Source organism: Lygodium microphyllum, chromosome 5, assembly GCF_053477565.2.
Source record: "Lygodium microphyllum isolate KBCC chromosome 5, Lygodium_microphyllum_v1.1.10, whole genome shotgun sequence".
Lineage (NCBI taxonomy): Eukaryota > Viridiplantae > Streptophyta > Polypodiopsida > Schizaeales > Lygodiaceae > Lygodium > Lygodium microphyllum.
In genome coordinates, this window is record NC_141139.1 from 174,246,751 (window position 1) to 174,390,929 (window position 144,179).

Here is a 144,179-nt window from a genome sequence, read left to right on the forward strand (position 1 = left end):
AACACAATAAAGAGTTCATAGGGTTTTATGAGGACTTGCAAGTGGAAATGGAGAAGATTGCTAAACCAACAGAGGAACTAGAGGCATTGAGGGAGGAAAGAGCATGTAGATACGAAAAACAAGTGGATAAATTGACACAAGAGGCAGCCTCAACACAGGAAGAGTAGGAGAGATTGAAAAGAGAAATGGAAGATCAAGAACAGAGGCTAATAGTGCTAGCTCAAAGATAGGGGAAAAGCCTCAAGGAGATGACGAAAAGGGCAAACGAATGGACAGTGCATGATGAAAGATGGGTCAAAGCCTTGGCATGCCATTTGGCTCAAGCTGAAAAAGATAAGGTACTAGCCGAAAGCCGAGTAGAGGCTGCCCAAGTGGGCTTTGAAACCTGGCAACATGCCTTCTACAATACATTGCTTGATGTCACCTAGACGAAGGAAAGGGAGGCTATTGAAGTCATCAAGAAAAAGCTATGGATTGCATGCAGGTCCTTGAGAGCATGCCTAAATATGCCATTGCAACCTGTGGGAGTCAGCTTGACCTTGGAAGAGCAACGGAGACTTCTACTGTTGGGAAGCCTGACCCCATAGGAAATAGATGCAATAGGGTTCGCGGAAGGGGTCCAACAGGAAACCCAGGAAGGAGATGGGGCTGGCCCAAGCTTTGAGACGGGGTGCCATGAAGAAGAGCTAGTCCCATAGCCTCCTTCCCCACCACCAACAACAAGCGGACACATCCAAAGAAAGAAGGGCCACACTTAAGGGAAAAATAAAACAAATGGTGGAGGAAGCACGGAGAAGATTGAATACCAAACCTATAAAGTGTCCCCCGCGCCTATTCCACAAATTCATGATAGTTTCCCAGTGAGCTTCCATGTTGATTTAGTGATCTGGGAACAATAGGAAACTTCCAAAATCCCCTTAAATATGAACTTCCAATTCCCCGCCAATTTACACAGGGTACTAGATCAATAAGACCTAGTAAAACCCTCTCCCGCACATAGTGATAATGCATCTCAATGTGCTTTGTTCTAGCATGATAGACTGGGTTATTTGCCAAGTGTATACTGCTCATGTTGTCACAATAAATGACAACTGGCCCATCTGTAGGCTGATGCATATCATAAAGTAGCTTATGCAACCAAGCTACTTCACATGCAACCATTGCTGCACCCCTGTACTCAGCCTCTGTGCTCGACAAGGCAATTGTAGGCTGTTTCTTGCTGCTCCAAGTGATTGCAGCACTCCCAAAAGAGAACACATATCCACTGGTAGATCGTCTATCAGAAATACTACCAACCCAATCAACATCAGTGTATCCATGCAACTGTATCTGAACCCCAGTCTCATAAAATAGTCCATACTGCAATATCGACTTCACATACCTGAATATGCGTCTAGCCGCATCCAAATGCAGTTTCCTTGGAGCCTGCATAAACTGACTTACCAATCCAACAGCATAGCTCAAATCTGGCCTGGTAATAGTCATATAAATCAAACTTCCTACTATGCGTCTGTACATAGTAGGGTCTTTGAGAAGCTCACCTGCATCTGTGCTCAACTTCACATTCTGCTCCAAAGGAACTGAAATAGGCTTACAGCCTATCATCCCATATTTGGATAGCATGTCCAATCATACTGCCTCTGCAAGAGCCGTATCCCACTTGGTGATCTAATCACTTCAATGCCCAATAAATAACGCAGCTCTCCCAAATCCTTCATCTCAATCTTCTGCTTCAATAGCATTTTCACATGAAGTATATCTTCATCACTATCACCTGTCATAATCAAATCATCAACATAAATGACAAGTAGCATAATACCTTTCTCTGTTTTTCTCACATAAAGTGAGAAATCTGCCTTGGAAATCTGAAAACCAATAGTGACAAGATACTGTCCTATCTTGTTAGACCATGCTCTAGGTGCTTGCTTCAAGCCATACAAGGCTTTCTTCAACCTGCAAACAAACTCAGGATGAATAGCATGCACATAACCTGGTGGCTGCTCCATATAGACCTCTTCTTGCAAATCACCATGCAAGAAGGCATTCTTTACATCCATCTGATGTAAAGACCATCCCTTTGATGCAGCCATAGCAATGACTGCTCTTATGGTTGCCATCCTTGCAACTGGACTGAATGTTTCTTCATAATCAATGCCATATGTTTGTGCATACCCCTTGACTACTAATCTTGCCTTGTATCTATTCACAGAACCATCTGCATTGTGCTTCACCTTATAAACCCACTTACAACCAATTGCATTCTTATCTTTAGGCAAAGGTACCAATTCCCATGTAGCATTTGCTTCCAAGGCATCTATTTCTTCATCCATGGCTTTCTCCCATTTTTCTTTTCCCATGGCTTGCTCAAAAGAAGTGGGTTCTGGTTCCTATATCACTTTGACCATATAGGCATACTGAATGGCTGTAAATCCATCATATTTCAGCCTATCCACAGGATACCTAGCTCTGGTAGACCTGTGCAAAGTAGGTTCACTCCCAGGTGCTCTCAAAACATCCATGGTCTTCCTTACTCCAGGTGTAACAATAGAATAAATACCCAACTCATCATCAATGCTCTGTTCAGAGCCACTGGATTCACCATCCACATAAGAGTGACTTGCATTCACATCAAACATGGGCTGATCTACCTTCTCTTTTCCTTTTCGTGATACCTGCATACCACTATCTGCATTGCTTTGAGAAGATTCTCCTGATCTCAATCTGCCTGTCCATGGTGAAGAATGTGAACCACTGCTAGAGGACGCTCCAGGTCCACTAATATCTTGTGATTGCTGCTGTGAATTCTGTGCAGCATTACCATTTTGTGCATCTACATTATCAATCACATTTACTGGTTTATACCGGCTTCTCATCTCATCAAAAACAACATCTCTGCTCATTGTAAACTTACGAGTAGAAGGGTTATAGCATCTATACCCTTTTTGCAAAGAGTAACCAATAAAGATGCATTTCTTAGCTTTTGGATCCAACTTGGATCTCAACTCATCTGGCACATGAACATAGGCAATGCAACCAAAAAAACTCAAATGAGAAGTATTTGGTTTCCTACCAGTATACCTCTCCTCTGGAGTCATCCCATGTATTGCTGCAGTGGGAGTCATGCTCATTATGTAGACTGCTATAGCAATTGCCTCAGCCCAGTAAAAATCTGGCAAGTCTTTTTCGTTGAGCATGGCACGAGATACCTCTCCAATATGCATGTTTTTCCTTTCTGCAATTCCATTTTGTTGTGGGGTATGACTGCATGAATATTGCTGCTTTATGCCATGCTCCTGCAGGAACCTTGCAAACTTATTTCAGAGGTACTCTCCCCCTCCATCTGACCTTAGGCATTTTATTTGCATGCCTATTTCTTTTTCAACCATAGCTTTAAGAGTTTTGAAATGCCCAAAAACTTCACTTTTCTTTTTCATAAAATACACCCAAACTTTTCTGCTATAGTCATCAATAAAAGTGACAAAATAATGACAGCCTCCAAGAGATGCAGCTTTAGTAGTCCACACATCAAAGTGGATTAATTCCAATGGCTTCTTACTCTCTTGAACATGTCTAGGAAATGGTTTCCTTGCCTGTTTTCCAAATTGACACGCTTCACATACCTTATGCATTTCTGCAACCTTGAATTTAGGCAATCCTGCAACAATATTTTGGGCTTGCATTGATTTAAGTCGCTGTACATTAACATGACCAATGCGTTTATGCCAGATATCAATATCTGCAACTACACCGGTCCCATGTGCAAACATTGTTACACTCAATTCAGGCATGTCTGCATCCAACGTAAACATTCTGCCCTTCTTCTTTCCTTTTGCTATCAAGTGACCTTTATTTTTCATATCCTCAACAAAGCATCCATGAGAATTAAATCTGACCTGTAAGCCCTGCTCAACCATTTGACCAACAGAAACCAAGTTCTTGGTGATATTCAGGACATGAAATACATCCGATAGGTATTTATTTTTCCCATCCTGCATAGACAAAGAAATTTTTTCAATCTGCACAATAGGATGTGCAGTATCATCACCAATCTCCACAAATCCTGGTTTTTCCATTTTCCTTGCATCCTCCATCCATTCTGCATAACCTGTCATGTGGTTTGATGCACCTGAGTCAACATAACACACATCGTTGCTTTCTTCTGCACTTGTCACAGAATTGGTTGTGTGCTGCACTATAAACAAATGCTCATTTCTATCATCACCCTGTCTACTAGAAGATACATATCAATTTTTCATTCATGATGTCATTTTGCTTTTTATAGCAGTCTTTAGCCATATGATCCATTTTACCACAGTAGTAGCATTCAACATTGTTGTTTGCATTTTGGCCTCTTTGCCATCCACCATGACCTCTTTGGCTCCCCCTGTCTCTAGAGTTACCACATCCTCCTCCATAGGACTGGTTTTCTTGAGTTTGCTGCATATTCTGATTTCTACCACGGCCTCCAAATCGGCCTCCTCTACCTATGCCTCTACCTCTTCCAGCATTTGAGTAGAAGACAGCTTCTTTTGAAGTTCCTCCTGAAGAAGATGCACCACCATTTCTCTGCTCCTTAGAAATTAGAAGACCAATCAACCCCTCAAAATCAGGAAATCTTTCACGGACGGAAATGGATGTTCGGAATTGTGCATAATCCTTTCCTAGACCATTCAAGGTCACAAAAACTAAATCATCATCTTCCACTGGTGACCCAATGGAAGCAAGTGCATTTGCAATCTTCTTCACCTTCATGTGGTAGTCATTGATGCTCATACTTTCTCTTTGCACATTGTGCAACTCTTGCTTGAGCTGCATTTTCCTGGCTTGCGTATTTGTGCTATACATTTTTGACAAAGTATCCCATGCCTCCTTTGGCGTACTTGCATCTTGATTATGCACAATCATAGACTCTGAAATGCTGATAGACAGTCAGTACATAACTTTCCTGGCTCTCTCATGCCATGCTTTAAATGCCTGCATTTGCTGTTGATTGGGAACATCAGGAAGAACTGGTTCTTCTTCATTTCCTGCAACAAATTCCCAATATCCTTTTCCCATAAGGAAATTCGTCATTCTAAACTTCCATGCTTGGAAGTTGTTCTTGTCAATCTTTTCAGTGACAATCTATGAAAGAGAATCAGACGCCATTACAGAACACTGCAAAAAATTATGTCACTGCAAAGAACACAACTTCAACCTCACAAGGGCAAATCTGCAAAACTGACGAAAGTGGTATTTGACCACACAGTCACTTCTTAGTGACGATTTTGCATCAACAGGCAACAAGGATGATTCTGTAACTCCTGATGTCTCTGCGCATAGGCATACGATGCAATTTCTACAATAACTTTTCACGGACCTGTAGAACAGTGGTCGCACAGCATAAAACAAGCCCTTTTCCTGAGTGCGTCCGGAAAACTTCCGCCTCCAAAATAGGCCCCGAAATGGCCTCGAATCAAAAGAACATGGCAACTTAGGGCTAAAGCCCTTTCCCGTAGCATATACTGCCCTCTTGCTACACTGCGAAGGATGTCTCAATCTGAGACAATGCACTCTTGCACTTTCCGGTTGTGCTACCTGTAGAGACTTGCTTCCAAAACAGAAAAATGAAAGCAACACTGGTCCTCTTACCAGAACACCACAAATTTGGTTTGCTTTCTTGAGCTTCTCACCACAAACAAGGATCTGATACCATGTCAAGATTGTGGGAGAGAAGGAAGGAGTCTCACTTGTAGCTTTCTTGCTTGCACAATGGGAGAATACACACACAGGTGGAGGCTGAAAACAATTTTCCTCTTCTTAGTTGTGTAAGCCAAAAAGAACTCAAGTACATAGAAATAGAAGAACCCTATATATGGATCTCAAACCAAACTCAACTAACTAAGGTGGCATACTAACTGAGCCACAAACTAGAGTAGATAAGGATAGCTGTCATCTAGCTATTATTCATGGGCGGTGTACCAACCGCATCTACAGCTAACAAGTCGGTGACATAAATGCACAACAGTCACCCTGGCATATCACGAGTGGAGCTCGATATCTCAACAATGTCCATGGCCGGTATGACTTCCCTGTAATCTACAACGTGAATTGTACTAAGCATGAAGAGGCCCTTATTCCATAGTCCATTTTGTAGATGAATTCTCCTCATGGCCGAACCCTGCATTCATTACTACCTATAATTACCTATGGCTACTTAGAATACTACTTAGGCAAAATTCCATTCCACAAGAACACAACCTTCCGTCCCTCCACTTTGATCCCAATGCCATAGACAACTGCGCCATGGCTCAACTAATAATGTGTGCTGCTCTTCTCCCTTCATTTTGTTTATCCCTTCTAGAAGATATGAATGATAGATGCTTTATGCATTGCAATCATCTATTTCTCTCTACCGCCACTCTACAAGTTTGCCTGAACCTCAAAGGATACTTGCAAAGTTGGGGCAATTCCTAAATAAGTCACTTAGGCCCCCTTCTCCACCCACTCAAACGACAAAGCTTAGCTCTCGTCTTGCCTATGTATTTTTTTTTTTTTAAGGAGAACAAGAAGGAGAAAGAAAGAAAGAAAGAAGAAAACAAAGATGAAAAGAGAAGAAATCACAACAAACAGCAGTTTACCCCACATAGGCCACAGTCACTTCACCTAGGGGTTCTCAAGTTAGATGCGTCTGATGGCTTCGATCGGCCGACTCCATACGGCTCCATACCTAACCCCCTAGCCTCATTTTGATTTCCACTTCATTCTTAGGGCACATCAAGGGTAGGACATACCTAGGGAGGTAACACTCATCTATGGTTAGACCTATCACCCTAAGCTACGTGCACCGCACCTCCCTTATGCACAAATTAGGTTCTCAAGTAGGGGACAACACCCAAGCTTTGACCCAACTCCCAATTCCACTAGCACAAGCACAATGCACCACACAACAAAGCAGACACACCCCCAGGTAGTGCACCTTCTTTTCTTTTCAAGTACAAACAAATGCTCCAACCCCCCAACTTCAGAGGGCCCATCATCCATGCAATGCGCTCCCGGCCTCCACCATCTTAACCAGTTGATCAGCTTCTTCCCAAGACCAATTCCCCCAAGACCCCATCATCATTGACTCACACGACCACCCTTTTAAATCACCAAACCTTCATCAACTCAAAACCACAAGTGTCTTGGAACTAGCACCTATCTAGGAGAGGGGTCATCTTATGCAACATGTCACCATGTAGACGAACAAAGAAAAGGTAGACCGAGGCAGCCCCAATCAAAAAGTGAATGAAGAAGCTTATTTGAAACAGTGCAGGAGAAGGAAAGCTCAGAAAAAGGGGGAGCTCCAACTACTTTGGTGAAGTCCTCTCAAGGGTGAGGGAGATCCTGTCAAGGATGAAGGATGCTCTCCCAAGGATGACGGAAAGCACCAAAGATTCTAGCAAGGTGCTCAAAAAGGATGGAGGTAAGCATCGGATATTCTAGCAAGGCTTTCTCAAGGATGGAGGTAATTCATTTTATAAGGGACACATGTTTCCTCCTGTGCAAGTGGTGAACTCTACACGGACATAGGTGAAGGGATAAGGCAACTTGATGGGAATGGAAAAATGCCATGATAAGATCACGTTGTAACAACCGCAGAGGGCAAGAACACAGATCCATCTAACACCATCATGAATTTCGAAGACAAAGATGTCTAACCGCCATTCTCCAAGGGGGAATCAATCTAACACCATCGTGAATTTCAAGGACAGATTTGCCCATCAGTCTCTCTCCAAGCAAGGATCCGTCCAACATGATATTCAATTTCAAAGGACAAATCCACTCAAGGCCAACATCAAAGAGGGACCCACCCCAACTACATCTTCAATTTCAAGGGCCAGTCCACACCTAGCATCATCCCCCGCATGGACTTGTATACAAACTCAAAAAAGCCATATGGCTACACCCATCCCACCTTCCAACCACTACACATCAATGCCATGGGACTAGCACTAAACTAGCAGGGGGTAATGTTACCCTCAACACAAGAAGAAAGTGAAAAAAGTGAAAAAGCACAAGTCGGGTCACCCAAAAGAGGTGGCCCAGGAGGGAATCTGACGCAATAGAAGAGGCAGGATGGAGAACAACTAAAAGTGCAAGGGTAACCTCTAAAATCAAGTCAAAGGCAAAAGCACATGAAAGAGTGCCAGGCTCCCTCCTATGAAAATATAAAAGGTAGGTGGGCATAGGTAAGAGAGAAGGCAAATAGAAGGCACATGGAAGGAAATGGAAAAAGGACCTTGCCACAATAATCGGTCATGTAAAAAAGGGGATATGGGGATGACTGTCCAAAAGAGATTAGGGTTTTGTATATAAAGTTGAAAAGTGAATGAAGAGCTCATTCTTTGGTGTGTGGCAAAAGTGGACTGGTCTTCTTCTCTCCTTCTCTTCTCTTTGCTTGTTTGTGAGTGCTTGAGGGAGGGAGTGTGAGGGAGTGAGGGAGTGAGTGTGTAAGGGTGAGGGCTCTCAGAGGTGAAGCTCTCCATCATCTCCTCTCTTCTTCTTCTCTTCTTCTTCTCTTCTCCTCTCTTCTCTCATCTCACACATGGCTATGGAGGATGGAGCTTAGAGGAGGAGGCTTGAGGATGCTTGCACATGCATCATGAATCGTGGAGCTATCGGAGTGCTTAAGGGAGGAGGCAACTCGTTTGGGCATCAAGGTAAGCTCACTACACCCCAGTAGGATCAAAGGTGCATTGACTAGGTGAAAGATAGCCATAGGTGCTCTCTTGAAACGCCTAAAAGAATAAGCAGTCGGTAGGTCTTGGCGGTTGAGCATGAACTCCCATCCATAACATTTTGGTTTTGTTGCTAGGACCAATAGATTCAAGCTTGAGCGCTTGCGCACCTCAAATTGAGCATTTAAGTAAGGGTTTCATCCCTGAACCGAAGCTTGAGTTAGATAGGACATTTTGGTTTTTTAAGTCATGCTACAAGTAAGTATTTTTAGTTTTTGAAGATTAGTTGAGTGGAAGAAATCATTTTAGTACTTTGCTTTTGATTTTTGTTGCATTTAGAGTAGGTTAGGATCGAGAAATCGAAGTGGAAAGCTTAGGGTTTCTGCTGTAAAATATGCCCAAACAGGGCATAAACAAGGAAAAATGGAAAAAATGAGTGCTTAGATGTGTTGGAATCACAAGAGGGGGTGATCAGGAAGATTAAGGTTGTACCCAACAAGGGTTTAAGGCCCCAAGAGGAAAGGGAAAGCCTCATTTACAATATTAGCTTTGTGTGTGTGTGCGTGTGTGTGTGTGTGTGTGTGTGCGTGTGCACGTGCGCGTATGCCATGCCTAAGACACACGCCCATCAAAAATTGATGATAAATTTGAATACACGCTATCCTCCAATGCTTTCCACTGCCACCGCTGCTATCTCTACACATCAACTGAAGCATTCACAATCGTTAGTAAAATAATACAATTAAACCGACTAAAGTGAATACCTAGCAGTCTTCAGCTACATAAATAAATTGGTTAAAAATCAATCCTAACCTTAATTTATCATGAGTGCGCACTCTAAACTCATAAACATTTATTAATTTAAATATGTATTTTGCAGAATCACCCGCTATGGAATCGCCCATGTACACACTAAATTAACAAAATGCCCGAAAAGAATAGGCGTCCCCATTGACTTCTCGCACAAAGAATCCACTTTGTGTATGAGCCCCGGTAATAAAAGTTTACGGAATCCACCGTAAAACCTCACAGAATCCACCGTGGAATATGCCTCGTGTGTGTGTGTGTGTGTGTGTGTGTGTGTGTGTGTGTGTGTGTGTGTGTGTGTGTGTGTGTGTGTGTGTGTGTGTGTGTGTGTGTGTGTGTGTGTGTGTGTGTGTGTGTGTGTGTGTGTGTGTGTGTAAGCTTGTAGGCCATGAGCTTACATTGGATCAATCGGAGCATATCGAAGTTTTATGTCAGATTCAGGTATATGAGGCCCTTGCCCTACACCTATATTTGATTTCTAGAAGGTCTTGCAAGTGACCATAGCTTGAGCTTGGAGATTTTTATCAAATCGTCGAATAGGCTTACCCGTGTCCGATTCCCAGAATCAAACGTATCATTCCATGGAATTACTCAAACCAAAGGCCTTGTCCAATTTTGAAAATCGAACTACTAAAATTGGACCCTACCATGTCATCACTCAGACCACCCTATCATGTCCGATTCCAAGAATTGGACAAGTGGGAATCGGACTCATTGCGTGGCCCATTGGACGCTCGACCCATCCAATCCTTGAAATCGAACACATCCAAATCGGGCCAGCCACCTTGTCCAATCAAACACAATGTGTCTAATTTTGATAATTGGACACACCCTGACCAATTTTGATAATCGAACACACTTGAATTGGAGCAGACTAAATCGGACCATTGGTAAATTGGACACACATTGATAGAAAAATTTGGGAATCTTATACATCACGGATGACATAGAGCACAACCTACACCAAGAGAATTCACCGAACGCCTTACAAGCAATCCCAGATCTAGAAATCGTAGCCGAATAGCCGAGAACAGTGCTGACGCAGTTAGCGGAAAATTCGACATGCTTAGATCCATAGGCTAACCAATGGACCCTAAATTGGCCCTGAACAAACTAAGTGACATAGCGGAGACACTTGCAAGCAGCAAGAAAGGCCAGGAACTAAGCTTAGAGCCCATTCAAGCTGCAAACATAAGCGAGAGTGCATAAGCCAACTACTACATGTAATCTAATCAGGGTTAATTGTATAATAATAGGAGGCTCCTCCTAAAAGATCACCCTACATACCTCAACCACTTGCTCAAGTTGCTTATGCATTTATCCTCATGAAACACAACATCATGGCTATGGATAATCTTCCAAGCCTATAGATTCCAAAGGCAATAGCCCATTTTACCTCCATTACCATATCCATTAAAGTTGCATATGATGAACTCCAAATCTAGCTTATTGCACTTGTCTTTAGAAATATGGCAAAAAGTCTCACATCCGAAGACACATAAGTGTACATACAAGGGAGGTTTACTAGACTATACTTCCTCTATAACTCTACCACCAAGAGCAGTGCATGGGGATCTATTAATCAAATGAATAGCACTAAAAACTGCCTCAATCCAAAACTATTGTGGTAAGTCTACCTGACTAAGTATACTATGGATTATTTCTTAAAGATCCTTTTCATATGCTCTGCGATACCATTCTAGGGTAGATGTAAAGGGTGGTCAACTAACACTTAATACCCCTCTCATCACAAAACTACTCAAATACCTTAGAGATATATTCACCCGCATTGTCAGATCGTAGGCATTTCAGTCTATATCAAGATTGGTACTCGATCATAGCAAGAAAGCACTAAAATATAGCTAATGCCTCTAATTTTTGCTTCATAAGGTAGGCCCAAACTTTATATGAATAATCATCCATAAACATGAGAAAATACTTAGCACTACCTTGTGATTTATAGGGTATGGGACCACAAACATCAGAGTGCACAAGAGCCAATGGCTCACCAATGCACATAGAACCACGCTTTTTATGCAAGTACAAGTCTACCTACTCTATAAACAATGATCGCAAGAGTCAAAACATTAGTTAAGAGGAAAAAAATACTACATATGAGTGAGTACTTTCATTTCTTTAAAGGAATATGCCCAAGGCAGCAATTCCAAAGAGATACATAAGGAAGATCAGTCACAGCCAAAACATGACCAACAAATCCAAATAAAAGAAAGGGATACATGCTACCAACCTTGGTACCTCCAGCAAAAACGAGGTTTCCATAGGTAATCTTCCATGAAAAATCACCAAAAGAGACACGGTACCTATCATCATCCAGTTGTCCAATGGACATATGGCTTTTAGTCAAAGCTAAGGTGTGATATACATCATGAAGCAAAAATGGATCACTGATACTAAACTTCAATATCACATCATCTGTCAATAATGTCAACATACATTATCATCACCCAATCTAACTAATCCTATAACAATGCAATAGGTATAAAATCAATGTCAATGCATGGTAACATGGAAAGAAGTCCCCCAAATCAAGAAGCCAATACTGAAAGACTAAGCATCAAGTAACTAAGTAGCATCAAGTAATAAAGTAACAAGTATGTAATCATCTGAGCTATACTCCAAGGTATTTATCTCTTATATTTTAATACTAGACTTAGGAACAATGCTACAATCATCAAAAGATTTGGCATTATCTTACGCTTTCCCTTTTCTTATTTCGCACTCATTGTGCATCGTATGGCACTATAGTCTTATGTGATCCTATTTCCCATAACAATGGCAAGTAAGAGAGGACTTAGGGCCATGGGACTTACTGTGTGATTGCCCGTGACACTTAGACTTGTCACTATTGGGTTGTGAGTCTCTACCATGATTATTATTCCCATTACCACCATGTCTACCTCTCGCTGTAACTGCATAAGAAGTACGAGCTACATCAACATTCTTCTTATTCACTTCTTCTATAATCAAAGCAACCTCTACATCCTTGAGCTCAAGGCCATAATCAAGAGGGTCTGCACTCATCACAGTGCAAAAAGGTATCTCAAGACTCGAGCAATGTTAAGTAAGAAAAGAGACTTAAATTTCTCCTAAAACTTAAGGCCCTACAAAGTAAGCTCATTGAAAATGGAATGAAACTTGTTTTAATGAGAAGATATAGATGTCCCTTCCTTCATACAAAGATCCATGAGTTTCTAAAGCCAATATAATTGTATTGCAAGGCTTTACCTATCATAGAGATCACAAATCTTTTTCCATAATGCATATGCACCACCCTCAATCTCAATGACATGGAAGTATACCTACTTTGACAATGATAAAACAATGGTCCCCACATGGCATTGTGGCTAGGAGAGTCTAAAACTTTGCATTTATTCAATTTTGTAGTCCAACAAATGATTTCTTCCCCACTCCTCAAAGGGAGCCCCTAAACATGCTGGTGTTATACACCACGTAGCACACACAGGGAGCACCCCTCGGTTGATCATCGCGGCTCCATGAGAGTGGATTTTAGAGACAACTTTTGAAGCAGAAAAGAGCATGGGAGGCCATAAAAGATCAAATATTCATGCAAAATGAAACAATTGTGGATCGATGAGCTAGAGTTTTCCTGGATGGAGTTTGATGCCATGAAGTCAAGCAAGTCTCAATTCATCAATCGGAGTCCATTTGACCCTCCATTTAATCCCCGCAAGGTTTCACGTTATGAAACAACTAGATGATCCGGAAGTCAAAAAGTGTGTGGAAGGTGCCAAGTTTATAGATTTCGATGCGACGAAGTCGCCCGGCTAGATGGATCTCGAATTCGAGTTTGGTTGCCCCCTCAAAATTGAAAAATCCACTTTGCGGAAAGCACAAATGCAAAGTCTTGAACTAGTTTGGGTTTAAAACAAAGCTTTAAGCTTGTTTTATTTGGAGAAATGAAGAGCTACCCAAAAAAAAAACATGGGGGATGAGGGAGGCACCATTTTTTTCGATGCCCTGAATCCTCTATTTTTTTTTATCATTTTTCTAATCTCCATCATTCAAGGAAGGCTACTGGCTATGAGATGCTTCAATTCTTCGCCCTTTATCTCCATTGGAATCATTGAAAATGACGCATTATTCAACAATATCTGATTTTAGTCTTTTTCTCTCCTCCCTCCTCTCTCCTCTTGTGGACTCTTCTTATGGATCAATGTAAAAGAGGTGGGTGGACTGAGATGGACGTTTTTTGTCAAACGATAAAGTGGGAGTGGAGAGACACGTGAATCAGAGTTGAACAGATCATTAATGGCCATCGAAGAGCATCACAAGCCTCCAACATCAAAATATGCACGTCATAATGAGCAATTTTATGATAAAAATGTAGTTTTTATCGTTTTATGATGAATTCTTGTTTGAAATGGTTAGTAATGCTTGGATTTGATTTCCAATCCTCTGTTTGATCAATCATGTTGAAAGAACCATAAAAAATCAATCATATAATAATTGTGTGCAAAACACGCAAAACTCCCGACTAGGCGATTTAAAGGGAAATATGTGGTTTTTGGGTTTTTGGTGTGCATTTTCTGTTCCCATGGAATGAAATATGCTAAGAAAATCATTTTCTATAAGAGTAATCAATCTACATTTGAAAATTTGTAGTTTGTTGTAATTTTCTATAAATAAATAGAAAAAAATAGTTTTTTACATCAAAAAATAAGAAAAAATAAGATTAATGTGTATGATCATATAATGGAGCTAAAGCATGAGGTTTAGCCTTAGTTCAACCCCATTTCTTTATTAGAGTGATTTTTTATAGTTTTGAATTTAAAAAATACATTTAAAAACCATGCCTACACCTATCGACGCAAGCAAAATCTTAAATGGTAGGGGATAAGGGGTTTGTTGAGCAGTTGAAGTATGTGAAATACTGATGATTGATGTTGCATTTCATATAGAGTTCACAATTGTTTGAAATTAAAGGGACTAGTAGCATGAGGAAACTCGGTGCTAGCCCTTAGCAACGAAGCACTTGCATAGGAAGTAAAATCATGAAAATTATTGTCTTTGCACTTTCATGTTGCCGATTTTCAATGAATATTTGTTTGAGCACGATGGTCATATTCACACTTGCATTGATGCACCTCATGGTATTGTATCCTGGACACATAGCACACGTTTGTATGAGTTATGACCCGACTTTGAGAGTGTGAAGTATCCCAAGAAGCCATAGGGCTAGATATTCGGTTCCTTGGGGTTTATTTGGTGAGGTTTATATATATCATCTCCCAAATCATTTATCAAAAGACTAGACTTTGTTTCGAAAGTGTTTCATGTTCATGGCACACCTGGGGGCCAATCCTCGAGGTGTAGGAGAGCCGCAGTGGAGCCGCGGTAATAAACCAAGGGATGCTCCCTTTATGTGTGCTATGCGGTGTATAACACCAACATGTTTAGGGACTCCCTCTGAGGAATAGGAAAATAGTTATTTGTTGGACTACGAAAAATTCTACAAATGTAAAGTTTTTAGATGCTCCTAGCTGCGAGGCCATGTGGGGTGATTTTAGGTGAGTACTAGAGACCCGGCTAGTGCTTAGAGCCAGTGTCGAGCTTGTTTTAAGTCTCTACGTGTGGTGAATTTGCTAGGAGCTGCTAATAAGTGGAAGTTTTTGAATCTTAATCAATAGGGACCAAATCATTAGTATATGCCAAAAGGTAGTGAGATAGAGTCAAAAGACCGTCAAGCCGAGCTTCAAAAGCAAGAAAGAGCTGAATGGGCTAGATGGTGGGCCGAAATTATTAGAAGATATTCTCAACAAAGAAGTGGTTCAATATCCTTACAAGGGTAGGGCCTTAGTAACCCTATCTCGACGCATAATCCATTAGGGGGAGGAAGCTCTAGTACTTCCCCCCTTCCAATCAGTCCGTCCACTTCGAGTGGAGTGATAGTTTTGATTGTTCAAACTTCTTTAGCGAATCCAATTGTTACCATGGTGCAACCCATTCCAATCCCAGCATGGATGTCAAACTTGCCAGCCTTAGGGTTTCCTTTATACATTTTTAATGGGTTAGTAGAGGAAGATGCAGAACTTCATATAAATGAATTCCAAAAGTTAATGTGTAACTGTTGAATTCAAGATGAAGGACACTTGATGATGTTCTTCAACATGACTACAAAAGGATGAGCTACATTGTGGTACCACAGTCTAGAGGCTACCTAGAGGCTAGAACAATAACTACGATTGATCTATTCTTTGCAACCTTTCAAAGAGAGTTTGCCCTATTGGGGGTAAAGGTGCCTCCGCCTAGCCGCCCGTGTATTACTACACTGATAGTCACTACCACTGCACACTGTAAGTGGCAGGCGCCTGTCACCCTCACTTTATTCTTTATTCTTTTAGTGGCAGTTTGAATAAAGGAAGGCCTGGTCACACATTGTGACTATTGGAGTTCCCATTTCTTGTCTCTTTCTTTCTTGCTCTTGCTCTCCCACCATAGCTCTCGAGTGCAAGCTTCGATCCTTCTCACCTTTCCACTGGTATCAGAGCACGGCTTCCGACTCTCGAGCTTGGATTGTGGCATTCTCAGCTTCCCATCGACTCCCCACTCGCATTGGGTCTCCTTCCCGGCAACCATAGCTCATTCTCTTGAGCTCCCGTCACTCCCCGGCTTCTCGAGCTTCTTCTTGGCCTATTGAGGCACCATCAAGGCATTGACATTGAGGTATTGCTTCATTATTTCAGAGATTTATTTCAGTCCACATGTCTAGGTAAACAGGGCAGCTACCATTGAAGCTTCCAATCTTCATATCTCTTTGCCACTGGTTGTGGGCAGCTAGAGGCTTATTCCAAGGCCTCTTTGGCTCATGTTCGAGCCCTCCAATCTCTCTAGACTTGCCACGTGGATTAGCAGGAGTAGCAGCATCATCACATTGATCTGCGCCTGATTTTGGACAAATTTTCATTCAGCCACACACTAGTTACTTCAACTCCAGCTCCAACTTGGCATTAAGCACTTGTTTAGGCTTCATTTCAAGCTTTTTGCACATGTATTGATACTTGGCATTGATCCTTTGAGATTAGGCATTAGTTTGGTGGCTAAAAACAGTGTTTCAGGACTGTTATAAATAGTCTGCAGACATTTGATGCTAGTGCTACATTCACAGTTTATGCCTATGCTTGTTTGGGCATGACTACATAACCGATTTGATGCCTATTGCATCCTAATTGATTGGGGGATTGAAGCTACATGTCATGCTTTGATTTTGGCCTAATTGTGGGGCTCGAAATACACATTTTATAACAATAAATGCATGTTGAATACTCTTGGGCTGAAGCTATCTTTCATGCTTTGACATATGCCTATTGGTTCCGGGTGTATGTCTTGGGTCTTATGCTATGATGTATTGATCATCGAGGGACCACTTCGAGCTTGTCATTGGATCCGGATGCTTTTGGAAGCTTGAGCTTATTTCATCCCGCACTTATTGACATCGATCTATGCTTGACAGTGGCCAGTGCTTTGACAGTTATATGCTCTTTGGGTACATGCTTACCCAACGCCTACGACTTGATGCATTTGTCTTGGCACAGTGTACCATGTACTTGTTGAGCTTTAGTGCTCTCTAAAGACTTCACTTGGATTCTTATTTGCTATTCTGAAATTTTGTATTGGATGTCATTTTGGTTGTCAGATATCTTTATTGGGATGTATGTCTTGCTCATGGATGCTACCTACAGTTGCTTTGTAGCCATCATGATCTTGGGATGCTATTGAGGCACTGTCTTGGTTACCTGTCTTTGGTGCTTTGACTTGGTTTGATTGAGCTGTTGAGCTCGTTTATCCGCCTTTTGTGCCAGTGGGAGCATCTTGTATGCTTGACTGACATTGAGCAGGAGGTTTATGCTATTTGAGCATTTTGCAGATACTTGAGACTTTGGGATCTCTTACACTTAAATGTTTCATGGTTCATGCACTGATATCTTGGAGTTGCTTTTGACCTGAGCTTAGACTTTGCACTCTTGTGAGCACACACCTATTGGTGTCAGGTCTTGCCAGTGTTATGTATACTTTGCCCTACTGTCCAAGGGGTATGCCTACTCTCACTGACGGATGCTTTGGTGACATGTTTGGGTGTTTGCTCAGGGTCTTGATGACTTTTTGGTGCTGATTTATGCCCTTTATGCTGGTCATGTCTTGGCTATCATTTATTGACTTGGTGTAGTGATTTGGTCAGCAATTGACTCTCACAGTACCCTGATGTCATTTATTATAGCAAGCATATAACTCCAGACTGACATGGATTTTTCATGCTGAAATATTCTGAAATGATGTACTTTCACTAGTACTTGATGGGCAGCAGCTTTGATTACACTTTTCTCTCAATTTTGGTGATTTTTTTGTCATTTTTTGCAGTAAACAACAAGCAATTTTTGAACTGTCTGCAGTCTTCCAACCTGCATTATAGCGAGTTCGTCCACTGATCATGCTATTTTCAACATCACTAAGCTTGATGGTACAAATTACTCTTATAAGAAGAGCCAGATTTGGCAGGTTTTGGTGCAAAAATCGCAGATCAAACCATTGAGCTTGAGCGGGCAGCTGCCTACAACTATGCCAGATGAGGAATGGCTTGAGCTTAATGAGTTATGCAAGTCCACTATTGTATTATCTCTCACAGAACAAGTTCATTACAATGTATTTGAGGAAGAACAGAGTGCATGGAAGTTGTGGGATAAAATCAAGAATCTCTATGACAAGAAAAGTCCAGCGAGTGAGATGTATTGGCTGAATTAGCTTATGGATCTGCGCATGAAGGAGAATGTGACTATGTCTGCTCACTTGAGCCAATTCCATGCTATACTCAAGAACTTATTCTCAGGACATCACTTTTGCAGAGGATGTCACTCCTCTTTTCTTGCTTGGTACTCTTAATGAGTCATGGGATATTTTTCACACTGCATTATGTGCCTCTACTGCTACCTTAAAATTATTTGATGTTGAGAGTGCTCTTCTGCAGGATGAGGTTAACTGTAAGAATTTGGATGCCTCTTGTGTATCGCATGCTATGACAGTTAGAGGCAGGAATGATGGATATGGAAAGCATGGCAGTGACAGTGGCCGTGGATGGGATTCTCAAAAATCTCGATCCAAGTCTCGTGGGAAGTCATGTAGCAAATCCCGTGGCAGGAATGCAAATGTTACTTGTCACCATTGTGGGAAAAAGGGCCATATTAGGCTACAATGCCATGAACTGCGCAATGAAAGGCGCAAAGATAAGGGAAAAGACAAAGTGCAAGATAAGTCTTCTGATCGCAGCATAGTGCCTACAAAGTCCAATGTTAAAATTGAAGAGATCAATGTTACGCAGCTTGAGGATGTTGATGATGATTATATCCTTGTAGCTTCTTCTAGTGCTTCACAGATGACAGAGATACACTCTATGTATGCACAATGTTGGCTCTTGGACTTAGGTGCGTCCTTTCATGTGACACCTTGCCGAGAGTAGTTTCATTCATACCATACTGTTTCGGGTTGTGTGTGCTTGGGTGATGACAGGTCTCTTGATATTGTGGGCGTTGGTGATGTTAGGTTGCAATTTCCTTCTGGCAGCAGTTTTGTTATGCAAGATGTATGTCATGTACTTGATTTGACACACAGTCTCATGTCAGCTGGCTAGCTTGATGACGCAGGTTATCATGTATCTTTTAGAGACTCTACATGGAAGATCACTCGTGGCAGACTTGTGATTGCAAGAGGTGCCAAGGCTGGCAAGTTTGAGTGGAATGAAGCCTGTCAAGTATCCTTTAAGGATGTGAAGCAAGAACCAGCAAAAATGCCAATCCTAAAAGCACCCAAAAGAGTGAAGTTTTCCATATATTTTCAGTAGCCACAATGCATAGTATCAGCAGCTATTTAGCCCAAATTTGGGAAGAGAAATGGTATCATCCAATTGCCTTTGCTAGCAGGAAATTGGAGATATCTGAAGTCAACTATACTTATATGGAGAAATTATGCCTTGAAATGGTCTTTGCAACAAAGAAATCTAGGTATTATATCCTCTATGAGAAGGTAGTATTCATTACGAAGGCGGAAGGACTTAGACTGTTGGCTGAACAAGTTACAGCGGGCCGATCATTTAGCAAAGTGGTTAATCACTTTGCAAGAGTTTGATTATGAGATTAGGAGTAAGCCACCAAAACTATAGGGTATTGTGGGATGCCTTGTGGATTTCGAAGAGCCAAAGGAAGTTTTGGCTGAAGGAAGTGACATTGAAGGTTTTTTCAAGATTAATACAGCTTCCATTCCTTCCTTATATGCAGCTATAATGCATTATTTATCTACGGGAGGATTTGGGGCTACTTTATCAAAGTATAAAAAGAGGAAGATTAAACAACAAGCATTATGGTTTTGATTATAGTGGGTGTCCTGTATTGGAGAGGAGTAGATGATGTCTATCGCCGATGTGTAGTACCCGATGAGGTACTATTCATTCTTGAGGAGTCCCATGACTCAGCATGTGGGGGACATTTTGCTAGATGGCTTACTGCCCAAAAATCTCTCCGTGCTAGATATTGGTAGCCATCGATTTTCCAAGATGCTTTTAGCTATGTTAAGTGTTGTTGTGATGTCTACCAAAGACACGATGTGAGGGAAAATCGTAAGCGACCTCTAAACTCTATTTTGGTTACATTACCATTTGAAAAATGGGGTATTGATTTTGTGGGACCAATCTACCCTTCATCAACTATGCAAAAGTGGTATATTATTGTAGCAACAGACTACTTTACAAAGTGGTCTAAAGCTTGAGCCACGGTGAAGGATAATGCTAAGGAGATGACCAATTTCATTATGGAGCAAATTGTTTGCCGTTTCGGTCCACCGAAGGAGATTATGTTTGATCGAGGGACACACTTCTTGAACAAAGTTATCGTAGCCTTGACTAAAACTTTGAAGATTAAGCACAACAAGACTACCTTTTATAATCCTCAAGTGAATGGTTAAGTTGAGAGTACAAATAAACAATTAGCCGAAATCTTATCCAAGACCATATCAAAAAGTAAGCATGATTTGGATAGGAAATTATATATGGTAGTGTGGGTTTACAACACAGCATTCAAGAGAGCCACAGGCCACACCCTGTTCAAGCTAGTGTATGGGGAGGAGTACATTTTGCGATTGGAAATGGAGCTCCCCACTGTGCGTTTTTCCCTCTATCGTTCGTTGGGAGAGGCAGAAGCGTTACAGGAAAGGGATACTTCTCTGGCACATCTTGATGAGATTCTGTTGTAGGCTTTACTACATCAAGAAGTAGGGAAGCGGAGAATGAAAGCCCTTCATAATATTCGGGCTAAGAAGTACAAATTTGCAAAATGCCAATTAGTGATGTATTATGATGCTCGTCGGGAGCTCTTTCCAGGAAAATTAGAATCTAAATGGGATGGGCCATTACAAGATTGTACATTTAGGAAAGAATGGCTCTACGTCCCTTCTAGCAGATTTGTAGGGGGTAGAGTTTAAGACTAAAGTTAATTTTAATAAGCTGAATCCTTATTATGTATAAGAGCTGATGTGGGGCTTGGTGCCTATGTATGTCCTTCAGGATTAAGCTTTAATGTGCAGTAGGTACAAAGACAGTAGATGGGACAAATCATTCCATATCTAGAGCATCCATATCTTGAGCAATGTTACCGCCAAGATCGAACGATCTGGTGGAGCAAAGGGTATCAATTCATTGAGTGGCAAGACAGATCTTTTACATGGGAGATTAAGGTCTACTATCACCATTTTCAACGAATTCTGACTACCATTCCTATCGAGTTCAATGAGGAAGGGGAGACTGTGCCTATTATACATCCTCTCTCTCAGCTTGATTTTGATTATCATAAATACAAGTGAGCTGATTAGTATGGCATGGCCTATCAATGAAGCAAGGTTTATACTTTGTATTTTGACATAGCTTCCAGAGGGCCCACTAAACATGCGAGCATTGATGTGGTCATTAAAGACCCCCGAAGTTGGATTGTTATGAAGATGGGAATCTATTGAGGACCCTCTTTTGCTAATAATACGGTAGAATACAAGGCCTTGATCATGGGGCTGAATGCAGCCCCATGTGGTGGTATCCACTGATTATTGGTGAAAGGTGACTCACAGTTAGTAATCAATTAGTTGAATGGAACCTATAGTGCGCAAGATCCCATCTTACAGATGTACCATCGTGCAACCTTGGATATGTTGCATATTTTTGAGATGGTGACTTGTTAGTTAGTTCCTTAATAGTGGAATCGCTTTGTAGATTCCCTAACCAATTATGCTTTTGTTGAAGATATCTTTTTTAATTGTGGTCCAAGGGAGCCTTTGCAATTACCTTCTAACATTAGCCCTAGACTACTTTGGGGTCTTCTAGCTGACACATCCCATTTTGGCTGCCAATGATTAGTTTGGGTTGTGAGTTAGGTAGCCATTGAGCACCTTCCTACTTTGTCATGGATGCATAGAATTATGTATCGTCATATTCATCGAACAACCCTTGCTATTTATGCATGGGGGGTTAGCTAATAACCTAGTGCACTTAGTGTAGGGCCTGAGAAGCCCTTATACTTGGGTGGTTTTGCACTTTAGTAGAGTTATGATTAGGACCAAGCGTTTGTTTCAGCAATACGTTGTTGAATGGTAGTAAAGTGTTTTATTTCATAAGGCCAAGAGGGTCGTCTTTGTTAAGTTCTAATGTTTTACCTCATAAGGTCAAGAGGGCCCTATGTCATGGGAGCCTTAGTGATTGCATCAGACAAGTGGGAAAAGTGCTTAAAGGGAGCCTTTGTTGCATGGGAGCTTCTTGTGGCCATTCCAAGTGGTGTTATCACCTGTCTGGATTTTTCCCTTAAGCCAAAGATGTTATATGTGTATGTAGAGGTTTATGTTCTTTTTGTTTGTAAGGACCAGCAAAATCAAGGCATAAAGTCCCAGGGTTAGGTTAGGTATATCTAGGGGAGATTCGAGTAGTTTTTTACCTCATGCTAAGACATTGTCACGCATTAAAGACTTGTTTTAGAAGGCAGTCCCAGTGATTTTGTCCTTCCTAGCCTATTAGCCAGCTCTTCTAGGAGTCCTTGCTAAGGGTTTATTTTCTTTTTGTTTGTGGGGACCAGCAATCGAGGCATAAATTCCCAAGGTTAGGTTAGGTATATATGGGAAGATTCGAGTAGTTGTTTACCTCTTGTTAAGACATTGTCAAGCATTAAAGACCTGTTTTAGAAGGCAGTCCTAGTGACTCTATCCTTTCTAGCCTATAAGGCAATTGTTCTAGGAGTCCTTACTAAGGTAAGGCAATTAGAGTAGTCTGGCAAAGAATAAAGTAGAGGAAAAGCTGAATATGCTTGAAAAATAAAGTAATACAAAGGACCCATCAATTAGAAAAGAAAAGGATGAAAAAATCCTAAAGGCAGTTGATTATTGCCTTGCAGAGACCTGGTAGGTTCCTGGGAACGAGTGACCCAGGGCCAATGCCTTTCTTCCTAGGGATAGCAGCTAGTTGAAATAAAGAAATAAGGAAGGTTGGAGCAAAAATAAAAGTCAGTGAAACAAAAGAATATTTAAGTGTCGCCTCGCAAGAGCTTGGTAAGTTCTTGGGTACTGATTCAGGACATGATGTTGATGCCCTGTTCTCCTAGGGTCACTCTATGCTCAACTCCCTCCTTTTTACATGCCCGAGTATGGAACCTTAAAAGAAAAATGTGTTAAAGAAAAACATATGATGACCAAGCTATAGGAGTCCTCATCCAATAGGAGTTCCTGGTCCAGTTGTCCTTAGTTAGGTAAGTAGTTCAGACCACCACTAGGATAACCTCTTTGATGGTTCTTTTAGCCAGTCCATGTTGGAGTAGTTGGTTAGCGACTCGCTCTAGCTTTCTGTTAGATTAGGCTAGGCCTATGCCTTCAGGATTTTTATACCTTGATTTTGTCAGGGGGTAGGGTGAGAGTTGTTCTTGTGCTTTGTTGAGTGTATTTTTTGTGGTAGCATGATGCTTTTTATGGTTGTTAGTTGTGTGGATCAATTTGTGGGTTTCGACGGGCTGAGTCGCCCTATCCTATGGTCGCCAATGAGAGCGGATTTTAGAGACAACTTTTGAAGCAGAAAAGAGCTCGGGAGGCTGTAAAAGACCAAACTTTCATGCCAAATGAAACGATTGTGGATCAATGAGCTAGAGTTTTCCTAGATGGAGTTCAATGCCAGAAAGTCAATGCAAGTCTCGGTTCGTCAATTGAAGTCCATTGACCTCCCATTTAATCCCTGCAAGGTTTTGCATTATGAAGCAGCTACATGATCCGAAAGCCGAAAAGTGCATGGTGGGTGCCACATTTATAGATTTTGATGCCACAGAATCGCCTTGCCAAACGGATCTCGAATTCAAATTCGGTTACTCCCTCAAAATAAAAACATCCACTTGTCGAGAAATATGAATGCAAAGTCTTGAACCAATTTGGGTTTAAAACAAAGCTATAAGCTTGTTTTACTTGGAGAAATGAAGAGGCACGCAAAAAAAAATGTGGGGGGAAAGGGGGGAGCCGTTTTTTCTGGCACCCCTATCCTCTATTTTTTTTATAGTTTTTATGATCTCCATCATCTAAGAAATGCTCCTAGCTGTGAGATGCTTCAATTCTTCGCCCTTCACTGCCATAGAATCATAAAAAATGATGCATTATTTAGCAAGACCTTATTTTGGTCTTTCTCTCTCCTCCCTCCTCTCTCCTCTTGTGGACTGTTATTATGGATCAATGTAAAAGAGAGGGGGATGAGCTGAGATTAACGTTTTTTGTCTATTAGAGTGAGTTTTTATCACTTTCAATAAAGAAAAATGCATTAAAAAACCATACCTACACTTATCAACGAAAGCAAAATCTTAAACAATAGGGAGTAAGGGGTTTGTTGAGTAGTTGAAGTATGTGAAATACTGATGATTGATGTTGCATTTCATATAGAGTTCACGGTTGTTTGAAATTAAAGGGACTAGTAGCATGAGGAAACTCGGTGCTAGCCCTTAGCAATGAAGCACTTAAATAGAAATCAAAATCATGAAAATAATTGTCTTTGCACTTTCAGGTTGTTGATTTTCAATGAATATTTGTTTGAGCATGATGGTCATATTCACACTTGCATTGATGCACCTCATGGTATCGTATCCTGGATGCATAGCACATGTTTGTATGAGTGATGACCCGACGCTGAGAGTGTGAGGTATCCCAAGAAGCCATAGGGCCAGATATTTGGTTCCTTGGGGTTTATTTGGTGAGGTTTATATATATCATCTTCTGGATCATTTATCAAAAGAGTGGACTTTGTTTTGAAAGTGTTTCATATTCATGGCACACCTTAGGGCCAATCCCCAAGGTGTAGGAAAGCCATAATGGAGCTGCAGTGATCAACCGAGGGGTGCTCCCTTTGTGTGTGCTACGTGGTGTATAAGATTAACATGTTTAGGGACTCCCTTTGAGGAGTAGGGAAAGAGTTATTCATTGGACTATGAAAAACGTTACAAATGCAAAGTTTTAAGATGATCCTAGCCATGAGGCCGTATGGGGTGATTTTAGGTGAGTAGTAGAGGCCCTGCTTAGAGCTAGTGTCGGGCCTATTTTAGGTCACAACACTCCACTACGGCTCTCCTATACCTCGAGGATTGGCCCCAAGATGCGCCATGAACATAAAACACATTTGAAACAAAGTCCCCTCTTTTGATAAATTAATCTAGGAGATGAACCTATTTTTTTCCAATTTGATTTATTTTCTTCTATTTATTTATAAAAAAATTACATATAATTACTGATTTTTAGGTGTAGAGTGACTACTCTTATAGAAAATGATTTTCGTAGCATGTTTCATTACATGGGAATGGCAAATGCACACCAAAATTAAAAAACCGCATATTTTTCCTTAAACAGTCTAGTCTCGGATTTTGCTTGTTTTGCATAAAATTATTATGCCACTAATTTGTTATGATTCTTTCAATATGACTGATCAAACAGAGGATTGGCAATCAAATCCAAGCATTGCTTACCATTTCAAATAAGAATTCATCATAAAACGGTAAAATCTATCTTTTCCTCATAAATACGCTCATTATGACGCATGTTTTTCGATGTCGAAGGCCCACCGACACTCTTCCATGGCCGTTGATGATCCTTCCAACTCCAATTCACGTCTCTTTCCACTCTTGCATCATCATTTAACTAAAAATGCCCATCTCTCAGGCCATCCCCATCTCTTTTACATTGATCCATGAGAACAAACCACAAGAGGAGAGAGGAGAGAGGAGAGAAAAATACTAAAATCATATCTTCTTATAGAATGCATCAAATTATGTCATCTTTGCGGTGAGAAGGGTGGGAAATTGATGGAGATTACAACCAAGAGAACTCCCTAAATGATTGCAGCAACAAAAATGATAAAAAATGGATCGAAACCCTCCCTCCCCCCCAAACTTTTCATGAAAGTCATGTCTTTTGAGATCTAAAGCTTGTTTAAGATTTAAGCTTAAGTTTCAAAAAAAATGGTTCACTATTTTGTATTCACACTCTAGCCCAAGTGGTTTTTTCGATGTCGAAGGGGCAAACGAGGTCCAATTTGAGATCTATCTAAAGGGTTAGCTTCGTGACATCAAAATCTATAAAATTGGCCACCATGACTCACTTTTTGGCTCCCAGATCATATGGTTGCTTCATAATGCCAAACCTTTCATCCATCTGATGTAAAGACCATCCCTTTGATGCAGCCATAGCAATGACTGCTCTTACGGTTGCCATCCTTGCAACCGGACTGAATGTTTCTTCATAATCAATGCCATATGTTTGTGCATACCCCTTGACTACTAATCTTGCCTTGTATCTATTCACAGAACCATCTGCATTGTGCTTCACCTTATAAACCCACTTACAACCAATTGCATTCTTATCTTTAGGCAAAGGTACCAATTCCCATGTAGCATTTGCTTCCAAGGTATCCATTTCTTCATCCATGGCTTTCTTCCATTTTTCTTTTCCCATGGCTTGCTCAAAAGAAGTGGGTTCTGGTTCTCGTATCACTTTGACCATATATGCATAGTGAATGGCTGTAAATCCATCATATTTCAGCCTATCCACAGGATACCTAGCTCTGGTAGACCTGCGCAAAGTAGGTTCACTCCCAGGTGCTCTCAAAACATCCATGGTCTTCCTTACTCCAGGTGTAACAATAGAAGGAATACCCAACTCATCATCACTGCTCTGTTCAGAGCCATTGGATTCACCATCCACATAAGAGTGACCTGCATTCACATCAAACATGGATTGATCTACCTTCTCTTTTCCTTTTCGTGATACCTGCATACCACTATCTGCATTGCTTTGAGAAGATTCTCCTGATCTCAATCTGCCTGTCCATGGCGAAGAATGTGAATCACTGCTAGAGGACACTCCATGTCCACTAATATTTTGTGACTGCTGCTGTGAATTCTGTGCAACATTACCATTTTGTGCATCTACATCATCAATCACATTTGCTGGTTTATACCAGCTACTCATCTCATCAAAAACAACATCTCTGCTCACTGTAAACTTACGAGTAGAAGGGTTATAGCATCTATACCCTTTCTGCTGCAGAGAGTAACCGATAAAGATGCACTTCTCAGCTTTTGGATCCAACTTGGATCTCAACTCATCTGGCACATGAACATAGACAATGCAACCAAAAATCTTCAAATGAGAAATATCTAGTTTCCTACCAGTATACCTCTCCTCTGGAGTCATCCCATGTATTGCTGCAGTGGGAGTCCTGTTCATTATGTAGACTGTTGTAGCAACTGCTTCAGCCCAGTAAAAGTCTGAGTAAAAGTCTGGCAAGTCTTTTTCATTAAGCATGGCACGAGATACCTCTCCAATATGCCTGTTTTTCCTTTCTGCAATTCCATTTTATTGTGGGGTATGACTGCATGAATATTGCTGCTTTATGCCATACTCCTGCAGGAACCTTGCAAACTCATTTCAGAGGTACTCTCCCCCTCCATCTGACCTTAGGCATTTTATTTGCAGGCCTGTTTCTTTTTCAACCATAGCTTTAAGAGTTTTGAAATGCCCAAAAACTTCACTTTTCTTTTTCATAAAATACACCCAAACTTTTCTGCTATAATCATCAATAAAAGTGATAAAATAATGACAGCCTCCAAGAGATGCAGCTTTAGTAGTCCACACATCAAAGTGGATTAATTCCAATGGCTTCTTACTCTCTTGAACATGTCTAGGAAATGGTTTCCTTGCCTGTTTTCCAAATTGACAAGCTTCACATACCTTATGCATTTCTGCAACTTTGAATTTAGGCAATCCTGCAACAATATTTTGGGCCTGCATTGATTTAAGTCATTGTACATTAACATGACCAATGCGTTTATGCCAGATATCAATATCTGCAACTACACCGGTCCCATGTGCAAACATTGCTGCACTCAATTCAGGCATGTCTGCATCCAACGTAAACATTCTGCCCTTCTTATTTTCTTTTGCTATCAAGCGACCTTTATTTTTCATATCCTCAACAAAGCATCCATGAGGATTAAATCTGACCTGCAAGCCTTGCTCAACCATTTGACCAACAGAAACCAGATTCTTGGTGATATTCGGGACATGAAATACATCGGACAGGTATTTCTTTTTCCCATCCTGCATAGACAAATGAATTTTTCCAATCTGCACATTAGGATGTGCAGTATCATCACCAGTCTCCACAAATCCTGGTTTTTCCATTTTCCTTGCATCCTCCATCCATTCTGCATGACCTGTCATGTGGTTTGATGCACCTGAGTCAACATACCATACATCGTTGCTTTCTTCTGCACTTGTCACAGAATTGTTCATGTGTTGCACCATAAACAAATGCTCATTTCTGTCGTCACCCTGTCTACTAGAAGATGAATAATTCCCTTGTTGCAATTTTCCATTCATGATGTCATTCTGCTTTTTATAGCAGTCTTTAGCCATATGACCCATTTTACCACAATAGTAGCATTCAACATTATTGTTTGCATTTTGGCCTCTTTGCCATCCACCACAACCTCTTTGGCTCCCCCTGCCTCTAGAGTTACCACGTCCTCCTCCATAGGACTGGTTTTCTTGAGTTTGCTGCATATTCTGATTTCTACCACGGCCTCCAGATCGGCCTCCTCTACCTCTGCCTCTACCTCTTCCAGCATTTGAGTAGAAGACAACTTCTTTTGAAGTTCCTCCTGAAGAAGATGCACCACCATTTCTCTACTCCTCAGAAATTAGAAGAGCAATCAACTCCTCAAAATCAGGAAATCTTTCACGGACGGAAATGGATGTTCGGAACTGTGCATAATCCTTTCCTAGACCATTCAAGGTTACAGAAACTAAATCATCATCTTCCACTGGCGACCCAATGGAAGCAAGTGCATTTGCAATCTTCTTCACCTTCATGTGATAGTCATTGATGCTCATATTTTCTCTTTGCACATTGTGCAACTCTTGCTTGAGCTGCATTTTCCTGGCTTGCCTATTTATGCTATACATTTTTGACAAAGTATCCCATGCCTCCTTTGGCGTACTTGCATCTTGAATATGCACAATCATACAGTCTGAAATGCTGATAGACAGCTATTACATAACTTTCTTGGCTCTCTCATGCCATTCTTTAAATGCCTGCATTTGCTGTTGAGGGAACATCAGGAAGAACTGGTTCTTCTTCATTTCCTGCAACGAATTCCCAATATCCTTTTGCCATAAGGAAATTCATCATTCTAAACTTCCATGCTTGGAAGTTGTTCTTGTCAAGCTTTTCGGTGACAATCTGTGAAAGAGAATCAGACGCCATTACAGAACACTGCAAAAAATTCTGTCACTGCAAAGAACACAGCTTCAACCTTACAAGGGCAAATCTGCAAAACTGACGAAAGTGGTATTTGACCACACAGTCACTTCCTAGTGACGATTTTGCATCAACAGGCAACAAGGATGATTCTGTAACTCCCAATGTCTCTGCGCACATGCATACAATGCAATTTCTACAGTAACTTTTCACCGACCTGTAGAACAATGGTCGCACAGCATAAAACTGGGCCTTTTCCTGAGTGTGTGAAGAAAACTTCCGCCTCCAAAACAGGCCCCGAAGTGGCCTCAAATCAAAAAAACAGAGCAACCGAGGGCTAAAGCCTATGCCCACAGCATATACTGCCCTCTTACTACACCGCAAAGGGCATCTCAATCTGAGACAATGCACTCTTGCACTTTCCGACTATGCTACCTGCAGAGACTTGCTCCCAAAACAGAAAAATGAAAGCAACACTGGTACTCTTACCAGAACACCGCGAACTTGGTTTGCTTTCTTGAGCTCCTTACCACGAACAAGGCTCTGATACCATGTCAAGATTGTGGGAGAGAAGGAAGGAGTCTCACTTGTAGCTTTCTTGCTTGCACAATGGGGGAATACACACACAGGTGGAGGCTGAAAACAGTTTTCCTTTTCTTAGTTGTGTAAGCCAAAAGGAACTCTAGTACATAGAAATAGAAGAACCCTATATATGGGTCTCAAACCAAACTCAACTAACTAAGGTGGCATACTAACTGAGCCACGAACTAGAGTAGATAAGGATAGCTATCATCTAGCTATTATTCATGGGCAGTGTACCAACCGCATCTATAGCTAACAAGTCGGTGACATAAATGCACAACGGTCACCCTGGCATATCATGAGTGGAGCTCGATATCTCAACAAAGGGCATACTCACAACTGACGTGAATAAACACCAAAATCACTTTTAATATTCAATGCATGGATTATAGAGTGAGACATAATCATAGCACAAAAATCAAACACCAAAATGTACTCAAGTCTCAATCCAAAATATATTGCTAAGTTAGGATTGATACATCAATCAGGGACCAAAATGGTCACAATACAGTTCTTTGGGAACAAAAGGGACTAAATGATTGCAAGATATAAGACCAAGGCATTACTATTGTCGAATGAAATGATTGTAGACAATACAATACAAGCTCTACAGTTAGAGAGCACTTAGGATGGCAATCAAAGAAGACTAGCACGAAAACTCAGGAAAGATATGGCATGGAGCAAGAGGACCCTTTGTTGCTTGACCTCTAGGGCTATGCATATGCTTGAACAACAACCAACTACAATGATTCACTCCTTCCTTCACATAGGCCTCTACCTGCAGCAGGACATTCTCTCTGTCTGTGTATCATGCTAGGTACTCTTTAATGCTTTTGCACCCACCGGCTCATCAATGTGCTACTAGTGTCTCTTAGCTTTAAAGGTCACTATCTGTCACCACCTTTGACACTATCATGCACAATGGACTCGAACCCACAAAGTTACTCATTGATGTTACTATCATCTACTATGTTGGGTGCATCATCAACCTAGAACTCGTCTAGTGGTCCATGCAAATCCAAAGAAGAGGCTGCAGAATAATACAGTAGATGAGCTCCACTGCTAGCTTTTCCAAGTAATTGGTGTTGAGCCAGATTTGCTATTGTAGTTGGTCATGTTCGAAGGTGATCTGGATGACAAGCCTAAACTCCTTCAAGTTCAAGTTTATGCTAGGACTCGACACTGAGGAGGTCATGGATTCAATGCCAGCACTTGAGGGAGAGGGCCTTGAATTGAGCTAGTCAACAAGCCCAAAGTTGGGTAATACTATCCAACTTCATGATGTCAGAGGTGGGGGCAAAGGTGTTTTCAAGTAATGGATTGTCTCAAGATTAGGATCAGTGCCTCCCCAATCTTCCTCTAGGATATGTTGCTAGAGAAGGTCAGATTCCACCTTCCAATCCCACTAACACCGCATGTTGAAGCACTTGGATCCGCTCCTCCATCTCTGCATTATGTTGCTTCAGTGCCTTGTAGTGTTCCACCTGATAACCCCCCAAAATTGTGCAAATTTAGGCACACAAGTATGATCTTCATCGAAAAATCTTATGTAGTTTGATAATTTAACCTTGTAACTTCATTGTAAAATCTCAAGACAAGCATTGTAAAAGGTATGACTAGATATTATAAAGTAATGACATTAAAGTATATGTGTGTTTCTTCTCCAAATTTGGAAGGTTGAGAAGTGAAAATAAAGGAATCTTCTTGTAAGATGCAAGTAACCATGAAAAACAAAAGTCTCAAAAAAACGAAAAGGTGGAAATGAAGAGCCGTGCAATTTGTGGGAAAAGGTGATTTGGGAAGTTACAACTTCTCTTCCTCTCCTTTATCTAGCTTTTTGCACGTATCTTCTTCTCTCTTGCAAGGCACAAACTCTTGCTTTCTCTTCTCTGTGTGCTTTATTGCTCTATCTATGGAAGAAGAGGGAGAGAGTAAGGATGGAGAGAATGTAGATTTTGTGTGTGTCTATGGTCTATGTGGGCTTGGTTTTGCAGGGTTTGAAGGCACGGGCATTGTAGATGCCATTCCAAGGCTTGATCTCCTGGTTGTTTTAGTGTTCCTCTTGGCCTCATCATTTTTGGCGATCTTGCCAAGGGGCTGCTTGGAAATGTTCTTGAACCCACATCCAGGCTTCACGGAAATCAGAGAAGGAAAGAATAGATATTTATGCAAGTTGCATGCCATGGTCTTGCAAAGGTCAAGGGAAGAGAGCTCAAATCAATAGAAGATGAAGAAGAAGAAGAAGAAGAAGAACGTGAATATGATGACGATGTGCTCACGCTATCATCTCAGAGCAACAACATCATCATCATCATCCTCGACGGCGGCGGCGGCGGCGGCGGCAGATGCAAAGGGAAACATGGCCGACATTGATTTTAACGAATGATGAATTCATGTTTTTCCGTCTATGCGTTTTGTCTGTCGCCATTTCGAGAGAGGGAGCTCTCTGGGATCTAGCATGCATTCTGTTTCCCGATTGCAACCATGAACACTGAATATGACTATCTTTTCAAGCTTTTGCTAATAGGTGATTTAGGAGTCAAGAAATCTTGCATGCTTCTTCAATTTGCGGATGATTCATTATTTGGAGAGCTATCAACCTTCAGATTTGGGACACTGCCGATCAAGAGTGATTCTGAACAATAACACGTAGCTATTACAGGGGTGCACATGGAATAATTATTGTCTATGATGAGACAAATCAAGAAAGCTTTTGCTGATCCTTCACCTCTTGGAGGAACTCTCATGGCAGCCATAATTCATGCATTCTTTCTTTCCTCTCCGTTCTAGAAACAGACTTTCTTTTCTATTAGTTTTGCCTTCTTCAATGCATGTTTTTCATATAAAAATAGCCTTATCTTCTCAACCCTTCTATACACCATAAAACTAAAAGCCAATACATCAAAGCTCAATTAATGAAAGGCAAACACAAACTAAATTTTTTTTTTTGGTGGAGCTCTTCAAGTTTGAACTTCTACAAGGGTATTCTACAAGATCAATCTTCTGAGGGGAAATTAATCCATGGTCTTTCCCATGGATTGCCCACTTGGGCATATAAACACTCAGCTCACCAGTGTCCTTCCTGCATATAAAAGAAGAAACATCTAGTAAAGGGTCAAAATTTTCCTTGGCCTCTTCCACCTTTATTACACCCACTGCAGCCATTGCCAGGTTGCTGGTAGTAATTGGTATACACCATGGCCAGGGTAGGAACTAGATTGGCCTGGAGGGTTATGTCCATTGGCTGGAGTTTCTTGCTCTAGTCCCTTGCCATTCTCTAGGATGGGCCATCTTGTACCTACCATTGTAGTAGTAATACTCAATGTTATGTGTGGCCATGTTACAAATGTTGCACCCCATCTTTGGTTCAAGCTACATTTAGCCTCTGGACATGCCCAAGATTTTTGCGTTGTATAAATCAAATGTTTTCCTCTTGGTGTTTTCCATTGTTTTCTTTCCTTTTTCTTTCTTCTCACTCTTTTGTTGATTTTTTTATTCCTTCTCTTCAAAATTAGACTCTATATTGTTGGATTCTAGTTCCAGGGTCAAAATCAGAAATCGATTCACTATTCTCATCATTTTGATGTTTTGTGCTAGACTCGCTAGATTTCTTCCCTTTCCCTAACTTCTCTTTTGACATGAACTGCTCTAATCTAAGAGCTTTCTTATAAAATGGGTCAATGATGTTACCAAATGGATCATCAAAAGTGAATGCTTTCTAGATAGGTTTATTGAAACCTTGAACATAAAGGGTATTCAGCATTTCATCCTTTGGTTGAGCATTTGGATCAATGAAACTGTTCAATATTGTAAACTTAATGGTATATGCCTAAACTCATATGTCACCTTGTCTAAGGTGGCAAAGTCTTTCAAGTTTTTCTGTATCCGTTTGATCTTATTGGAACCATAACGGAAGGCATTTAGTGCTTCATTCCATGATGGTCAACAATGTTCTACTGCTAGCCAGGTTGTAGCTTTTTTGCACATCGAGGATTCAAATATGATGACCTTGTGGCCTTCATTGACTAACTAAGGTAGTTGATTGTTTATTCCACGTCAAATTATCGGATAAAAGCATTTGGAACTTCATTGAAAAATACAAAGAACTTGGAGAGGGAAATGTTAAGTTGGTGTGCCATTGGAATTGGAAGTGCTAATGGACTTGGGACTATTGATGAGTCTACCTACCAGCTTGAGTGAAGGTAGGAAGAATGACTCATTAGGTTTGATGGAGTAATGGCCAGAAATATAGAAAGGTCACCAATTAAAGGTGTGGAATGCAAACAATGCTTTTGAAATTACGGAGTAGCTTGTTGTGCTTCAGATATAGCCTCACTAAGGAATGGAATAACCTCAGAAGGTGGTATCATTTGGTGTTGTCGAGATCAAGACCGCCAGTATGGCCTAGAGCGAGAACTGCATTAGGCAGACCATCTGAACTTGTATGTATTCAACCTAGTGCATTGAGGAACAGTAATCGTGGCCACCATGTGTAATCAATGTCCAAGCACAACTGCCACAAAAATGACGATGGGCATACTCAGAATTGACACAGACAGACGTTGACATCACTTTCGACATTAGCATCTAGGGTGCAAAGTGAGACATAATCACTGTACAGAGATCAAATACCAAAATGTACTCAATACTCAATCCAAATCACAATACAATTCTTTGAGAACAAAGGGGACTAAATGATTGTAGGATGCAAGACCAAGACAATACTATTGCCGAATGAAATGATTATGGATAATATAGTATAAGCTCTATGGTGGTTAGAGAGAACTCACGATGTCAATCAAAGAAGACTAGCAGAAAGACTCAGAAAGGATATGGCATGGAGCAAGAGGACCCTTTTTTGCTTGACCTCTAGGGCTATGTGTATGTTGGAACAACAACCAACTATGATGATTCACTCCTTCTCTTATATAGATCATTGCCTGCAATGGGACATTCTCTCTACCCATGTGCCATGCTAGGTAGTGTTTACTACTTCTACACTCATTGGCTCATCAATGTGCCACTAGTGACTCCTGGCTTAAGGCTACTAACTACTGCCACCTTTAACAACAAGCATCTCTTGCTCATAAACATGGAGTGTCGTCTCCTTATCATCGAGCTTTCTATATTGTATGTGATTACACCATGGTCTTGTAACAAAATTGCCCCAATACCTTAGCCACTAGTATCCATAAAATGGCGGATTCCTTAGAGAAAATTGGGCATATAAGGATAATACTAAAATTAGTAAGGATTTTAGCTCATCAAAACTATTAGTGGCTATAGCAACCCAAAATAATGGTTCACAATTCAACTAACTGGTAAGGTGTGTAGAGCAAAGAAGGTTTACCAAAAGAAGGTTATCAAACTCACAATCGAGCATAAGTGAATAAAGGTTTACTAAAAGAAGGTTGTCCAACTAGTTGAACATAAGTAAATAGATGTCCCTAAAAAAGATGGTTGCCTTTAAGATGATGGTTGTCCTTGAAAATATCTCATTTTATCATGATAATCCTCAAGTTTGGGCTAATTTGGCACTTTAGTCCCATTTTGCACGTTAGTGGGCTGATTATACAAGGAATTATAGAAAGGACTTCATCAATGAAACTATTGCTCATCTCTGGAGTTTGAAATAACAACATCATCATGCTAATCTTGATTTCTTGATGTAAAATGAGTGTGATCTTTGTACCTATATGCCATAATGCAGGCTAATTTTCTTCTATTGATAGGCTAGCAACTTCAAAAGTTAACTTAACATATTGATTTGCTTCTCTTGATAGTCCTTGACCTCAAATGTCGATGGAATTGACTAACTTGTATGCCCCATTTTCAACACATCATTAGAGGACTGTGTAATTGGTCCATTAGAAGGATGTGAGCTTGACCATTTGCTACCCTGGTTTTTTATTACTACAATTAGTTTATTGAACTTGGAATCCATATGATTGATCATGTAGCCAAAACTAGAATCCATAATGTTGTTGAGCTAAATAATCCCATCATTATGTGCTTAACATCATGGGAAAGTTGGATATACTCATTGGAATCATGTGAAGCACCCCTCTTAGCCATGGGTTCATTGATATTCATTGATATTGAGTGTGTGCGAGAAGCGAGCTTTTTGAGTGAGCTTTTCTGGGAAACCTCTATTTCTTGTTTCACATAGTCGACTCCACCCCTTGATTTTTTTTACCTCCACCACCACCACCACAGCAGCTTCCTCCACCACCGCCACTGTTATTGCGGCCACTACCACCACCACTACCATGACTACCTCCACCACCACTACCACCATCTCTGTCGTGCCGCCACCACTTTCACCACCTCCACCACCACTACCATTATCCCCACCACCTCCACGATTTCCACCACTATCTTCTGTGTGTGTGTGTGTGTGTGTGTGTGTGTGTGTGTGTGTGTGTGTGTGTGTGTGTGTGTGTGTGTGTGTGTGTGATTCCTCTCTCTCCAGCACATAACGTAGATTCATTCATGTGATCACCCCAAAAGAATGGAACACCATGGCTCTCGCTCTCTCTCTCTCTCTCTCTCTCTCTCTCTCTCTCTCTCTCTCTCTCTCTCTCTCTCTCTCTCTCTCTCTCTCTCTCTCTCTCTCTCTCTCTCTCTCTCTCTCTCTCTCTCTCTCTCTCTCTCTCTCTCTCTCTGTGTGTACAGCCCATCAAATGTGATGTACATGCGTATCCATTCAGTGCTCTCTTCACTTTAGAAACATTGGAGGTAGCCCTCAACAAAATGGCTAATGGAAAAGCATGTGATACTTTTTGCAGTTGAATATGGAGATTTTGAAATGGACAACAAAGGAGACGAGGTTGTTTATGTTGCATGTGATACATCATGCTTTTGCATATGGTTTTCCCCAAGAATGGCAAAAGAATTGGATACAACCGTTGTATAAGGGAGGAGATCGCAATTTGCTCACAAACTACCGCACGATTATGGTCAGTTCAGCCAAGGCAAGCTATTCAGCATTATCTTGAAAATGCAATTGAGTAAATGGGCAGAAAGTAATAACAAATGAGCTTATGGACAAGCAAGTTTTTACCCAGGTCCTAACACCATAGACTATTTGGTTACTTTGTGTGTGCTTATGGATGAGAGTCGGCTTGAGGGAGCAACCTTGTATTGCTGTTTTGTGGATTTTAAGAAGGCTTTTGACACCATATCAAGGGTTGGCTTATGGCAACGAATGCAAGAATTAGGGGTCCCAAATGATCTATGCATGGGAATTTACAAGATATGTCAACGAGTGGTGTGCTGCCTCAGAGGTTGCAACGGGCTATCACAAGTATTTGAGAGTAATATGGGAGTCAAACAAGGTTGCCCGTTCTCCCCTACATTATTTGGTTTATGCATTGATAAGCTAGAGGAAATACTTCTCACGACTATGAATGAAGAGGAAGCCAAAAGCCCACATATTGGTATGTTTGCCATCTTGCTCCTGATTTATGCTGATGATTTGGTCTTCTTTACATATACTAGGGAATGTATGCAGTAGTTCATGGGGATTCTTGAATGGTTTTGTTAAGATAGTGGTTTAGCAGTGAATGTAACAAAAACAAAGCTAATGGTTGTGCACACCAAGCAATCAAAGGCCCCACCAAAAGTACATTATGCATGACAGTCTATAGAGGTAGTAGCTACTTTTAAATACTTGGGGATTGAGATACCTACAGACCACAGATGGCATACATGTATGGAGCGACAATTAGTGGCACGAAAAGGCAAGTATTATCACTTTGAAAATGAATGCAACTGTACAGATACTAAATGCTAGAAAATACAATGTATGATTTTTGATGCATATGTTCTACATATGGTATTATATGGAGTGGAAGTATGGGGGAGAGCATCTCCTCATCTGCATGGAACGACATTGAGAAGCTGTAGAAAGCTTTTATTCATAGACATTTAGGCATCAAAAGCACCACACCATATGTACTAATGCTTTTGGAAAATGGCTTTTGGACAATTGAGGTACATGCTATGATCCGAGTATTGAGATATGCCACTTGAGTACGTCAAATAGATGGCAGTAGGCTCCCCAAATGAGCATGGGATGCTAGCACACACCTACAGAAAACATGGAAAAGTAAAGTGCTTTCAACAGGATGGGTGCTAGATATGCGAAAATGGTTTAAAGGGTGGGGAGTGGATAGATATCTAAATATGACATCCGAATATATATTCATGGACACATTTCAATCAGACCTCTTATGAGCATATCAAGCAAAACATCAAAGCAAGGGAGCAAATGGCAAACTTGCTTATTATAGTATGCACATCTATCTTTCATATTGGGAATCCTACATGCAGGCAGAGGCACATGCATAGCCATACATAGCCAACCCACTCTCAGTGGTATTTAGATGGATTATTGCACGACTTCGAACTCGATCACAAACTTTATTGATCAAGATAAATGCATGGAGTGGATATGCAAGAGAGACGAGGTTATGCAAGCTGTGTGGACTACAAAGTGTAGAATCAGAGGAGCACATAATTATGACATGCCCAGCATAAGCACACATACAGGCTGACTTTGATATCCCTTTACAGGGGCCACTTCACCAGTTTTTGACCACTACTCCTATATCAAAGTTAGGGGCTCTCATCACCCACATGTTACGCTTTTGGGAGAACCGCGCTACATAGATCGTTCTTTCACCATAGCTACCCTTTCCTACCATGGGGGAGGAGAATCATTGTATATCTGGAAAGGTCCCATGGGTCATAATTTGGCTTTCCGTGGACGATAATAAACTACACTCTCTCTCACACACATAATATGAATGCTTGGGTAGCCACTCAATGTTTTTAGAACTTTAATTTCAATGGATTGATAGCCCCCACCCTTCCCCCCTCTCTCCCTTGCCCCCTCTCCCCAACAAATATGATACAAAACAATTCATACAAGCAATCCAAATATACATTTATATTGTGTTATCTTTGGAAAAAGTGATTTTGATTGTCAAATTAAGAGAGACAAGGTCACCAAAGCCTTGCCATCCAATTGGATTGTATAACAGTGACTTTCTCAGTAAAATAAAATGCAATTGTGCTAAGAGGTAGTGTTGGCATTGCATTGCTGGTCACTGTATAGGTGGTGTTGGAAAAGTTCTTCTACTTCCAAATATAATGTGCAAGTTTTCTTCAGTGAGTGTGGGTTGGTGTATAAACATGTTGGCATTTGCATCCATCCCAAACACTCAGAGATAGACATAGTATAGGTGCTTGCATGCCAAATACGATTTTCCTTCTATAGCATGTTCCATGAAATTCTAGCAACTATATGTTGGATTCTTTGCAATTTGCACATCATAACACTCATGCATGACACTTGAGTTAGTTGTCTCTAGTTTGAAAACCTCATGCTTCAAGGGCTTCACCGTTGCGTGGCCTTTCACAGTTGCATCTAGAGCCAACGCTGAGTCTATCCCTTTCCTTGCAGCCTGTGAAACACCTCTTTGATATCTACACGAGCCCTCGTTAACATCCCCCTCTTGTGTCACCTTTTGTAAAACAAACCCACCACTCTCCAACATGTGGATTTCTTCTACGGTCAAATTAGTGCCTCATGCCATTGGCCATACTTGTGGAACCTTGGGCGGTGCGTGATGAATGGAAGAACAAATGTTCCATGTATGGTCCACACTATCATTATAAAACCACATGAACTGGCACTGCATTCTATGTTGATTGCTAGCTTCTCCTCTTGAGCTAGACCACTCCATGATGCCCCAAAACGAAGGTGTAGGCACCCCATGTGACATATTTTTTATACGTTTTTTGCATTTTCCAAATGACGTAAGACTCAGTGTGGGCCCCCCGAAGACATTATGTACTCAACCACACTTACAGCATAAGAGGATTATCGCATCCCCTCCTCTTCCACATCAAGTGTGATAGGGATGATTTTGTTTTTCTCAATGTCTAAGGGGGGTGGTGAGGCTTCCATGGGGATTGTTGTTTTCTCAATGCTACAAGGACTCTGGGTGAGGTCTATGGTGGAGGAAGGCTGCAATGTAGGCCCATTTCCTTATTTGACAAGATAGTCTTGCGAGACCAAGGTATCCAGAACATATACATGGACAACCTCATGGTCATTGTTACAATGGACCAGCGTGCTTTGTATTCGGCCATTTGCATGGGTGATAGCAAGAATACAATAGCCATTGCCATTGCAAATGTCTTCCGTCTTCAACATCAGGAACCGACTACTTGTGTAGTGCATAATAGGTTTGGCAAAGAGGGATCATACATATATGCGGACCTCGGTATTTGGTGTAGCACTGGATGCTGGATCCATTTCCAAATCTATCTACACATGTACGAATACTCATGTCAGATATGGGTGTCATCGAAAGACTTAGTGTGGGGGTGCATATCATATACAAGAGAGGGAGAGAGGGAGAGAGAGGAGGATATATAAAGTGTGTACATGAGAGAAGAGAGAGGGAGATAGAGAGTATACATGCATGTGTGTGTGCGAGTGCTATATATATATAGTATTTGGCATGAGAGAGAGAGAGAGAGAGAATGTGTGTGTGTGTGTGTGTGTGTGTGTGGATACGGGTGCCAGATATGAGAGAGAGAGAGAGAGAGAGAGAGAGAGAGGATATAAAGATTTGTGTGGGAGAGAGAGAGAGAGAGGATATAAAGATTTGTGTGGGAGGGAGAGAGCAAAAGAGGGAGATAGAGTGTGTGTGTGTGTGTGAGTGGATGTGGGTGCCATGGAGAGAGAGAGAGAGAGAGAGAGAGAGAGAGAGAGAGAGAGGGGGGTTGGAGAGCATCAAGAGGGAGCCAGGGAGAGAGACCGGGGGGTGATGGATAGAGTGAGGGGGAGGAGGAGAGAGAGAGATAGAGAGGGAGAGAGAGAGAGGGAGATGTGTACGTACCTACAAGATTAAGAAAATATTCCACAACTTGAGGGAGGGGGAGGCGTCGTGTCATAGGGGATGTGTGGCCTTATATAACCACTTTGAGATAGTGCGGCATTAAATGCATGTCAGAGAGAGAGAGAGAGAGAGAGAGAGAGAGAGATGGAGAAAGGAAGACTAGGAGACATGGCTATACAAAGAGAGGGATGTGAGGAGGGGGGGGAGGGGAGCTAGTCGTATTTTTCTACACCAAGATTGGGTTGCCGATGACCCCTTCTTTGGCGACAAAATGATCCCAATCCACATGCACTCTCTCTCATCAGCCATCTGGCCCACATGCACTCTCTCTCATCAACCATCCTAGCCCACACACACACACACACTCTCTCTCTCTCTCTCTCTCTCTCTCTCTCTCTCTCTCTCTCTCTCTCTCTCTCTCTCTGTTAATTAATATATAAATTAATAAACAAGTTAAGTAATATTAATATACCAATGGTTCACTTCATACTAATTGAATACTATAATAGTTAATTAATCAATAAACTAGTTGATATACATGAACTAAAAAATAAGCTAACTATTATCAATTAAGAAATTAATTAATAATTTAATTGATATAATTTGACCGATACACTAATTAACTAATCAATGAACTAACTGATACCAACTTGGTAAATATTATTTATTTTATATTAAATTATTAATAATTTAATAAATAAATAAATATTAATTAATTAAGTAATAAATATTTTTAATTATTCAATAACTATGGGATAAAATTATTTAGTATTTTTAAATAAAATTAATACATTATATTAAAATTAGAAATTACTACTTGAATAAAATATATTTATTTATTATTAAAATAACTAATTAAAGATATTTAAGTAATTTATAACTAATTAATAAAGAATAAATTATTAATTGTAATTATTTGTTTATTAATTTCAAATAACTAGTATTTAGTTATTACTAAAAAAATTAGTTATTAATTATTAATTTTAAGCAATTATTTACTAATTTCAATTAATCGACCAATATATAATTTTGTTGGCTAAGTGATTCACTTAATAGTTATTAAACAAATTAGTTATTTATTTATTATTAATTTTAAGTGATTAATTATTTAATTAATTAAATAATATAAAATATAAATATTATTTACTAGTTAATAATTAATTTCTTGATTGGTTAAATGGTTACTTAATTAGTTACTTGGTTTTTAATTAGATTATTAATTATTAAGTGGTTATAAATTTATTGGTTAATTAATTACTTATTAAATAATTAAATTTAAAAATTTATTAATTAATTAGTTGTTCAAAAAACCTATTACTTAATTTTTATTCATTACTTAATTAATCAATAGATTGATTAGTAAGTGAATTAGGTTAATAATTAATTAAATACTTAATAGTTAATGTGTTTATTTAATTCATAGTTAATTTTATTTGCTTATTATTTGACTTAATAGTTGTTAAACGAATTAGTTATTTAGTATACTTAATGAATTAATTAGTAAGTTAATTTACTAATTAAGTTAATTAGTTGATTAATTTATTCATAACTAATTAATTAAATGCTTAATAGCTAATTTGTTAATAATTAATTAAAAGTTAATTTTATTTGGTTATTCTTTGACTCAATAGTTATCAAACTAATGAGTTATTTACTATAGTTAATTAGTTAGATTAATTAGTAAATAATTAATTAACTAATTACTATTAAATAGTAATTAACCAATTAATTAGTTAGTTATTAAAATATTCAAATTTAGTAATTCACTAATTATTAATTACTAATTAATAACTACTATTAGTAACTACTAATTAATAGCTAATTAATAGTATTTACTATTAATTAATTAACTAAATAAAAAATTAATTATTTTTAATTACTATTAGTAAAATACTAATTACTTGATTAACTATTAATTATATAATAACTACTAATAATTAGTAATTAAATAATTTCTAATTAATTATTTAGTTAATTAATTACTACAAATTAATTTCTCAATTTAGGAGAAGCGAAAGTGTTTTTTGCTTTTTTTTGTTTATATACATGTAGAGAGAGAGAGAGAGAGAGAGAGAGAGAGAGAGAGAGAGAGAGAGAGCTGGCAGGAGTGGGCGCAGCATGAACGGACGTAGGTTGGCAGGTAAGTCTAGCGCCAGGAAGGGGGCACTGGAGCCCCCTTGTAAGAACCCGCACCCCCCCCCCCCCCCCCCCTCCATATATATATATATATATTGGCCATCAATAGAAGTAATTGCTTCAACATAATATGCATGTAAGTCCTCATTTATGTTATCCACCACTTGGTCCTTCTTCTTGTTCTTTGCCATAGTTATTTAGTGCAATAATGAATGATTGTATGTTACTAATCTGATAATAATTCATTGCTTATTAGTCCAATCTAAGTGAACTTTGGCTTCAAACAAAACACATGTAATAGAAAAATAGTAGATCTAATGATATTTGAACTTGGAAATAGGATAATTGGTGAAATCAACTCAAACAATGCTCCATTGTTGGGTTGTCTAAGTGCTATGAACTAGACTCAACGATCAATAAATTGGTTATAACTTTATATCCCGATGTCCCTTTTATCAAAAATTTTAGTTTTGATCAAATAGAAAGATACCCTCTTTGAATTGAATACTTAATTTATATGTTATAATAAGTATTAAGGAACCTAGAATCAATATTTTGAACTTGTCCAAAATAGGATGACAACCTACTTGGACATGTGGAAGCCCTATTTATCCCTTGGCTTTCATTGTAAACCTTATTTAACACATGTAAATACTATGGTAGCATGTGGGGACTGAGAATACATTATGGAAAACCAAGAAAACTCTACGAGTACCCTATAGGCAACTTGTCATACCTATAAATCTATGGAAATGCTCTATAGGAAAGGTTGTAGCTCCTGCAAACCTGCAATTCCATCTTTTAGTGCCTTGTTTGACTATACCAACCACTTCTCTTCAAAGTGACTTTTTCATTCACTTGGGTAAGTGCGGTGAGAAGTATAATGCTAGTCAAGGCTCCATACATGAGGTTAAGAACACCTTGGGGCATGCAAAGTTCCTCCTCGGGCCTCGTTGGGCACCCCTTCAAAGTCTCAAGTAGTAAGGGAGGGTCATCTCTCTTTTATCTTGCTACCTCATCCAACATCAACATTTTTTCTCAATTGACATGATGTACATGGCAAGAGTATGATACTGTAATCAAATAGGGAATTGGAATGCCATTACAATTTCTTTGGAAAAGAAATGGGAAATTATGGAAGTGGCTAAAATGAAATAGAAGGGAATTGGGCTTCAACTCTAGTACTCGAGTATATTAGTGACTCGCTACATGCACTTTACATTTACCACTTTTGGATTAATTATACTAAATCAAATCAAGGTAAGATCAAATATCAATATTAGAAGGAAACCAATGCATTTAAGTTGCTTCGATGGAAGATTAAAGATGATTGAGATTAATTTGAATTCATTGACATTGAGCTTTATGTATTGGACATTTGAATTTGAACAATCAATCTCAATTATAAGATGAATGAATGGATCAAATTGAGCTTCTTATCAACAAGAAAGGAATCAATAATTGACTAAAGAGAGATTAAAAGGAAATTTAAGAGAAGTACCACATTCTTTTAGACTTGTTATTGATTTATCAAAATCTCGTGCCCAGCCAATGATCAATGGATAATCTCTCTTCAAAAAAAGCTCCAATATAGCCTTTAGCAACTCCAAAATTGATAGAAATTCTCCATTAACAAGATTGAGGTTGAATATCGAATTTTTCCCAAATCCTTTGTGTAGTAATCTTGATCTTAGACCTTCAAAAATGCTCCATAAACCTTTAGCAATGGTTGATAAAGAAGAGTTTCAGGCCAAGAGATGAAGCTTTTATAGCAAACTTTGAAGCTTTAATGGCTACTGTTGAATTTTTTTCAATAAGAATGTCAAATCTCCTCTCCTTGATATAAGCTCAAACAATGCTTGCTGAAGAGCAATCCCCAATATGTTGAGTGGGTGTTTGCCAACATTCCAACATTGAAAGATGCAAATACGGCAAGCATTGATGTAATAAAAAGCTAGAAAATTAGGATAGAGATTATTGGGATGAGCTTGATGAGTTATGCAAGTCTACTATCATATTGTCTTTGTATAAGTAGGTGTACTTAAATGTTATTTTGGCTGATGGTTGTATATATAATTTATTTTTAAAAAAGTGATCTTTATGACAAGTAGAGTCATGCATCTTAGTTGTATTAGTTAAAGAATCTTGTGGACCTTTGCATGAAGGAGGGAACTCCTCATCGTAAAGATAAGTGAGATTTAGCAGAGTCCTACATCTCAATTGTATTGGTTGAAGAAGCTTATGGACCTTCTCATGAAGCAAGGCACTCTTATGTCTACTCATTTGAATGAGTTCCACTCTATTTTCAGCCAATTTATCTTGTAGGGCATTTAGTTTGAGGATACCATAAAGTATTTGTTCTTGGTCATCACACTCCTAGGGTCATGGGATACATTATGTATTGCTATGAGTGCTAATCCTTTTGAAGATGGTTTTAAATGTAGTGACTTATAGAGAGTGCTTTACTTTACAAAATAAGTGAAAAGGAAGAATATTGATATAGCCTACACTTATCATGCACTTACAACGAGAGGCAAAAATGGTGGAAATGGGAATAATAATTGTGGTAGAGACTCATAGCTTAACAAGTGCAAGTCTCAATCTCATGGGCAATCGTGTAGTAAATCCCACAATCATAAGTTATCTTTGATATGTCATTATCGTGGGCGACAGGGTCACATTAGGTTAGAATGCCATAAAATACACAATGATAGATGCAATGAGAAATGCAAGGGAAAAGTGCAAGAAAATGCAAAGTCCACTAAGATTGTACTTAAGTCCAATGTGAAGATAGAGGAGATAAATGCATTGGAGTATAATTCCAATGCTTCATCACTTAATGCGACTTAGTTAATCGATGCTCCATCTTACCCTTAGTGTTGGCTTCTTGATTCGAGGGCTTCATTCCATGCCATGCTACATCATCATTGGTTTCATAGCTATCCTATTGTTATGAGTGGAACTTAGTTTGATTCTACATATGAGGTGGCTATGCACATAGATGAGTCTCATTCTTAGGAGGGCTCATAACAATTGTTTACAAGAGGGCCATGCTTGCAGTCTGATTTTGATTCACTATAAAAAAATTATACATGGAACTTAGTTTTCTTGCTTGATAGAAGGTGTGCCTTGCCATGCAAGTAGGTGTACAAGATGAAGAATACCTCTGGTTGCCCAAGCTAGCATATAAGGCCAGATTGGTTGCTAAGGGTTTTAAAAAGGAAAAAGAAGTTGACTTTGATGAGATATTCTCCCCTGTGGTCAAGATGGTTGTGCAAGGTGAGAAAAAGCAAGAAATACAAAAAGGATGCTTTCAATGTATTTTGGACACAAAAGCTTATTCTCATATTATAGATACATGCATGGGGGATGTGCTCACTAGTGCATGGTGAAAGGTTGTACCCATTCTTGTCTTGTGCAAGTTTTTGGAGTCTTTGTCTTTCATGCTATTTGTTTTTTTCTTATTTTATTTTCAATTATTAGCTATTCTATGGTGAAGGCAAGCAATAGGCTAAGATCTTGTATGCATCCATGGTAGGCAGCTATACCATTATAGCCACTAGACCTAACATAGTATTTGTAGTGGGACTTATGGCTCCTTATATGGTGACACCTAGTTGGTGATATTGGGATGCTATGAAGAATATCAAGATACCTTAAGGGCACTACACATATGTGTATTTGTTATGGTGGCTACTAGGATATTAGAGTTGTGGGCTACATAGACTCTAATTATGTAGAACATGCAAATAGTAGAAAGTCCATCCCCTAGCTATGTCTTCACCTTTGCTAGGGGTGCTATTTCTTGGATGTCCAGGGTGTAAAAATGCATGGCCCTATCTACTACCAAATCTAAGTATATTTCAGTCTCACTAAGGCTCACAAGAAGACCCTATGGTTAGGCCATTTGGTGGTAGACCTTGATATGACTATGACTCCTATATTGCATTCAAACTCTATGAGTGCCATTCAATCGACACCTAATCCAATCTTTCATGTGAAGACCAAGCACGTTGAGGTATGATATCACATTATCAAAGAGGTGATTGAGGACAAGTAGATAAAGCTTGTAAAAGAGATCTTAACTAATGTGAATCATGTAAAACTACTCATTAAAGGTCTCCTTGTGGAACATTATGCCTTTCTTAGAAAGATGATGGGCATAGGATGAGATAATGTCTTTCCTTGTCTAGTTGTAATTATGTACATTTTGTACTTTTCTTTTCCTTTTTAAGCGGGAGGTTATTGGGGGTCAAAGGCCACTTGTTCCTAGCTACCTACATTTACTTATATTTACCACTAGCACACTTGTACACTACAAGTGGAATCCACCCATCATTGTCACTTTATTCTTTATTCTTACTATGACAATAGAATAAGGGAAGGCAGGTCACACATTGTGACTGTTGGAGTTCTCATACATTGGTGTCTCTCTTCTCACTTGAACCTCCATAGCTCTTGCATCTCTTCTTACTTCCACTTTTCAAAAGTTGTGCAAAGGTACCAAGAAAGGCACCGTCCTAACATCACAACTATCTTTGACTTCAAAGTAAGTGGGGATCAAATGTCTAAAAGGCCGCTTCCTTTGAGCACAATGCAATTGCTTATTAGGACAAGAGACAACATAGCACAAAAGTGGCTCAACCAACAAGTTCCATATGTATATCCATATATTTTCAAGAAATATATGAAGTAAGAGGAATGCAAAACATTAGCTCATGCATTGTAGTTCATTCGATTTCTATTTCATTCAAAAAAGTATATTAACACTCCAATGGTGCTAGATTCATGTGATCTCCATTCCAAAGAATTATATCAATCTTCCAATGGTGCTAGATTCAAGTGATCACCATTCCATAAAAGTATTTCAACATTCCAATGGTGCTAGATTCATGTGATCACCATTCCAAAAAAATCCCAAACTCTTTAAATGACAACGCCTACAGTAACAACAATGGTGACAAGTGCTCCACCAATTGCGCAAGTCTATGGGTTTTAGTAAAGACTAGTAACAAGCATTTACCTTCAACACTAACAAAACCCATACCTTAATAAAAGACAATGTCTAAAACAACAAAACCAATTGATATAGAAGTCATTGAATTGGACACCTACTTATCAATTGTCTAAGAAAGAAGAATGAATGTTAAGGAAGAAAGGTGCCTTTGGATGGGGAAAAATGTTGTGAAAAAGGATCCCACAAAAAATTGAGATTCTAAGGAGATATAAGGGTTCTATGTATTTATTTGTCATTTCAATACAAGACAAGGGGATGGTAGATGAAGTTGATAGGGACGGTTTTACGAGTGTATCTAAAAGCCCATTTCCAAGCATGTGTAAATATGCATTTCACTTGCATTTTCTAAAACGGTAATAAATGCACTTGAAACAAAAATAAACACTTACACCCACCATTAGATCATTTTAGCACTCAATATATTTTCAAGAGAAACAAGGCAAAAAGAAGAGCAATGAAAGAGTGACTCATAGATGAGACACAAAATGAGACTCAAGAGTTTACATAAGAGAGCTATCATGGAGAAAGTTCATTTTATTCTTCATACTCTCTTCTTCTATGTGTCATCTCATCTAGTTCCTATTCATCATCGTCGTCGTCTTCTTATTGTTTTGTTCTTCAACGTTCTTCAACTCTTGAAGAGAAGAAGTAATAAGGAACTCAAAGGAAGCCATATCCAAGCTTGTGTAGAAAGGTAGTTTTCTTCCCTTCTTCTTTGTTTTGAAAATATGTAAATTTGTTTTTTAACATATCGATCTTATGGTGCATTTATATTAAGTTTTAGGTTTATCCTTAACTACTATTAGTATTCTATGGAGAGCACTTTGCACAAACTATTGTTACAATAGCCTACATCTAATAGCTCATGTAACAACATGACTTAACTGAACTCATTTTTTGTACAAATAAACATGTTGATAAATGCATTTATGCACTATGTAGAGCTATGTGATGCTATGTTCCCTGTCTAAAACTTTGCAATTTTTTATTATGTATTTGGTTATTGTACATTGGTAATATGTCTTCAATTTTTGATATTTTTTAAAGCTTTTAATTCTTCACCTTTAAGTAACCAATATTTCTAGTTTGATCTTATTTAATACAAAAAGATATGGCTATAGTATGCTAAAGAATTGCTACATTTTTGTGTATAGACAAGAAGGGATAATGGAGAGGGAACGAGACCAAAGAAGATAATAAATTAACAATAAGATATATTTCTTTCATCCCTTCTTTTGTCTTTTGAAAATGAGTAATTTCTTTAGTTTATATATTATTACTTTTCTTACTCTATGTTTAAGGTTTAGTTTTAGTATATTCTAAGTATTGCAATGTGTGTAGGGTTTGTTATCTATAGAGGATGAGTGCTACTTGCATCAACACTACATCTATAGGTGTGTTTTCTAATGCAACCGAAGTGCAATTAGCCATAGTGTTGAATGCACATATAAATGTGGTATAGACTATAGTAGGCTGTATGCTCTATGTAAAGATTTGTGGCATTTATGTGCAAAGTTTGTATTTTAAGCGAACTTTTTGTTGGATTTGTAAGGAAAGCCAATCGTCCCTTTAGCCGAATGGTTAGAGCCCCTCTTCCCTTTAGGCACCATATTCTTTGCTTTAAAGAAGGTTTGTTAATTTATTTACAAACCTAGTTTTCTATTATATTGTCAAATTAATGTACTCTAATTTTCATGGATTTGTAGAACCTTACGAAGTATGGAGATGGCTTACTACAAAACATTGTATTGATATAATATACATCATAATTTTTCATTTGTGTTTTATGTTGATGTGAAATATAATGCATTATGACTACCAAGTGTAAAAATATAAAGCCTTTAATAAAGAAATCTAGATAGGAATTCCTAATGAACCAAATGTCCTTATACTTTCCCTAAACAAGCCCCATCTCTTCTTTGATGCTTCATTTTAGATTTCCTCTATCTCCAAGTAGAACTTTTGCAATTGATCCTATCATGCAACCCCTCTTTCTTCGATAGATTTATGGATTTATTCCACCATAGCTACACCTTAGGACATTCCTAGAATAAATTTATTAGGTACTTGATGGCTTCTTACATTGAGAGCACATAGGAAATGCCTAAACTCAAAGATTCTATCCTTCATAGGAAGCCTATCCATCATAATTCTCCAAAGGAGGAGATTAAGACAAAATGTTGATTTTTGTTTGTGCTTTGCTTCCAAAATGAAATACCCTTTTGAAAGGGGAAAAGTTCACTACAATTATTAAATGTTCCCCTGGGTGTGCCAATTCTTCACTATATTAGGCATGTGTGGTTTTGTATTTCATGCACCCGTAGTTTATGGAAGAGTCCTGTACAAACCTTTATTTGTATATTCATCTCAATGATAAGGAAAAAAAAAAGACAATTTAATGATCGACTAACTAAGACTAGTCTCAAAAGCATTGTTTCAATGTCTCCATAAATATCATATTTGTTTTGCTCACAACAAGGTAATACAAAAATATTAATGGTGCACGTCGACCTAGTTAAAGCAAGAATACCCATGTAACTATGCTTGTGGTAAAGATGGGGCAACAAATGTTGCCATGAGCTATACAAATTCAATAGATTTATTTACCCTAACAGTGTTCTTATGAGGTATTTATCTAGGAGATAGTTGAACTCTCAACTTCTCAAACATAATAGCAAAATGTGACAGGCATGTAATAACATTACAACTACCACTTTCGACTATTTGTAATAAAAATTCTCTATGTTATGAAAATGTCCACACTCTTAAACAAGTCTTAAGAAAAAGACTACAACTTGCCTAATTAAAAGAGAATTATTAGTATACAAGTATATTTGCACGTGTGCATGCATGCATGTGCACGCACTCACACACACATAGAATCTCATTTCAATAATCGAAAAAACATCTCTCATTGAACACCTCCACTTAATAATCACACCACATTGCCTAGAAAATATATTAGCATGCTATAAGAGAGAGGTCTTGGGGAGAGAGAGAGAGAGAGAGAGAGAGAGAGAGAGAGAGAGAGAGAGAGAGAGAGAGAGAGAGAGAGAGAGAGAGAGAGAGAGAGAGAGAGAGCATCATTATCCAATAAGATATAACAATATGCCTATATTGTGTAGTGCACATTTTAAAAAAGTAAGCTCCAAAAATAACACAAGAAAAACACAATTTAGTTATTAAGGCCTTTTCAAGGCAATCTCATCCAGGAAACTACTAGATATAATGACTAGGTATCAAACTTCAAGTCATTTATGTCAATGGAAGGTGATTTACTTTCAATGAGGTGATTTATAGAATGTGCAAACACGGCTATACGATTGAGAAGCCCATCGCACTAGTTGGGGGCTATTAATATCACAACAATAAAGAATATGTTAGGAAGTTATTTGGACATTATATATTGTAAATACACATTGTAAATAACACGCTTTTATGTAGTGCATTACACATTGTAAACATACACTTTAACATTACATTCTTGCAATATCTATTCATATCCTTTATTCACTATATCTTAAATCCTTGAAAATGCCAAAATATAAAATTCTCCCCATAAATATATCATTTTCACAAGTGTACATAATTGGCCCTCTACTCATATAGTGATTATTCCATGGATGTTCAACAAAATTCAAATGAATGAGAGGCATTAACAACCCCTTCCAACCACTTCGAGTATATTGTATTAGTTAAGGCGATGTAGGCCATTGTAGGGTGTTAATATAACCTTTTCAAGGAAAGGCCCTCTTGACCACCCTGTGAGGGTAATGACAAATGAGTGTTTAACAATTCTTTAGCTAAATATTCTTAGGTTAGAAGGAGCTCTATGTCATTAGTGTTTGCTGATATTGAGCATAATGCATAATTTCAAGGAAGCTCTAATACTATCGTTGTTTGCAAATGTGAGATGCAATGCATTCGGCATAAAAAGGAAATAACTTGAGCATGTTCTTTCCACATCCTTATGAATATGGATATTGGGATTCATGGCCTAATTGGCTAAAGCAAACTTGTTCTATTTGGCATTAGCTTACTATATGTGAAGGATGTTCCAATGCTCATTTCATTTTTGTGAAAATTAATTTCAAGGAGTTGCATTGGTAGATTACATGAATCCAAGGTTGGATGTGCAACGTGGATATTTAATTGTGTGCATGCTCAATTTAAGCCATTGATCTTTATTAGCATTACTCATCGAGGCAAGCTTAAGTAATGGTTTGCCTTGCTTGTTCAAGCTATATAAATTTACCACAAGTTGATTCAAGATAGCTAGATGTGTAGCACAATTTTTACATTTCACTCTATCCTTATGAAATGATACTTAAGGTTGCATGGCATCTCTCTCTCTCTCTCTCTCTCTCTCTCCCCCCACACACACACACACACACACACACACAATTGTAAATACATATGTTGGCAATCCTCAAATGTAGGAGGGCATTGTATGTGTACTTGTTAAAACCACAAAAGCTCCTCTTTATATCTTTTGCTGAAGCTAATTTAAGCCTTTTTATGTATAATGGAACTTGGGCTCGTGCAAGAACAAGTTCAAATGTAACATATAGCTTCCATACCACTATTCTAAGCAACATTGCGATGTTATCGTCAAAACACTTTCATACTTAGGCATCGTGATTAACACTAATATTTTATCATTACCAGGTCACTTTGACACAATTGTTCCTTGCTACCTCAAGTGGATGTGTGCTGCCTACAATTGGCTATCTCATGTAGTGGTACTAACATATAGAACACATCAAGTATAGCCCATAATATTTTTCTTTTGAGAATGGAAATTGTCAATGGGTGTCTTAGAGGTAGTTTGGATGACTACACAAATACCATTTCAAATTTACGAACCAGAAACTACATTTCAATCCAATGAAGCCATAAAAAATCTTGGGGATTGACACCTCTCTTTGTTGCATTGAGCCTTCAAGTTGCAACATATTATATGCATGCAAACACACTAAAGTCACATGCAACCTCCTATCACCTCAAACGGTTTGAATCGTAAAGATAAGATGCTTGGGTAACCCTAACATTTATTCCAAAAGCTTAGGAGCTAATGTTGATCTTGAAAATTGGTATTTTGCTCATCTCTTGGAACAATACACCTTTTTATGGTTGAGATTATTCATGCATTGAATACGTGTTCACCACAACCAATGTTTGTTCCTTCTTGCAATGAAGTCATTTACTTGTCCTGCCAAAATATACAAGTCCCAAGTCTCCACACTTTTGCACTTGAAGTTTGTATATAAGCGTTAAGCTTTGCACTTGTACTTTTCCATCTCATTGTTGAGACCTTGTATGTAAGAGTTATTGTCCTCGAACATAGAGTGGAGGCTACCAAGCTTCATCCCACTTCATTATTGTAATGATTTGTTGCATCGTGCCATAGTGGATTTCATTCTATATATCTAGTGTGTTCTTTGCATTTGTGCCCACCCATACTATAGATGACAACAACTTCCTACATTCTATTTTCATCAATGACTAAAGTGGGCCACATATCTTAGGGTATGGTTTCCTCTTGATCTCTTAGAGAGAGAGAGAGAGAGAGAGAGAGAGAGAGAGAGAGAGAGAGAGAGAGAGAGAGAGAGAGAGAGAGAGAGAGAGAGAGAGAGAGAGAGAGAGAGAGAGAGAGAGAGAGCTGTTAGGGGGTGTGCATTGGGATTCTCCCATTTGGCTTCTTTCTTCTTTCCCTATGGGCAACTCCCTATCTAGTTGATGTAAATAATAGTCACCGTGACATTTTGGCATAAGTTCCTCTCACAAAGTCTTTAGTTATAGACATGGTGATCATGTTTCACAATATACTTCTAGTTGTTATTGTGGGCCTCTATTGTAGAGAGGGCTTTTGATTGAAATCCTTGGTTGGTGTGTTGTCTCCATGTTCATGTATGTTGGTGTTTGTTCATCTACACATATGTAATGTGGCTAACTTATTGACACCATATGGGATGCAATGACTTGATTGGCTCCTTCTCATCTTTTATACATTCATGGTATATCACTTCATCACCATCAGATTCAAGATGCAACTCATGGAGTTTGTAGAATGAAATGCATGTTTCTATAATATCCATGGTACATCTTGTTTCTTACTTTACTCATCTATGATCACGTATCAGCTAAGAGAGGGTGCCAGAGAATTAGATTTGGCTTCTCATATTTGTCCTCAAACTTTCTACCTTCTCCTAGTGCATTGAGTTACTTAAGTGTTGCATATGTATAGTAGCCCTGGGCTCCACATGTCAACACTTGTACTTTGCCATTTCATTGCAAAGACCTTGAGTGTGAGAGCTATTGTCTATGTGTGTTGTTGGAGGGCTACCATTGTTGCTCGCTCTCGACAATGATGATCACATGTTATGTTGCACATTAGTGAACTATTGTTGTCTATTGCTAGTTGATCTTGTTCTTTCACTTTCACTTATGTGATTTTGATGTTTCCACATGCTTTTTTCTTTTTGGTTTTTAAGAATTCTCATTCGTCAATTGAAGTTGCACATAAGTTAATAATTGGCTTTCAAAGAAACCTTCAAGGATTACTTATGATGTGATTAGGTGTGTGGCTTAAGTTTGTTTAGCCTTGACGAAGTTAACTTAATCACATTATCATGATGATGCTCCAAGAAAATTCTAACAAGCATAAGATCTAGACAAGGATCACAGGGTGCAAAGATGGTGAATATAAGCAAAACATTTCCTCTACCATCCAAGTGTGTTTGAGTTTTTCCAATGCCCATGTTGAGAGCACATGCTTATCTTTGCATACATTTCTAACCACGGATATTTCAATTAATCATTAAGAAAGTGGATGGTTCCAGAAGGGATTCAAAATCTCCAAGCGCATAACTCTCCATGCATGAATTGAATTGCTTCTTTTCCTAATTATGCATGTGGCATGTGAAGATTTCCAATTAGCCATCTTTAAGGCGATGTCCTAGAGGTGAAAGCTTGAACTCACAGTTGTGATGTTCAAGCGGTGTTGTATGTATCCATTGATAAAAACTTATGCTCCCAAGTGGGAAGTTCGTGGGCTTGCCCACACAAAAAGTGTACTAGTTGCCCTTCTTGGAAAGATCATTGAGTAGGAAGAACCTTATACGACGGGTACATATGTGTACAAATCACATATAAACAATATAAATACACGAAGATATATAATATGGACCTATCTTGGTCATGTTTGAATGCTTGTGTATTGATGGAGAGGAAATTTCTTTTAAAAGGTGTTATATCTACATTTACCTATGTACATGTGCTTATACATGCGAGTCCATATGAACGGCCTTAATGCGCCTACATAAATACAAATTTTGTTGTTCCTGTATATATTTTAGTTATCGGTATTACTAACTACATTTTTATAACCAAGCGCAGGGACACGTGAGCACATGAGACGGCTCGATGCGAAACTTTAATGGAAAAGCGCTGGAGGTCTGATGGAGGTGGGCCCGGGCCCGCACATTCCTATGGGAACTATTTGAATGACAGTCTTTGATAGCAGCTATACTAATAATACTAATACAAATACTAATAATAATAATAGTAATAATAAGCGGGGAAAAAAGCAAGTGGGTAGGCCCAAACGGGGATGGGCGGACTCCGCCGGCCGGAGGAGGAGCGGCGACGAGGGCTGAGCCACCGCCCAATTTTGGTGCCACCCCACGCTCCGCGCATTTACCCCGCAACACATGCACCTCCTCAAGAGCGCGCTCTCCCTCCCTCCCCCCCCCTCTCTCTCTCTCTCTCTCTCTCTCTCTCTCTCTCACCCCACACACACAAAGTTCAAACTCTCTCTCTCTGTGAGATTCTCTCGCGTTCTCTGAAGTTTTCTCTCTCTCTCTCTCTCTCTCTCTCTCTCTCTCTCTCTCTCTCTATCCAAATGTAGGTAGCTACCAGACGACGCCGGAAGCTAGTTGTCTCTCTCTCTCTCACACACACACACACACACACACACACACGCACGCACCAATAGGAGCTTCTCGGGGGCTCCCCGCCCCGCCCCGCATCCATTGCACCATTGCCAACCCTCCCTAAAGCATTAAACATGCGAATATGGCAGCTATGAGAGCGATTCAAACGTTCGATGTCGATGATGCGGCAGGTGGCACGATAGAGGACTCCTGGCATGCTCCCTGGTCAGCTAGCTAGGCTATATGAACAGCACAGAAAAAACTGGCCCCTTATCATATCACGCATGCAGGAAAATGATGTGGCAGTAGCTCTATCAAAGTTCGAATGGGATCATTCCTTCGTCATCCATGCATTTTTTACATGACGCCCTTGTCTCTGCAGAAAACTGAAGTAATTTAAAAGATGTGGCTCGAATCCCCTTTCCTTTACAGGATCACTAATCTGCTGCGGGTTTGTTCTATTGTGGATGGTCTCTGAAGTATTTTCCATTATTGGAGCTCAATAGCTGAGACAAAGGAAGCTTTAGCAAGATGGAACCACATGCCATCCTTGATTTTGTCATCTTCCAGCTAACCCCTACTCGCACAAGGTAAGCACTGGAGGTCATTCTTGAGGTCTTAACGTTTATGGGTATAATAATGATTACATGTATATCAAAAGCGCACACATTATGAGGATGTAATTGTAGCAGGTGCGAGCTGTATGTGGTTGCTGGGAATGAGACCGAAAAATTGGCTTCTGGCCTGTTTAAGCCATTCTTGTCCCATCTGCAATCAGTGGAAGAACAACTGGCAAAGGGTGCTTATTCAATCTGCCTGCAGCCTCCTTGTAATGGTTCTGACATTTCTTGGTTCACCAAGGGAACAGTTGAAAGGTGAGCTTGCCATGTATTGGTGATATCCTGTGCACTTAATTACACCCTGTAAGTGAGGTTATTTATAAATTGCACGAGAATCATAAGCACTGAGGATGCTTATGTGCATGCCAGCAAAGATGTGATTGCATCAGTTTCTGCCACAGACATTTTTGCAGGTCTGTTACATTCTACTCCGGCCTCTGATCCTGGTGCACATGGTAACAGGTTTGTGAGCTTTGTTAGCAATCCTGAGGTGCTAGAACGAGTTAACTCTACTGAGGTGGAGCTGCGGCAGCTGGAGGAAACAGTTAGAATGCAGACCCGCAATTTGTCAGAAGTGCGTATGAGTCAAGTTTGTCTTGTCGTAACAAATGAATCTTGGTCCCAATTTCTTCCTGCAAGTTGGTAGTATATGTAAGGGTATATGATGTCCTTTTTCAGGTCAATGATGCTCCCACTATCTTTTCATCTTGTGCCCCTCCAGGTATGTCTCAAGTCAATTCCTTGTCTAGTCAGGTTTTTGTCTTCCAATCACTCTCCACTACCAGTCATGCTCACATTTTCAACTGATTATCTTCTAGTTGAGGTTACACATTTCGTTGACTGGAATTTATGTAGCTTATGTGGCTAAATGTTTGTTGTAGATAAGCAGAGCATGCACAAATAATGTTTGAAGATTCTTTTCCCCCTTTTCAAGCATAATGTGGTCAAATGCATAGAGTGGAAGAGAATGTTCTTCATAATGAGTTTGTTGTTTTAGTGTATGGACGGAATTTTTGCTACTTATCAAGGATTGCCCCAATGTGATAGCAACTTCCATTTCAAGCCCAATTTTGACTTGTAAGGGGACTTAGTTCTCACCACAAGCCCCCAGCCCCCAGCCCCCACCCCCTCCATGTGTTGTGGGGAGCGATGTGTACACAGAGAACTTAAGATCTGCAAACAGATTCAAGCTCAAGGTGAGAGAGTGATAGAGAAGTCATTCTTGTGGAGGGAACTTAGATGCCTCTTAATGTTATTACTGATCCTTAAGAGCTCTTGAGCACTCCGCTGCACAACAACAGGTCTTTCTGCCAACGAAAGCATTTGAAATCATGAAATTGCTAATAATTCCCAAGAGTATTAACGACTTTCATTTCTACAAGGGTAAAGATACAGACAAGAGGGTAATCTCACAAGCCATTGAGGGGAGTGCATACAGAGAGCAAAATAACATTCTCTACATGAACATGGACCAATAAACTGACTTGACTCGGTTTGACTGGTTCTGACTTGGTCTTGCTTGCCTATTGCTTCATGCTACTCTGCTCAATATTTGTGATGAGTATTGCTTGTCTCCTTAGGGCTGCTGTAATCTTGCTATATCTTCTTACATTGGCTATTGCATTTTCTCTCTATTTTCTTGTGTCTTGGTGATGGACACCCCCACTGAAGCTGAGGCTGTCCTTAGGTGTGCTGCTTTTAAATCCACAAATTTGGAACAAGCTTATTAAGCTCTTGTAGCAAGGCTCAAAGTCTTGAAGAAGGCCTAGATGATAGATCCCATCACCACGACCTTCACTTGAGCAGCACTCCTAATATCTGGTAACCACCTTTGTGATAAACCAATAGTTCTTGCTGAAGTATATTGTGACTAGATGTTTGCACCTGTGGGCCAATGAACTTCCACCTTACAAACCTGCAGCATGTGGGGTCCCATGCAAACTGCACTGGCTGTTCACCATGTGTGTGGTTTTAGCAGATTAGGCATCTCATGTGTGAGCTTGAACGGGGCCTGTTTTTGGTTGACTGAGTGTTTATTGTTGGTTACTTGTATTTGTACCTAGACTCCTCCTCTCCAGTTATTCATCACTCGCAGACTTCCCAAGGAAGTCTGGTTGGAGAGAGGGAGCCGGTGCTTGTGCCTACACAACAGGTGACTCATTGTTGTATTCAACTGTCTCATGACTTGGTATATGGATTCTATTTCCCGAGCATTTTTTTGAGTTCTTCCTTGCAGTGTTCTTCTTTTCTTTTGCAGTCTTTCTTCTTTCTCGCTGTGCAGTCTGTTACAGTAGATTCTGATGCTTCTATTGCTGCACCCACTTCTGACAATCTGCCCTCACACTTTCCTGTTGCTGATCCACCTCTTCCTAACTGCTGCTGCCCAAGCAACCTGATTTTGGACCACTATGTTGTGTTCTAGCCATACTCTCTCTGTGTTTCCCTTCTTTCTGTTATCTTCTCATCCTATCTTGTTCAAATGGCATCCCTCCTACTGTTCCACTGATGATAAACTTCATGGCCTTGATTACCTAACTTATAGTGCTATTATGAAAGTATGGTTTGTGTAGAAGTGGCTATGAGGAAGTTGTGCTTACATGGGGTATAGATAATACTTGTGTGTATTCCACTCTTCTCTAATGCATTTCTATAGAGGTGATCGGTGTGGGAGATGTTCTAGATGTTGTATGATGCTCCTTTGACCATGCATGCAGTGACCCTCTACGGGCAACTCCAGTAGATGAAGTTCGAGTTGAAGGATACTATCCAATCTTTCTTACTTTGTGTTACATAGGTATAGGGCACATGCAATTTGCGTTTCTAGAGGCTCATCTACTGGAGACTGTGCTCTATAAGTTGCCTCCTGAGTTTGATGGAGTAGCGAATGCTCTACAGGCCCAGACATCTTCATAGAGCTAGTTAGTTTTACTCATATGTCTCCTATGCTACTTGAGCATGAGGCATCCTTGAGGTTATTGGGGAGGTTTCCATCTTGGCTTTGTGGCCATGATGAGGCATTTGCAACTTCAAAGAGAAGTGATAGGAAGAAGTTGAATCCTTGAAGGCCTAGCATTATCATTGTGGAAAGAAGGGACATCTATGCTAGGATTGCAAGGGGTTAGTAGCTTCATGGAAGAAGAAGGGAAAGAAGAAGACACAAGATATGGATGACTCCAACCAGTCATCCTCATCCTCCTCTAACTCCAACTCGGATCCTCTGTCCAAGGTGAAGGTCAAGGCATTGAAGGGATTATAATTTTCAGTGATGGGGAAGGACATGGCTGCCCCTCCCTCTGTTTTTTTATAGTATCGGTGATGCGGTTGCCCCTCGTGATTCTCTAGTGCTAAAGGGGGAGTATGAGAGGGTAGAGGAAGTGCTACCTTCCTCTGTTGGTTTCTAGTATTGGTGATACGGCTGCCTCTCCCTCTGTTGCTTTCTAGTATTGGTGATGTGGTTGCCCCTTGTGACTCTCTAGTGCGAGAGGGGGAGTGTGAGAAGGTAGAGGAAGTGCTATCTTCATCTCCATGCTAGTCTAGAATGCAAATGCTTAGTCATCAAGGTAGGGTCAAAAAACCATGTCTTTAGCCTAGTGAGGATGATAAATCTTGCAATGTCAATCCTTAATTGAGATATAAGACCTAGCATGCAAGCACCAAAATAGAGACAAAGACTTGATACCAATGCTTAATATCGAGAAGCTTTTGGTGCTCAGTAAAGCCAACCAAATCTAAGAGAGGGTGTGGCATGTGCAATGGAAGAGGTGAAAGAAGTGGCCTAAAGAAAATGAGTATGAAGGGTGACTAGCCCAAAATTGGACTAGGTTATTTTAGCCTAGGAGGCCTAAAAGATGATTATCCTAAAGATCTAGCTACATACGCTTAGAAAAAGACTGGCCTAACTTAGCTTTGAGGCTTTAAACCTTAGTAGCCTAGTGATCCCAAGAACCTAGCCTAAAAGGTGGAAGAGAGTTGAACCAGGCAAACAAGCCATAAGGTAGTGACCAATGGGGAGGTCCAAAATCTATGACACTAGTGGTGAGCTAGCTATTAATGAACTTGGATACTAGGTAGGGTGTATAATGGAGATTCCCAACTCACACAATGGGTCCATTGAGGAATGGGTCTCTCCAAACCCAATCTCCTAGGTCCCATTGAATGGCCCATTTTGATAAGATTTGTGTCTCCATCCCTCCATTATGCAAGTAGCTACATCTGGGTCAATGTACCATCTCTCACTATGAGCCATTACTTAGATCCTTTGTTGTGAGCAACCTGCAGATTCTATGAAGAAAATAGGTGCTGCCTGTGAAAAAACTTAAATCAGGCTGCAAAGGAGAGTCTGGAAGGGACTCGGAAGAGGGACTTCTCTGGTCAAGGGTGGCTGGCACAGAAAGATATCGCAGAGGGAAAAATGCAAATGGAGATAGAAAACTTCAAGGAGAGTAGGATGAAGATGGTGTCACCTGGTGCTACCACCAAATACTGAAAAGAGGCAGGAGAGGCCTTTGAGCTCTAGTAGACCAGGGGAGGTTCATCAAGAGTGACCAATGTTAGAGCTACAGCGATATGCATAGCCAAGAAAGCTTTTGGCCTCCAGTAGATGTATAATGTGCTTTGTTTCTTTCTTGGTTTATTTTTGCTCCCTTTTTTTGAAGTTACTGTGCTCTACAACTAATCTCAAAGCTAGTTTCTTGATTGTTTTTGTGTTTTCTTAGAGGTAGAATTTGATCCATTACACCGTGGCTTTTTTTTTTTTGTTGCTGAATTTGCACTAAATTGGTACCCTGAAGTTCTACAGGAGGGCAAGATATGCCATCTGTAAGGGTGGAGAAAGACGTGCATCTAATCCAGGTATTGACAAAATGTCTATATGACCATTCTACAGCTGATTAGGATTTCTAATAAAGGTCTAAATGTTACACTTCTGGGGAATTTTTGTGTAAAGTAGTTTATTTATACTCTGCTTGATCAACTAACACTTCTGGCATGTCTCATCTGTTTACAGATGAAACAAGATCCTCTTAATGAAATTGAAACTTTGGTCAAGGAAAATTCCAGGTCTTTTTTGGTGCTTAGCAATGATCTGTTTTGTTCAGGGCTAAGATTTTAACTCTTTGTACTGCATTGCCACATCTAACAGTACTTTTTCTGAGACTTGCGTGTTTGCAGAAAGCGACTGCTTAATGCTGTAGATGCCCGCCGTATGTTTTTACAGAAAGAGCAGGGCATGTGCTTTGTCCGTGCTGCAGCAGCTGGATTTGATTCTAGACGATTGATGGAGCTGATAATGTTCTCAAATTGTTTCAAGGCTAGACGCCTACGGTATGCAGGGTGTTTTAAGCTTCGAGGAGTTTTTGAATGAATCACATAGCTTATCGTACTCTAATGGTACTCAAAGTCAACCTGCTTGAATTGTAGGGAAGCCTGTACCAAGTTCATGGATTTGTACATGAAAAGGCAAGAATCTGGTCTCTCAATGCAGGACATGGATTCACTTGCATCCTTTTTCTCAAGGCAGCCTTTCACAAATGTGAAAAGCTGTAAGGAAGAACTACAAACGTCAGATGCTGCCTGTGATCCCACAGAAAGGGGAAAACATCATGAAAGCATCTTGAATGATAAGGCAAATATAGATGCCTCTGAGGACTTATTTGTGATTAATGGTAGGAGATGGCAAGCACTACATGATCTTGAGGATTTCCATGGAGGCATAGTCCAGAACACAAGAACAGATCAGTGTATTTTGGGAATGATAGGCCAAAGCATTGAAGAGCAAAAATTTGATCAGGATCTGGAAAATCATGGTGGTAAAGAAATTTTGCCAGTGCAGTGTACTTCTGTGGAGGCAAATACTGTTGCAAAATCAGAACCATTTCGAAGGTGGAGAAAGGCATCACCTTTGAGAAATGGTCAAATTAGCCCTGGGTGTGCAGGGCAATTGAGTGAGTTAGTTGAAAACTCAATTGATGAACCTCCGGTTTTCCCTGGTTCTTCCAGCAAAGACGAGAAGAGACGTGTAGAGCCAGCACGTCTTCGAGTTAGAGATGTGATTGGGATGTTTGAACAGAAGTGCCATCAAGTACACAGCAGTGAGGTGGGACTTAGTGCCAGCCAAGACAGGGTTAAAACTCTCACTCATCCAAAACCCAGGAAGAAGGTTCTTGAAAAGTGGAGCGTTATACGAGATGAATCAAATCAGAAAACAAATGAGGAAGATGCAGAATTAGACTTGAAAAATGAGGCTGAGTTTACCAAGGAAGTGATAATTCTTGGAGATGAACAAAAGGATGATCTCAGAAAATCAACAAATAGAAGACAATATGATGGAGCAGAGAGTGTCGGTCCATGCCCACAGATGGGATCGCATCATCTGGATAATATTATGGTATCAAATGATATGAATGAATGTCCTCAAGAACCAGCCAATTTAACGAAGTTGTATGTTGACCATGGAGTGGAAGAGAGAGTGCTTGAAATGTCAAATGAGTTGAGATTGCCATATTTGTCAGACTTGCATGGTGCAAAGCCAGGAAGGCAGCTTGCATTTACAGAGTATTTTTGCAGCTATTCTGAGCACAAAACAAGGCAAGATTCAGATCGGCAGTTGCTGTCTCAAGACTGGCCAACTGAGCATGCTGGTGGTAATGACATTCTTTGTGGCAAGCTGTCTGAGTGTGAGGTAAGGTCCTCAACTGAAAGTTCAGTTGTTGCCTCTCAACCTTTACCTGCTACCAACTGTAGCGTTAGTGAGAGAGTTCCCCCAAATTTAGAAGAAAAAGCAGAGTATAAAGAGAAGCTTGCTGTGATTACAAAGGATAAACAGAAACGGGCTGATCATCATAACTCTCCTTCCCTCGAGACGATTTCCACCAAATTTGAGAGTTCTGACATCGAAGCGCATGCTTGTACTGCTTTTTCAGAAGTTTCCACTTCTAATGACTGTCTAACTGCACCTAAACAAGCTGAAGAACGTGTGAAAAGGTTTCTGGACCAATACCATGAGAAAAGAGAGGCAAAGAGAAAAGATGTTTCACGATCAAAGATACCAGGGAAGCTTTTGAAAAGTAAGGATGACAAAGAGGTTCTGGAGAAAAAGAAAGGAGAGTTGGGCAAGAGTCACAAAGTTGAAAGGTCAAATCTTCTGGCTGAAGCACATTTGCGAGCTGAGAAATTGCGGGCATATAAGGCAGATTTACAGAGAAGCAGGAAAGAAAAGGTAACCACTTGTGCTTACCAGTTCTTAAACACCTTCTCTTTTGTAACACGGTAGTCAAAACTTTCAGCTGTATTGGATATCTCAACTTTCTTGATTTATATCAGAGAAGTTTTTGCTTTTGGTCAGATTATATGCACATTCTCTACTGTGGGGTGGAGACTATGTCATATGCTTGAAAGCATCTGATAGAGACTTTTACTGCAGACCTATACTATATAATTGATACCATTGTTTTACCGCTATCTTTCTTATACTGAGATTACTTAGATTTTGGACTGTAGAGATTACATAGCATACTTTTGACACGGATCCCATTACCCTTTCTGTACCGGGCTTGCCCTAAGAATTTACTAACTTTCTAGAACAGTGAACATACATGGCATACGTTTTTTATACCTATGACCACAGAATCTTTAGATAGGTGGTCAATAAGGATCCTTTTCCTCAACTGTAAGTTGGAGTAGGCGATCTTCGTTTGTTAAGATATGACTCAACCAGTGGCTGTTTTCTGCTACTTTTTGGGAAACAATGAAAAACCACAAGGGATTTAATAGAGCAACCTTGGAGGAACGGAGTTGATTGTGTGTCCATATGGCTTGACAATTGTAAGTGGAAAATAGACTTATTTTTTTCTCTATCTTCCTTGGATAAGCATCATGTCGATGGCAGTTCCATTTTTTCATATATCATGGCTACAAAGCTATTGGGCTAGTTTGTGTATCGCAAATGTTAAACTTCAACTCGCTTCATGGGGTGCTTCTTCCTACAATCTTTTGTTGCTGTTTTTGGTGGATCGGTTGCTCTCCTCGAAGCCTATTTTGTTGTAGTAACCACATTTTTTAGTTTTTCCATAAGAAAAGTGGCAAGTTTTGTAATTCTTGGTCCCAAAGTTGACGACCTAGTGGTTAACACCTAGGTTAATAATCGTGAGGTTGTGCACTCAAGTCTTGCTGGGTGAATGATTTAGTTGGACATGTATGTTCACATGGTGTGTTAGTACAAGTTTGGGATCTTTGCACATTAAAACGCTTGGTTGGTTCTCCTCCTTGGTAGGCTCAGTGAGGTGGAGGATTCCAATGCAATCAAACTCTGCTATTCATTCAGCTTCACACTTGTGAGCTATCCTATCTGCATATAGGAAAAATGCCAGCATGGGTCTTGATTGCTCTCTCTGCGAGTATGGAGGGAATGTGTACCCCCCTTTCCCCCCTTGTTGCTGTTTGGGTGTGTGATTCTTATCTCAGGAAAAATAATTTCGTAAATCTTGCAATAGACAGCCTTTTTTTTGTGAAAGGTAATTGTGTTAGCTTAGATGTACAAAAACAAGTACAAATAGTATATATCTTGACAAGGAGACCCAAGAAACCATTACAAACAGTTTATATGACTAGTAAGGAGACTGAAGGAACTACTATGTGCTAAGGACGCAACTCATGTCTAGGGAGAACATTTGCTATTTGAATGATGTCAATTTGCCAATGAAGAAGGCCTCTCATACAGGCAACATATCTATGTATGCCAAAAGCAGGATAAAAAATGAAGGGGAACTGTGTAGTCCATATGTGCTAATAACCCTAGTAGCGTAGAAAGTGGAAAACAACTATTGTATGCGGTTGCACAAAGTTTGGTAATTTGGTGCTCACAAAGATCTAGTCCTTAGGAAGCATGGAGAGCCCAACCACTCGACACCATGTAGCAAACAACAAAGGCCAAATTTTTCTCACCATAGACAAGAAAGAAATAGAGGATGAGAGGTTTCTGCACTTGTACGAAAGAAGCAACAACCATTTGAAATATGGCATTTTGAGAGTGTCGAAGCAAGGGGGAGACCTCCAACCTGCATTCTCTATGTAAGGACTTTGTATTTAAATGGAGTTCTATGTAAGAACTTTGTATTTAAATGGAGTTTTATTAAGCCAACCCACCATCTCGATAGATTTCCACCAAACCTGACCCTTATGGAGACCCCAAGCATGATTGCCCTTCAGAGCTAGCCAATCCTTGTCTCTTATAAGCAAGTGATATATTAGATTGATTGATGTAGTAGACAATCTTTCTCCTTTTGCATGTCTATGTTTTTAGGAGAAAAATCTTGTCAATTGTACATTGAGTTTTTTGTGCTTGATCACTTGATTCCTCAAAAAGAGTTGTTCTGTTTAAGAAATGCCGCAGGTTTTGTAATTTTTGTTGTACACAATCTTTATCTCCTTTATGTATCAAATACTTTGAGAAGAAGGTATAGCCAATCCCAAGAATAATTTTATGGTTTTTGATTGCCTGATTCCTCAAAAGAATTGTTTCAGTGTGTGGGTAATTGTGTAATAAAGGGGGCTCTTGATTATGGCATGAGCTGTGTCAGTTCCTGTATTATTGACTACTGCCTGCTAGGATGCTGGATTAGTGCTTTCTCAGAGAGTTATCTGTAGTGTGTCCCTAGATGACTTGAGAGGTGTCATATTCAATGGGCTGCTTATATTTACTTGAAGCTTAATCAGCATTTTGTTGAGGTAACCCAAACTGTGTCCAACATGTCAAGATGTAAGATAATTGAGCCCTGAACTCCCATGTCTCGAGGACCGGGGTAGAGAGTATGAGTAGAAGATGTGTGTTGTACTCTGATGGATCTTGAAATGCAGCAGGCAGCCTCCGTGAGTGTTTGGTAGCAGCAAATGTGGTAGTAGGATGTTGGATCAGTAAATAGACAGGCAACCAGGTGTTGGAAATCAGGAAATAGAGGCAGCACTGATGATGTAGCAGCTGTAGGATGCAAAAGACTGCAAAACGTAGATTTTAATGATGCGGCAGGCAGGGCGAATGCAGAATCAGTGAAACACAGCAGTAGGGCTGACATGGCAGTAGGGCAGCAGGCTGACAGGCTGTACAACAGCTCTTGGAGGTGAGAAAACAGTAAATGCAGGCTGTTCCATCCTGGACAGCAGTCGCCAGCTGGTAGAAGGCTCCAATACAAGAGTAGAAGGCTTGATGAGAGGCACTAGATGGTAGACAACAACGGGTAGTAGCTCCGGCTGAGATATGCTCCATGTACGGGGTGTGGACAGCAGTGAGAAGGCACTTGCAAGCTGCAAAAACGAGATTAGGTTGAGTGGTAGGTAGCTTGTCTATTTATAGATGGACAGGTTATCTTATGGGACATAGACACTTTCTAAGAATTCTTTTGCTTTTAATGAACGTTTTGGTAATTTTATTAATTAAGCTTGTTTTGGGGCTGTTTAATGTGGCTAATCAGCTCGTAATACTTTCTTAGCTCTCAAACACCCCCTCCTAGGCCCAAAACTAGAACTAGAAGGGGGTTGTTCTTTTACCCCAAGGTGTCCCACCCCAAAGTAGTTAGGGCACCAGGAAAAGGGTGTACGTCAATTGCCGAGTGACCTACCAAGACTACAGAGGTGATGGTAATCTTACCAAGGGAGCTTGAGTGATTGCCTTAGGGAGGCCAAGGCTTCAGACAAAGAATGCTTGTCTATTGCCTAGTGGCCTACCAAGACTTGCAAAGGCGGATGGAACCACAATGTACTTTTTTTTTTTTTTGAAAGGGCATTTAACCTTTGATTTGATTTAGCACTACCATTGGAGGGAGAGTTAATGGCTAAAACTTGCAAGACAAGGGATGAGATTGAATGGTTGAAAGCCCGTCTATTTGTAGATGAGTGGATCCTCCCAAATTAGGATTTGGCTTGTGGGAATAGAAACTCTCTAGGACTTTGCATTGCCATTTAATGAGACTTTTGGTAATTTACATGTTTTGGGATTGTTTTAAAGAGCTACTTAGTTTGTAATGCATTTTTAGCTCAACACCCCCTCTCACATCCAAAATTGGAACCAAGAAGATATCTTCTTGGAAGAAAAGCACAAGTCCATTTTTACCCCAAGCTATCCTATCCCAAAGAAGCTAGGGTATTGGACCAAGGGTGCATGTTGGTTGCCTAGTGGCTTACCAAGACTATAGAGGTGATGGTTATCTTACTAAGGGAGCCCCATTGATCACCCAGGGAGGCCAAGGCATTAGACAAAGGGTGCTTGTTGGTTGCTTGCTGGCCTACTAGGACTTGCCTAGTGGTGTGCCAAGAAATTAAAGGCACAATCACCAAGGTAGTATAGTTTCCTTGCCATAAGAAAGTAAACTAGAAGTGTAGAATATGATGGTTAATTGATAAAAACACATCAACTAAGAGGAAAGAGACGGATGCCAAGATAAGGAAAAAAGGTGCCCGATCTGTGGAGAGAAGATATTATCTTTGTTTCCATGTCGATGGAGGTAGTACTTATCAAGGCAAGAATCGAAAAAGCTTAAGCCCAGATAGAACTGGTAACATACATGCAATGTTAATCCTAACCTAAATACAACCTAGCATGAAAGAATAAAAAAAACTTGCATATCAAATGTGTCATATTGAGATGCTTTGGATGTTGTGTTAAATGGAAAAGAGAGCTAAGTGAGTGTTAGCTGTAGCGGAAGTGTATGAAAGAAGGAAGTATACAGTAGAAGACTTAAATTAGACATGTCCTTCGGAGTTGATAATGATAAACCCTAAGTTGGTTGACTGGTGGTAGTGTGAGTTTGTCCTCGCTATGCCCTTGAGTTTGGTTGCCACTACCCTACCTTCCTTATGGTGGATTACTCAACTAAGGGGCGGCACGGGTCTGAGTCTTTTGTTTTGGGTAGGTGTTTCTTGCCTTTGATTGACACTCATCATCAAAATGGTAAGTGTCTTGACAATGTTGGTAATATCGGTTTTTTGTTTGGTATATTTTGCCATTCCGATTTTAGGGATAATTGGGAGTTACCTTGTGTCTCACTTCTTTGGTTTTGATTTTGATTTTGATCTTGGTTTTGTCTTTGGTTTAAGTTTGAGTTTTCTTGCCTTGTATTGATGCTCCTTTTGAGAAGAAACAATAAGAGTCTTCTCTATGGCAAAAGCACTATGAAATTGGTAGTCTAAGAGCTGAGCATAATGAAATAGTTGACACTCAAATTCATAGAATGTAGGCATGGTGGCCTATGAGATCAGTTGCTGCACAAAATGAAAGTATTTTCTAGGTAGCTCGTTAAGAAACAATGTGACATGGTCATTTGGGGACTTAGGAGCCTCTATGGTGGAGAATTTGTTAGTCAACTTGACCTTAAGGTCATCCTAGTTAGTGATTTTGAATTTTTGAAGCTCATGGTCGAATGGGTCCTATCCCAAGCTGCATAGCGGTTAATCAAGTGTTTTTACTATTCTAATGCTAAGTTAAAGCATTGTAGTTGTGAGTGGAATTTAGGTAGAAGACCTTGCATCAACTTGACTATAGCAGAGGCATTTCTAGCCTTCCATGAGTAGACAACCTTTGGTGGAAAAAGACATGGGTCTTGTTGGGGTTTTAGCTCTCGGACAAGGGCTCACAAGTTTTGAGAGTCAAGGACATTGCATAGGTTCTTGTTAATGTGTGGGAAAAAAACACTCCAATAGGATGGAATAGATTAAGAGATCAAATGGAAATCCATTTTCCTTGATAGCTCAGCTGTAGAGCGGCCACAGCCAAATTTTAATTTGTGGAAATCATTTGATGGCTTCCCTACTCAGACATAAGCCTTGTTATAGGTATGGATGGTATTTTTTCGTTTTTGGTAGTCTTGACTACATTTTTAATTCTCATTTGCATTTTAGTAGGTTGGTTTAGTATTGAGAGTTTCGATCAACAAACGTTATTTCGATCGCCGATGGACAAATCCTTAGTTGGTAGAGCGCGCCCCTGATAATTGTCGATCCTGTTCATCTTTTCCTCGGATCTCGCTTTAAAACTTCCATTTTCCTTGGAATCTCGACCTGTTGCAAATTGGGGGAAACCCTATCTATTTCTTTCTTTTTTTTTCTATGTCTCATCAATTAGACCAAGTAGTATAGTTGGACGCATTAAAACAATTCTTGTAATGAATGCATGCTTGGTTAATGAGAATAAAGAACTATGAGCTATCGAGCTATAAGGAGGATAGTAAGGGTAGGGAGGGGGATAGGGTGGGTAGGTAAAAAAAGTCAAATAGAGATCTACAAGTACTTGTGGAGCAAGTGAAACTAGCCTTTCTTCTTGGAATGGGTGGTGATAACCTGATTTAAGAGTTAATTACAGCAATAAATAAATGCACATAAAATGAAACACACACTTTACCATAACATTCTTGGACAGTAGACTCCTTGTTGCCCCCAAAACTGGCGCCCCTTGCGGTATTTCTTTAGCTTTCATTCAATTGGAAGGAGTACAACTTGAGATTCTTCAATCTCCTCTTGCTAACCAATTGCTCTTGCTGTCATAAATGACTAACAAGCCTTTTGGGTCATTTGCCCCTTGATTCACCTAGGACTTTTTCTTCAATTTGACCCTTGGCTGGCCAAATGCTGCCCCAAATCAATTCGTGATGGGCTGGCTCTTGAAATCCCTTGATAATCTTCAATTATCAGCTGTTGATTTCAGTCCCTTGAGCCTTCAATCTCTGGCACGGATCCCAAGGTGGCTGCTAAACCCTACTTTTTGCTGTAAATTAGGGTTTACTACAGAAATTACAGATCAGCCCACCAAAAATGGCTGAGATTTGCTGAGAATGGCTGAGCATAGGTTGAAGAAGATGAGAGAATGCTGTAAAGAGAGAATTTTGAGAGAATGCTGCCCTGTTGTGCCAGCCCCAAACGGATGTACCAACAACAATAGGAGTATCAGAGACTGTGATCTTCAAGAGAAAATGTATCAATAGCAATTGCCAGCTTCCCAAGGTCAAGAATATGCAATCTCCATCACCAAAATGGTCTCCAATGGCTAGGAAATGGCCCCAAAACCTAGCAACAACAGTTCAACATCTCTTCCCAACAACTCCAAAATGAAAAAACGAGATTTCCCTCTCCCTTCAGCCCTATTTAGCCTTTCCCCCACTTGCATGGGAAAGTTTTGCCAAGTGGCAGCTTTCTTAATCCATTTTCAGCAATTTTCAGCCATTTAATTAATTTTTAGAATTAATTCAGCCCTTAATCCATGCCCAGAAAATTGACCTTGCCCATCCAAAAATTAATTGGCTAGGCCATTTGCAACCCAAAGTGGTCCCATGCATTAATTGACCCTTGGACAAGCATTAATTAATGCCTAGTCCCTAGTGTCATCACTGACACTTAATGGCCAATTAATGGTCCTAGGGGCAAACTGACACCAAAATTCACCTAGAATCTAACAAGTGTAACTTGTTACAACTTTTTCCTTTGACACCCATCTTTTTCACAGGGTCCTTTGGCCTTCAACTGTGAAAAAGTAGCTTGCACCTCACATGTGCATCTTTTAATTGCACATTTGATCAATCCTTTAATCAAATGTCAATTAAACATAAGCAAAGCATCAAATTTTCACGTCCTCGTGACAGCAGGAATGGGAACTTTGAAACTTTGCATAACTCTTGGTTTGAGGTACAATAGCATAACTAAATGGCCCTCTAAGGAATTTCTTTAGAGGCAAACCGAGGTATCCATTGGTCGATATGTTGAGATATGCAAGCTCAGTCTACCTACTACAATAGCAGAACTAAATGGCCCTCTAAGGAATTTCTTTAGAGGCAAACTGAGATATCCACTGGTCGATATGTTGAGATATGCAAGCAGTCTACCTACTACTTGCCGACTCTATCCAACAGTAGATTAGTTGGATAACATGTGTGTGTAATAAAGTTGGTCAGACTTAGCTGGTATAGTTAGACTAAGTCTCTTTACACTACTTGACTTAGGTTGTAGTAAATTATACTTTGTGTTACTCAATTAGAGTAAGCGTGATGAATAATGAAGAAGAAGAACATTGAGAGCTGTCTGCTCTCTGTTGCCCCCCTCTCTCTCTCTCTCTCATCTTTCTAACATGGTATTAGAGCCATGAACCCCCATGACTCTGCGAAGCCTGAGAAGCCTGGGAGCTTGGCATCGGCATTGCGGGAGGTGGAGTCTGAAGTCAGGAGCTGGAATGAAGAGATCTGAAATGGTCTACACGAGAAAAGAGAGCTGTCCTAAAATGCCCTGCAGTAATGGCAGCCGTAGCTTTGTTCATTGGTATGTATCTTGTGCCTGAGGTGCCTACAGCTTGTTGAGACTTTTCAAGAGGGTTCTTTGCCACTTGAATGAGCTCTGTTGCATGAGCATTCAGTGGAAGAACAGCAACGAATCCAAAAACATGGGCAGATCTATGCTTGCTCTAGAATGGGTAAATGGATAGGTTGAAGGGTTGATATGATGAAGGTTATGTAGTTCAGTAAGGAGCTAGTCAAAGCAAGCATTATTGGCAGCACTAATCACAGTAGGAATAGCCCCCATTTGAACCTGGAAACCATTGTAAACAGGTGAAACTATGCTTGTACCTGCCTGAAATTGTGGGAAGTATTCAGCCCTGAAATGCTTGTGTTGGGCACATACAAGTGTTAGCGATCAGGTCATAGTCTGATCAGGGGCAGCAGGCTGGTGCAGTCGGACTGCACAGTCGGACTGCCACGTGGCAGTCCGACCTGCAGCAGCCAGTTGGCTGCATTTAATGCAGCCGACTGGGCATTTCTGGCGCCCTATTTCCTGGCTGTCTCTGGCTATTTATACCCGACATTCTCAGCAGTCTGGTACACTTCTCTGCTCGCAGATTACAGACCGGTGACATGCGCAGATTCCGTCTCTGTTCGCAGATTTCAGAGAGCAGACAGTGCAGACTGCAGCGGACTTCGAGGTGGACAGCAGGTTGCATCGTCGAGGTGGAGACACGCAGTCCAGCCCACTGCGCCCGTGTATATATTTGCATATCTTTGTATTCAGCATTCTTTATATAGCAGATCTTCATCGTCCACTGTCTCTTTCTCTCTCTTCTCTCTCTGCGTTCTCTCTCTCTCAGTCCTACGCTTCCGCACTGCTGCACTCTGACATGGTATCAGAGCAGTGTTTGAGGGCTGACTGAGCGCAGAATCAACTTGAAGAGGAGTTTCCTTCGCAACACAAATTTGCGTTTTTTTTTGCGTTTAAGGGCAGACAGGAGGGCTGCGCCTTGCAACAAGGCTGAAACGAGTGTGGGCGCACAGGAAAGGAGTACAGGTGGTGGATTTGCTGCTGTTTTGACGTGGAGGAAGTTTGAGTTTTCAGCTTACAAGTGCAGGTTTTGCTTTTTCATCGCCTCCGGCAGGTGAAGAAGATTCAGGACGTGGAAGAGCCTTAGCAGGCTGAGTTTTCCCAGTCAGAGGTGGTTGCTTTTGCGTTTGTGAAGGCATTGCAGGTGAAGATGTCTACAGAGATTGACTTGGAGTTCCAGGCGATTATGGACCGGAAGGTGCCTGTCTTACCGGCTCTTCCTACAGATCAGAAGCTCGACGGCGACAACTACCGCATTTGGCGCGTCATGATGTTGGCCATTCTTGAGTCCTATGATTTGGCAGAGTTGGTACGGGAGGAGATTGACTGGCCCTCAGTAAGAGATGAGTCCAAACTCTCTTCCGATGCTCGTGCGGAGTTGGCCAAGGCCCAGTCTCATTGGGACAAACTGAATGCCAGGATTCGATCCTTTCTCTTTCTATCATGCACTACAGCCGTGATCGCTCACATCGAGCACTTGACGGTGGCTCGGGAGATATGGCTGGAGCTTGATCAGATGTACAATTGGATGACCCTAATGAAGCGGGTTTCTTTGGAGGTACAGATGCGGACCTTGTCTGTAAATAAGTCTTCTTCGCTACGGGAGCATATTAACAAGCTAAGGCAGCTACAGATGCAGGTTCAGAATGCGGGGAAGCCGATTTTCTCCGAAGACATGGCGATCACACTATTGTCCCAGTTGCCGCCACGATTTGGTACATTTGACTCTGCCCTTATTGCTTCGGGGCGAGAGTCTACTCTTCGGTGGGAAGAGTTGGTTCCTATGGTCTTGGACCAAGAGGAACAGTTAAAGGGACAGAATGCTTCCAAGTCGGAAGCGCTGACAGGTCAAGCCTCTCAGAAGAAGGGGAAGGACCAAAAGAAGAAGAAGGGGGATAACAAGTCCAAAAAGGACAAGGAGAAGGACAAGGACAAAGACTCCACATGCCATATTTGTGGAAAGACTGGCCATTGGAAGAAAGATTGCCCTGACAAAGACACGAAGGATACCAAGAAGAAGGACACCAAGGATTCTGGAGCGGTGGTTGCACCCTCATCAGCTGCATTTCTTCATCTAGCTGTCATTGAGGACGCTTCACCGAATGCTTCTGATGCTGCAATGACGGCTCCCCAAGCTCGAGAGTGGATTGTTGATAGTGGTGCCTCACGGCACATGACTCCTTCCTCAGATGGTGTTGCCCAGTTGTGACCTTCGCGTGGGCAGATTCTCATTGGAGTCAGCTCTTCAGTATCTATTGCCGGTCGGGGTAAGATGCAGCTTATTCCGGATGGACGAGGTGGTACCCATACCTCAGAGGTTTTGCACGTACCAGAATTAGGGTACCATCTCCTATCAGTTCATAAGATTTACTCCCTTGGTCTTCTGGTGGAGTTTGACAGTACCACGGTGCGAGTCCTTGATCGTGGATCGAGGAAGGTTCTCTCATGTGGATATGAGGAGAACGGCATTTACAAACTGAAGTCTTCCACCGCCCTCTCTACTCTTCTTCTTACCTCTCAGTCACAGTCAGAGTTATAGCATGCTCGGTTTGGTCACCTGAACTATGACTATCTTCGGAGGGCGTCACGTGGACAACTTGTTCGAGGGTTTCCGGATATAGTGGTGAGCCAGCAGCCATGTGTCTCCTGGATACGGGAGAAACAACATAGGGATGCCATTCCCCACACAGCTTCGCGGCGGTCTACTTCACTGATGGAGCTAGTATCTACGGATCTATGTGGCCCTATGAGGAATGAGTCCCTGCGTGGGAGCTCGTACTTTATACTGATCGTGGATGACTACAGTAGGATGACATGGGCCTATTTTTTGGCACTAAAGTCAGAAGCTTTCTCGCACTTCAAGGATTGGCTTCTCTTTGAGGAGAACCGATCAGGCCGGAAGTTGAAGACCTTGCGATCCGACAAGGGAGGTGAATTTGTTTCTAATGAGTTTGCTCAGTTTTGTGCAGATAGAGGAATTCACTAGGAGTTTGCCAATACCAACACTCCTCAAGAAAATGGTATTCTTGAATGGAAGAACCGCAATGTGATCGAGATGGCGCACACCATGATGGAGCACCGCCAGACCCCTCAGGTTCTGTGGGCCGAGGCTGTGGCTACTGCAGTCCACATCCTTAATCGATCCCCTACTTCGGCCGTGGAAGGGATGACCCCATTTGAGGCTTATTTTGGGACGAAGCCAGATGTTTCTTACTTTCGGGTCTTTGGGTGTGATGCCTATGTTCACATCCCCAAGGCTCACCGTGATAAATTTGAAGCAGCTTCCCGAAAACAGGTATTTGTTGGCTACAGCTCCCAGTCCCAAGGCTACCGACTGTATGATCCCGTCAAGCGGGATGTGTACACTAGCCGTGATGTGCGGTTTGTGGAGGTTCCGGCTACTTCAACGGGTGAGGAGCATCCCGTTCTTGGAGATCCAGGGGAGAGTTGGGCTCCTTCTACAGTTCCACTGGAGCCCGTGCCTTTTGATTATGATTCTGTTTCTGACACAGAGTCTACTGTTCCACCGGACACCTCTGAGGAGTTACCGCCGGTGGATATTCCAGAGTCTTCTGCTGATGGAGAAAGACGAGGGGAGGTTCGGCCTCCTCCTCGCTGGGCCCGTGACACACTCCGTGATTCAGGGATCGAGGGGGTTCCTGAGGAGTGGGGACCGCAGGATGGTCCGCGGCGGTCACGGAGGCACCAAGCACATTCTACGGAGCTTGTTTGCTCCAACTATTGTTTGATGACCTGTATTATGCAGGATCGAGAGCCCACCTCCGTGAAGGAGGCTTTACAGTCCGCACCATGGAAGAAAGCTATGGAAGCCGAGTTGGAGGCTATTGAGAGGAATGGCACTTGGTCACTCGTGCCTCGCCCCCCGAAGAAGAAGGTGATTGGAGTCAAGTGGGTCTTTAAGACCAAATACCTAAGCGATGGTACTTTGGATAAGCACAAGGCTCGCCTTGTTGCTAAAGGTTTTGCACAGCGCCTAGGGATTGACTGTCATGACACTTTTGTCCCCACGGCTCGTATGGCGACCATTAGAGCTGTTCTTGCTTTGGCTGGCCTGTTTATCAGTTGGATGTGAAGTCGGCCTTCCTCAATGGTGATTTGAAGGAGGAGATCTATGTTGAGCAGCCTCCTGGCTTTGGATCTTCCGATGGGAAAGTCTACAGGTTGAAAAAGGCCTTGTATGGCCTCAAGCAGGCTCCGCGTGCGTGGAACGAGAAGATTGATTCGTTCCTCCAATCTCAGTTGGGATATCGGCGGTCCAAGGCCGATCCGCAGCTGTATGTTCACACATCAGAGGATGGTTGTGTGCTGTTTGTATTATATGTTGATGATTTGATTGTCACAGGTGATGCTGCCCAGCAGGTCCAAGAGACGAAGTCAGCTTTACATCGGACGTTCGAGATGACGGACTTGGGTCTACTCCACTTCTTTTTGGGCCATGAGCTTTATCAGTCTGAGAGGGGGATCTTTATCTCTCAACAGAGATATGTACAGGAGCTCTTGGTGTCTTTTGAGATGGAGGATTGTCGGGCCCTATCTACTCCTATGGATCCGAACTGGAAGGCCACTTCCCATTCAGCTTCTCCTTTGGCGGATGCATCCCGCTATCGACAGTTGATTGGGTCCTTGATTTGGCTTCTCAACACGAGGGTTGATCTATGTTTTGCTGTTGGGCTCTTGGCAGGGTTCATGAGTGAACCTAAGACGGTGCATTGGCAGGCTGCTCAGAGGATACTTCGGTATCTGAGGGGGACGTCTGATTTAGGGATTCATTACCCCGCAGGGACAGATGGGTCAGATCTTGTATTTGCAGGTTGGAGCGACTCGGATTGGGCCGGTGACGTGGACCACAGGCGGTCTACTACAGGTTACTGTTTTACTTTGGGTGCAGGTGTTATTTCATGGAGTAGCAAGAAGCAGCCCACGGTAGCCCTTTCGTCTACTGAGGCGGAGTATCGGGCCGCTTCTTCCACCACATGCGAGGTTGTGTGGCTTCGGAGATTATTGGAGGAGCTTGGGTGCCCCCAGACTCGTCCTACATTGCTGCGATGTGACAATGAGAGTTGCATTGCCTTGGCAAGGAACCCGTTTTTCATGCCCGGACGAAGCACATAGAGATCCAATACCACTTCATCTGCGAAAAGCTTCTGGATGAGACCATCACTGTGGAGTACTGCTAGACGGAGGACAATCTTGCGGATTTGTTTACGAAGGCGCTTCCTCAGGCTCTACTTCGGAGACATTCTAGATCCCTTAGGCTTCTGCCCTGCCCAGGCTCTGAGAGGGGGTGTTAGCGATCAGGTCATAGCCTGATCAGGGGCAGCAGGCTGGTGCAGTCGGACTGCACAGTCGGACTGCCACGTGGCAGTCCGACCTGCAGCAGCCAGTCGGCTGCATTTAATGCAGCCGACTGGGCATTTCTGGCGCCCTATTTTCTGGCTGTCTCTGGCTATTTATACCTGACATTCTCAGCAGTCTGGTACACTTCTCTGCTCGCAGATTACAGACCGGTGACACGCGCAGATTCCATCTCTGTTCGCAGATTTCAGATAGCAGACAGTGCAGACTGCAGCGGACTTCGAGGTGGACAGCAGGTTGCATCGTCGAGGTGGAGACACTCAGTCCAGCGCACTGTGCCCGTGTATATATCTGCATATCTTTGTATTCAGCATTCTTTATACAGCAGATCTTCATCGTCCACTGTCTCTTTCTCTCTCTTCTCTCTCTGCGTTCTCTCTCTCTCAGTCCTACCCTTCCGCACCGCTGCACTCTGACATGATATGTTTGGCAATGTATATGCCTTGGACTTTGTGCATTTGGCATGATTAAAAGGGCTGAGAATTCAGTTCTGGAATGCTTTATAGATCTGAAATTGCAGGCTGAAATCTGTCAATGAATATATGAGAGCTTGCAATTGAAGTTTTGGAGCATCTTGACATCTATTTAGTACCTGTAAATGCTTGGATGTTGGTGCATGAATGTAAGATGTTTTGTAGTTGTAAATGAGCATTAAATGCTCTGATTTGGACTGAAATATTGTTGGTTATAATAGTGGACTGGCTGTAAACAGCCTTTGGGAAGAATATTTGGCACTGCTACTTGCATAGAGTGCAAGCATTGATGCTTGTCTAATAATGTATTGAATCCCTAATGTAGTGGGATATGTCTATGATGTCTTGAGGCTGTTTTGAGCTGACAATACTTCAGATTACATAGAGAATTTATTGTTGGTTACAGCATTGAACTGGTTGAAAACTGTCTATTACAATTATGGAAAACTGAGCAAGCATTTATGCCTATGCAATCATGTATTGTTCCCTACGAGTCATGATATATGTCTAATGTGGTTTGAGAATGTTTGTGGCCTGAAATTGCTGCAGTTTTGTACAGAGAATTGTTGTTGGAAATTGCAAATTGTGATTTGTAAATGGTTTTGGGAACAGATGTTGAGAAACCCTTCACCCATAGTTTGCGTTTTTTGCGTTTCTGCGTTTTGCGTTTAGGGTTTGCAGCCTCAAAAAGGGGCGCCATCCTAGTCTGACTGTGCCTATTTATAGGCCACTCTCTCATTCATTCCTCACGGCTGATTCATTCAATCCGTCATCTCTTCTCTCTAGTCTCTCCACTCCCCTTCAGGAGGTTCTATTGGTTGCAACCTCTTAGTGTTGGTAGCATTCTCCTTCCATTGGCAGCTCACTCCCAGCCCTTCCATTGCCCTCCCACCCCTTGCAACGGACATCGTGGTTTGTGCTTCACACTACCCTCACACCCCTTGAGGCGGACATTGTGGTTCATGGTTCGTGGCTGACCTCTTCCACCTCTTTATTCTTCAACAAGGCACACTGGTACCCATGGCTTCTTCCACAATAGATGACTAGTCTATTGGGTGTTCTATTGCGGCATGAACGGTCATCTCACTGAAGACTGTCGACTTTGACCTTTACTCCCCACCCCCCGGGAGTATATACATCTCCCACTTGGTACTTTTTGTGCCACCTCTCCTTTTTGGCCACAAAGATCATTCTGCATTGGCTATCAGCGTATTATGCTCAAGGCAATAAGCCGCAACTAACGCGCACTAAGTCCTTTCGAGCACACGGAGGCTCTAAGACCTTACGAGGTGATAAGCTCTCTTGGAGACCACCCCAGTGCGTGGAGGTTTCCCCCACCCACTTCCAGGTACAATGGCTTCCACGGCCCACATCTCCTCCACAGTCCACTCTCTTGAGAGCCCGTGACTGTTCCCCACCCTTGGCTCATCTTGAGCCTCCTTCTTCCCTACCCTCTTCCACTCAGGTTCGAGAGACTACTTCTGGGTGCTTTTCGGTTTCTTCTTCTGAGCCCTAGATTCCTTCTTCGGCACGTTTGGCGGCACTTCCTTTGTCATCAAATGCTTCGTAGTCTGTGAGCCATGAGTGGTTGGATTTCCTTTCTCTCTCAGATTGGGATTTAGAGGGGCATTTTCTTACTTCACTATCAGAGGGGGCTTTTAGTTCTTCTTCGGCTTTAGAAGGGGATCCTATTTCTCTAGTTTCAAAGGGGATTCCCACCACCGCTCCAATCCTTTGCACACCTTGGCAGAGGCCTTTTACCTTCTTTTTCTACCCTTGGATGGGGTGGCTTCCTTCTAGCGGTCATCTCACCTATTGATACCCAGGAACTTGAGGATCTACCTAGATTGGGGCCTTGGTGATGAGGCCTTTGTATTCCTTCCCGTATGGATGAACGGAACTAGTGGCTTCTCTTCCGAGGTTGAGTTTTGGGTTCTCCAGTTTACTCTTTATATTGTTCTTTACTGCAGGTTACCTTTCAAGTGGAAATCTTGGATCTTAGGGATTCTCTACATCTTCTTCCTCCTCTTATTCTTGCCTTGGTCACTTGGTCAGCATGGAGCCAACTCCCGAGATTAAGTACGAGCATATCCTTATGGTTCTCGGCACCACACAAAGTCCGACATTCCTCCTATGCATTGCATGTTTTCATCATCTTTGTATTAGGGCGCTTGGGCAAGTGAACAATTTTCCCATGAGGGACACTGTCCAAGTGACACTTGTTGCATGAGCATTCTTCAGCATGTAGCATTGTATCTCCACCTCACTCTTCTCTTGTTTCCCTTTTTGGGCCTGAGAGGGGGTGTTGAGAAACCCTTCACCCATAGTTTGTGTTTTTGTGTTTTTGTGTTTTGCGTTTAGGGTTTGCAGCTCCAAAAAGGGGCGCCATCCTAGATTGACTGTGCCTATTTATAGGCAACTCTCTCATTCATTCCTCATGGCTAATTCATTCAGTCCGTCACCTCTTCTCTCCAGTCTCTCCACTACCCTCACACCCCTTTAGGAGGACATTGTGGTTCGTGGTTCGTGGCTGTCTCCATCATCTTCCTTGTGCTATGGCACCCTTGTTCCCTTGTATCACATTCACTCCATGATTCAGATCTTCATCATTCCATTCATCAGAGTTTATTCTCTCTTCTCTTCTCTTTTCCATGTTTGCCGAGTTCACTTCGTGTTCCTCCTCCTAAACCCTACTGTCTCGTTGGTACGTCATCTTTTGACAATATACATATATATATTGGATACAGTGAATGAAACCTACTTAGTATGCTACTAAACATGGCCGTTGTGATATATGTTTGCAGATATTTGTCATGTTTTTGAACTGAGAAATCATTGATTTTTGTAGTTAACTTACTGTCATAAATTTGAGGACTGAAACCGTCTTGTGCAAAGTTTACTTGGTCTATAGGGAGTTAGATACTGTCTAATTCAGATTGAATTGAATACATAGAGTTACAGAGATGGCAAATGTTGAAACGACTGATAACATAACTCAAATAGTGGGTGACATTAGACAGCAACAACTATGCTATCTGGAAGTTTAGAATGGATAATTTGCAAACAAGGATAAAGATTGCCATTATTGTGGCAAGCATGGCTACATTACAAAAGAGTGTTGGAAGAAGCATATTGATCGGAAGGGTAGATAGCAAGGTCATTATGCATCTTCTAGTTATGTAGATCCTGAGACTGGTGAGAGACTCTTTGCTATGACTTATGTATGCAACAAGGGCAAGCAACAAGGAACATTTGATGATGTCTGGTATATAGATTCTGGTGCCTCAAACTACATGACATCACATGGCGAGTGGTATTCTGAGCTAAAATCAGGTGCGAATGGATATGTATGTACTGGAGATGATTCTCAGCATGACATAGTACACATAGGGATTGTTCCTTTGGCTATCCCTGCTGGCAAAAAAAAGCGCTTGCATGATGTATTGCATGTATTGTTGATTACAAAGAATCTGTTATCTGTAGGTTAGATGGTTGAGCAGAACTTGCAGATACAATTTAATAGAGATGGTTGTTGCATAGAGAAGAATGGTAGAGGATGTAGATTGGTTGCTGAAGGCCAGAGACATGGTAGGATGTTTACACTGATGCAAGCATACCTAAGTTGAATGCTGCTATGTTTACTCATGAGGCAAGTATTTGAGACATTGATATATGGCATAAACAGATCATAAACGGATTGGACATATAAATGTTCAAAAAGTGAAAAATATGCAACATAAGGAGCTTGTTACAAGGCTACCAAGGTTTAAGTATACTGATTTGGGACATGTATGCTTAGTATGTTAGTTTGGGAAATAGGCTAAGTTTCCATTTGCCAGGAATACATAGAATAGTAGTAGGTCTTTACAGCTTGTGCACTCAAATGTCTGGGGACTTGTGCATAATACATCACTTGGTGGGTCTCGATACTATGTGACATTTGTGGATGACTATAGTAGGTACATATGGATATACATCTTAAAGCATAAAGATGAGGTGTTGGACAATTTTATGGATTTTAAAGCTCATACTGAAAAAGAGCTTAACTATTATGTCTCATGCTTATGATTCGACGGTGGTGGAGAGTATGTCTCAAAGGAGTTTCAGCAAAGCATGGAATCAGGAGGCAATTGACTTGTAGCTATACTCCACAACAGAATAGAGTTGCTGAAAGAAAGAATAGGGTGATTATGGAGGTAGTCAGGGCTATGTTAAATGGGAAGGATATGCCTTTGGCGTATTGGGTTGAAGTAGTACTTACAGCTGTCTATGTTATGAATAGAACACCTACTGTAGAAATACATGAAAAGATACCTTATGAGCAGCTATATGGCTACAAGCCTAACATACGACATTTGAAAGTATTTGGTACTATTGCTTATGTTCACATTTCCGATGACAAATAGAAGAAACTTGACCCTAAAGCAATGAAGTGTGTTTTCCTTGGATACTCATAGGAAAGAAAGGCATATAAGTGCATTGTTTCGACTACACAAAGATATTGCTAAGTCGTGATGTCGTATTTGATGAGTTAGTACCTTGGTATGGTGCTAAGCAAGTTGCAATATATGATGACACTTCATAGGGTACGTATGCTGAAAATGGACAGCAAGGCACTTCTTCTATCAGTGGACCTACTTAGGATGCATCTAGCAGTGTAAGTCCTTGGACAAGCAGGCTATGTAGCCATGGGTCTCCATCCACTGACATGGATACATCAGTGAGGGGGAGAGACATAGGAAAAGAGAAGATTTTTGATGTTATTACAGGTCCATTGACTTCAAGATATGACTCTAGTGAGAGTCTTGATAGCGAGTTTGGCATACTTGCAGTGGTTACACTTGGAGTTAAGTAGAGATATGTACCACCTTATGAGAGAGCGGAATCTAGGTCACCTCGATTGTGGAGATTGTAGAGAGAAAGGAAGCTTGTGGATATGCTTACCTATAGTGGATACTCCGTGGTGAGATACTATGCATACATGACAAAAGTGTTGAAATACAAAGAGCCTACATCTTTTGCAGAAGCATTGAAGAATGAGAACTGGTGCAAGGCTATGGGTGGTGAATACAAGGCTTTGCTAGGAAATAGAACATGGGATTTGGTTGAGTTGCTTGAGGGCAAAGTGCCTATTGGATGTAAGTGGGTCTATAAAGTAAAATGTAAGTTTGATGGCTCATTAGAGAGGTACAAAGCCAGATTGGTAGTGAAAGGATATGCCCAACAGTATGGGCTAGATTATGAGGAAACCTTTAGTCCGGTTGCTAAGATGGCAACTGTACGGACTGTTATAGCATTGGTTGTATCCAAAGGTTGGAATCTTTATCAAAATGGATATTGAAAATGCTTTTTTAAATGGTGATTTGGAAGAAGAGGTTTATATGGATCAGCCAAAGGGCTATGTGCATCCCAACTACCCATCATATGTATGTAGATTGAAGAAAGTATTGTATGGCTTAAAGCAAGTCCCGTGAGCTTGGAATGCTAGGATTACTTCCTACTTGTTGTAGACACTTGGATTTCAGTTGGGCAATGTTGATCACAACCTATTTACCAGGAAAATAGAGACAAGATATGTGATTTTGGTGCTCTATGTAGATGATTTGGTGATTATAGGTGATGACACATAGGGTATTGATGACACAAAAGCCATGTTGCAGAAAGAGTTTCAGATTACGGACTTGGGAGAGCTAAAATTTTTCTTAGGCATTGCAGTTATGTGTATACCTCATGGGATATGGATGATACAAAAATAGTATGCACAAATTATGTTGGAGAAGTATGGGATGTTGGAATGCAAACCCATGGACACACCACTGGAGCAAAATGTAAAGCTGGCTATTGATATAGGAAGTGTGATAGAGAACGTGACTATGTATAGATAGATGGTTGGTAGTTTGATCTATCTCACTATCACTAGACTAGACTTGAGTTATGTAGTTGGTTTGATAAGCCAGTTTATGTAGGAGCCAAGGAAACCTCATCTAGATGCTGTGAGGAGGATTTTGAGATATGTGAAGGATACATTGCTTTATGGGCTATTCTATGAGGATGGTAAGCCTGTTGAGCTTGCAGGTTATTGTGATGCAGATTGGGTTGGCTGTATGTATGACAGGAGATCGACCAGTGGATATGTATTTGGCCTTGAAAGTAGCATGGTCAGTTGGAGTTGTAAAAAACAATCTATTGTGGCTCTCTTAAGTACAGAAGCGGAATCTTTCTAACACGACACTCGGGAAAGCAGGTGTAGAAATCCCATGTTGTGAGCATTGCAAATGTGTATAAGGCGGAGATTGAGCCTCCCCTAAAGGTGCTTGATCACCACTAAATAGAAGGTCTAGAGGTCCTGAAGGTTGTGCCTATGTTTGAATAATCCCCCGGTGTGGTGTATGCAACGATGTGTGGTGTCTAAAATGGAAAGGTGAATGGTGTGAAAGGTAATGATGATGCATAGAAAGAAGTGGGTGGGATGGGTGGGTTTTGAAATTGTGGTGTGAATGATGTGAAGAAGATGCATTAAATTGATTTTGTTGATTTAAAGATGGAAATTGAAATGATGATGATGATGTAGAATGCAAAAAAGATGAAACTCCATTACTCATTCTAACTTTGAGAAGCAAAATTCAAAGAAGCGAAGATAGAAGAAGAGTTACCGATCTTTTTCTTGTAGTTACCTCTGCGAGTATTAATATACAAAAATGGATCTTCAAGAGGACATTTATCAAACATATGGGACTCTAGCTTCAAAATGATATTTACCAAAATGCTGCAACAAGAGAGTAGGTGTAAAAGAAGAAGGGAGTAGATTTAAAGGAAGAGATGGAAAGTAAGGGACATACTCTAGAGCTCTTTCCCGAAGAGGGGGTCCATCCCTGATGGAGGTCTCAATGGCCCTACAACATCATTGGACTTACTTGCATTATCTAAAGGGAAAGACCATATGTACACTCATTTAATAGTTGATGTTGAATTTTTATCTTTCTGTCAAGCTGTTCACTCTTCTTGGCTCTATGAGCCACGATTAGCTACAACAGCTCATCTACAGTAGGATAAGGACGTGTCTCTTTGATGTAGTTAGAAGGATCTCTAGCCGTGCTGGAACATTGTGGAGTTAGTTGTAGAAGCCACTCCTGCTCGGTTCTCCACATAGGCTCCTTTGGGGATTGAGTAGGTGTGGAAGTGTTTGATGCCATCTTTTCTTTGTAGTTCCTACTTCCAAAGATGTAGCTTTTAGATCAAGGGCCTAGGTTTCTTTAATGAGTGTCTAGCTCTAATACTATGTAAAGAAATGCTCGTCTATGGAATATAAACACAATTGTGTGACAAATACACCGAATGATAAAGAAGCACAATTAGGGTTAAGTTTAACATAGAGATAATGAACACAAAAGATAAAGAAATCTGAATAATGAATGAATAAGCACAATGCTCATGTAATGCAGTAGGCAGCCTCCTTGAGTGTTTGGCAGAAGCAGGATACTGGATTAGTGACAGACCAGGAAGCCCAGTGCTGGAAATGAGTAAACGCAGGGAGCAGTGATGATGTGGCAGCTGTATGGATGTAGAAGACTACAAAACACCGATTTTGATGATGTGGCAAGCATGGCAAATTTAGGAATCAGTAAAAGCAGCAGGCCAGCATGCTGACAGGTTGTCAACAGCTCCAACAGGCAATAAAGTAATAAATGCAGGCTGTTCTAGCCTGGATAGCAGTCGTCAGCTGGTAGAAGGCTCCAATACAGCAGTAGAAGGCTTGATGATAGGCATTAGATGGTAGACAGCAATGGGTAGTAGCTCCAATGATGATATCCTCCATGTATGGGGTGTGGATTGTGGTGAGAAGGCATGTGCAAGCTGCAAAAATGAGATTAGGCTGAGTGGTGGGCAGCTTATCTATTTATACTTGGTTGGATCTTCCCAAATGCTTTCTTAGCTCAACGCATACCATTTTCAAGATGACTGGCGATCCATCATCTTCACCTAGTAAAGCTTGGTGGTAGATTCATATAATCATTCTAATTTGTATGAGCCAAAACCCTTCTCTATTGCTCCTTGTTTTATGCAAGAACTGTTTGTAAGTTACCTAGGAGATCAAGATTGATACCATTATGTGAATAGTAAAAGAGGAGGCTCGACAAGTAGAAAAATACATATATGTATGCTTGCTATTTTGCCCTCTGTTTCATTTGAACATATTCTTGGTGCTATTTATTCACCAATCCCTCCTATCCCTTCCTCATTAGATATGCATTTAAGTTCTCTTCCTCATGATGGTAGCAACTTAGGATTAGATTTCACCCTTGCATCTTCAACCTTAGGTTCTATTTCTCATGTTTCTAGCATATTAGGTTTATGATCTTCTATATCCAGTCTAGGATTGTTGCTTCCTCGAGTTACCTTTGATCATTCTCATATGTTTTAGGATTTATTTAGGATACCGTATGCTTCTCTTTCGAGTGCACGCCATTGTGCACCTTGGTACTTCGTTTGGAATCCACCTACACAAATCGTATCTCCCATTGACCTGCAAGTGAGCATTGTTGTTTATCTTGGTATGGCTGTGTTGGGTATCCCCCTTGTGTCTAAACCTCTATCCTCAAACTACTTAGATGTAGGGATATCCAGCCCGTGCTAATGGGACATTAATATACACTCCTTGGGCTACTTAGTTTTAGCAACCATATATATGCCTAGTTAGACTAGTTATACAATTGGATCTTCCTTACATACCCTACTCATGCACGAGGTGGGGCATTTTGGGGCAAATCCCCTAGTGCACTCCGTTCCCCATCCTAATACTTTCTCTTTCATCTTGTACTAGCACTTCAATTGCTAGAGTCAAGAATACCTTAGTGATAAGACTTGTTTTGATGGGTCAAACTTCATGACTTGGTCAAGCTTCATAAAATAAGTGCTTAAGACCTAGGGTCTTTAGGACCTAGTGGTTGATCAAGGGGCTTTGCTTGATCCTCAGATTGGCTATGTTGATCTTGTTTGTCAATGGAAGGATTGTAATGACACAATGAATATCAAGTTGATGAAAGGGTTACTACATGAATTTCATTCTCATTATAGTACTTTCCCCTAACTTTTGATTTTAAAGTCATCTCGTCAATCATTATGTAATGAGATCAAACCCAATGTATCAATCTTGATCATGAGCTCCAAGAACCCTCTATTGAGAAAGGGGATGATTCAAAAGTCAGGATGGCCAAATATATGCGCTTAGTCCTCGAGTTTGCCACCATTGGCTCTCTTAAGTTAGATGAAGATTAGATTGTGCTATTTTCAAAGTTGCCACCTATCTATTTCCATTTTATGCAACAAGCTATGCCATTGCCCCAACTATTGACCTATCAATTTGAATGCTAGCAATTGCATTATGTTTAGTTGCATGACCAAGTCCACAAAAGGCCTCTTCTTTGTTGCCAATCTTAGATGGGCCTTTGGTGTCCACTTCACAAAGAGGAAATTTAGAGGTGGTGAGAACTCTTACTGCTGTAAGGTAAATTCTAAAAAAGGGTGAAACCCTTTTTTTAGATGGAACCAAAGGCACTAGATCAATGTGGCAGAACATTCCTAAACGAAAATAGATATTGAACTCACTGCCATGCATATGATGAAGCATGGAAGCTCGAGACAATGGCTTTGTCAAGGTGACTACTACATTGTTCGCCATAGAACTATAGACCATCTCCAACTTAGACTCCAAAATCTTCTCTCTAACATAGTGGTATTAAACCTAGGTTCTTCATGAGAGCAAGAGCACTTTGGTTGTCAACGAGAAGGAAGATAGGTTCTTATTGAGGAAAACCAATCTCTAGAAGCATGTGATGGAGCCAAATTGCCTCCTAAGCAATAGAACACAATGCTCGATACCTTGCTTTTGTTGATCAAAGAGTAGCTATAGGATGCTTCTTATTGCTTTAAGAAATTGCACTAGATCCAAGGGGAATGCAAATCAAAGTCACTCCATCTTGTAAGAGTGGCCCCCTCTCAGTGTAAGATCATGTAAGGATTTGGTCCCTTGAAGATACTGCAAGATGTAGAGATTGGTGTGCTAGTGAGCTTGAAGGGGTGTCTTCATAAAAGATGACAGCAAAGCTACTATCTAAGAAATGTTGGACCGATGAGCTATATGAGAGACCCAATCAGACACCAATAGCAGGTAGCATTTGAAGGGGATTACTTCTTAAAGAAAGATTGGACTCAGGGTCCATGGGACAAGAGATAGGCCTATAGGAAGCCATATCAAACTCTATCAAAAGCTCAAACATGCACATGCACCATCAAATCAAGATGCCTTGAGGTAGTTGACAAACCTCAAGACTAAGGAAGAAGTGGAGACCAAGGTCGGTCATGTCCAACTCTGACTTAGTATCTCTCGTGTACGCTTCACCTCTTATATATGGTTGCTTGGATGCGTGTTGTTCATGCTCCATGTGGATGATCGTATTTTGATAGGAGACCATACTCAAATGACCAAGCAGACTAAGGAGGCACTTAATGAGAAGTTTGAGATGAGAAATATGGACCTTCTTCATTTCTTTCTAGGTGATGAGTTTGTGAAGAAAACTACTAGGGTTTGCATGAGGACACATAGAGTGTACAACCACGACAGAAACACAGAGAGATAGACACAGACACATAGGGCAAAACTCAAACCCTAAACGCAAAACTCAAAACTGAAACTCAAAAACTAAAACACAAACAAAAGAAGGGAGAGAGAAAACACAACTTTGAAGTGAATGAATGCTGTAAATGAATGTAAGAGTGTACAGTGTGCTCAAGGGCAGAGCAATGTTGGAGTGTGACGTCCATCGGAGATGGATCCCAAGTCTGTGACCACGAGTTGAAGTGTGGGAGGGCTGAATAGTGAACGGTAGCAGGCTGGTCACCAAAACGTAGCAGCTTGGAGGCTGAAAACTGATAAACGTAGTAGTGTGCCACCGATTAGAGGCTGGAAATTGTGCACAGTCTACTGTAAACAGCAGGCCGAAACAGTGTCTGATGTGGCTGGCGATGAGTGGATGATCAGATTGCAGGAGATGATGATGTCGCCAGCAGTTGATGTTAGCATGGATGAAGGCGTCAGTAGCGAGAGCAAACACGGATGGAGTGGCAGCAGTCTCGAGGGTTGGACAGCCACGTGGGAGGAGGCTGATGGCTGAAATCTGCATGTGGAGTGAGAAGCCTGCACAGACGGAATAAGGCTGAATGGGGGCAGCCTGTCTATTTATAGATGTGGAAGGGTGCCCCAAAAATTAGGGTTTCCACTAAACTCTCTTGAACCGCTCCCCGTTTTAGGGTTTCCACTGAACTTTCTCGAACCGCTCCTCGTTTTAGGGTTTTACTCTAAAAGAGCTTTTTTTAGTGTGTTTTAGGGTTGTTTAAGAGGCTAATTAGCAAGTAATGCATGTTTTAGCTCAACATCCCCTCTCAGGCCCAAAACTGAGCCGAAAGGTTAGGCCAGCCATGATGATGTTTATTGACCCCTAGGCATCCTACCCCAAAGTAGCCAGGGCATTGGACAAAGGGTGCACGTTGGCTGCCCAGTGGCCTACCAAGACTATAGAGGCGATGGTTATCTTACCAAGGGACTCCAAGTAGTCACCCCAGAGAGGACAAGGCATCGGACAAAAGGTGCATGTCGGCTGCCCAATGGCCTACCAAGCCCTACAAAGGCGGATGGAACTACATGGAACTTTGTTTTTTTTTTTGAATAAGTGAGGTAAATTTTATGGGATGCGGCCGATTGAGTAATAGTGACCCAGAAGACGGGAGTAGGTAGGGTACACCCAACACATCACAAAACAGTACAAATTAACCCATCCACTCTTGGTGTTGATGACGAGGAAAAATAGAGGTTGAGGTATCCATGTGATGAAGGAGGATGGTGGTGTGGTAACAACAGCCGCTGGTGGAAACTGTGAAGAAAATTGCTAGGGTTTGCACTGAGGACACACAAAGTGTACGACCATGACAGAAACACAAAGAGACATACATAGACACAGAGGGTAAAACTCAAACCCTAAACGCAAAACTCAAAACTCAAACACAAAAACTCAAATATAGACAGAATGTAAGAGTGTACAGTGTGCTCAAGGGCAGAGCAATGTCGGAGTGTGATGTCCACCGGAGATGGATCCCAAGTCTGTGACCACCAGTTGGGGTGTAGGAGTGCTGAATAGTGAACGGCAGCAGGCTGTGCAGCAGCTTGGAGGCTGAAAACTGATAAACGTAGCAGTGTACCACCGATTAGAGGCTGGAAATTGTGCACAGTCTACTGTAAACAACAGGCCGAAACAGTGTCTGATGTGGCTAGCGATGAGTGGATGATCAGATCGCAACAGATGATGATGTCGCCAGCAGCTGATGTTAGCATGGATTAAGGCGCCAGCAGCAGGAGCAAACACGCTGCTGATGGCTGAAATCTGCATGTGGAGTGAGAAGCTTGCATTGACGGAATAAGGCTGAATGGGGGTAGCCTGTCATTTATAGATGTGGAAGGGCGCTCCAAAAATTAGGGTTTCCACTAAACTCTCTTGAACCACTCCCCGTTTTAGGGTTTCCACTGAACTCTCTCGAATTGCTCCCCGTTTTGGGGTTTTACTCTAAAAGAGCATTTTTTAGTGTGTTTTGGGGCTGTTTAAGAGGCTAATCAACAAGTAATGCATGTTTTAGCTCCATAGAGTTATGGCAAGCTCAGAGGGGGATCTTTCTCTCCTAGCAACAATATGTATAGGAGCCCTTGACTACTTTTGAGATGATAGAGTATTGCACTATCTCTACTCCTATAGATTCAAATCGGAAGGCTATGGCTAATATTGATTCTCCGACAGTGGATGCTTTCTGATTTCGATGTTGGCTGACCTTATTTTAACACCTGTAGCTGGCGGACCTAATCACACTTATTTGCCTATTTATAGGTTCCCCCCTCCTCAATCATTCCTTTTGTACACTTTGTCAAGAAATGACTGACCAACCAGAGAGACAGTAGAGTTTGCACGGAGAAACACAGAGTGTGTATGGCAAACATTGAGAAGAGAGAGAATCTCAGATGAACAAGATGATGAAGAACAGAAATAATGAAGTGAATTTGATATATTGGTGCCGTAGTACAAAGGATGCTCTGGGGTAGGGAAATTGCTGAAGAAGCCTCCAAGCCTACAAATGCAAGGATGATGGGGTGTTGCTTGAAGCAGGGAGATGCCATCAAAGAGGAGCCTTTTAATCCACAATACAAGGATGATGATTGGTGACGCTTGGAGTAAGAAGACTGCCATCGAAGGGTGAGGAGCCTTTGAGTCTTCAAATGTAGTCTTGAAGACTATGTAGTACGGACGCTAGTTGGTGGGGAGTGATATCGGAGGTGAAGGAAGAGTCAGAAGCTGTAAATGCAAGTGTAGCAGCCTTTGATGCTAATGCCTGGTGGAGGAGAAAGTAGCCAATAGTGAAGGAGATCCGAGATGCGACAAACACAAATGGGTAGAGCCTCTTGATTGCCAAATGCAGGGACTAGTAATCTGTCACTAGATGAAGGGGCAGAAATTGACAAACGCAAGTCCACCAGCCTTTGGAGGCGATGATGTCAGCTGAGGATGTGACGGCAAGTGATTAGGAGTGTCCATAGGCTGCAAACGCAAGTGAGGTGATGATGTCAGCTAAGGAAGTGACGGCAAGTGATCAGGAGTGTCCACAGGCTGCAAATGCAAATCAAAGGATTGTGTAGATGATGCCAGGTGAGTGAACACTGACACCCATAGGTGGAGGCAGCTGTTGCCAAGTTGGGGATGTTGACACCAGGTTGAGCTGAGTTTTCACTAGGGTGGAGAAGCTGACGCTAGTAGGATGGGCTCCAAACGCAAACCTAATGCTGAAGGTGACAGAGTGCCCAAAGAAGATGATGGAAGGGGAGAGGAGACAGAGATGGAGAGACGACGGTCTCATGAACAAAAGAAGTGGCGAGTCAAGAATAAATAGGAGGTACTGAATATATAGGTATCTTGAGTCTTGCCTATTGAAGTCTCTCGAATGGTACTCCGACACTCTCAGAAGACCCTAGAAAGCCTTTTTGGGGCTGGAAACTGAAACCAAAGTGGGAATGAGGAAGGGAAAATGTATGAAATGATGTGGTTTCTCAACACATTGTATAGAAGGTTCCATTGGAAAGAGGGAGCTGGTGCCAATGCCCACACAACCAGTGACTCATTGTGCCTCTATCATGGAGGTCTTGGATTCAATCACAACAGTCATACGTGAAGATGTGCCACTGTCTACAGGCCAAGGCTTCTTTGAAGAAGCTAAAGCAATATCTTCCATGTCATAGAGATGGACAAAGAGAGACTATAGTTGTGGCATGTGTAATCTTTGAATCTTTGGTGCCATCCTTTGCTCCAAGCCAAAGACGAGACTTTTTCTTACACTTTTCCTCCAAATAGGTGGTCTTCTCACAACGTGAACACTTGGGATGACCCTTGGACTTCTCAGCCTTTGCCTTATACTGCTCTTTCTTCAGTTTTTTGCCTTTCTTCTGCTTTTGATTGCCACGACCTGATGAGGTTCCAACCACAAAATTGCGGTCTGGCAGTTTTGGCTCCACCTAGTACTGTTCTCCTTATGCTGTGCATCTTGTTCGAAGGTCATGGGAACGAGCTCCTCCCATCTGATGGTGCCCCCTTGTTTGGAGGTGAGAAGGCTGGTACAGAAGATGATGTGTTTCCGAGATGGGAGGTGTAACAAGAGAGTTGTGGCTGAATACAAGGCTGTACCAATCAGCCCCTGCATGCTGCTGGTATGCATCAATGAGGTGTTGGAATGGGCAGAAGTATGCTGGAACAGCAGGCTGAAAGCAGAGCGTGGAGGTGGCTGAAAAGTCATGTGTGGGCAGCCCAGCAGCTATAAATAGCTTATCACCTCAAAACTGTCTGACTGGTTGCCTAGATAGGTGAAAACCTGGCTGATTTGCAGCTGGCCATCAAATGACTGGCCGACCTGCTGTAAACCAGCTGCCCAGCCTGTGACATGGCAAAAATGTAATGCACTTTGCTTGGACAGTGTGAACACAGCTGCAAACTAATTGATCAAGGGGAATGCAAATGCATAGAAAGCTGCCAAAGCTCCTTTGTCTCCGTTAGGCTCTAATGGAGCTCACAACCAAGAGATGACCAGCATGAATACAAGAAATGCTAACAAATATATGTAATTGGATCTAGCCTCCTTCGTGGGCTAAACTCTACCCTTGGTGTATGCATCCTTTGAACTACCCACCATCTACATCCTAGTCTCCTCTCTTGTGTCTTTGTAGTGTTGCCAAAAAGGTTCACACTCCTCTCTCCCTCCTAAATGGTTGCAATCCTGCTCTTTGCCTCTGTTCTAAAAAACAATGGTCTCTTGAAGGAAAAAGGTGACGAAGAGGCATAGTGTGAGGACACCCATATCATCTTTGATGGTATTCCTATAACTATGTCTAGAGTTGGTGTAACAGCCTGGCTCTCACTATCAATGCCTTATGGGAATCCACAAAGCAACAATATATCTTCATCTCTTTGTGCCCACAACCCTGCTCGATCATGGTCTGTAATGTAGACATATGGTCAAGGTGGAGTATCCTTCCTTGTGGCCTAGATCTCCCCTTTGTTTGTGGAAAAGCTGTCATGGGATGATGTATCTAGAACCCCTACAAACTGAGAAGTGAGCTCTCCTTGAACAGTAATGCTAGGTCTACATGTGAGATTTGTTTTGCGTATGTGGTCAATAGACATGATTGTTGGCTTGTGAAAAGTAGATCCTTGGTGTGAAGATGGGGTATTGCTACTATTGTTGCTACATGCAGGCATTGTCCTCCCTTGAATGGGCTTCAAAATTGTGAATCTAGAGATTGAATGCACCAGGGAGAGAGCCCATGACAACGTTGCTAGCATCTTGTCCAAATTGAAAGCATGTGAGTCCTGCTGATTATGGCTGTCATTGTAAGCAAGGGGCACAAATAAGGGAAGTGATGCAGAACAAAAGAGACGAGCCTTTTTGTTTGCTAGACTTCCTTGTCTATAAACACAACACAAGAAGTGGGCTTGCATTATTTTGCTTTTGAGTCAATTTTGTTAAGTCTGATGGACATGGTTTGCTGAATTTGTTTTAAATTACCAACAAGGATGCCTAGAGATGGTCCAAACGACCTCAAGTATCTGCCTTTTGTTGCTACTTTTTGGTCTCCACTTCTCCTTTTTATTAAAACTACTGTATGGATATGATGTGTCCTGCAAGTTTTCTAGTCCATTTTGTCATTGTTGAGTCGTGTTTGTGTCTATACATGATTACCGACCACTTGAACAGCAGTGATAGGACTAAACTTTTTATGTTAAGAGATTGACTAAATGATATCTGGAGGTTGTTTAGATGTCATCTCAATGTTTAATATCCTGCATTGGAAAAGGGAAGTGCTTGATCTCCTTAGGAACCATTTCTTGTAGCAATATTGAAGGCTGTTTCTGATACTCTGTCCTTGTATAGGAAGAGGAAGAAAGAAGGCGACTGGAGGAATTGAAAGAGCGGCGGCGGGAGAGGGCGGCTGCTCGCAGGAGTGCTAGTCCCCTTTCCACTCTATCCACCTTATCTTCACCACAATGGCACAGGATGACATTGTTGCCTCCTGGACCCAGTCCACCGAATAAATGGTCACCAAGGTCTCAGAAAGCTATTTTTTCTGGAAAATCTCCTACTCCTGATCAACCTTTATCAAAGCCATTATCTAGAAAAAGTAATGAAATCGATGGTTCACATCCTTGTAGAGTAAATAGGAGATCAGAAAATCTTCTCAGTAAATCTGCTTCATCTGCAATCGAAAATGTCAAAAAAGCAGGGAGAAATCCCAGTCTCCATGGAAGCAAGGAATGCAAGAATGGTCTTCAAAGTAAGTCCCCAAATCAGTTAGTGAGTCCTCCATCTTCTAAGAAAAACTCCACATCAACCAGCAATATAACTGCCAAGAAAGCAGTCTCACTAAGCCAGACATCTGCTTCCAGAAAAGTAATGCCACCTTTGGATATTTCAAAGCGTCAAGGATTATCAGGAAAGAGAGGTGGGAATGACTTACCTGTTTCCACTAGAGAGCTGAAACATGTTGCTGCAAGCAAGAAAGATATCAAGCAGTCCATAAACAGAGGCAGAGAGGCAGAAAATGGGACACAGAGGGCAAACAACTCAAACAGTTACAAATCATCCACACATCTGAATCCTACTGGATCAGCGGAGACTAGACCACTGAAGAGTAGTCAAGCTGTACCGAAAAATACAACTTCAGATCAGCTAGGTTACATGGAATCAATAATAAATGGTGAACTAAGTTCTGATGGAGGTCATTCAAGACTTGATGTTCATGATTTTAGCTTTCACAAAGAAGGGAGAGACTTTGAAGAAGCTCAGCCTGCCAGAGGCGTTCAAGAATTTCCATTAACAGGTGAATTTGATTTTCAAGACATAGAAAATTGCCAGCAACCAGTTGGTTTTGTTTTCCCAAGTTTTGTCAAAGGTCAGCATTTAGAAAATTATCCATCAGCAAACATGGAGTGTGAAACTCCCAACTCAGGAGTGCTAACACTTGAAAACATGTATTTTAGTGCCTCTCCCATAAAGGCATCATCTTCTATGCCATTTGAAGATAACTACAAGCATGGGGTGCCTTCTTCTCCTGCAGGAGAAAGTGTACTGTCAGAGCTGAGTGCTCTAAGGACCCCTTGTGCTACAAGAAGCCCATCTTTTGCAGTGTCATTTGATGTTAGTGTGGGGGTTTCTGATGCATGCAGGAGTCCCCTTTATCATGACCAGTCCCCAAGCTCAGCACCAGTAAGCACATCTAAAAATGTCTACATAAATGTTTCTGGAGGTTCTGGAGACTTGAATATTCCCATGCGTAGGTTCCAAGAGCCTCGGGCAAAGTGGGGCAATTCAGGATATGTATCCTTTCTTGACATGAATTCACCTTCTAATAATCAAGGAAAAGATCTAAAGAGGATCTTAAAATTTGGGCGAAGGACCACAAACAGTTCCAAACAGCGCTCTACAGATCAGGTTTCAGCTTCAACAACTTCAGAAGGGGATGAAGCTTGGGGAAATCTAACCGACCCTGGAGCAAACATAGTGGACTGTTATGGAAGGAAAAAGCATTCAAATGGAAAAATATTCAATTTGAGGGCTTCTACAAATGAGATCCACTACTATTCTGCTTCCCTTAGTGGATCTGATGGAACAAGTATGTCTTTTTTTCAACAGTTCTAATGCTGCAGTATCTTTTAGTCCTGTGCTTTTTTAAAATGGGTGCGATTCTTTAATTTTCAAACTAAATAGACAAGGTGCAATAGCAAGCTGAAAAAAGTTATACAAGGTACAATTAGTAAGCTGAAAGAGGTCTTCGAATGTGTTGCATCTTGTGTAAATTATTAGTGCAATCCAAGTGGTTTGTATTGTAAATGTCGTGTGCTATTTGAGATTTGTGTCAGTCTGGTTTATTACATGATGTTTTTAGATCAGCTCTATTGACCTTTTGGGGCCTCTGAAAGCAGTGAACTTGGATTGTTGAAGGTCTGGGCACGAGCCTTATGCAAGGGCTTAGTCTTGGTCTTGTATCTTAGTATGCAATGTTCAGTGCGTAATTTATGGCTATTCTGCAGCATCATGGTTTTTGGATGAAGTAATAAACTCGTAAAATCTCTTTACAGGGGTGCCTCTGAAAAGGTCTGTCTCAGTGCAAGAGGTGAATTCTAAATCTCAGGATCAAAATAATCTCAAAACTGCAGCAGGAAAAAGTGAGTCAGTTAACTCTTTAATAAACAGTTGGTCAGGGCATTGCAAAAATCATAGATACTGATCTGGTCATTGTCTTCTTTTTTTCCAGCTTCTCGATCTTTTTTCTCTCTTGCACGTTTTCGAAAAAAATCAACAGAAGGAAGATCCCGATAGAGGAATAAATGTTTCTCTTTGAGATAATTAGTAGTACATACTGTTTCTAATGGAAACTCATGCCCTGCTGGCTCAGATTCCATTTAACCAAGGATCAAGAGTGGCATCAGAGCTTTTGTAGGCAGATGAAGTTGATCTTAGGCAAATACATTCCTCGAGCATGAAGTGTGCCATGCATGGGCCATTTCCAGAGAAGCTGGGTGGAGTGTAATTGTGCAATGGAATTTTCTGCATCAACTTAGTCTGCATGTCAGCCTCTGAACAAGCAATAACAGACAGGTGGGCTCCAGTCACAAGGTAATGCACATAATGTTTGTTCAATATTCATCAGATGCAAAGATGGTTACTTTTCCCTGAATCTCTTCCATTTGTTCACTGGTGTCACAAACGAGGCACCTGGTCAAGGTTCTGTAACTTTATAAAAGTGGCCCTTGAAGGGTTAATGAACTGTGATTCAAATTTTGACAGTTGTACAGCTATTGTAAAGTTCTGGATCTATAATAAGCACAATTTTCACATTTAAAAGCTGTGATGTTTACTGCTGTTGTGAAATTGGCTATATCGATGGTATTTTACATGTGGCCATATGGTGCTGATCTATTTGCTTCTGTCCAAAACAATCATTAAGAGGGATTCTTATAATACTAACAGTAAAGAATAGTGGAAAGCATTAACTATTTGTTGATTTCCTTTAGCCCAGGAAGTTTGTTGCAAAGGACAACACTTACGATCAAAATAGAGGTGTGAAAGGTGAATGTGTTAGTTTAATACGTATCATAAGGTTTTAAGCACAGTGGTGGAGGTAGCTGGGCAGACCATTAGGGTTTCTGCAGAAAATGCCATGTCTCATCTGGAGGCTTCTATATATGCTCTACTCTTTTCATTCTTGCTGCATCACATTGTATTGCATTCTTGGAGAGAGGGAGACTGGAGACACTCCTGATGATCATAAATTTTCCAGTACCCTGCTGATATTGTACTACACATCTCCTGCTTCGCATCTTTCAAGTTCTCATGTTCATGTGTTTGTTCTCTGTGTTGATGTTCATGCTTTGATGCTTCTGATCATCTGTGCATTCTCACATGGTATCAGATGGCCAGTGTTGCTGGTTTTCTGTTGTTGTGTGCTGTTAGTGACAGTTCCCAGGCCTGCAACACTGCATTTTTCAGCTGCTGGTGCCTTCTTGAGTTGCATTTCAGTTTTGTACTTCATTCTCTGTGGCTGACGACCTCTCTGCAAGCTGGGCAACCTTTTTGTTCAGCATATGGAGTTGTTTTCCCTGTGTTTTTGGCTGCTGGTTGGTCGTTCAGGGCTGGGACTGCTTCACTAAGGCCTGATCTCATGTTGCCTGATGTGCTGAATATTCCACCATCCTGCATTTGTGGGCTGACATTATCCAGTGGCTGGTAAAATCTGTGTTTTTGCTGATCTGCACCCTGCACTTCTGGGTTTTTAGTTTCATTTTTACAGAGGGTCTTGTGTTCTGGTTGTTGTGATTCTTCACTACATGCACTTCACTGCTGCTCTACTTGGTCTTCTTTTGCGTGCTTACGTGATGTATGAGGCTCTATGACCCATGTGGATTGTCACTCTCCATGGATAATTTCAGAACCTCAGGTTCAGGGTGATGGAGCCCATCCAATCCTTTCTTCTTTGAGTGAAACAACTATCCAAGATGATTGTCTTAGCATGATACCTGCTCTTCCTGAAGCACATTTCTTGGGGTTGGTGGTTTGGAAGCTCCCGTTTAGTTTGATGTTGTGGCCAATGTCTTGAGGGCCTAGACTGCGATGACTCCAATTGGCTTTCTTCACATGCAAACTATGCTGCTGGATCATGAGTTTTCTGTGAGGTTATAGAAGAGGCTATGGTCTCAAGTTGGTGCTCCACATGTTCGAGCTTCTGCAGCTGTAGAGATGGGTGACAAAAAGGAGGTGGAGTGCTTCTTTTGTGGCAAGAAGGGGCATCTTTGGAAGAAATGCGAAAAGAAGTGGAAGAAGGCCAAGGGCAACTGCTCTTTATCATTCTTGGACCTTGACTCCGATTCTGATCACGAGACTGAGTTTTAGTGACCCAGGATTTAGTTTTAGCCCTAGTGATGTCACGATCCATCATTTCTCAGGAGTTCTTGGGCCAAGAGGAACTGTGCGAGGGTGGTGGTGGGGCTTGCTAGCCTCACTGATTTCTTTGATGCAGTGGATCCTGAGGAAGGCTTGCTACATGCATTGATTATTAGTCTGGCCGTTCAAACCCTGGAGTTGGTGTGGTCTAAGAACATGATGGGGGGGTTTTGGACGAGCAGTGTTTGCTACTAAATCTGTTTGCACATGGAGGGACACTTTGGTGGTGTGATTGAAGGGAATAGATAATCATGATTGCTTTCGCAGGGCATTAGTGACAGGCATTGAGATTCTATGTAGAAGGTTGACAACCCATATCAATTAACGTTTCCACTAGAACCCCTCTTGAAGTGGCAGATGGATTTCGAGGGTTTTGATTGATGTATTGGCAAAGTGTACTTAAAATAGGTGTATTTTGTTTGCTATTGCTTCTTGTACTATGGTGGGTCGAGGCAAATGCTTTGAAAGACAATACAATCGAGTCTATTATACACTTCCTATATGAGGCTATCATTATCGGATGCGAATGTCCATGGAATTGGTGAGTGATCAAGGTGTTCCTTTCCTGAACAAGTTTAATAAGTAATTAAGCAATTTATATCTGATTGTGTATAATAAATGAGTCTACTATTCGCAAGCTAATGACTTTGTGGAGTCAACATAAGACTTTAAAAAGGGTTGTCACTAAGGTGGCCGATTAATATTAGACAAACTAGGATGAGATGTATTTAGCCTTATTGGCCTAACTACCTGCCTTTAAGGTGGTAGTAGGACACTCTCCTTTCAAGGTAGTCTATGGGTTGCAAGCTATGATATTGATGAAGTTTATGGTTCTCAATCTCTGAATTGAAACCAAAAACTCCGTAGTTAAGGATTAATGAATTAGAGAGTTATGGATTAATCAGTTAGAGAGTAAGTGCATGAGCACAGTCGTTGTATTTCTAATGTGGTTTAACATAGACGAAAAAAGGAGATAGGTACATGTAGTTGACAAAAGCTCGACTCAATTGGGTAAACATAGGTTTGTAGTTCTCAAACTAAACATTGCAATAATAGTCCAATGTAATTGGATTGTCTCTAAACAACACTTGCTTCAATAGTATCAATATGGTTACCAAGGTCAAGACCTTTCATAGCAAATTGTTGTTGTAAATCATCCTCAAACACTGAATTTCTGTGCTCATCACTCCCAATCAAGAGTATATAATCAACATACAAGATCAAAATGAGAAGATCATGCCCCTCCTATGTAATGCACATTGATTAAATACATTTTTACTAGGTGCAATATTGAGAGCAAATGCTATCAATTGTATAAATCGATTATAAGATGAGACATCTTTACTAAAATTTCAAAAATACCTTGATTACAAAAATCAACCAATGTTTGGCCTTGAAAATATGTTTTATTCACTTATGCCACTATCCAGATCATTGCTAAAGATTGTTGAGCATACAACCAATCAATCTCACACACCATTTTAATGAATTTGGTAGCTCACCCATGTTGATCATCAACATGGTTTTCCCTCCATCAAGATAGTAGATCATGATGATGCAAAGACCACAAGGAGGGCTATTTTTCTACATGGTTACTTGAATGAGGATGTCTATGTCAAATAACCATCGAGGTTGGTATAAGATGGCATGCAAAAGAAAGTCTACCATTTGCAAGAAGCCTCATATGGACGAATGTAGGCACCATTAGCATGGTATGACAAGATTCATTCTTACATGATTAGCTAGGCTTTCAAAACAACCTATAACTTGTCCCTTTGAGATGGAACATGAGTATAGGCAAGACATCTAAAAGTACACATGTTTGCAACCATTGGATTTCTACTAGTCCATGCCTCATAAGGCATGAGAATTTTTAATGCATGAGGAGATGAACTATTCAACACATGCAAGCTGTAAAACCCAACCAATACTTGACAAAGAGTTTACCTTAGGCATACATTTGGCCATCTCCATAAGAGTATATTCATGTGCTTGGCAAGACCATTATGTGATTATGTCAGAATGTATAAGGCATAGTGCACTCATAAATAATGTCCCTAGAAGGAAAAAATGCTATAAATTTCTTTGACATGTACTCCTCTCCTTTGTTGTGTAGAAAGTAACTAGTTTGCAGCCATGGCAATAAAATGTTGAAAGCTCGGGAACACCTTTGACTTGTCCTTCAACCTAACCACCCAAGTATGTGCGTAGAGAAGGTAACAAGGTAGATGCAACCACTAAGATAAGAAGTGCACATAGGACCACATGCATCAGTATCACACAAGTAGGTTGCCAATCTGAACTCAAGATTGCTGTTCTTTGTGTGATGCATATGCCTAATTAATATGTTTCTCAATTCTTCATCACCAATCTCTTGAACCATTACATTCACATTGTCTTTACTATTAATCTGACTTGAACATCTTTATTTCTTAGTATCATCCAGGCAAGGTATCAACCTCAATTCAAGATTGTTGATCTTTGTGCAAAGCATGTAGATCGCCCTTAAGAAGCCTTCATTGGTATATGTAACTTGCACTTTGCATCTTCATGACATTATTGTTTGCCTTGAAATAAGCTTGAAGATGTAAAGTCCTCTCTGCAATCTCTACACGTAGTGCATGTACCTACAAAATGCATAAACATGGTTCTTGTCTATCTTCCCCATATCTAACATGCTGCTATGACTTCAAATGTTCATTTGGGGGGCATGCAAGAAGCCTTAATCATCAATTACCACTGTTTGATTGTAACCATCAAAATTTTTGCCTTCTATGTTGGATTTCTTTTGTGATAAGTTGACAATATCCTTCGCAAAAACAACCCATGGGATGCGTTGCTTGTGCTTCAATGTCTTTCCATTTTGTACTCCAGACTCCATGACTACACCTTTGGCAAATGTTATACTTTGCTCCCCATTTATCACATTTGCCTCCTGATAGACATGGCTATATAAGATATGATAAATTGTCGGATCTAGAGCATGTCAGGAGCTATGGAGGTTGAAAGATGAAGACTAAATTCATGTTGACATGGATAATGAGTAGACAACTGTTACACAAGTGAATTAGGTTCCAAGTTGGAAGCTTGGACTCATAAATATAATATTGTGTATTGGATTGATAATGACACTAATTGAAAGAGGAAAGCATCATGATATTGTATTCATCATTATGAAAGTGATAGTCAAGTACAATGCTTTATAGAAGCTGGGTTGTCCCACTTTCCTCAATGTGCATATGGGATTCATGATAGGTTTTCTTAGAGCATACATTATTTGTTATTTCTCAACAACCCCTCCCTCCCTCAAATGATGAGTTCCTACACTTGTTGGCTTTTGCCCCCCTACATGATGACATGGCTTGGGAGAGTAGCTCATAGGCAGCCACTCAACTTAAAGCTTGAAACTTTACATCTTTGGCAAGGGTTTTTAGAAAGCAAATCCACTAAGGGAAAAATAGAGATCCACTATGGGAAAAACATATGAAAGATACAATGAAAATTCTTTAGAACAATATGTTAGAGTTATAATGGTAGCGAAAGCATCATCATCATCATCATCATCATCATCATCATCATCATCATCATCTTCTTCTTCTTCTTCATTCATGAATTGGTTCTGGTGGTAATCATTCTGCATCTGTTGTGCTATTTTCTTGTGGAAACATTCATTGGCTATATGGCCAGTCTTGCGATACTAATGATATATAATCCAATCCTTCTTGTTGTTGGTACTGAGTCCTTGACCACGGCCTCTTGCTTCATAAGTGCCCTTGGTGTATAAGAGATTGTTGTTGGTGGTGTGTTTCTTTGTATCCTTGCTTTTAACTTTGCTTTCTCCATAAGTAGTGAGTGCTTAATATCTTTAAGTGAGAGACTTGGAACATTACTTAGGGTGGACACAATATTCTCGTATGGATCCTTATTTACATTTGCAAGCAGTACGACTATTGCTTCATTTTTATCAATATTCTCCTTAAGAGTTGCAAGTTGGGTTTTTAGGCTCTTGAACTTGTTAATGTGTATGGTTAAGGAGGCACTATCTTTTGTATTCAGTTTGTAAAACTGCATGAGTAATTTTACATTTGAATTCTTTGCTTGGGTACCAAAGATCCTGTCAAGTTCCTCCCAAGTAGTTCTAGCATCTTTGATGCTAGAGATATGATGTAGCATATCATCACTTAGTCCCCATGCAATGATGCCTAGTGCCTTATTATTCATCTTCTTCCATTCTTTGGTTTTTGGTGGAGTTACTACAAGGATTCTGCTTTCTAAATCTTCTTTCCCGCCATTTGTATCACCTTCATCATCTTCAAAGAGGTCCAAGAGGTCTTTCCTCACGTGGTGATACATGGTCCTTTCCTTCTAGGTATGAAAGCCTTCACCATTGAATTTAGCTATTTGCTCAAGTTCACTCATTTTGAAGATCTTACCATGAGCATATTCAAGCAATGCCTATCCTTTTACAAAGGGGTTAAGACTTACAAGAGATTTGATCAATTAGGGCATTATAATAAGCAGTTGAGATGGGATAAAAAATGAGTTGTTCTTGAGTGAGCTTATGATCGAAGTGCTAAGAAGCACTAATGGAGTATCAAGAGATACTATGCCTTGAAGACTCGATGTTGAGCTTGATAGTTGATGCTTGATGTTCTAAATCTTCTTCTTGAGAATTTCTCTTGTCGAAAATTGATCAGACCTGAGTGTTTGAGGCTTCAGTGTGTTGGAATAAAGTGGAAAGTGAAGTGTTTATGACCTTGAAGGTCAATGGCTATGGCTGCCCATAGATGATAGTTAGGGTTTATCAGTTTGTGATCAATAGAGAGTATTTTGGGAAACCATCTTGGGTGAGGTTAGCCCACTTGGGGGGCTCCCAAAGCCCTATGGTGGCAGTAGGGATTTCATTGCTTACAGGTCAAAATAATCCACGAATTTATGCTCAGCACAAACTGTGCCAGATCTGGACAAAACGTCAATGGTGGCCACTATCATCAGTTATGTCAACCTTTGAGGTGTTGAGAGGGTGTGCCTTGACCTACAAAAGAAGTCTCCATAAGGATGCAAAGCTTGAAATGGCTTAGTTTGCTCACACTACCTCCTCCAATGTTAGTAGGTACGACAGTCTGTAGGCACACACAAGGATAACAAGCAATAATTTGTGCAATGCTGGACAGTAGAGACCCCAATGCTCTATTGTGGAGTGACACAAAGATCTTTATCGAGTTAGGGAGGAGCACTTCTTTAGAAGGATGCTTGACAAGATTTGGCTTGTGGAGGAAGATCTAGGTGCTACAAGCAAATAGGGTATTGTTGTCCATGGCAGCCATGAAAGCTCCAGTGAAGGTGAATGTGAAGTTGTAGAAAATGAAGACTTGAGCTGATACCAATCTAGAAAGAAGTGAAAGGGAGCTGGAGAAGCAAAGTGAGGAGTTGACCATGCTCTGATACCATGATAAATTGTCGGATCTAGAGCATGGTAGGAGCTATGGAGGTTGGAAGATGAAGAATAAAGTCATGTTGACATGAACAATGAGTAGACAACTATTACACAAGTGAATTAGGTTCCAAGATGGAAGCTTGGACTCATAAAGACAATCTTGTGTATTGGATTGGCAAAGACACTAACTGAAAGAGGAAATCATCATGATATTGTATTCATCATTATGAAAGTGACAGTCAAGTACAATGCTTTATATAAGTTGGGTTATTCCACTCTCCTCACTGTGCAGATGGGATTCAGGATAGCTCTTCCTGGAGCATACATCATTTTTCATTTCTCAACAAGATATTCACATGTCTTTTCAGCTCATCTTGAATTAAGCAAGCCTTCACTAGATTTTTCCTATTGTAATCCTCTTTGAATGCACTTAGCCATAAGTTTGAGGGCATATGATGTGATGACATGGGTTTAAGCATTTTAAAATCAAGCCATACTCAATATGGAATCCTCTTTTTGTTGTGCAAAAGATGAGTTGAGTCTTTGCCTATTCTATGCATGCTACATCAAATTTGCATTTACGTCTATTGTCATTGTGTTGGCTCTGTAGATAGCAAGCAACATAGTGGCACTTAATAGAGTAGTAGAATACAGACAAAGGAAGTCGAGTCCAAGCAATACTCCTCGTTCTTTCTTAGTGGTGTTCATGTAAAGGAGCATCCATGCGGTTGTGAGCCATTGTGTGGAGAGCACAATCTGCAAGGATGATGACTTATCTTAGTATGCAAGACCTTCTCACCTAAGTTGCAGTCTGAGATTAGTTACTTTGGGCCAGACCACTACTTGGATGGAGCATGCACAATCTCTTAGCTTTCTTTAAGTTCAAATACATCAATATTTTATTTCTAGAACTATTCATGCTTTTCAATGTAATACCAACTATGTCCAATGACTTAAGCACCCCAACTATATAGGTTCCTTAGTGGTCCACCTTAACATACTTTCACCCGAAAGCATATGAACATAAAGTTTTTGCAAGATGAGCCACCTCATCATCCCCATCACTAGGAGCACTAGATATGGTAGTCATAATAACCAATGGTTTTTTTTCCCCTTCCTTCTTTATAGCCTTGTGCTTGTGACACTTGAGATCTCATGCCTTGGCTTGTAGCAATATTTGCATCTCTTTTTTTTTTCTTGTTCTCTTCTTTTTATGCGGAGAAGATGATGATGAGATATCCTTGTTGTTCTAGTGCATTGTTTCATCATGTATGATCAAGTGGAATAGTTGGTACCATCCATCAATAGAAAGCATCTGAATACAAAAATGCAAGTGAGGCAATTGCTCAAATTTGTTTGAAAATGCATGAGGAAGTTTCTATCCTAACATGTGTGCAAATGAATTGGCTAAAAAATTAAATGTGGTAAGAAAGACCTTACGACTAATGTGAATTATATGTAGATGTTGTTCCAATATTTACACAAGAAAGATTGGGGCAATAAGTTGAAATTCGTCAAATTTGGAGTCAAATTTGTGATTTGGACAAAAACAATCCAAAATTGCTTTGAAATTTAGGATGAGATGTAAAAGATAGACTGGGAATGCACAAAATTTTGGAAATCCCTCAATTCAAAAATTAGGGTTTTTTGCACATTTAGGGTTGGTGAGTTTTCCTTTCAGATTTAGGTTTGGGGCATAATAGACAATGGCGAGATGGAGGATTGGGCTAAGAGAAGTTATATGCAAGGCTAAGAGAGGCTACATGTATCTTGCATAGAGAGAGAGGGGGGGGGGGGGGTGGAGAGTAGGGCAAGAAGTGAAAGGTTGCATGTAGTGTGTGCATAGAGAGAGGGTGTAGTAAGAAATGGAAGATAAGGTAGGGAAAGAGAGGCTATGTGCAACCTATGTAAGGTTATAAGATGGTGGGCTATAGAGCAAGTGTGGATTGAGATTACTAGTGAGGGTGGCTACATGTAGCAATGCTATGAGGGACTCTAGATTTTAAAGCCAGTCATGGAATTGATGTGGCGATGACGATCCTTTTTTTAGAGATAATACAAGTTAGTGAGGCGCCTCCTCTAAGAATCCTAAAGGAGTCCTCTAGTAGTAGTCGACTAGAATCTGTGTCCATGAACATCACCGTGTAGTATTTCCTCAAGAAATATCAAACTTGGTTGAGCTTCAGAAGCCTAATTCTAATTCATAGGGGAATCTTGGACAAGTCACCCATAACAATAGTCTAACGCTTGCCTAAGAAAGATCACTTTGCAACAACTAATCAAAGGTGAGAGTATGACTAATAGCTCACTTAGTTCAAAGAGAGTGGGAAATGAGGGGAAATATAACTAACCCCTCTACCCATAAGGTAAAATCTTAGCTTCGGCCCCCCAAAATGGTATTAATCCTAGTAACTATAGTATCGAAAGTGGAGGGTCATATACTAAACAACTTTATCTAGTGTTAGAAAAGGTATCTAGCTTACCAGGTTGATCCAACCATAGGCAATCAATATTTGGGACTAAGGTCTTATGCTTTCCTCGCAACAAGGTCTATTTTAGTTATCTAATTTTTGGAGTATACTACCACATTGTTGAAACATATAGAAATAGGTTTTGTCTATTATCCCGTTAAACATGGTTCATTAACTTAACACATGACAAACACTATCGAAAACAATACTTATTTCATATAATATATACAAAACCTCACTCTACAAAGTTGTATAAAATCTGTCTGTTTGTAGAAAAGACTAGTGTCCCATCTAGGATAAGACCTTCTAACCTCGCAAGCTTGGGTCATATGTGATTGTGCTCCTTTTGCAGAAAATGAAATTTACTAGCTTAGAGCCCCACTAAGCTTTCTTGAGTTGCCAAAGCCATCCTACGTTATAGGGGGACTTACCCTCTCAGTTGCTTGAATGATCCATAAAAGCACCTACGTATTGCTGGAGCATAGAACCCCCACCCATAGGTGAGTTTTTTTGCATTCCAAAGTTTGGTCATCTTGACACCATTATTTCCACTAAAGTTTGGTCTTGTTGGTGAAGATTTGTAGGTATGGATTGATTATAGCAACAATAGTTTCTACTTAGCTAGAAAGTAATCATCCATGGATTTGATCCAAGCTTTGATATCTTATTCTACCTTGGATCTTTCTCCATTAAGCTTAGGTGTCAGAGTTTGCTTTAGAAGGAATTTATTCTCTTACAACTCCTTAATAAGTGTCATCAACCTCATTAATTGGCAATTCTGATTATCACACAATTCTAATGTTAGGAAAGCTACTTGATTTATTGAGTCCACCCACCCATAGGTATTGCTAGGATCAAGGCATCTCACGTTCCTTGATGAGATTTATTTTAGTTATCTAATTAGTAGAGTATACTACTACATTATTGGAACATATAAAAATAACTTCATTTTATTATCTAGTTAAATAAGATTCATTAATATAGTCTTTAGCACATGATGAATATTTTTAAAAATAATATTTTACTTCAAAAAATATACAAAAAATCATCACTCTATAGAGTGGTACAAAATTTGTTTCTTTGTAGAAAAGATAATTGTCTTGCCTAGGATAGGACCGTCCAACCTCACAAGTTAGGATATCTGTGATCACATTCCTATGGATAACATTGAATTTAGTGGCTTAGAGCCCCACTAAGCTTCCCTGAGCCTTAGAGTCATTCTACACAAGAGGAGCACTTACCAGTCATCCCTTTCCCCTCTCACATGCTTGAGTGATCTATAAACAAAAAACACCTACCTCCCATAGGAGTGTAGGACCCCCACCCATAGGTGAGTTTTTTTAGTATTCCATAGAATGCTAAGGAGCATTGGGTTGGGGATTCTAACATCATGTACCACCATAATCATAAACCATTTCATTATTATTCCATCATATATTAAATACAAGCAATAACAACCATAACCATAAAACAAAGTATTTAACATACTTTTATGAATTTGTGCATAGACACTACCCTTTTTAAATTCTTGTATTCATTCTTGAAAAGAAAACAATAGTTTTAAGTTATTTTTAGTGTTTTCTAACTTCTTTTCTAGAAATTTACAACCAATTATAATTTTATAAGGTGAAAAGGCTAATCCTACATGGTTTCTTTCATTATTTTAGGTTTATTCTTTTATTTTTTGTTAAGTGCGTATGCCCAACCTCCAAAATATTTAAGGAATTTGGAAAAATTTGAGAATAATTCTAGAATATCCCAAATGGTCATTATTTTTAGTCCAAACTTGATTATAATTACCTGAGCACTTAGCATTGCATATAATCACTGCAACTTTGGATTGGTACTCGAAGGTGGAAGGAGACATGCGAACTCTTCAAGTGAAGATGTTTTAAGTGATGAAGATGGTTTCAACAAGCTAAGTGACTTAGAAGATGAGCATAAAAGACTAAGAAAAAATCTCATGTTAGTTCTTTGAGCATGATATATCTCTAGAAGAATACAAGACAAGCTGAGTCTAACTCCTCAAAAGCAGAGACTGAGTGAAATGATGAAAGTTATTTTAACAATTGGTTGCAATTCTACAAGATGCCAAAGAAAAATAATTTCAAGAAAATAGATGGAAGAAAGTTTTATCAAGGACACACAAGGCTACAACTAAATTAATGGGGCTAAAGAAATCCATAGCCAACCTTGTTCCAAAAGGCTTGCCATGTTACAATGTGGATGATATGTTGATAGAAGATTATGGTGAGGACAAAGTCAATGCAACTAACTCCCCCTATTCAAAGTGAGATTCGTGATGGAGATGATGAGAGATTCCAACCTCTATGTGAGACTAGACCTATGGGCATGTCCTCTGTTAAAGTATGCAAGCTCACACCATCTCTCCACTAAGGTGTGAACAATGCTTTTGGATTAATAAAGGTCAACTATGATGTTATGATGTGAAAATATATAAAAATGCCATATATTTGATCTATGAGTGCACTTTTGATAGTACATATGGACATGGACAATGGTGGAAAAATGGGCATTGATAATGGATAGTACATAACATGTAGACATGGAAAGTCAATAGTATACAACATGTGAATATGGATAGTGCAAAAGTCTCTTCAATCAAGGAGAAAATTCAGATTATTATTTTTGCAAGAAGTAGTTTTATAGAGTTGATATCTCTAAATCCAACCATTAACTTTTGGAGGAGTAAAAGTATAGTTTTTCAAATATTTTTTTACTACAACTTGACCATTGAGATTTTCTAGATTTTATCTCTACATCATTTTACACAATCACAAAATTGGCTAATCATTGAATTGCAAAAAATTAGATTATACCTATCTAGGTGGGGAGTTGAATATCTAGAATTACAAACATTATCTCATGTTGGACTATGAAGAAGAGTTGTTTTTCACTTCATGGATCATCCATCTACCAAAGGGATGGTGAATATTCACTCATGAGCATTAGGGGAGTTTTGAGGTCTCAAAAATGCCTTTTAGGGCTTTAGAGAGAGAGTGCTCTAGACCAATAGGAGCAGAGCCTCCATAACAGAATTCCTATTTTAAAAAATACCAAAAATTATTTTACAAATCTATATATATATATATATATATATATATATGTATGTATGTATGTAATGACTTTGTATTATCAATATCTACTTTTAGTCTCTTATATTCGTGATTATGACATTCTTTGTATTAATGATATACAATCCCCACCACTTTTATTTAATGATATGTATGGATTAATGATAATGACATGTATTAATGACAATGACATGTAATGACTTTGTATTATCAATATCTACTTTTAGTCTCTTATATTCGTGATTATGACATTCTTTGTATTAATGATATACAATCCCCACCACTTTTATTTAATGATATGTTTGGATTAATGATAATGACATGTATTAATGACAATGACATGTAATGACTTTGTATTATCAATATCTACTTTTAGTCTCTTATATTCGTGATTATGACATTCTTTGTATTAATGATATACAATCTCCACCACTTTTATTTAATGATATGTCTGGATTAATGATAATGATATGTTTAATCTAAATTCAAATTAATAAAGAGCTTGGCACTTATTTTTTTCCCTCCTTTCTTTTATCACTCGTGTTTTTCCCTCCTTTCTTGTGGTAGCTTAGTCCTCTCTCTCTCTCTCTCTCTCTCTCTCTCTCTCTCTCTCTCTCTCTCTCTCTCTCTCTCTCTCTCTCTCTCTCTCTCTCTCTCTCTCCGACTCTATTTGGGCTATACATTGATGAGATAGCAGAGTTTATTCAACAGCGAGCCGGTGGAGGTATAGATCTCAGTGGAGCCATAGTTCATATCTTACTATATGCAGATGACATTGTGTTGGTCTCAGATTTAGCTCAGGGATTACAACAGCATTTATTAGCATTGGATGATTTTTGCATACAGAGAGGCATGACAGTGAACCTTGGTAAAACCAAGGTTCTTATATTCCATACATCAGCTCAGATACGCAGACAGAGTATTTTCATGGCAGCAGGAGGGAGTATTGAGGTCACTGGATCATATGTATATTTGGGAGTCACCTTTACAGCAGCTTCAGGGATTTTCTCGATGACACAGGCAGCTCGTGACCGCCTCACTAGAGGATACTCAGCATTGGCTCTTATGGAGCGACAGTGTCATCAGACACATTTCCAGGAGCCCCGCACCAAGGGGTGGCTCTTTGATACTCTAGTCACCCCAGCACTGATGTATGGAGTAGCTATATGGGGGCCAGGCCTTGCCGATTATGTATGGACATTGATGGAGAGACCTCAGGTGATCATGATATCTAGATTGATTCGCAGCAAGGCCTCAGTTTCACATGACATTGTGCGAGCAGAGCTTGCCACACCGCCCATGCTAGTCGAGGCATTATTTCAGACAGTCTGCTTCCTACACAGATTTCAGGATATGGACAGAGATCGCATTGCATACAGAGCATATATGGCATCTCAGGAGATGGCTCAAGCGGGGGATACCACATCATGGTATGCACAGACTAGAGCTTGGTTTGACAGACATGGGCTGGACATTGATAGACTCCCATCTCTTCTATATGATACTCAGGCTCCCACTTACACCCTCTCTCTCTCTGAGAGGAACAGAGTCATCAGACAGGAGATATGGCATATTTATATACAGAGGACATGGGTCAGCCCTGCACAGCCACTGCCATCGAAGATGGCACATTATTATACACAGTTCTTGAGCATATCAGAGCAGGGATTCATAGAGATTCTGAGATATATGCAGATCTATATGCCACATCGATTGAGAGTTCTTATTGGACAGCTCAGGGTATCATCACATCAGCTTATGATTGAGAGTGGCAGAGCCAGTGGCATCCCACGGGAGGAGAGGATATGCCCCCTTTGCAGATCAGAGGTGGAGAGTGAGGAGCATTTTGTTCTCAGATGCCCGGCATACTCAGAGTTGAGATCTAGATACACATTGAGCAGCTCGCTTCAGGGATGTATGACTGATATGGATCAGAGATCATTTGGCCGTTTTCTGGGAGAGGCATGGCACATCAGAGAGCAGAGCACACAGCGGGTCTCAGTCAGAGAGGGGCCCACCCAGACGACTATTACACAGTTCTTTCAGATAGACAGAGTGAGAGCTACTGTACCAGCCTCCAGCCAGACCTACGGGCTCACACTACAGCAGGCTGAGGACTAGCGTACCCGACGCCGCACGAGGATCCGTGGGTTTTGGACCCCACAGCCACACCGACAAGAGATACGGAGGATTCTTGATCTACATCGACAGCAGACTGAGATCCGACGACACTCAACACATTGGATCTCAGATCTCCAGTTTGCTCTTTCTCCACTGCCGATGTACCACATCCTGCATCCAGGAGGGATCACGTACTATTAGTGACTTGGACGACTGCTACTACATCCCAGGATAGTATATCTCCCTGCATCTGTTACATATACACATCGCACCACTTTATCACAGCCGATAGTTGTTCCCCTATCACAGCCGACATTTGTTCCCCTTTTGTAGCCATTATCTGGAGTACCAGAGCTACATACGCACATACACATACACGACACTTATCACACTCACAGCACCGTATTTTCAGTTTTCAATTTTTAGCTTTTCATTCAGCACTTTTATTTTGGATAGCTGGACCTCATCAGTTGTATCACAGTTTGTCTCATAGGCCAGTTTTGGTCTTTAGAAGACGTTAATATAACTTTCTTTCTTTCTTTCTTTCTCTCTCTCTCTCTCTCTCTCTGTGATATGGACACAGAAATTCGACCTTCAACAAGGTGTCCAAGCTCCCAAATCACATCCATATCAGTGTTTAACTCATTCCAAAAAGATGGAAGATGGATTCCTACAATCATTAGCAAAGGAAGTTGGATCACCATGCAATAGGCAAAACGTGGGAAAAGGCGAAGATATAAGAGCTCATTCATCTCTACTTGAAAGGGTAGAATTTGGGATTTCAAGCTTGGAGTAAATAAGAATAGCATAAAAGAGGTTTTGATGCAACATGTGTTTATGCATAGAGAGCTATATTTGGAACCTAGAACTTCAAATTTTCCAATGCATAAACCAAATTGTAAGGATTTGATTCTTAAAGTCATTCTTTTCTTGAACTTGGTTTAAGGTTTTCCATTATAACATTTTTTCATTTGTCTTGTAGGTATCTTTTTCTCTAATGTTGAAGAATGGCAACCGGTCGAGTCTATTGTTGATGTGATGTATGGTTTGATTGGAGAATATATGTACAAAGGTAGAAAGAAGACAAAGCTTGCAGAGAATGGAATATTCTTTTATGACCATTCTTATATTATCCCTATGCAGCGTAGCCAATGGGGATCAATATCTCCCCTTCCTTTGCCCAAATTTTCAAGCTTTGAGTGGCCTTTGCCAAGTCCAGCTACTAGTGAGGGCTATAGATGTAAAATATTTTTTGAGATATAGAGAGCATTAAAATCTAGTATCTTAAGTAGGCTAAGCAAAGTTACTTTGTTCATGCATATTAATATATTTATTGAATTCTTTTCTAATGTTGAGATAAGAAAATCAAAGGCCATGCTTTTAGTGAAGAGATTAACATGTGCTCATGTTATACAATTTGTTGATGAGGGATGGGACACTAGGATAGAAGGAAAAATTATATGTAAGATAAATCAAGACTCTATAGCTTGTAAATATATGATTGCTACTCAAAATTTCATCCTTAGCTTTTATTATAGTAGATGGCATTATGTTGGTGGTAGTCTAGTTGCTTTAGATCAAAATCTTGATAATTTTAGCAAAGATCCTATAGTGGATCTTGATGTTTGGTTCAATGAGGACATTATTGCAATCTTAAAGGTTAGATAATCATGTACGCTACATCAAGTGAGGATGGATTTATAAAATGAAGATATTGAACTACCATACTCATTTATGTTTCAACTTAATAATAAACGAGTAAGTTTTTATATCATATTATATCCACTTAGGTGTATATCTAATTTCACTTGTTGATTAATAAAAAGTTGTAACATATTTTTTTAAAATAGATATCAACAAGGAGAGAAGAATATACAATGCAAGGATATTGAAGAAAAGATCTCTTTACTATCAATATAAAATACATGTACAAATTTTTATCAGCCATCTCCATGACTTATATACAAGGGCTTACAAATAATGAGCCAAAGCTACTTTGTTTGAGAACTTTTCTTAGGAGAAGGGACATCCTTTCTAAGAGTCCTTGTGCCTATCTTTGATGCTTTGGTTGCCTTGGGTGTTGAAGGCAGAGCTTCACTTGCTGTAGTTACATGCACCTCCTCTCCTTCAACGTCCAAGCCCCCACTATTGTCCATTCTTGTTGGTTTTATACAATTGACCATTATGTACTTCATGAGCTTTGCTCTTATATACCAAACATGCTCACTTGTATAGCAATCCCTTGTAAACTATCATACATTTGTAAGAAAATATTTTTAGTTCATTGTAATTTTTTACAATGGAATATATTATTATCATCAATGGACTATTTTGTAATAAACCTCTATCTTAAAGTTTAGTATGTTTCACATTACTTTTATAAGTTTATTATCATTGAGATAAATAAACTGAACCAATCTTATGGCATTTACAATTACTCTCTAGCCACAAGAGTAACTATCATCCTAATGAAGACACTGTAATCAACAATTTAAAGTAAAACTATGAAACTTGTTTACGGTAGTTTTTAGAATAATTTTTCTTAGTATATTCCAACCATATTAATTAAGACCTTACCGCAACTTGTCTACATTGCATTGTTGCAAGTAAGTTAGAAGGCACGGGAGGCCTTTTCTCTAGCACTTCAATTAATCTTTTTACAGCTCTGTACAAAAAAGACAATAAAATTTAGAGTTATTAAAAAAGAAAGATCAGTTAATGGTTTTCTATTGTAGTATTGCATTGAAAAAATTCGATAAAGCACCTAAAAAGAGCCTCTTACTATGTAGAAGCTTCTTGTGGCCAAGTCCTAGTGATATATTTCCTTTACTAGTTCTTTTCCTTTATGTTGTATGTGTATATGTACTTGGGGGAATTTTTATTTTGTTGCGAAACAACATTCAAGGCATGAAGTCTCAAGTTAGGTTAGGTGTGTCTGGGGAGGTTTGAGTAGTTATCTACCTCCTATAAAGACATTGTCGAGCACTCTAAGAGCTGTTTTTTAGGGTAGTCCTAGTGACCCTATTTTGTTAGCCTGTTGGGAGCTGTCTCTAGGAATCCTTGTGAGGCAACTAGGCAAACTTGCCAAATAAAAGAGAAAAAAACAATGAATACATCTAAAATATATAAGATACAGAAGTGTGTAAAAATGAATTCTAACCCCCTAAAATAAGAAAAGAATGAGAAAAAAATTCCAATAGCAGATATTCATTGCCTTAGACCTGGTAGGTTCTTGGGATGAGTCTAACCCAAGGCCGCGATGCCTTGTCTTCCAAGGGGTGGCATCTAGCCAAAAATAAATAAGGATGGTTGGAGTGAAAGTAAAAGTGAGTGAGAATAAAAAGAAAAATTTAGTGTAACTTTGCGAGGGCTTGGTAGGTTATTGGGTACCGAGACAGGACTGATGGCTGATGCTGTGTTCCTTGGTGTTGAGATTCAAGCTCATGATCACTAACACCGACTAGCTATCATCATCTATCATGTGTGTCCAATAAATGAGTTGGAGACTCCACTGTAGTTAGTGACATAGTCAATTAGTAGACTAGACCATTCAATGAAGACTAGACTTTAGTCTATGAGTTATGAATAATGATGAGAAGAACATGAGAGTACTCTACTCTGTGTGGATTTCCAATGTCTATGTCTTTCTCTCTCCCTCTGAAACTTTGACATGCTATCAGAGCCAGAGCAAGGTTAGCTCAACCTCATGGTAGACAAGAGCTCAAACTTGAAGGATCTAGAAGCTAGAAGAAGGTGACTATGACTTGCAACTTGAGAAGGAACCCTGTAGAGGTTCATTGACAGCCATAGCTTGCACTTCTTCATGTGGTATATATCAGTGTTTCTAGAGTTTGCACCTAATAGAGCCTATCGAGGCTTGAAAAGGGGGTTCATTGGCTTGTATTGCAGCCTTGGATTGTGTGCATTAAGGCTAGAATTTGGAATAGAATAGCCACGCCATCAAATCAATGTGTTCATGCAACATCTCGTTTTTTGTAGAAGCCATATCTTCTAGCAAAAATGGATTTTGGAGAAATGGCCTATGGTCCCTAACCATTTTGATGTGGTCTACAATTTTGCAAAATAACATTTTTTCAAATTCTTCATGGATTTTTTGAGATATTTAGCACACCTGTGCAAACTAGCTATTTACTGCAAGAACAACATGTATTTTTAGGCTTCTTGACATTTGTAGACATTGACAACCTTGGAAAAGGCATTGGTCATTCTCTGGGCATTGATGGCTTTCATCTTGGCATCGGGTTGTAAGTTCAACCATTGGCTATGTACATAAGGTAAAATGTTGGAAACTTATTCAGCAAGCATTTGATGTGTCTATGCTTCAATAAAGCCTTTGTAATGGAATATTGATGCTTGATTGCTCTAGGATGATATCTGAAATGGTTTGAGCAATGATTGCTCTATTTTGAGCTAATGTACTATTGGTTATTGAAGCATATCTACTGGTTATAACAGGCTATTGTTTGTCATTGACAATAAGAGTATTTTTCTTCATGGAAAGCTAGCCCACTGCATAACCGGCGCTGAAATCAATCTAGAGTTAGAGTACTTACGGCCCACAATAGCCCATAGACATGTCCATATGCACATGGACATCAACAGCAAAATGCATAGCAAAGTTTTAATGCGCAAGGTCAACATGGATCTGGAGCATTTTTGAGGCAGGGGGAGATCATCTACAAGCAAAGGTGGCTCTTGGCAATCACGTGATCAATCTAACAGGGATAAAGACTATTATTATTAGGGTAGATACAAACACATAGCAAAGGATTGTCATAAAAAACAAGTAGATATGAAGGCAAAAGGCAAACAACATGGAAAGTATGCATCTTCTAATGGTACACAGGATGATCAGGGAGATAAAATGTTTGCTATGCAACATGTTTCTAAGAATATGCCTAAGCTAAACAAGGATGAAAAGTGGTATATAGACTTGGGAGCATCTAATCACATGACTGCGCATGGTGAATGGTTTGACGAGTTAGTAGCAAGATCTTATGGATATGTTTGCATTGGTGATGATACACAACATGATATTCAGCATACAGGCATAGTTCCCCTGATTATGCATGATGGCAGGAAAAAGAGTTTACATGATGTATTACATGTATCTTCAATCACTAAGAACCTACTATCTATTGGTTAGATGGCAAAACAAAATTTATAGGTAAGGTTCAACAATGATGGTTGCTTTATTGAAGAGTACGAAAATGGCTGTAAATTGATTGCTAGAGGCAAAAGAGATGGCAAGATGTTCACACTTGATGTGTCTATTTCTGAGTTGAAAGCAGCCATGTTTGCCTATGATAGTGGAGCAATTCAGGATGTATAAATCTAGTGCAAACACATTAGTCATGTAAATAGTCAGCAACTGAAAAATATACAACAAAAGTAGATTTTACTTGGCTTGCCAAAGTTCAAGTACAATGATTTAGGACATGTCTATTCCACTTGTTAGTTTGAAAAATAGGTAAGGTTTCCATTTATGCGGCATGTTAGAAACAGTTCTCAACCTTTGCAATTGATAGCTACAGATGTGTGGGTCCATCCCAAAATACCTATTTTGGTGGTGCTAGGTATTATGTATCGTTCATTGATGATTTCAGCCAGTATACATCGCTACACATTCTGAAACACAAGGATGAGGTACTTGATGTATTCAAGGATTTTAAGAAACATGCTAATAATGAGTTTGGCTACTACATTTCATGCCTGAGGTCTATGGAGGTCGAGAACACCTTAGCAGAATGGCATGGCTAAGCAAAAGAATCGTGTCATTATGGAAGGTGCCAAGGCAATTCTCAATGAAAAGAATATGCCAAATGGATATTAGGCAAAAGCAATGGTTATTGCAATCTATGTATTGAATTGAACACCTACAGCTGGAATTCATGATTTGACTCTGTATGAGAAAATAAGCACAAACCTAACATCAACCACCTTAAAGTTTTTGGTTGCATTGCTTATGTTCATGTGCTGATGAAAAGAGAAGGAAATTAGACCTCAAGGAAGTAGAGAGTGTCTTTCTTGGATATGCATAAGAGAGAAAGGCCTACAAGTGCTATAATCCATCTACTCGAGAGACTTTGATCCATAGAGATGTAGTTTTTGATGAGCTATCCTCTTTGTATGGTGTTCCGAATGCACTTGTTTCTGCTACATCAGCCAACTCTACTCATGTTGAAAATTACCCTTCAGTTAGCACTACAGTCTAGTGGCCCTTCAAGTAGTGGCTCATCTACTATTAATCCTTAGACAGGATGGTTGCACAGTTATGATATTGGATCCATTGACATAGATATGTCAATGAGGGGGAGATTGGATAAAGGCAATGAAATTTTGGTTGATGACGTTATCGGCCTGCTTATGTCTAGATATGAGTCACCTAGCAGTGAGAGCCTTGGCAGTGAATTGGGCATAATATCGATTATGATGCCTAGTGTAAGGTAGAGTAGGTACGTGCCACCTCATGATAGGCAATCGTAAAGTGAACCATAGTTGAGAATATCTAAAAGGGTCAAGAAACCATTTGATAGACTAACATACAGTGGGTATTCAACCAGACATTATGCATATATAACCAAATTGTCAGGCTACATAGAGCCTACAAAATTCAATGAGGCAGTTAGAAATAAAAACTAGTGTGTTGCCCCATGGATGAGGAATATGTAGCATTGACCAAAATAACACATGGGAATTGGTCAGTCTACCTGAGGGAAAGCATCCATTGGCTATAAATGGGTTTACAAAGTGAAGTGTAAGGTAGATGGCACATTGGAAAGGTATAAATTCTGACTAGTTGCAAAGGGATATGCACAACAATATGGATTGGACTATGAGGAAACTTTTGTCCCAGGTTCCGAGATGGCAACATTGAGAACAATAAGTGCAGTAGCAGCTTCAAAGGGATGGAATCTTTGGTAAATGGATGTGAAAAATGCAATTCTAAACCGTGACTTGGTTGAGGAGGTTTATATGGAACAACCTAAGGGGTATGTACCCCTGACTATCCCAAACATGTGTGCAGGTTGAAAAACGCCTTATATGGGCTTGAAACAAGTATCGAGAGCATGGAATGCTTGCATTATTAAGTATTTGCAATAGCTTGGTTTTCAAATGGGCCATGTAGACTACAACTTGTTTACGAGGAAGAAAAAAAATGGTTATGTTTTTCTGATGGTTTATATAGATGATTTGATCATTAGTGGAGATGATGATCATGGGATTGCTAAAATTAAAGCAATGTTATAGGCTAAGTTCAAGGTGAAAGATCTTGGATAATTGAAGTACTTTCTTGGCATTGAGGTTGTGTCTACACCTCATGGTATATGGCTACTCCAAAAACAATATGTTTATGATATGTTGCTATAATATGGGATGAATGAATGTAAACCCATGGAAACACCATTGTATCAGAATGTTAAACTTGTAGTTGATGTTGGGAATGAAATAGAGAATGTCACTATGTATAGACAAATAGTGAGCAGCCTGATATACCTCACTATCACACATCCTGACTTGAGCTATACAGTGGGGTTGATGAGCCAATTCATGCAAAAACCTCATAAGCCACACTTAGATGCTGTCAGGAGAATCATGCTATACGTCAAAGGTACTACCGACTATGGATTATTTTATGAGTACATTGCATATTGTAACAATCTTAGTAGTGTGATGCTAGCTAGCAACCTTGTCTATCATGCAAGATCTAAACACATAGAGGTTCATTAACATTTCATTAGGGAAATGATACTTGCTGGACAGATTGATCTACTTCATGTGAAGACAGAAGACCAAGTAGTAGACATCTTTGCCAAACCACTTGGTAGAGATAAGTTTGTTCATTTCAGAGAGCTAGTTGGAGTACAACAGTCAGTTTGGGCTTGAGGGGGAGTGTTGAGATTCAAGCTCATGATCACCGACATCAACTCTACCTTGACAATCGTAGTCTCAGCTGTCGTAATCTATCATGTGTGTCTAATAAATAAGTTAGAGACTCAACCATAGTTGGTGACATAGTCAGTTAGTAGACTGGTGTGTGTGACTAGACTTTAGTCTATGAGTTATGAATAATGAAGAGAAGAACATGAGAGTACTCTACTCTCTGTGTGGGTTTCCAATGTATATGCCTTTCTCTCTCCCTCTAAAACTTTGACACTTGGGTCACAATACGCTTAGCTCCCTCCTTTTTACACAGCCGAGTATAAAGTACTGAAGGGAAAAATGGGGTGAAATAGAAAAATATTTGATTTTTAATAGACCAAGCTATAGGACTCCTCACCTAGTAGGAGTTCTTGGTCCAGTTATCCTAGGTCAGGTAGGTAGGTCAGACCACAACTTAGGATGCCTTCTTTGATAGCTATTTTAGCCGATCTATGTTGGAGTAGTTGGTTAGTGACTAGCTTTGGATCTCTATCAGAGTATGCATGGCCTATCCCTCGTGGACTTCATGCTTTGATTTTGTCAAGGGGTAGGGTGAGGAAAGTGTTTGTACTTTGTTGTGTATTTTTATTTGTAGCAACTTGGTGCTCTTTATGGCTTATGTTTGTGCAGATCAGTTCATGGGTTCGACAAGCTAAGTCACTCTGTCCTATGGTCACCAATAAGAGCTGATTTTAAGCGAGGATTTAAAGCACAAAAGTAGCCAGAGATCCATAAAAGATAATTCAAATGTCCATTCATCAAGCAAAGTCCATTTGACCCCCCATTTAATGGCTACAAGGTTTGGTATTATGAAGCATCTATTCGATTTGAAATGCAGGAAGCAAGTGACAGAGGCTAGAGTAATAATGACTGCAAGGTTTGGTATTATGAAGCATCTACTAGATTCGAAAGCTAGAAAGCAAGTGACGAAGGTTAGGATAATAGGTTTTGATGCCAGAAAGCTCCCCATCTAGTTAAATCACGAATCCGAGGTCATTTGTCCCTCCGTCAAACCACTTGTGAGATAGTGTGAACACACAAAGATAAACTAGTTTTTTAAAATCTTATGAGTAATTATGATTTAAAGAAGTATGAATATCCAAAAACAATTGAGATGAGGGGAGCACAAAATTTTTTGCGCCCCATTTTTCCCACCAAATTTGGCAATTCGCAACTCTTCACATCATGCTCTCTCCTCCATGATATGAGATCCTATAATTCTTTGCTCCCAATAGCTCTAGACCACCTAGATTTGATGCATCGAATGAAAAGTTCAAATTTTAGTCTTTCTCTCTCCTCTTTCTAGGCTTACCATAAACGCGATTCATATGGGCTGAGAGGATGAGAGGGAATGGGTGCCAATTCGTGGCAAGATGCAAGGGGTGGATCAAAAAAGCACAAAGGAGGCATTAGCGGTTTCTTCTTTTGAAATACAATGCACGTGTATGCGGATTATAGCATATGTATCTTTAATTGCATTGTTATTATGAATCTTTTGTTCTTGTGATGGAAAATAATTGGAAATGGTTGAATATGCTTGAATATGTTTGAAACTATAGAATAATCAATAATTCACATAATGGTTGTCAAAACCATAAGACTTTCGATGCAAGATTTAATTTAAAATTGTTAATTTTTTAGATTTTTATGATTCGAAGGGTGTTCATATGGAGTGATATTGAATATAATGCTAAATTACAATCCATATAAGCTTTATAAAGCTAGAAATTAAAAAAACCAATAGTTAATATTAAAATAAATTATTAAAATTCATGAAAAATAGGTTTTTGATGAAAAATTATTTTAAAAGTGAGAAATTTTACTAAAGATTAAAGGAAGGTATGCGAGTATATAATGACTATAGAGCATGAGGTTGGTCTCAATCTACATCCATTTGTGTGTTAACGTGGTCATTTAGAGGGTATTTTGATGAGAAAAATATCATTAAAAATAGGGAACACCCTACATAATAAATGAACACATAAAGAAGCTAAAATGCTAAGAATTTTACATAGAAGTATAAGTGCTCGCACATTGAAATGAAGCATATAGGATCCATTTTATATTTTTAAAGGGATAATAACATGGATTAGGTCATCTTGTTTCTAAGCAATAAAGTAATACTTTAGAAACAAAATCATTGAAAGAATATTTTCACACTAGATGTTGGCTAATTTGTGGTTAATTTTTCTGAGCATTATATGGCATTACACATTGTATTTGCATTCTTATACGTGGTATCAAGAAAGAATAAGTCTCTTGGATGCATTGCAATTGGTTGCCAAAATTATTGACCAATGATGAGAGGGTGAGGATCCCTAAGCTATAGGATAGTACGATTTTCTTTAAAAGATTAATTAAGTGAGGAAACAAAAATATCTCCTGGAGCACTTTATCAAAAGAGTGGATAATGTTATGATTGTGTTTTATATTTAAATGGTTCATCTTGGGGCCAATCCTCAGGGTGTAGAAGAGTTGTAGGAGCCACAGTGAGATTGATTGGGGGTGCTCTATATGTGTAGGTAACGTGGTATTGATCACATGTATTTGTGGTATACTCTCCTTGTTGGAGTTGGGATGGGAAAAATCATTGGACTAAAAATCAATTCAAATGCATGATTTAGCTATATTGGTATATAGCCTCTAAACACTCCTAGGCATGATGCCGTGAGAGTGGTTTGGTGAGCATAAGAGGCCCGGCTAGAGCCTTAGAGCCAGTGTCGAGCCCGTTTTAGGTCTCGACATAGTAATTGCAAAAACCTTTGATTGGGCCACTGAGTCAGTATCATATACCTGCTAGGTAATGCAAGTATCAAATTATAATTGGTTAACATTGCATTAGACAGCACCACATGAATCAAGAGGGATTCCCCTCATGTTGCACAAATAGCTTGGATTCTAGACTCTACCCCCTCTACTTTGATGCAATTATAGTGGCATCACGATCATTTAGTGTAGTGTTACTCAAGTGGAGTTGGATTGCAAAGTCCAACCCTCTCCAAAAAAGCTACAATCTAGTAGCAAGAGGTAGTAGAATGGCTGCATCTAAGTGCTGAAAAATCTCGCATACCTTTTGGGAATACACTTTGACACTCTCATTGAACTCTTGATGAATCTCATTACGGGCACACAACCAATATTTCCCACCATTTTTCATGGATAATGCCCTACAAAAAAGTGTGTAAAATGCTTGTATATTGGTAATCAAATTAGTTGCAAGGTATAATACCATTAGGCTACATTCCTTGTTAAGGCCAATTTAAAGAAAATCACATGGGGTGCTTTCTCATTCACTTGACAGTTGAATATAAACTTTTGAAAATTCTTAACATGCAATTCTACATCTTTGTTTAGATCTCCATTAAATATGGGCAATGGATATCCTAAAGAAGGTACGGTTGTGATAATTATTGGAATTTGGATAGCTTGAGTGAGTATCAAAGGTGGCTATTGTGCCATCATTGTAGATGTAGGGATTGACTTTGAATTGACTATAACACCAAGTGGAGTTGATCCACCACTACGACTAGTCCTTGGAGGAGTCAATTTTCCAACTACTAGTGTTGGGGAAACTTCGACTTTTACAAACACTGGGATTGTTTTTTACTACAAGGGGCTATAAGGCCCCTAACTTTGAGAGATAGGGAATCTTAAGAGATATAGGATAAGTATGATCAAGGGAGTTATGAAAGATATGTCAAGAATCGCATGGTGGGGGGACTTGCTCAAGATGCTGCGCCGAACACACACAGAATGCACAAGGAGAAGCTCACTCAAGAGACAAGAAGAGAGATGGAGACCAAAACATTTTCTTGCTAGTTTCTTCTTCTTCTTCCACACACTTTACAATGTACACAAAGTATAGATAAGATACAACATAAAGAAAAGTGGCCTACTAAGTCAAACAATGCATAACCGACTACACTAGTCGACTGGCGCTACTATAACTATGCCAGCTATAAATATGTATAACAACCTGAATATAATAAGTAATCAGTTAGTGGCCATGTGAGAGTCATAATGACCACCGATGTGCTAAGTGTAGACATATGGACCCATCTAACCAGACGGTCCATCATTAATGTTCGCATGTGTTGAACTTGTCATCTCAACACTCCCCCTCAAGCTCAACTACATCTCTGCAACTCCAAGTAAGCTTCGAAACTTTTGAAGCTTCTCTGTACCCAATGCCTTCGTGAAGATGTCAGCTATCTGATCCTGTGTGCTGACATACACCAAGTCAATCTCACCTGCTAGTACCTTCTCTCTCACAAAGTGGTAGTGTACCTCAATATGTTTTGTCTTGGCATGGAACACAGGGTTCCTAGCCAACTGTATACTTCTCATGTTGTCACAATAAATGACAACTGGACCTTTCACCTGCACATCTAAATCAGCCAATAACTTTTATAGCCATACTACCTCACATGCTGCAACAGCAACACCTCTATACTCAGCCTCTGTACTCGACAAAGCAACTGTAGATTTCTTTTTGCTACTCCAAGTAACTGTTGCACTACCAAGAGAGAACATGTATCCGCTGGTAGATCTTCTATCAGACATACTACCAGCCCAATCTACATCTGTGTATCCAAACACATGTACATCTGTACCTGCCTCATAGAAAAGTCCATAATGTAATGTGGACTTCACATATCTCAATATGCGTCTGACTACATCCAAATGTGGCTTTCTAGGTACTTGCATAAACTGACTCACAAGACCAACAGTGTAGCTCAAGTCTGGCCTTGTAATGGTCATGTAGATCAAACTCCCTACTATCCTCCTGAACATAGTAGGATCTTCTATGTCATCCCTAACATCAGCACTCAACTTTACATTCTTCTCCAACGAGACTGAAAGTGGTTTGCATGCTGTCATACCATACTTGGACAACATATCCAAGCCATACTGTCTTTGGGACAGCCATATACCATCATCACATCTGATCACCTCAATGCCAAGGAAGTACCTTAGCTCACCTAAATCCTTCATCTCAAACTTCTTCTTCAAAAAGTCCTTGACTTCAGCAATCCCACTATCACTATCACCTGTAATAATCAAGTCATCCACATAGATGACTATGGTGGCCAAACCTGCATCTCCCTTTCTCACATAAAGTGAGTGATCAGCATCAGAAACATAAAAGCCAATATTGACAAGATACTCTCTGATCTTGTCAGACCATGCTCTAGGTGCTTGCTTGACCCCATAGAGCTCCTTCTTCAACCTGCACACATACGTGGGATGCTCTAAATCTTCATAACCTACTGGTTGATCCATATACACTTGTTCCTGCAAATCACCATGCAAGAAGGCATTCTTCACATCCATTTGCTACAACCTCCAACCTTTGGCTGCTGCCAAAGCAATCACACATCTGACAATTGCCATCCTAGCAACTAGACTGAAGGTTTCTTCATAATCTATGCCATATATCTGGGCATAGCCTTTTGCAACCAGCCTAGCTTTGTACCTACTAATAGAACCATCTGCATTGTGCTTAATCTTATAAACCCACTTACATTGCCCTTTGGCAATGATACTAGATCCCAAGTCTTATTGGCCTCTAATGCAGCCATCTCCTCATCCATTGCTGAATCCCAATGAGCATGACCAACAGCCTCCTCAAAACATGTGGGCTCAACATCCTCAATCACTTTCACCATAAAAGCATAATGGTGAGCTGCATAACCTTCAAAACCAAATCTGTTAATAGGGTATCTCACCCTGCTAGACCTGCATACCACTAGATCACTCAATGGAGTCTTTGCATTGACGCGTGCTCTCTGCACACCTGGAGTCCTCACTGAAGGAATGCCAAGCTCATCATCCAAGCTCTCTGAGCCACTGTAGTCTCCATCAAGAATTGCATCAATGTCATTTGACACTTTATTCTTCCCTTTGTCTTTACCTGTAGTGCTACTAGATGCACTTGAAGATGTAGAGCTACTAGATGCACCTGAAGATGTAGAGCTACTCCTTAGTCTCCCAGACCAAGGACTACCAGATGATGTCTCTAGTCCACTAAGAGTTTGTGATTCTTGCTTTTTAGCGTGCACATGAGTGTCATGATCATCATCATCATCCAATGCATCACCACTAGATGCATACCAAATGCTCATTTCATCAAAGATGACATCCCTGCTCACTCTGAACTTACATGTGACAAGGTTATAACAATGATACCCTTTTTGCTCTAAAGAGTATCCAACAAAGACACACATTTCAGCCTTTGGATCCAGTTTATGTCTACGTACCATGGGGTAACAGTTTCAACTAGAAACAGGGAAGCATTAAGAAGGTCTAGATCATCTAGCTCTTCATCATCGCTCTGAGGGATTTGCGATAGATGATCAACCAGAACATGGGAATGACTAGGTTTGGTAATTTGCACCTAAGCCTTCAACTGATGCATTAGTATGCACATGGAACTCCTCTGTCCAATAAGGAGGCTGCAGAATGGGTGCTTCAATCAAGTACTGCTTCAAGGTATTGAATGCCTCATCACAATCAATGGTCCACGTGAACTCTGCATCTATTCTGAGGAGTTTATGCAATAGGGCTGCCTTTGTCACAAAGTGTGCAATGAACATTTTGTAATAGCCCACATGGCCAAGGAATCCCTACAACTATTTGAGGTTGGACTGTTAAAGCTGCAATCTTCTCAATCTTGGTAGGGTCTGTTACTCTCCCTTGTGCAAAGACAATGTGGCCCAGAAAAACTCCTGAAGAGACTTCGAAGACACATTTGTCAAGGTTGAGAGAGATCCCATACTCTCGTGACATCTGTCAAAGCATTGTTTTACGTGTCTCCAATGCTCACATATTAGGCTATAGACACAAAAGTCATCTAGGTATACCTCAATGAAGTCTTGCAAATGGTTTTGGAATGCATCCATCATCACTCATTGGAATGTAGCAGGAGTGTTACAGAGCCCAAACGGTATCACTCTGTAAGCATAGGTTCCCCATTATATTGTGAAGGTTGTTTTGGATTGATCTTCTTTTGTGATTTGGCCTTAGTTATATCCATTGAATTCGTCCACCAAGAGATAATAAAGCTCATGGCCTACCACTGTGTCCAACAACTGGTCTATGAAATGGATATAAAAATGATCCTTCTTAGTCCTCGAGTTAGCTTTCAAAATTACACACATATTCACAGCTTTTCATTCTTCTTGGATGCTACCTATCAAAAGCTGCGGATCTAGAGCATGACACAAGCTATGGTGGATGAAAGATGAAGACCAAACTCATAATGACATGAACAAGTAGAGACAAACTATTACACAAGTGAATTAGGTTCCAAGATAGATTAGCTTGGACTCATAAACACAATCTTGTGTAAGATTGACAATGACACTACACTTAACTGAAAGTACAAAGCATCATGACATTGTATTCATTTCATATTCAAGTACAATGCTTTATAGAGTTTGGGTTGTTCCACTTTCCTCATTGTGCATATGGGATTCAGGATAGCTCTTCCTGGAGCATACATCATTTGTCTATTTTTCAAACACCCCCCTCAAATGATGAGTCCCTACACTTGCTAGCTTTTGCCCCCCCTTCATGATAACATGGCCCGGAAGACTAGCTCATAGGCAGCCTAGTCAAGTTAAAGGTTGAGACTTTTCATCTTTGGCAAGGGTTTTACAAATCAAATCCACTAAGGGAAACAAATTCCTTAGAACAACCTGTCAGAGTTGTTGATGGTAGCGGAAGTATCTTTTTCTTCTTCTTCATTCATAAATTGACTTTGGTGATGGTCATTCTATATCTGCTGTGCTCTTTTCTTGTGAAAGAATTCACTGACAATATGGCCAATTTTACCACAATAATGACATGTCATCCGACTTCTGTTGTCGGTGTTGAATCCTCGACCTCTTCCTTTGGGTCTAGTAGCTCCTCTAGTGTATAAGAGGTTTTCCCTTGAGCTAGTCTCTTTTACATCTTTGCTTTTAAATTTTCTTTCTCCATCAAGCAGTGAGTGCTCAATATCTTTGAGTGAGAGACTCGGAACATTACTTAGAGTGGACAAAAGGTTCTCATATGGATCCTTGTTTACACTTGCAAGCAGTACGGCTATTGCTTCATCTTCATCAATATTCTTCTTAAGAGTTGCAAGCTGGGTTTTCAGGCTCTTGAACTTGTTAACGTGCATGGTCATAGAAGCACAGTCTTTGATATCTAGTTTATAAAACTGCATGAGGAGTTTTACCTTTGAGTTCTTTGCTTGGGTACCAAACATTCTATTAAGTTCCTCCCAAGCGGTTCTAGCGTTTCTAATGCCAGATATATGATGTAGCACATCATCACTTAGTCCCCAGGCAATGATGCCTAGTGCCTTGTTATTCATCTTCTTCCATTCTTTGGTTTTGAGCTGGTCTTCTTCAATGAACCCATCTTTATCATCTTCCTTCTTGTTACCTGCATCATCTTCAAACAAGTCCCACAAGTCCTTTCGCATCAGGTGATACATGGTCTTTTCCTTCCAAGCATGAAATCCTTCACCATTGAATTTAGCTATCTGCTCAATCTCTGCCATGTTGCTAAACTTCAGTTAACGAGAAAAAGATTGTATTTTAATGTGTCAAGAGACACAAGAGAATCGGTGTCAAATTGACACTAGTTGAGTGCTAATGGATACTAGTCGGTACTTGATCTGCTTTCTCTTAGGAACTTCGTGGATGGCTTTTGAGCTTCCTTGGCACTTTCAGAATAGTAATGAACTTCAAAGAGTATTGCTCAGTGATTAAAATCACTATTGATGATGGTAGTAAGAAAAGGAACAAGGTTGCCAAGCTTTTCAAATTTCTGGATACGGATTTCTCTAGGGTTTCAGACAACCAACTGTTCTTTTAGTTCGTGCAGCTCAAGGAGTTGACCATTGCCCAAGATATTGCATGGGGAGAACACTTGAATAGTGAGCTTCAAAAGCCCTACGCTCACAGGGTCGATCGTGAACTATACGATTGGCGATAGCACTATGACCGTGGATAGGCGCAGACAGGACAACGCGTTTCGATTTCTACAATGCTGGAGCTGGGAAGCAGTAATGTCATCGATTGAGGTGCCACAATGAAGCCGCTTGAGCAGAGGAAGATGCCTCTAGAAGGAATCACTTGAAGATATGACATGTAGAGAGAGATCCAAAAGCTCCAAGATGGGTAGGTGCAATCTGGCTATGGCTGCCACAAGGTCCAACTGAGATTTGAAGTTGAAACTGGAGATATGAGCTGAATGTGAGCTGGTTAGAGATCACCAGAGGTGAAGGGAGACTAGAGATTCAGAGTATGACTGCACCATACCCAACTGGGCTTTGATACCATGTCAAAAGTTGCGGATCTAGAGCATGCCACAAGCTTGTTAGAATATCAAGCTCCCATTACTCTCCTGTCAGTATGTATGACCGTGCTGTGTCCAGCTATATCAGCAAGTGTGGGACATTAAATAAGTCGGTGGTCTTAGACCCAGTGTGAATGGTCCAACGGACCTTAGTACTATTGTATACACTTATGTTATGTTAGTAGTCTATGAAATAATGGAAGATGATGAACGACCTGAAGATCAGGTTGCTGCTCCATTACATTGTCTCTCTCCCTCTCTCTTACAACATGGTATCAGAGCCATCATGGATGGACTCTTGAAGGCATGAAGCTGTGAGAAAGACCTGCAACCTGAAGACTCAGCGCAGTGGTTGAAGAGAAGCAGGCTGACAGTATGCAGGCTGTCATTGTTTCTGCAGAGAGGTATGTGTTGAATGCATCTTCAGTATACTTGAAGGAGAGTGTGTCAGGACCTGTTTGGAGCCTTGTAAAGGCTTGGTTGGTCATCATTGAGTGGATCTATAGTAAAGTGGTCATCAGTGTGAAGCAGGAGAAGCTCAGAACAATCCACGCAAATTGCGCCAGTTTGCTAATTTGCATATGCTTACTGAATAAGCACATTTGAATGGAATGGAGCACTTAAATGCTTGTTGAATCATCACTGGAAGATGGTTTATTGTCTTGGAATGCTAACCCATGATGTAGAGCTCCTTTATGAGCTGTGACAGTTGATTAGAGATCTAAAAATAGTGAAGACCTACTGTAATCTGTGAGTATACACCATACACTTGATTCTACTTAAGAGCCTTGAGCTCCTTGGCATGCTCAAGAGAACTTGTTGAAGCATATACATGCTCTGGGAACCATATGCAATGTCTGACATGGTTGTGGACAATTTTTTTTGACTGAAATGCTCAATTTTGGGAAGCCAATGACAGGCTAAAAACTGTCATAAAACTGTCATCATCATATACTCATTGCCTTGAAGAAGTACATGCCTTTTGTTACCTACAGGGAGTTGTATGGTACGGGATATGATTGTTGAATGCTATGAGCATTGAGATGAGCATTGAAGGCTCTTAAAAATTGAAATCTGAATCTAGAAACAAATGTTTTGACAGTGCATTGGCTGGTCATAAATAGTGAATGCATTATATGACATTGCCTCTTACAGATAGAGTGTCTGCGGATGCTTGTTTGGTCATGTATTGACCTGTACACACAGTGGCATATGTATGAAGTGGCTTGAGGATCTCTTGGGCTGAAATACATCTTGGTTTGACAGTTTATTGGCTGTATACAATCTATGAGCAGATTTATGTCACTTGTACTTGCTAGATATGCATTGTTTTGTGCCTGTATGACTATGTCTAGTTGCCTACATATACTAGCAAATGTCTGGGAAAGTTTGGAGCATGTATGACATGTTTTAAAGTGGTTTTTGATAGTAAATTCACTGCTGGTTTACTGAAAAATTGCAAGTTTCAGACTGCGTATTCTCTTTATTGCAATAAGCTTTCATGACACAGAGTTACTAAGGTTGGTCAGAGTGACTTGTTGGCTTGCAGGAAGTCAGGCAGTGACTAAATAGTGTCTGGTACAACATGGAAAATGCAAAAAGGACTGACAACATAACCCAGATAGTGGGGGAAAAGCTTGACAGTAATAATTATGCCATATGGAAGTTCCGCATGGAGAACTTCTTAATAGGGAAAGGCTATTGGGAGTTGGTGACGGGAGCGGAAGCTGAACCTGAGCTCCCAGATCGACCTACGGCTAATCAAAGACGATTACACAGAGCTTGGACAGAAAGAGCTCATAGAGTCTTGCACTTGCTCTCTTTATGTATCTCAGATGCCATGGTAATGCAGATAATGAACTGCAGCTCTCCTAAGGATGCATGGGACATTTTGGTCAAGTATTATGGCACAACCACAAGTGCCAGGAAGATACAATTGAAGTAGAAGTTTAACAACATGGAGAGGAAGAGCAGATCTATATAGGATTATGTCACAGAAGTTAAGACCATTGCGGATCAGTTGGCATCTATTGGTTCACAGGTTAAAGATGAAGACATGGTTGCTGTGACCTTGAATGGCTTGGGGCCTGAGTATAAGTCTTTTGACACTTCTGTGTCTGTGCGGGCTGAAATGCCTGATTTCAATGAGCTGGTTGCATTGCTTATCCATGAAGAGGTTAAGCTTGGTTTGGTTGCAGGATCTAGCAATTCTAAAAACAAGGATGCAATTTTCTATTCCAATCAACGTGGCCATGGAAACCATGGTAGAGGCTATGGATTTGGCAGAGGAGGCCAGCAAAATGCATCCTATGGCAATAACAACCAGCAGGTATCAAATGCAAGAAGTGGTGGAAACTTTAGAGGCAGGGGGAGATCTAGCCCTAGAGGTAGAGGCTCCTGGCAACAGCAGCGTCTATCTGACAATCCGAACAAGGATAAGGATTGTCATTACTGCGGAAAGTATGGGCATATTGCCAAGGACTGCTAGAAGAAGCAGGGCAATTAGAAAGGCAAACAACATGGGCATTTTGCTACATCTAGTCAGGCAGATGATACTTCAGGAGATAGATTGTTTGCCATGCAGTATGTAAAAGATAGAGTTGCTAAAAAATCCACTGATGATATAGTTTGGTATATTGATTCAGGGGCATCGAACCATATGACTCCTCATGGTGATTGGTTCACTGATATGGTGGTTGAAAAAAATGGCTATGTCTGTACAGGTGATGACACGCAGCATAGCATTGAGCATAAAGGCAAAGTGCCTCTTGTGGTTCATGATGGCAAAAAGAAAAATTTACATGATGTATTGCATGTTCCTTCGATTACGAAGAACCTATTGCCTGTTGGTTAGATGACGGAGGAGAACTTGTAGGTTAGATTCAACAAGCATGGTTGCTTTATTGAAGAGTTTGGTAATGGATGCAAGTTAATAGCTCGTGGTCACAGGAATGGCAGAATGTTTACTCTTGATGCTACCTTGCCAGAGCTGAATTCAGCCATGTTTGCCCATGGTTCTGGCACTATCAGAGACTTGGAAATTTGGCACAAGAGAGTGGGGCATGTAAATTTGCAAAGGCTACAAATTATGCAGAAAAAATAGCTTGTTACAGGTTTACCCAAGTTCCAATATTCAGATATTGGTCATGTATGTGATGCTTGCCAATTTGGTAAGCAGTCAAGGTTGCCATTTGTCAGGCATGTAAGGCAGAGTACACGTCCATTGCAGTTAGTGCACTCTGATGTTTGGGGGCTAGCCCATAATGCATCCATGGGAGGCTCGAAGTATTATGTTACATTCATTGATGATTACAGTCGCTATACTTGGGTTTACATTCTGAAGACAAAGGATGAGGTGTTTGTTGTTTTTCAGCGGTTTAAAAAGCAGGTTGAAAAGGAATTCAACTGTTATATCTCTTGCTTGAGGTCAGATAGCGGTGGGGAGTATGTGTCAAATGAGTTTGACAACTTTCTGGCTGAAAATAGCATACGTAGGCAGCTTACCTGCAGCTACACTCCTCAGTAGAATGGGGTAGCTGAAAGAAAGAACAGGGTCTTGATGGAAGCTGCTCGTGCCATGATGAATGAGAAGAAGATGCCGCTCTATTATTGGGCTGAGGCTGTTATGACATCCATGTATATCTTGAATCGGACTCCCACTGCAGGTATTCATGAGATGATACCGTTTGAGAAGTTGTATGGCTATAAGCCGGATGTAAGTTACATGAAAGTCTTTGGTTGTCTTGCTTATGCCCATATTCTTGATGAAAAAAGGAAGAAGCTGGATCCAAAAGCGCATAAGTGTGTCTTCATTGGATATTCGCAAGAGAAGAAGGCATACAAATGCTATGATCCCTCTACTAGGGAGATCTTGGTGAGCAGGGATGTTATTTTTGATGAGATGGATTCTTGGTATGTATCACTGGCAACAGTGCCATCAAATATGCCTTCCACTCATGTATCTACAATTGATATGCAGTAGAGCACTGCTTTGACAGGACCTAGTAGTCAAACAGTATCTCCATGGACAGGGAGATTGAGGAACTCACCGTCCACTGACACCAGTATGTCAGTGAGGGGGAGATATGATGTCGTGGACAAAGGAAAAGAGAAAGTTACTGAGGATGTATTTGGGATGATGACACCTGGTAGGATGACTTCTGGATATGAGTCTACTGACACTTTAGACAGTGAACTTGGTATTCCGACTGTCTATATACCTGGCGCAAGGCAGAGCAGGTACATTCTGCCTCATGAGAGAGGGGAATCGAGCAGTGCACCATAGCTTAGATGCTCACAGAGGGTTAGATACCCTGTTGACAGGTTGACATATAGTGGTTACATTGCAAAGCATTATGCTTACATGACAAAAGTGATGGAGATCAAAGAACCAGGTACATATGCTGAAGCAGTGGAAAATGAGAATTGGTGTGTAGCTATGGATGAAGAAATGAATGCCTTGGCTGAAAATAAGACATGGGATCTTGTGCCACTACCTAAAGGAAAAAAGACTATTGGCTACAAATGGGTCTACAAAATCAAATGCAAGTCAGATGGCAGTGTGGAAAGGTACAAAGCCAGGCTGGTTGCTAAGGGGTATGCCCAACAGTATGGACTTGATTATGAGGAAACATTCAGCCTTGTTGTCAAAATGGCAACCATAGGCACTGTGATTGCTTTGGCTGCTGCTAGAGGATGGAAATTATAGAAAATGAACGTTAAGAATGCATTTCTTAACAATGACTTAGCAGAGGATGTCTATATGGTTTGGCCAGAAGGGTATGTTCACCTTGATTTTCAGCATTATGTATGCAAGCTAAAAAAGGCACTGTATGGGCTGAAGCAGGCTCCGAGAGCTTGGCATGCTAGGATCAGTAACTACTTGTAGAGGTTGGGTTTTACTGTTGGTAGGGCTAATCACATCCTATTTACAAAGAAGATCGACAGTGGCTTGGTAGTGCTGGTCATATATGTTGATGATTTGATAATCACTGGTGATGATGACTTGGGCATACAGCATGTAATGAAGATGCTGAAATCTAAATTTGACATGAAAGATCTAAGTGAATTGAAATACTTTTTGGGTATTGAGGTAATCAAGGCTGAAAATGATTTATGGCTAATGCAGAAACATTATGCCATGGAAATGCTAAAGAAGTATGGCATGGCTAAATGCAAACCATTGGATACACCCCTTGATCAGAATGTCAAGCTAGACATTAGCATTGGAGCTGAAATTCAGGATGTGACTATGTATAAGCAGATGGTTGGAAGTCTGATCTACTTGACCATCACTAGGCCGGATTTGAGTTATGCAGTTGGGATCATAAGTCAGTTTATGCAGAAGCCCAGGAAGCCACATTTGGATGCTGTTAGGCGGATTATGAGATATGTTAAGTCCATTGCAAATTATGGGTTGTTCTATATGAGAGATAAGCCCTTGAAACTAGTTGGATACACAGATGCGGATTGGGTAGGATGCTCATATGATCACAGATCTACGAGTGGTTATGCTTTTGGCCTTGGAAGTGGCTACCAATGGTTGCATTGTCTAGTACTGAGGCAGAGTACAGGGGTGCTGCATTGGCAGCATGCGAGATTTCATGGCTGCTCAAGCTTATGGCTAATTTGGATATTCAGGTGGATGCTCCAGTGACCTTATTATGTGACAATCTCAGTAGTGTACTCCTGGCAATGAATCCAGTATACCATGCCAGGACAAAGCGCATAGAGGTACACTACCATTTTATCAGAGAGATGGTTCTTGCAGGGAGAGTAGATCTTATGCATGTGAAGACTGATGAACATGTTGCAGATATCTTTACCAAGTCTTTGGGTAAAGATAAGTTTAGTAGTTTTAGACAGCTACTTGGAGTTCATCAGATGATTTGAGCTTGAGGGGGAGTGTTAGAATATCAAGCTCCCATTACTCTCCTGTCAGTATGTATGACCGACATTAGCAGTGTCCAGCTATATCAGTAAGTGTGGGACATTAAATAAGTTGGTGGTCTTAGACCCAGTGTGAATGGTCCTACGGACCTTAGTACTATTGTATACACTTATGTTATGTTAGTAGTCTATGAAATAATGGAAGATGATGAACGACCTGAAGGTTAAGGTTGCTGCTCCATTACATTGTCTCTCTCCCTCTCTCTTACAACAAAGCTATGGTGGATGAAAGATGAAGACCAAACTCATAATGACATGAACAAGTAGATACAAACTATTACACAAGTGAATTAGGTTCCAAGATAGATTAGCTTGGACTCATAAACACAATCTTGTGTAAGATCGGCAATGACACTACACTTAATTGAAAGTACAAAGCATCATGACATTGTATTCATTTCATATTCAAGTACAATGCTTTATAGAGTTTGGGTTGTTCCACTTTCCTCATGTGCATATGGGATTCAGGACAGCTCTTCCTGGAGCATACATCATTTGTCTATTTTTCAACACTACCATGATGGGTGAAACCCACTCACTATTGGCCACTAGATAGATAAATTCAACTTCAAGGAGAAGCTTCAATTATTAGGGCAGAATAATTTGGATTCATGCACTTCTATCTTTATCTCACCATCTTGGCATCAAGCTCTAGGTCGATGTGATGTTGGCACACTGTGGGATCAATCCCCTTCAAATATTTGTACAACCATGCAAACACGTCCAAGTTCTCCTTCAATAGTGACATAGGACCAATAGCTCTTCTTCTAGAAGATTTATACCCACCTTAAGTGATATTTGGTACCCTCAACATCCAAGAAAGTTAATTTCTTTTCACCTCCCGCTTCGCAGATGAATGTCCCATGGATGGCTTCTAATGGGTAGAGATATGACTCCTTCAAGGAAGTAGTCTCCTCTTCTAATGATTCATTGGAACTAACTCCCTCTTTCAGTGGAGGCTTATCTTGCTCCTTGGGAAGCTGAAAGTGTATCATTGTAGCTTCAAGTTTGATTTGGGAATGAACTACTTCTTGGCTTGAAGACTCGTCTTCTGAGGATGCATCCAAGAACGTCACATAATAGGAACCTTCTGAGTTCTATTTAAGCTATAGGGATGGTGGTTGTTAGCAAGGTGCATCGTCATCATCTTCTCTTAGGAAGGGTAACTTTAGGCAACAAGAGTCACTGCTGAAGGAAGGCTTATTCTTCTTAATCCATTTCTTATGGATCTTTTGCACATGATGTGACCCATTAGCTAGTCCAAAGGGTACAATAGTCATTCTGTTGAACATCATGGGATCGTATGCTTTTGAAGCTTCTAGAACTTGTGGAACAACTTCCTCAACTCTGCCTTCTCTATGAGTAGGATAGATTTTTCTAGCTCGGTTTCACAATCTCCTTTTTCACTATCATCTTCATCCTCTTTAGATTCTTTTTTTGTCTCTATGGGGGCTCTATAAGAGAAGAACATACCCTCTGTTATGTCCTTTGCTTATACTTTTGCATCTGTCTCTGCTTCTGTCTCTGTCTTTGCTACGGCCATGTAACAAGGAGAACATTACATCCATGCTTCTATCTCGCTGTCAGAGGTGATTTTAGAAGTCAAATTGGGTTCAAGCGCCCCATTGATGATGACTTTGATTCTTTCAATAGCAATTGGCTTACAGTGCCCACTTGAAGGATTATGCCTTTGTTTCCTTCAAAAAGATCTATTTGGCAGCTTCTTCATTCCCTGATGTGCCATTTGTTACTTCATTGGAAGATCCTATTATGACTTCAATGGAAGTGGATCCATACAACTTTAGTACCACCTTGTTGGATCCTCTACCTAGGATTAGGGTTCCTTTGAATTAATCCATCCATGCCCTTGCTTCAAAAAGCCATGGTCTTCTCAGCAGCAAAGGGTATGAAAAAATGTGGATGGCTAAGAGGTTCAATTCAACAAAATAGTGACTACTACTTTTTCACTTCTTTTTATAGTGCTTTAACATTGCTTTAACAAGACTTCTATAGTGCTTTTAAAAGTCATAAAAGAGTGGTAGTAATATCCAACCACTGCACAATTGACAATTTATAAAAGTACTTTGTGCACAATTGCTTAGAATAGTTGATATAACTTTCTCATTAGGGGAGATTTGAGGTCCCAAAAATGCCATGTAAGCGATCCTAGAGAGAGAAAATATTTTAGAAAATAAATCTATTTTTCACATTAAATCTTATCAACGAAAGCAAACTATTTTAGGACTTCGAAATCAACAAAAGGCTCTTATAAATATTGAGAGTCTCAAATGAGGAGGAGGTGGTTGTAGTAAAAGAATCCAAGCAGCAATGTACTTTTTTTTTCACTTTAAAAATATGAAATATGACTTTGTTTATAATTAATTGTATTGATTTGTGATATTGATTTTGTTTAGGTCTCTTCTTCAACTGAATGCAAGTGAAAGAGATTCTTTGCAAAGCAACTTAGTTTTATTATCATATTCTTCTTTCAATAGCTTAAAAAGATATTTTGGAGAAGAAGAAATTTAAAAAGGCAAAGAAACAATGCTTTGAATCATTTATAAATGATCATTCTTTGGATATTGAACTAGCGTAGAAGACACTAGATAATATCGGTATCAATAGAGATGCTTATATACAACTTTTTCAGCTTTTACAATCAAATATGAAGGAAGAACAAGTATATAATTGCATACTTCTAAGGCCATCTATGATTAGAACTATTAGGTAGAGAGTGAATAACGAAGTAATGGAGATTCTGGGGGAGCCTTTCCATATCAAGGCTAGCTTCAAGGGCAAGAAAAAGAAAGTTGTGTTCAATGAATTTAACAATATTTTCCTTGACTTTTCCACCCTATAATTCTTAATGATTAGATTCTATGACTTCTCACTAGAAGAGGCACAAGGAGTGGCTAGATTTGTGGTTAAACTTGATGAAAGTGAGATTCTAAAATGTATAGAACTAGAGAGGGTCTCTATTACCTTGATGAATGGAGCACTTTCATTAGATCATTACAATCACTCAATGTCATTTAGTGTTCAATTGAAACACAACATCTAGTGGCTAGGAGCATTCGAAGTAGATACAAAGGATTTTGATATATTGTATTGGATTTTTCATCGAACACCAATACCTAATGTTATTAAGAGACAACAAGTAGGACAATAGCTATTTGTTGAAGGATTTGGGAACTATAAGATTGAGTGGCACATTGCTAGTGACTTAAAGACACTTAAATGTATGTACAATGTATCAAAGGGAGCTAACTCTAGATCTCCTTGCCTATATTGCATGTTCCCAACCATAGAGTTGAACTCAAGCAATTGGAATAGAGTTCCCTCTAGGCACAACAATGATCCACACTTTAAGCCAGTCCTAGATATTCCTTTAGTGAATACCTATATTTGTACACTTTATGCGCTTTGTAAGATAATTGAAAAGCTTGTTCATCTTTATATAGGATTTGCATGGAAGCTTAAGCCATTATCAGCTAGAACATATGCTATAACAAAGATTGAAAAAGTCTTATCTACAATTGGTTTGCATGGTGGTAATGTTGTTATTAAACCAAATCTTCAAAAGTCTTAAGGATAGCAATTGTATCCCCAAAAAGTCATCTATTGGTGAAGTGAAGGCTAGAAGGTTCCTAGACTTTCATGGGAGACTTGGTAAGATAAACTCTAGAAATGGTGGCTCAACTATTAGATACAATCAGTGGAAGTGCCTACATAATGCACTTAAGGATTATGCTGATAATGGACAAGCTCAAAATAGAAAAGTCAATGTTTGGGAAACACTAGACAAAGTATTATTTTATTATGATAAAACAAAGTGGAACGATGATAATCTCAAAGACTTCAAAAACCAATTGAACCTTTTTAAAAAGGCAATGAAAAAAGCTTGGGGTACTCAATACTTCACTCACTATATGATAAGAAGTTTGCATATGTATGTCTCTTTATTGTCTGACTCATATAGGATTTTCTAATTGAATTTTTTTATTTGTTAACTATGCATCATATTTTATACAACCATGCTCCATATTTTATCGAGAAATATGGATCTCTATCTATTTGGTCAACCCAAGGTATGGTAAAATCATATTATCAAGCAAGAACAAAATATTTTAGACACACAAGACAAGGAGGTGGAAGATACAAAGCAAACAGTTTATTAGAGGTCTTTCAATGGTTCTACAAACAAATTTGGCACAAATTCAAGCTCAAAGACACAATTGCATCATGTAATGCATCATCTTTGGCAAGGAATATATCCACTGTTAACCCAAAGAAGAAAAGAGGGATATGTAAACTCTTATGCAAAGATATTCAAAATGGTTACAAACTAGACAAAGAGATGGAAAAAGATGGGTTTCCAGAAACCCTTAACATCTTTTAGTCTAACTCTATTGCAAAAGAGTCTTTAGTTTCAAGGAATTCACTAGGTCCTCTAAATGAATCTTTTATTTCATCCCACTCGATGAGACCTATACATTTTAGGAACTCTTGTTTCCTATAGCTTGGAAGAAGCTTCAAATTCTTGGCATCTCCTACATGGGAGAGCCAATAAGAGGCAAGAACTCCAAAGTATCCTGCCCTAGATCCACTCTATCCAAGCATGAAGCCAAAAACTCTTACAACTTCTTTCTTCTCCACCAAAATTATCTTGTCTAAACCTCTATTGAAAGCTTAGGATCCAATCACCTTAGAGATAGCTTTCAAAGCCATTATTGGTAAGCTTGGAGGGCTTGACAACCTGCTATGATAAAGTGCAAATGTTTGATAATTTAAGCTTCCAATATAATGACCAAGGCCACTTTTGCCAAGCTTCAATGGCCTTGAGCCCTTGGATTTTCCAAGAAAGTTGTTTGCATTTTCGATTTCTATCTACATAATAAACCACAATAGTATAAGATGGCAGTAGATAAATATCCAATAATATTTGTCTATAAATCATAACATACTCTAGCATAAATCACAATGGATATCTTAGAATTATCTTTCATACCTTAGGGTTTTCATCTTCTTCAAGAAGACTATCATCATATAGATTTATTGAACTTTTTGGTTTCTCCTCTAATGGAGACTTCAACTTCTCTTCATACCCCATGTTATCAATACCAAGTCTCTGCTGAATTTGTAAGTATTCTTCCTCTGTATCCCCCCCTTTTTTTATTCCACAATGTGATTAATATAAGAATGTAAGGCTACAGAGCTGTCTTGAAAATTCTCTCCTCAACATCAAGAGTTACTAGCAATTCCTCTTTATAACCTATCAAATTCTTATCATTTTGACCCCATGCTGCAAGGATTGCCAAGCAGCAATCTTCTCTAAGATCAAAAAGGTGTTGAATATCATTTAGCAATACATATCTCTTTTTGTTGATGAGATAACTAGGAAATGTTGGGACACATTCAAGAGGACTTTTTTCAATCTCAACACTCTATCTCCTTTTCTTCCACTTCTGTAATGTTCTCACTTTTAAACAAAGCAACATCAAATCCTTGCACTAACTAGTTATCAATATCCTCCTGAAACATTTCATCTTTCTCTTCAACTTCTTTATCTTTGCATGCAATATCCTCCATCTTCTTCTCTTGTATTGTATTTGAAGAACAACTATCCATATATTGAAGATACACAAGAAATCCAACATCCTTCTCTACAAGAAGACATTGCTGATGATTTTGATGAAAAGGGCAGTGTGCTTTCCACTTCTTGAATTTTTCATCAATAAGGCTAAACCTTGTTTGCAAAGTTTTTCTAGCAACATCGGAAGCTTCCATTGCATCGCTATAATGGACAAATCCCTCAATCTCTAGGCCTTCCACATGTCTATCATAAAACTCCCTAAGATCCTTCAGTTTATCTTCAAGATCCTTCAAGAACTCTTGCAAATCAAAGGGAACATTGAGCATATCTTTGATGTAAATAAATCTAGATGAGTAGAGAAAGCATGAAATTCCCAAGTCTCATCGATCAAACTTTTTTACATTCAGGACTCATGAAACACCAAAATAATTCTCTAGACCGCTTCACAATTCATAAAATTACATTTCACACGTTGGTAGGTGAATTGGGTAGTCGGCCTCTAACAACCCCCAAGGCAACACACCACAGGATAAAGATCGAGGATCCTCCCATTAATAAAACCCATGAGACAGCACCATTGAACATATGATCAAATAGTTTTTATTACTCGCTCCTCATTGAGGCTTCAACTCAACACGTAAGCAATTAAATAAACCTTCAAGCTCAAAATTACCATTTTTAGAGAGAATCTGATTTTGAAACAACCATGGCAGAGACTCTAACAACACAAGCTTTCAAATTTACACAATTCCTATTTTTTAGAGATGGCAACCCCACGCAACAACCACCCCACAAAGTGTGGTTGCTTCAAGCAGTGCAAAATTAGTTGTAGATCCTCTCAGTTCTTCTTTTCTCAGAGCACACATAAATACAATCCAAATAAACAGGTAACCAAAGCTTTATACGGTAAATTTTCATACCAATTCAATAGCTACAAGCATTTCACTGTTGCAGACATTCCATTAATGTATCAAAATAGAGTTTACACTGATATAGCATGTTAACAGTGAGAAAGACACGGACAGAGAATGGAAACCACTGTGAGGAGCCATATGCTCTCACTCATTCTTTTATGTTTTATTACCCATATATATCAAATGATTACAACACACTAAGGTCTATAAGACCATTCACACCAAGTACTGAATAAGTCTAAAGCTACCAACTTATTTAATGTCCCACACTTGTTGCTGGTACAGCTGGACACAACTAAGACTCTGTTGACGGTCACACACCAAACAAGCTTGAAGTCTCAACACTCCCCCTCAAGCTCAAGATAGCAACTGCACACCAAGCAGCCATTTGAAAACACTGAACTTACCTACCCAGAAACTTGGTAAAGATATTCGCAACATGTTTATTAGTCTTCATATGCATGAGATCAACTCTTCCCACAAGAACCATCTCTCTGATGAAGTGGTAGTGTACCTCAATGTGTTTTGTCCTGGCATGGTATATTGGATTCATGGCGAGGAGTACACTACTAAGATTGTCACATAGCAGAGTCATTGGAGCACATACCTGTATGTCCAAATCAGCCATAAGCTTAAGCAGTCATGCAATCTCACATGCTGCCAATGCAGCACCCCTGTACTCTGCCTCAGTACTCGATAAAGCAGTTGTAGGCTACTTCTTGCTACTCCAGCTGATCATTCTGCTTCCAAACCTGAAAGCATAATTCCCATCATTTTACATAAATGTTCTGTGCACACTGATGGAACTTCACCTCACCATTATACTTTGGATTGTTGCTCCATGCCATTTGTGGCTCCTACAATGCTAACCAAACAAACAAATGGCCCTCTTGGCCTAATGAGATAAACTATTTCACTACAAAATAAACTGTTCTCTTGGTCTAACAAAATGTAACCATAAAGCACACCATCCAACAATCTACTATTGAAAGCAAACCCTTGGTCCCCACATAAACCTTACTAAAGCACAAAAATTAAACCAAGGGGATGACTGTTCAAGCCCTACACTCAATGCATCAAATTATTAGCTAACCCCCTTGCATAAATAGCAAGGGGTATTCGATGAATATACCATTGAATGATCTAATGTGTCCATGATAGAATTGGAAGATGTTCAGTTGCTACACCTAACTCATAACACATACTAACCATCGGCAGCCAAAATAGGATATGTCAGCAACAAGCAGTCCCCACAATAGCCATGGACTAACATTAAGAGGCAATTGTAAAAGCCCCTTAGGACCACAATTAATAAAGACATCTTCAACAAAGGCATAATTGGATAGGGAGTTTGTAAATTGATTCCATTGTTAAGGAATCAACTGGCAAGTCAATGCCTCAAAGATCTCAAGGGTGTCCAAGGTTGCATGATGGTACATCCTTGGAATGGGATCCCTCATAGTATAGGTCCCATTCAATTAGTTGATCACTAATCGTGGGTCACCTTTTACCAATAACTAGTAAATATCACTATGCCTGGCTAGATTTAGCCCCATAAGAAAGGCCTTTTATTTCACCATGTTATTTCTAAAAGCAATTCCTAAATATACTCCCATTCTCAAAACTTCTCGAAGAGAGGGGTCCTTTATGATAACCCCTATAGTTGCGTGCTTAGTAGGTCCTTGAGAAGCTCCATCAGAATATAATGTGTAAACCACAGTTTTGTTGACATAACCAACCATAACAATCAACCTACTCCACTTATGATAATCAAAGTCTAATCACAAGAGGAGGTGTACGATAGGTACAATTTCTCCTTCTTCACTGAACTCAATAGGGGCACTAGTAAGAACCTGATGACAATGATGGCAATAAACTAAAATATCCCATGGAAAGAGCCATCTTGCCACTCAATAATGTGATAACCCTTACTCCACCAGATCACTTTGCCTTTGTAGTAATGTTGCTCTAAATATGGATGCTCAAGATAAGGAATGTTTCTCCCCATCCGATAGTCTTGTCAAGATTGTGGGAGAGAAGGAAGTAGTCTCACTTGTAGCTTTCTTGCTTGCACAATGGGGGAATACACACAAGGGTGGAGGCTGAAAACAGTTTTCCTCTTCTTAGTTGTGTAAGCCAAAAAGAACTCTAGTACAAAGAAATAGAAGAACCCTAGATATGGGTCTCAAACCAAACTCAACTAACTAAGGTGGCATACTAATTGAGCCACGAACTAGAGTAGATAAGGATAGCTATCATGTAGCTATTATTCAGGGGCGGTGTACCAACCGCATCTGCAACTGACACGTCGGTGACATAAATGCACAACGATCACCCTGGCGTATCACGAGTGGAGCTCGATATCTCAACACTCCCCCTCGAGCTCAATCCCAATTCCTGCACACCAAGCAGGTCTCTGAACTTGCGCAGCTTCTCTGCGCCCAATGCCTTTGTAAATATGTCAGCTACCTGATCCTCTGTGCTGACATAAAC

At 40.2% G+C, this 144,179-nt stretch overlaps 1 protein-coding gene across 3 annotated transcripts; it reads left to right on the forward strand.

Moving 5' to 3' along the window:
* The first annotated feature begins 55,801 nt into the window (after window positions 1-55,801).
* On the forward strand, window positions 55,802-97,226 carry LOC148036706 (uncharacterized). Of its 3 annotated transcripts, XM_087678760.1 has the most exons (11): window positions 55,806-56,515; window positions 56,618-56,800; window positions 57,008-57,119; window positions 57,224-57,266; window positions 61,344-61,396; window positions 61,551-61,603; window positions 61,715-61,867; window positions 61,964-63,761; window positions 94,246-95,983; window positions 96,450-96,536; window positions 96,626-97,226. In XM_087678760.1, the coding sequence occupies exons 1-11, from the start codon at window positions 56,457-56,459 to the stop codon at window positions 96,688-96,690; spliced, it is 4,344 nt and encodes a 1,447-aa protein (XP_087534886.1). In that variant the 5' UTR covers window positions 55,806-56,456; the 3' UTR covers window positions 96,691-97,226. The 3 variants fall into 3 exon arrangements, with proteins under 3 accessions (XP_087534888.1, XP_087534886.1, XP_087534887.1); XM_087678762.1 differs by lacking the exons at window positions 96,450-96,536; window positions 96,626-97,226 and having other exon boundaries at window positions 55,802-56,515; window positions 94,246-95,191; window positions 95,538-95,724; XM_087678761.1 differs by lacking the exon at window positions 55,806-56,515 and having other exon boundaries at window positions 56,684-56,800; window positions 56,947-57,119.
* The last annotated feature ends 46,953 nt before the right edge of the window (window positions 97,227-144,179 follow it).

Excerpts from the sequence above, each read along its gene's own strand:
- LOC148036706 (XM_087678760.1), top strand. The coding sequence starts at position 56,457 with ATGGAACCACATGCCATCCTTGATTTTGTCATCTTCCAGCTAACCCCT. Across the intron at positions 57,120-57,223 it reads AGACCCGCAATTTGTCAGAA|GTCAATGATGCTCCCACTAT; the intron begins GTGCGTATGAGT and ends GTCCTTTTTCAG. Across the intron at positions 61,868-61,963 it reads TTCAAGGCTAGACGCCTACG|GGAAGCCTGTACCAAGTTCA; the intron begins GTATGCAGGGTG and ends CTTGAATTGTAG.